Raw genomic sequence first — 117,618 nt, forward strand, 5'->3', positions numbered from 1 at the left:
TTCCTGCCCTGGCTGGCTTCAAACAATGATCCTCAGATCTTGGACTTCTGAGTAGCTAGGATTACAGATGTGAGTCATCTATTTCCCCTTATTTTGATGGACTTGTGACTTGCTTTGAATAGAATTTAAAAGTAGCAGAGCCTTAAGAGGCACTGCAGCTGAGCACTGGTGACATATGCCTGTAATTCTAGCTACTCAGGATACCTGTTCAAAGCTGGCCTAGAGGACAAATCTAAGAGACTTTTTTTGGTGCAGGACCACCTAGGTGCTGCCCCAGGTTGCTCAAGACGAGCAACTTCACCACTTGAGCCACAGCTCTACTTCTGATTTTTCTGGTGATTAATTGGAGATAACAGTCTCACAGACTTTCCTGCCTATACTTCTTCTTTTTTGTGTGTGTGTCAGTTGTGGGGCCTGAACTCTGGGCCTTGGAACTGTCCCTGAGCTCTTCAGCTCAAGGCTAATGCTCTATCACTTGAGCCACAGCACCACTTCTGGCTTTTTCTGCTTATGTGGTGCTGAGGAATTGAACCCAGGGCCTCTTGCATGCAAGGCAAGCGCTCTACCACTGAGCCACCTTCCCAGCCCCTCCTGCCTATACTTCTAAGAGACTATTATCTTCAATTAACCAACACGAAGCCAGAAGTGGAGGCATGGCTCAAGTGGTAGAGAGTCAGCCTTGAGCAAAAGAGCCAAGCAAGAACATAAGATCCTGAATTCAAACCCTGGTAATGGCCTTCTTAGAATTCTGAAGTCACAGTGCTGTGAATAAACCCAGGACAAAACATCACGTGGAGGGAGTGTCTAGTCTACCCCAACCAACTTAGCCACCAAAGCTCCCAGACACGAGAGTATGAGTGAGCCAGCCGTGAGCCCCAGAGATGTCTGCTGACTCTAGCTATTTGTGTAATGCAAAGCACAGAAACCACCCAAACTCCTTCAGAATTTGGAAGACAATAGTTGTTTTAGTCTAGTTTCCCAAGGTCCGCCAAGTTCCTCAGAGTGGTTTCTGATGTAGCAGTAGTTATCTCTTACATTTCCAGAAGTGAGATTGCTGGTCACGGGTGTGTAGGCATTTATCATTTTGATAAATATTGTCTGGGTTACATCACTTAGATTTCCCAATAATGAGTGAAAAAAAAGTTCCAGTTTCCCCAGAGTCTTGATGAAAGTGTTTTGCCAAACTTAGTACTTAAAACTAATGGAGTAACTAAAAAGAAGTGCTTTAGCCAGTGTGGGTGGCGCACATCTGTAATCCTCGCTACTCAGAAGGCTGAGATGTGAGGATAGGGGTTTGAATTAACCCCTGGCAGAAAAGTCCCTGTTAAGAGTCTTTTCTCCAACTAACCATCCAAAAGCCAGAAATGGGCTGTGGCTCAAGAGGTAGTGTGCTAGCCCTGAGCACAAAGAGACACATGGACAGAGCTTTAGTTCAAGCCCCACAACTGACAGAAGAAAAAAAAAGTAGTGCTTTAATGTTTTAGTTTTCAGCTTTATGAGTGCGTGTGTGTGTGTGTGTGTGTGTGTGTGTGTGTGTGCGCGCGTGTGCGTGTGCATGTGTGTGTATCCCAGATTTGGGGCTTCTACTTGACCTCCGGCTCTCACTTAGCTTTTTCACTCAGGCTGGCACTCTAACACTTGTTGAAGATAAGAGTCTCATAGATTTTTCTGCCCAGGCTGTTTTAGTGCCTTGAGCTCTTCAGCACAAGGAAAGCACTCTACCACTTGAGCCACCGTACCACCTCCAGTTTTCTGGTGTGTAATTGGAGATAAGAGTCTCACAGACTTTCCTGCCCAGGCTAGCTTTGAATCTCCATCTTCAGATCTCAGCCTCCTGAGTAGCTAGAATTACAGGCATGAGCCACCAGCGTCCAGCCTTTGAGCCTCTTCCCCCACCCCCAATGCTAGTGCTCTACCTCTTGAGCCACAGCAACCCTTCTACCTTTTTGTGGTTAATTGGAGATCATCAGATCAGAGACTTTCCTGCTTGGGCTAGCTTTGAACCATGATCCTCAGATCTCAGCCTCCTAATGCCTCTGGAATATCCAGGAAAGGACATCTAAAGAACTGGGACATCTGGAGACCCAGGACTCTAAGGATTGTAGCATTGAAGAGTATTTGGGTTTTGGACATACAGATTTGGGGGCCACAGGCAGCTATCAGGTAAAGCATGTGAGGATGAAGCATTTGAAGAAGGAAAGGTCTCAGCTGGAACTTTAGGTCAAGTTCAGACCCCAAACATACTCAAGAGGTCAGAACTACAGAGGTGTAATCTCCATGGCTGATGCACTTGCCACATAAACATCCTTAGAGATGTTGGTAGGGAGGACAGAGGCTCTTAAAGGAGATAGGGGTGGATATTTTTTGGCTCCCTGGGAACCAAGTAAACAGGGAGAGGGAGGACCATTCTCTCCCACAGTCAACACTAACCCAGCGGTGAGGGAAAGAGACACTGTGACAGGGACAGAAGATGGCTCTGTCAGGCCCGCAGTCCATCCCCTGGAAGATCCAAAGCAGAGTAGAAATAAGGGCAGCAAGTCCCCACAGCAGGTGGAATACCGGAGCCACTGTTAACTGGTATTATTGTTTTCTTTTTGTCAGTCATGGAGCTTGAACACCAGGCCTCTGAACTGTCCCTGAGCTCTTTTGTTCAAGGTTAGTGCTCTACTACTTTGAGCCAGAGCTCCACTTCTGCTTTTCTGGTGGTAAATTGGAGATAAGTGTCTCAAGATCTTTCCTGCCTGGCTGGCTTTCAACCATAATCCTCAGATCTCAGCATCCTGAGTTGCTAGGATTACAGCCAGCCAGCTGGTATTTTCTCTTCTGTTCTTTTTAGCAGAGCTGGGAATGGACCCTTCAGCATCTCCTTCACCTCATCTAATTTCGCTCCCTTATCCCTACCTCTCAATCATTTTGATAAATATTTTCAGTGCAACAAGAATGTAGATCTGCGGGGCTGGGAAGGTGGCTCAGTGGTAGAGTGCTTGACTTTCATGCATGAGGCCCTAGATTTGATTCCTCAGCACAACATAAACAGAAAAGGCCGGAAGTAGTGCTGTGGCTCAAGTGGTAGAGCACTAGCCTTGTACTGAAGAGCTGAGGGACAGCGTCCAGACCCAGAGTTCAGGCCCCATGCCTATAATTCTAGCTACCCAGGAGGCTGAGATCTGAGGATTACAGTTCAAAGCCAGCCTGGGAAGGAAAGTCTGTGAGCCTCTAATCTCCAATTAACTACCATAAAACCAGAAGTGGTGAGGTGGCTCAAGTGGTAGAGTGCTCATCTTGAACTGAAGAGCTCACTCAGGGATAGTGCCCAGGCCCAGAGTTCAAGTCCATGATATTAAAAAAAAAAATCTAGATCCTACAAGTTACTGCCCTGGCTTTAAATTCTGGCCCTGTCATTGACGAGCTATGTAACTTTGGGCACATTACTTCTCTGTGCCTTTGTTTACTCTTGTGTAAAATGAAGACCAAACCTATCTCAAAGAATTGTTATGAGGATCCAATATATATATATATAGTTGTGTTTTTTTTTGGGGGGGGGTCCAGTTGTGGGGCCTGAACTCTGGGCCTGGGTGCTGTCCCTCAGCTCTTCAGCTCAAGGCTAGCGCTCTACCACTTGAGCCACAGCACCACTTCTGGCTTTTTTCTTTTTGCTTATGTGGTGCTGAGGAATCGAACCCAGGGCCTCAGGCATGCAAGGCAAGCGTTCTACCACTGAGCCCCCTTCCCAGCCCTATATATAGTTGTTGTTGCCAGTCCTGGAGCTTGAACTCAGAGCCTGAGCACTGTCCCTGAGCTTCTTTTTGCTCAAGGCTAGAACTCTACCACTTGAGCCACTGTGCCACTTCTGGCTTTTTCTGTTTATGTGGTGCTGAGAAATCGAAACCAGGGCTTCATGCATGCTAGGCAAGCACTCTACTGCTAAGCCACATTGGTGTTTAGCACATTGAAGTACTATAAACTATTAAATAAAAAGAATTTAATGCATGTATGAATAGTTCGTTCTTGATCAGCTAGTATGTGCCAGGCACTGTTTGAAGGCCCTAGAGATCCAGCAGTGAATATCCAGTCAGACGATTATCTCTGTCCTCATGGAGTTTATATTCTAATGGGGTTGCTGGTGGTGAAGACACAAAATATATAAGGTAAATACATACAAAATATGGTCTGTCAGGTCCAAGGGGAGACAGGCAAGCTATGCAGAGGTTTCTGTTCTAGCTCCAAACTGGGATCCTCAGATCTTAGCCTGCTGAGTAGCTAGGCTTACAGGCATGAGCCACCCATACCCGGCAAGAGCAATTATTTTTGTCTGACAGTATGTGTCCAGTAAATATCAGTCAAGCCAGGACTGAGAAATGGCACGGTGACAGCCTGAAGCTTAAAGATTAGGGAACCATGACTTATTTTCCAGTACACAAAGGGCTGGGTGCTGGGGCCACAGTAATGCTAGCTACTCAGGAAGCTGAGATGCAAGGATCAAAGCTCAAAGCCAGCCTGGGTAGGAAAGTTCATGAGACTCTTATCTCCAATTAACCACCACAAAAGCCAGAAGTGGAGCTGTGGCTCAAGTGGTACAGTACCAGCCTTGAGCAAAAAGGCTCAGCAACAGTACCTAGGCCCTGAGTGAAAGTCCCAGTACCACACAAGCGTGTGCGTAACATGGCTTAAACTCGGGGTCTGGAGTTCTTGCTTGGCTTTCTTGCTCATAGACTGGTGCTCTACCACTTGAGCCACACCTTCCAGATCATCATTTTGCTGGTTATCTGGCGATAGCTGTCTCATCCTGGCTGACTCTGAGCTGCCTCAGCTTCCCGAGTAGCTAGGATAATGGGTTCGAATCACTGGCACCAAGTTGGAAAGCTAAAGATTCTGAACACATCTTTTCTTAGGGCTCATGATGTGCATGGTAGTGAGCTTGGTGCTGGGATTCGGTGGAGAGCAAGGAAGTCACGCCTAGACCTCAGGTGCAGGGTGGAGGGGTGTAGGTGATCGGGAAGCATCCGGATCCACCCAACACAGACGCTTCTGTCAGCTGCCCTGAAATGGTCTCTGCTCGGAGGTGGCAGGCACGGCGGGCCCGCAGTGTCCTCGCCGGAGCCGGCCGCCCACCTGTCGGGCTGTGCCAGGAGGATGCGGGAGAAGAGATTGCAGCCTCGGGTGAGGTCACTTCCCACCCCCAGATCCTCTGCCTGCCAAAAACCCTGCAGTCCTCTGACGGCGAAGATGCAGATCTCATTATGTTCTGGCCTTCAAGGTCCCCGCGATGCTCGCTGCTCTCCTCCCCAAGGTCCCCTCCGCGGCCCGCGGCGTGGGGAGGGGAAGTCGTCCCGCCGCCCGACCCCCCCCAAGCAAGGAAAAGAGCATTTGGCACGCCATCGCCCTCTGACTCCACGGGGCTCCGGGGCGGGCAGCGACCCTTCCCCGGCTCCGACGCCGGGGGTCGGGCGGGGACGTCGTGAGATCCGCCGTCCCCGAGGCCGCGTTGACAGAGCCGGGACACGTGACGGCCGGAGTCACGTTCTGCGGCGCTCGAGGCCGGGGGGCGGGGGCAGGCCGGTCACGTGACGCGGCGGCGGGGGCGGGCGGGGGCCGGGGGAGAGAGCCATGGGGTGATCTGAGATGCGGGTCTCTCGGATGACGTTCGGGTGACGCGTTGCCGCCTCTTTTGGCGACCAGATTTCCATTTGAAGATCCGACGTTTCGACCGAGGGGGGGGGGGCGGGATCTCACGTCCTGGCAGGGACACTTCCGTTCGGGGCGCCTTGGCTTCCGGTCTCTCTTTCCTTCCCTCCCCCCCTCCCCACTCCCGTCTCCTCCCCGCCCCTGGGGGTGAGGAAGGGACGCGAGCTTCTGCGCATGCTCGAATCATCCCGGAGGGGAGGGGCCGTGGGTGCAGCGCGGGAGGGGGGAAGAAGTGGGAATTCCAACCTGTGGGATTTTAGGGGGGGTCCCGAGGACAGCTCCTTCCAATTTTCTGTGAACGGTGCAAGGGGCGGGGTGTTCCGCGGCTCGGAGGGGGGTGGTGGCGGGGTTCTCGGGACGAGGGGGTTACTGTCAGTGCGAGTGGGGTACGAAACTTCCAAACTTAGAATCTTGAGGCCCTCGGGGCTCGGGCCGCCATGCGCGACCGGACCCACGAGCTGAGACAGGTGAGCAATCCGGGCGGCGGGGCCGGGCACGGGCGGGCGGACTGGGGTGCGCGAGCCCTGACCCCCGGAGCCGGGAGGGATGGCTGGTGGCCAGGAAGGAAAATCCCGGAAGCCTGTGGGTCCTGCGGGGTGAGAGCCGCAGCGAGGAAGTGATGCCAGAGACTTGGGCCCTGGCAGGGGGAGAACAGCTCGGACGATGAGGACAGGGAGCGCGTCGCGCTGGTGCAGCCGGGCACGGCCAGGCTGGGCAGCCCGGACGAGGAGTTCTTCCAGAAGGTAAGAGGCGCGCGTCTTGGCCTGGATTCTCCGAGGGGACAGGAGGACCGAGGAGCATGGTGGCCTGCAGTGCTACCCATCCCTCTCGGTTCTCCTCCCTAGGTCCAGACAATTCGACAGACTATGGCCAAGCTGGAGAATAAAGTCCGGGAGTTGGAGAAGCAGCAGGTCACCATCCTCGCCACGCCCCTTCCCGAGGAGAGTAAGCACCCCCCGCCCCGCAGACGCGTGCGCAGCCCGATGGATTGTGGGGGTTGTAGTTCCATGCAGGTGTTGGCTGGGGAGGTTTACTTGAGGTGTGTTAGGTGGGGGAGAAGGGGGTGGGGGAATCTGTGGTTTGGAAGTTGTGGCCTTCTCCTTTAGGTATGAAGCAAGACCTGCAGAACCTGCGCGAGGAGATCAAACAGCTGGGGAGGGAGATCCGCACACAGCTGAAGGGTGAGTTAGAGCTTCAGACAGGTCTTTCCCTCCAGTCCCGCCCCATTCCTGACACATCTAATGAGTATGTGGCTCAGAGAGGCCAGTGATATATCAGGGTGACACAGTAAGCGTGGCTCTAGAATCTCTGCCCGCTTTCAGCTTCCTTTATTTACAATGAAACTATTCACTCCTGTAGTTCTTGCTTTCCCATGTGCAGCCTGTAAGGAGATACTTGGGAGTTTCATTAAGAAGCCTCTTCAGGGCTGGGAAGGTGGCTCAGTGGTAGAGCACTTGCCTTGCATGCATGAGGCCCTGGGTTCGATTCCTTAGCACCACATAAGCAGAAAAAAAAAAAGCCAGAAGTGGTGCTGTGGCTCAAATGGTAGAGTGCTAGCCTTGAGCTGAAGAGCTGAGGGACAGCGCCCAGGCCCAGAGTTCAGGCCCCACAACCGGATCCAAAAAAAAAAAAAAAGAAGAAGAAGCCTCTTCAAACTTGTGGAACATGCAAAGAAAAGTAAACTTTCTCCTGTTAGAGGCTCAAAATCACCATATTTTGGGGGGGGGGGTTGGAAATCAAATGTGTGTGCTAAGCACACATTACCAGAGCTCCATTTCCAACCCCTACTCATTTTATAATAAAAATCCTACAAAGACAAGAGCCTTCCTGTTATGCAGCCAAGATTTGGCCCTGGCCCTGTGTCCTAGTCTTCAAATGGTTTTTAGAAGACTTAGGTCAAGCTGAGTAGTAAGTGTCTCATGCCTGTAATTCTAACCACTCAAGAGGCTGAGATCTAGATGATTATGGTTGGAGGTCAGCCCCAGGCAGAAAAGTGTGCTAGATTCCATCTCCAAAATAACCAGCAAAGTGATGTGTGTGTGTGGGTGCCTCATGCCTGTAACCCTAGTTTTTTTTTTTTAATGCTTCCTCCTTTGTTTTTCCCTTACCATCCCTTCCCTCCCATCTCCACAACTACATTCATCCCCTCCTCCCCCCTGCCTAAACTGTCAAGTTTAGCATCTTATACATGTCATTGTTGCAATGGGTCAACCTGTATCCCTATTTAAACAATTTGTTTTTTCCCTTCCACTCCCCAAATTATACCAACAACAAATACAGTGAAAACAGGGTTTATACCGTGGGGGAGGGACATACAAAACAAAAAAAAAAAATCACGTGGTTAACCCTAGTTTTAAGTCTCGGATCAAACCTTCCTTTCCCCCAACCCTTGTTGTTGTTTTTTTCCCCATAGCCATAGAGCCCCAGAAGGAGGAAGCTGATGAGAATTACAACTCAGTCAACACGAGAATGAGAAAAACCCAGGTAGGTTTGGTTTTCCTAGAATTAAGGCATTTCAGTAAGTGTTTCATAAATCATTAAGTGGCAGATTGTGGAGGAAGAGCTCTTAGAGATTTTCAAATCCATCATCTCTGGCTAGATGATTTTTCCAAATGGGGAAGTTGAGGCTCAGAGAGAGAACTCCCTCCAGGTGGGAGAATTCAGGTGTCTGATGCTCAATCTGTTGTAACACCAGCTTTCTTTTCCATTCTGCTGTGTCCCAGACTTGGCATAGGAAGATGGGCCTTTCAAAACCTCTAGATTGTGTAGGGACTAAAGACATTGCACATACAGGACTTAGTTGTCGACAACTTTGCACAGGGAGGAAAAGGGAGAAGTCAGAAATGACTGACAGGTTTTCCACCTACACAACAGGGTCATCCTTGACCCATAGACAGATTAAATAAAAACCAGGAAGAGGAACATGGATGGGGTAATACTAAAGAGGAACTTCTTTGGGAGCAGTATCTTAGTAAGCAGATTGATCTGACTAGGTTCTTTTTTTGGAAGGTCATGGGGCTTGAACTCTGGGTCTGGGCGCTGTCCTTCAGCTCTTCAGCTCAAGGCTAGTGCTCTACCACTTGAGCTACAGCACCACTTTCAGTTTTCTGAATTTATTGAAGATAAGAGTTTTCATGGACCTTCCTGCCCAGGCTGGATTTGAACCGTGATCTTCAGATCTCAGTCTCCCGAATAGCTAGGATGATAGGCGTGAGCCACCAGCACCTCGCCTAACTAGGTTCTTGATTTAGTGTTTTGGGAGGCTTGGATTAGAGTAGATGAACTCCAAGCTCAGTAAAGCTCCCAGACTGGAGATGGAGAGATTTAAGTGTCTTAGAAGGAGGCAAAACAGAGTCGAGAATAGCAAATCCCTGTCTAAAGAAAGAGAGCTCATTTAAGTCATCAAGACAGGAACAAAGTAAGGCATTTCTGGGAGACCCTGTGGTGGTCCTTAGTGTGAGATGCTAAGTGTCCAGGGGGGCCTGGTACACCTAGGCACACAAACATCCCTTTAGTGTAAGCAGTGAGCTGACCTTCAGCAGGTACTTAACAGGTACACAGGGACTGTCTACTGTGTGCCATATCCTTTGTGAACAAAAAGTAGCCAGGCGCTGGTGGCTCATGCCTATAAGCCTAGCTACTCTGAGAATTCAAAGCCAGCCCAGGCAGGAAAATCTATGAGACTCTTATCTCCAATAAACCATCAGAAAACTGGAAGTGGCGCTGTGGCTCAAGTGATAGAGCACTAGCCTTGAGCTGAAGAGCTAAGGGACAGCTCCCAGACTCAGAGTTTGAGCCCCAGTACTGATTAACCACCAAAAAGCTGAAACTAGAAGTCTGATTCAAGTGGTAGAATACTAATCTTTTGCAAAAGAAGCTCAAGGACAATACCCAGGCCCTGAATTCAAGCCCCAGTGCGCATGTGCACTACCCCCATATAAATACTTATATTTTAGTCAAGTGAAGCAATTGCCATAATAAAATAAATTCTTTTAGAACACAGTATTTTAAAAAATGGGGAAGAAGCTGGGCACTGGTGGCTCATGCCAGTAATCCTAGCTACTAAGGAGGCTGAGATCTGAGGATCACAGTTCAAAGCCAGTCCTGGCAGGAAAGTCTGTGACACTCTTATCTCCAGTAAACCTCCAGAAATGGCACTGTGGCTCAAGTGGTAGGGTGCTAGCCTTGAGGTGAAGAGCTGAGGGACAGCACCCAGGCCCAGATTTCAAGCCCCAAGACTGACCCTCCCCCCCAAAAAAAAATGGGGAATGAAAAGGGTTGCAATTTAGATAACATTTGGAAGGGTTGGAAGGACTCGGGTTATTATGTATGCTTAGCATGCTCATAGCCCTGGGTTCCCTCCCCCAGTATTACAAAAAAATAAATGTGTGTGTGTGTGTTACAGAAAGTTCTCAAATGTCAGAACAAAGACATAGGGGTGTTTGTAGGGAAGGAGCAGTTCAGTCCAAAGGTCTGGAGTGGAGGACCCCGGTGGTTTGATGGATGGATGATGGAGTAAGGCTGATGGAGGAGGCTGAGAGGGGTCGTGGGTGCTGCAGCAGCTTGTGTAGGGCCATGAAGGCTTTAGCTTTCCCGGACCAAGAGAGGCGATGGAGCCTGGCCAGGTTATGATGGGGTGGTAAAGGCAATGGGTGTCTCAGGAAACTCATGCTGTTGTTCCATGGGACTTCTAAGGCAGGCAGCCATCTACTCAGGGTCCCTATCCTGCACACTCTGTCCTTAGCACGGAGTCCTGTCCCAGCAATTTGTGGAACTCATCAACAAGTGCAACTCAACACAGTCCGAATACCGCGAGAAGAACGTGGAGCGCATCCGGAGACAGCTGAAGATCAGTGAGTTGGGGCGGTCAGCCAGCCGCATCGCATCCGGGAATGCTGACCCAGCTCTGAGCCGGCCCTTTCTTTCACAGCCAATGCTGGAATGGTGTCAGACGAGGAGCTGGAACAGATGCTGGACAGTGGGCAGAGCGAGGTGTTTGTGTCTAATGTGAGTGGCCACAGCCATCCGCCTCTCAGCGCTCTGATGTATGGGGAAGGGGGTGGCGTTTGAACTCAGATCCTCCCAGTTGCTAGGCAGGTACACTGGAGCCACGCCCCCTGCCTGCCCTTAGGTGTCTATTGATTAAGAGCAGCCATCTCTTTCAGAAGAGAATTCATTTGCATGCTTAGAGTTACTCAGCAAGCCCTGGCCAGAGCTGCTTCAGGAATTTCCAGGTTTCTGGCTGATCTCTCTCTCTCTGACCTGTTCCCTTACTCATGTCCACCCCCCCCCCCACTCCCCCCAGATATTGAAAGACACCCAAGTGACCCGACAGGCCTTAAACGAGATCTCAGCCCGGCACAGTGAGATCCAGCATCTGGAACGCAGCATCCGGGAGCTTCATGAGATCTTCACTTTCCTGGCTACTGAGGTGGAGATGCAGGTGCGCGTCCTGGGTCGCCTCCAGACTCAAGATCATATAGTCAGAACCCAGAGCTGTGACCTGGGGCCACCGCTACCCTTAGACTCTCTCCTGGGCTTTTGTGCTCTTCCTGGCTGGGCTGGGCCCCCAAAGGTAGCATTTACCCAAATCCCCAAGCTACCCAAATGGCAATATATATCTCATATATAGTGCTACAGCCAATGCCTACTTGGAATCATAGGAAAGGGCTCTCATTCAGTAGGACCTGAAGGCTGGTAGTACCAGGAGGAGGCAGGGACAGGGAAGGGCTTTCTAGCAGCTGGGAGATGGGCTTAGAAGAATGGATGAATTCAGACACATTTGTGTCTGAATAATAGTTCACCATCTTCCCAGTGCTGGTGGCTCACGCCTGGAATCCTAGCTACTTAGGAGGCTGAGATCTGAGGATCTTGGTTCAAAACCAGCCCAGGCAGAAAAATCTGTGAGACTCCAATTAACCACTAGAAATCTGGAAGTGGCACTGTGGCTCGAGTGGTAGAGTGCTCGCCTTGAGCCGAAGAGATCAGGGACAGCACCCAGGCCCAGAGTTCAAGCCCTACAAATGACCCCCCCCAAAAAGTTCACTGTGAAAAAGGTATGAGTCATTTAAGGCCCTGGGGTCAAATGGACATATAGAATATGAGAAGAGGGTAGAAAGGTCCACATGGCCAAAGAGGACCTGGAAACCACTATTCTTAGGAGTCTGAATTTCTGGTCAGATTTGGTCCACTGGATCTTAGTTGGTATAGCTTTTTGCTGTCAAGAATGTCTTTCATTAGGGGCTGGGAAGGTGGCTCAATGGTAGAGTGCTTGCCTTGCATGCATGAGGACCTGGGTTTGAGTCCTCAGCACCACATAAGCAGAAAAAGCTGGAAGTGGGGCTGTGGCTCAAGTGGTAGAGTGCTAGCTTGAGCTGAAGAGCTGAGGGACAGCGCCCAGACCCAGAGTTCAAGCCCTACGACTACATCAAAGGACATTCTAGGATGGGCAGAGGAGCTGCTGCACCCCCACGCCTCCCTTACCTGCCCCGTTCTCTGAGCAGGGGGAGAGAGCATCCATACCTCCCTGAACTGCCCTATCCTCTGAACAGGGGGAGATGATCAACCGGATTGAGAAGAACATCCTGAGCTCAGCAGACTATGTAGAACGTGGACAGGAACACGTCAAAGTAGCCCTGGAGAACCAGAAGAAAGCGAGAAAGGTGAGACTGCAGCCCTGCCCCCTGGCCCTCAGAGCTCCTGAGTGGTCTTCCCTGACCCTTCCTCTCCTTCTTTAGAAAAAAGTGATGATTATCATCTGTGTGTCCATCACTGTCCTCATTCTGGCGATCATCATTGCCATCACCACAGTAGTGGGATAATGACACACGTTCTTGGTGAGATGTGGTGGGCCTTCCCTGACCCCCAACACCAGTCTCCTCTCTTCCCCCCAGACCTTTATCATCCTTCTCTTGTAGGCACTGGGGATCCCAGGGACCCAGGGCCTCAGCGACCCAGGGCCTGGCCTTCTCTCCCAGCAATGATGGGGGCAGGGCAGAGCAGAGCCTCCAGCTGGACTGACCTCCCACTGGCCCCTGTACAGAGGGGCTGATGGTTCTTTGGGGGTTGGTAGCTGCTCATTCATGGGGGAGGGGTCCCCTCTCCAACCTGTGTGGAGTTTGGGGAGGACAGTGCCTTCGGTGTCCTGTTTGGCTGGAACACATGATTTTTATAAGAAAAAAAAAAAAAGTAAAGAAAAAAGCTTGGAGACTTTTGTGCCTGTGTATTCGTAGAAGGGCCGGGCCAAGGCCTTTTGTATCCCGGACATCTCCTGGCCATCCCCAGCCAGGCCCCATTCTGGGCAGACTCGGGTCAGACTGCCTGAGGGGTTGCAATTACAGCAGTCTGGCTCTGATGGGTGGAGTGGATTGGGGAAGTAACACCCACAGCTGCTTCAGCTCAATACTGTCCTGTCACTGACTGAAAAAAATCCTTGAAGCCATGAGTTGACCAGGCCAGGCTGGGACATAGATGTATGTAAGAGACAAGAGATCTGAAGCTTTCCTGAGACCACAATTAAAAGGCATCATGAAAAAGTAATTGAGGCTGTTAACTTTGAATCCACTTGATGGAGGGCTGGTCTCACAGGGGGCCACATTTATTTGGAATAGTCAATGAGGAGACAGGCTGTGAGGACGGTCAGGCCAAGCCCTGAACCGCCTTTTATGACCTGGACTTTGCACACCATCACCACAGAGCAGCGGCCTTCCTGACTTACAGGTTATTGGGGGTGGGGAGGAGCAGGTAGAGGAGGGAGAAAGCCTGGACCCTGGTTTCTCCAGGCATTTCAACTTCAAGCCCTGATTCCACATTTCTAGCGGTTCTCAGCTCAGGAGCCCAATTTCTAGACAGGGATCTATACGGCTGCTGTCCAGGACACCTGGTTCAAAGGACGAGCTAGCTGGCTGCCGGCCGGATGCCTGGCCAGCACGGAGCCGGGCTTGGCTTGGATCCCCAAGGTCTGTGCTTGCCGTCGCTTTCCCCGCCCCTGTCCCTCGGCAGTGTGAATTGGAAGGCGCATCCCTGGATCTGGATTGGCGGAGGAGCCGGGGGCCCGAGGGCCGGGCCGAGCCTAGTGGCTTTGCCGGTTCGCCTCCCATTCGCTGCTGCCGGCCAGCCGCAGCGCCCCCGTGTGGTCCCAAGTGGCGAGGCTGGCCAAGCATGAACCCAGCGGAGCTCCCGCCCACCAGGGGTGTGGCCTAGCCTCAACGCGGTGACGATTGGTCACCGCTCTGGGTGTAGCTGTAGGATGCTCTTGTTGGAGGCCCCCTAGATCTCAGATTAACCAGCGAGGTGCCCTGAGGAAAGATCTGGGTGAGGTCTCTGAGTGACTCCCTAGGCCACCCAAAACGGGTTGGATTACTGTAGAGCTCCAGATCAACACACTTCCCAAGGAGGCAGGAGGGATGAGGGCTTAGGGAAGGGGGTAAGGAGGGGACTTCACAGAGAAGTGCTCCCGAGCCCAGGAGTGTCCAAATACCTGATGGGAAGCTGCATACCTGATTTACAGGTTAACAGGTGGGCTGGACAAAGGTAGAGGAGACAGAGGAGCCTGGACCCTGGTTTCTCCAAGGTGGTCCATTCCCCAGCCCACGACGTGATGACTCAAATTGTACAGATCAATTCTGCTCTAATCCAGTCAGGTAGCAAATAAGTCAACAGGCCACCGTCAGCTCAAAGAGTTACTAGGAAGGGGCTGGGAATGTGGCTTAGTGGTAGAGAGTTTGCCTAACACGCATGAATCCCTGGGTTCGATTCCCCAGTACCACATAAACAGAAAGCTGAAAGTAGGTAGAGTGCTAGCCTAGAGCAAAAGAAACTCAGGGACAGTGCCCAGGCCCAGAGTTCAAGCCCCATAAAAAATAAAATAATAAAAAATAAAAATAAAAAGTCCGTGAAACTATTATCTTTATTTAAGCAGCAAAAAGCCAAAAGTGGAGCTGTGTTCTTGTTTGGTTTTTCCACTCAAGACTGCTGGACCCTCTAATTAGAGATAGAAGCTCTTGCATTTGTCTGCACAGGCTGGCTTTGATCCTCCATCCTCAAATCTCAGCTTCCTGATTAGCTGGGATAACAGGTGTGAGTGAGCCATCATTATCCATTTAGTGACATCTTAACTGAGACTCTAAAGGAAATGTGTATCACAGGCAAATTTAGGGCCTCCTCAGGGGAGCAGCAAGTGTGATGGTATCAAGGCTTGGAAAAAAACAAATCAGAAAGTTGTTGGAGCTGGAGCCTGCTGAGTGGGAGATGAAGTCAGAGCTGGTTGCAGAAGGAAGTCTGGGTAGGGGAAGGGGGGGACTTCTGCTGGTGGCCTGTAGATTAGTAGTGGTCAGGAACTGGTCCCCAGAACCCAACTCCTGGCTGAAAGTGAATACTACACATACAGAACCTGCCCTTTACTGTCCTCTGTCTCTTCCTGATCTCTGTCTCAGCCTTGACTGGAGTGCTCTCCTGTTGGGGCTCCTTTCCTTTCTTTTCATCTGTTTCCTCTTTCCCTCCCTCCCAATTACTGGGGATGGGGAGGGGACCACAGCTGCAGTGTGCAGTGCAGAGTCTGTGATTTTCTATTCTGCAGATACATTTTGTCACCTGAGAAAGATCAGGTAGGACAGTGGGGATGTAAGGGAAGTTGGGGCAGAAGCAAAACAAAAGACAGGACATGACTCAGATAACAAAATGAGACAAAGAAATCCGAGGGAAATGACAGATCATTGTTCTTATACATACAGACACAAAAATCCTCCACAAAATAATAGCAAAGCAAATCCAACAATATATGAAAAGGATTATACAGATGACCAAGAGGAAGCTATCCCACGAATACAAGGTTGGTTTAACAGCCCCAAATCAATTACTTTAACACAGATTATTAATAAAGAACAAAACCATATAATCATTTTAACAGACACAGAAAGCACATTTGACAACAAGCAATACTCTTTCCTAATAAAGTAAAAAAAAAAAAAAGCTGAACATTTTTAAGAGTAAAAGGGAACTTTCTCAACTTGCTAATTATAGAAATCCATCTGTGAAAAAGTTACAAGGATTCTCATAATTCATAATGAAAGACCAGATGCTTTCCCCCTGAGATCAGGGACACACAAGAATACTGGTTGTCACCATTTTTTTCTTGCTTGCTTCCTTGTTGTCTGTCACAGGGCTTGAACTCAGCACCTGGGTGCTGTCCCTGAGCTCTTTTGCCCAAGGCTAGCACTCTACCACTTTGAGCCACACAGGCACATCCGGTTTCCTGGTGGTTAACTGGAAGTATGAATTTTGTGGACTTTCCTGCTTTTTACTGTGATCCTCAGATCTCAGCCTCCTGAGTAGCTAGGATGACAGGTGTGAGCCACCAGCAACTGGTGGTTGCCACCCACCATGTCTACCTAACATAGGCTAAAATTCTACCCTGGAAAATTAAGACAGGAAAAAAAAAGACATCTAGGTTGGAAAGGAGAAAGTAAGCTATCTTTATTTACAAATAGCATGATCTTAAATACAGACAGCTATCAGGGAGGCCTCTGGGTGTGGGCTCTGTGGTACAGCACTTGCCTAACCTAGTACCGAAAAGAAAAAAACAAAAGCAAGCCTCAGGGCTGGGTGCCGGTGGCTCACAGAAGGTGGAGATTTGAGGATTACAGTTCAAGGCCAGATCGGACAGGAAAGTCCGCCCAGGAAAGTCTGTGAGACTCTTATCTCCAATAAACCACTAGAAAACCAGAAGTCCTGCTGTGGCTCAAGCAGTAGAGTGCTTGCCTTGAGCTGAAGAGCTGAAGGACAGCGCCCAGGCCCAGAGTTCAAGCCCCATGACCTGACCTACCAAAAAAAACTAAAACAAAAATAAGCCTCAGGGACACACACACACACACACAGGGACACACACACACACACACACACACACACACACACACACACACACACACACACACACACACACACACACACACACACACACACACACACACACACACACACACACACACACACCAGCTAATAAATTCAAGGTGGTGGAATACAAGAATATACAATACAAAACTATATTGTTTCTCATTGCTGGCAAAGGAATGGTCCAAAAGAATGAAATAGAAAGCAATGCATTTATATCACATTAAATGCAAAAACATCAGAATGTTTAACATTGCGAACATGGCAAACTCCTCAAATTTATTTTTGCAATTCCTGGCCAAAAAAAAATCTGTTTTTTCCTTCTTTTGCCTTTTCACAAAAACCAATTAGCTGTTCCTAAAATTGAAATAGACCCAGGCATGGTGATAAAATCCTGTAATCCCAGCACTCAGGAAGCTGAGGTAAGAGGATTGTAAATTCAAGGCCAGCCTGGACTACATAGTAAGATCTTGTTTAAATGAATGAATGAATAAATGAACAAACAACAGTCAAATATAAATGCAAAGGACTCAAAACAAAAAATAAAATAATCATGAAGCTAGAGGACTAGCTTAGAGGATTCAGAGATTCTGATCTCAAAACATACTACAAAGTTATAATAATGTAAAAAGCAGTGTGGTGCCAGTTTAAAGGCAGATAATGTACATCAAGGAATGAATAAAAAAAAAAAAAAACCTTTCAGCCGGGTGTCGGTGGCTCACACCTGTAATCCTAGCTACTCAGGAGGCTGAGATCTGAGGATCTTGGTTCAAAGCCAGCCAGGGTAGGAAAGTCAGGGAAACTCTAATCTCCAATGGACCACTAGAAAACCGGAAGTGGCGCTGTGGCTCAAGTGGTAGAGCGCTCACCTTGAGCTGAAGAGCGCAGGGACAGTGCCCAGGCCCAGAGTTTAAGCCCCACGACCAACAAAAACAAACAAACAAACAACCCTTTCATTACTTAATTGAAGACAATTCAATGAAAAAAAAAATGCTCCAAATATACTGAAAATTCATGTGGGAGGAGGAGGAGGAGGAGGATGAGGAGGAGGAGGAGGAGGAGGAGGAGGAGGAGGAGGAGGAGGAGGAGGAGGAGGAGGAGGAGGAGGAGGAGAAAAGGAAGAAGAATAACAACAACTTGAGCTGGGCGCTGGTGGCTCATTCCTGAAATCCTAGCTACTCAGAAAGCTGAGATCTGAGGATTGCAGTTCAAAGCCAACCCAGGCAGGAAAATCCATGAGACTTTTATCTCCAATTAACTACCAGAAAACTGGAAATGGTGCTGTGGCTCCAAGTGGTAGGGCACTAGTCTTGAACAAAAAAGCTCAGGGACAGTGCCCATGACTGACAAAAACCAACCCCAATTTGGCTGGGCACTGGTGGCTTATGTCTGTAATCCTATCTATTCAGGAGGCTAAGATCTGAGGATCCAAGACAGACCAGTCAGAAAAGTCATTGTGACTCTTACCTTCAATTAACCAGCAGAAAACCAGAAAAAGAGCTATGGCTTAAGCAGTAGAGCACCAGCCTTAAGTGAAAAAGCATGATGTCCTGAGTTCACACACACACACACACACACACACACACACACACACACACTCCAGAGACAACACACACACACACACACACACACACACACACACACTCCAGAGACAACCTAAAAAATTTAGACAATCCAAGAGAACTTCAACCAGTGAATGGATAAACAAAATATAGTATATTTGCACAAGGAATACTGTCCAAAGGAATAAGCTATTGATAAAAACTCCATAGTGAATGAGCCTTGAAACCACAATGCTAAGTGAAAGAAGCTGATAGTAAAAAAAAAACCTCAGCTAGTATGATTCCGCTTGATGAGATATGCAGATACACAGACCTACAGCCAGAAAATGGATGGGTGATTGAGGTGATTTTTATTTTTGCTAGTCCTGGGGTTTGAACTCAGGGCCTGGGCACTATCCCTGAGCTTCTTTTGTTCAAGGCTAGCACTCTGCCACTTGAGCCACAGCGCCACTGCAGGCTCTGCAGGGCTTCATGCATGCTAGGCAAGCACTCTACCACTAAGCCACATTCCCAGCCCAAGGTGAATGGTTTTATGGAGGAAAATGGGAATAACAACTAATAGGCATAGAGCTTATCATAGGGGGACAAGAGTGTTCTAGAATTGTGATGGCTATGTGATCCTGTGAATAAGTTGAAACCAGACTAGTATACTTGAAGTTAATTATATGGTAAGCTGTTAAAAAATAGACATATATATATATTTTTTTTTTCCTGTGTCTTTAGGGAGTGTAGATTGGCCTATGGAGCACATGGAGTGTCAGAAAAAAGGTGCCAAGGGATTGGTTTTCTGCCTCTGTATCTGTTGATCTGTTGACTGGCACGTGTGTGTCTGTGTGTGTGCGCATATGTACTGAGACTCAAACCCTGACCTAGATGCTGCACCTTAGCTTTTTCACTCAAGGCTGGCACTCTACCACTTAAGCCACAGTTCAACTTCCCACTTCCAGCTTTTTGGTGGCTAACTGGAAATAAGAATCTCCTGGACTTTTCTGCCTAGACTAGCTTTGAAACATGATCCTCAAGTCTCAGACTAGTAGCTGGGATTACAGATGTGAACCACTGGTACCCAGCCTAAAGACTCTTACCTTGAATCTAGAGGCTTAGGCATGACACATGGCTCCTGGTGCCACCTATGTCCCAGGCCCAGCTGTGACCACCTGCTATACTGTTCTTCGTGACTGGCATGTGAGTCTGGAAATGGGCTGCACCCTGGTCACTTCCTGACACTGCCAACATGGTGGCCTCAAGTCCTGAAGCAAGAGCAAACAAAGAGCCATGCACTGGTGACTCCAACTTGTAATCCTAGCTATTCAAGAGTCTGAGATCTGAGGATCAAAGTTCAAAGCCAGTCTGGGCAGGAAAGCCTGGGAGACTCAAGCAAGTGGGAGGCCCTGAGTTCAGGCCCAGGTACCTGCACCAAAAAAGAAAGAAAGAAAAAAAGCACATAAAGGAAGCTCTGGTTTATCCTGACCTTTGGTTTATAAATGGGAAGGCCCTCGTGGATAGAAATTACAATCAATTCTTGAGTAATCTGGAAATATTCTGCAAGAATTTGAGCACTTGTGTGTAATTTGGACCAAAGGGGAACATACCAACCACATATAGTAACCACGCAATCAAATGGTTCCACATTTTACTTTGCCATCCTTCATCAAATCTTATCCTCCTATTGTGTTTTTCACTTAACACTTTTTTTTTGGTCGGTCGTGGGGCTTGACTCTGGGCTTGGGCACTGTCCCTACACTCTTCAGCTCAAGGTGAGCACTCTACCACAGTGCGCCACTTCTGGTTTTCAAGTGGTTTATTGGAGATAAGAGTCTCACGGACTTTCTTGCCTGGGCTGGCTTTGAACCGAGATCCTCAGATCTCAGCCTCCTGAGTAGCTAGGATGACAGGTGTGAGCCACCAGCGCCTGGCTTGACACTTTTTTCCCCTTCACTTTTGTGCTAGAGATTAAATCTAGGCTTCACAATCGATATATTTCAAAGAAAGCTATGTAGCAGTCTTCTCCAGATTCATTCCAAAAGTCACACTTAAGTCACAGAAATCTTCAGGGTTATTTCAGAAAATCCTGTCTCACTCCATTCATGGATTTATACACCTTTTTTTTTTTTTCTTTAATGTGTTGTGTGGAGTAGCTCAGTGGTGTGGTGTGCACTTTGCATATAAAAGACCCTGGGTTCAATCACCCTGTCAAAAAGATACTCTCTGGGTTCTTTTTGCCATCTTTCAATGCCACGTAATGGCACACACAAGATATCCTGGGAGATGCTCTGCAGAGTATTCCAAAATAGACAAATGCCAGGGTCTTACTGCACCATGCTCCAAAGTCATCATCCAATTTCTCATGTGTATGTATGCATACATACATGCTGGTACTGAGGCTTAGACTCAGGATCTGGGGCGTCCCTTGCTTTGTTGCCAAGGCTGGTGCTCTACCACTTGAACCATAGCTCCACTTTCAGCTTTTGGTGGTCAATTGGAGATGAGAATCTCACAGACTTTCCTGCCTAGGATAGCTTTGAATTGTAAACCTTGGATTTCAGCCTCCTGAGTAGTTAGGATTACAGGCATGAGCTATCAACGCCCCAAATTCATCATCAGTGTCTAGCTACTGACAAAACAGCTACACTGGTGAATTTAAAATCACTGATGTGATCACAGAGCTAGAAAAATCACTGTGAACCTCATAGGCAGGTTAAATAGGTACGGAATGATCAGTCTTAGATTTGACCTGCAGCTCAAAGACTTAAAAAAAATGGCAAAATAGCTTCCAAACCTGTCATTTTGGTTTCTATGTACTGACCTTAACTAGCATCAAAAGCCATTAAAAAAAAAAAAAAAAAAGACAATCATGTGAAAGCAAAAATCCTGGGATTCTTTTGCTAAGGATGTAAAACATGCATACAAATAAGGAAGAAAAGAAATCTTCTAGAATGGCCGTGAATTTAAGGATCAAACTTTTTTTATTCTCCCAGTGCTGGGGATAGAAGTCACATGCTGAGCAAGTCCTGCCACTGAGCTAAATCCCAGTCCTTTTAGTAACAACTTTTTCCATTCATGTCCTCATTACTTCATCATTTTCTTCATATAGGGTTTGCACATTTCTTGTGAGCTTTTTTTCCTTTGTAATTCATGGGTTTCATTGTTGTGCATGGGAGTGTTTTCTTCCTTCAAGTATATTTTCTAGTTTGTCACCATTATTTACAGGAGGTAAATGCTGAGCCTCCATTAATTATCCATAAAAGGACAGAAGAAGTAGCATTACTCAGTAAAAGGTTTCCATGGTCCAAAGTGTGGACAAACACATCTAAACAGATCTGTTGGTACAGGATTTAATGCCTTCAATGTATACAACGTGGAACCACCAGGAATTCCCAAGGGCCGAGGGCCTTCTGTGCCGACTTGGCCACGGAATCCTTTGTCCCAAGATATCCTTTAAGATTCCTTGGGAAACCATGCATCTAAAAACCCTTCTAGTTTGCGGTCAGTTCAGGGGTCTCCACTGAACCTTACCTGATGCTCAAACTCCCAACCACTCACCCCAACTAGAACACATTAGAGGACCCGGTGTCGGAGTGGATGCTTTAATGAGGGGTCTTCAGTCCTCACAAGTGCGCCCAGCCTCCAGCATGCCAGCTCTCGGGTGCAGCCAGGTGAGCTAGTTGCCCAAGAATAGGTTACCCAGAGTCTAGATCGAGCTGGGGAGATGGGGGTGGGGTGGGGCACAAGGCAGTTCGGGAGACACGCGCTGGGCGCGGATGGGGGGACGGCGGGCTCAGGCTGGCCCCTCTTCAGGCATTCCCAGCAGAGCCACAAGGGGCTCCAGGGGAGCGGGGGTCTCGATGGGCGCGGGGTGCGTGCGTTCGTGCTTGCGCAGGTCACTGGCGCTCAGGAAGGCCTTGGGGCAGTGCGGGCAGGCGTAGGGGCGCACGGAGCTGTGGGTTCGGCTGTGCTTGCGCAGCCCGGCCCTGTCTGAGAAGCTCTTGCCGCACTGGGTGCAGGCGAAGGGCCGGAGCTCCGGGTGCGAGCGCTCGTGGCGCCGCAGCAACGTCAGCGTGGAGAAGGTCTCCTTACACTCGCGACACGCGAACTGCGGGGGCTTCTCGTCCGTCTCCTCGCCGCCCCCCTCCTCGCCCGTCTCGCCCATGGGGCCGGGCGCCTCCGCGCCGCCCGTGTTCAGGCACTCCACGTGCTCCACCGTCATGCCCACCACTTGCCACTGCGTGGCCATCACACCGGCCGACTCCGGGGGCAGCCCCAGCAGCCCGGCCGGGGGGTCCCCCAGCGCCGCCCCTGGGGCGGCCGGGCCCTCCACGCCCACCGGCAGGGCCAGCCCCACCACCAGCTCCTGCTGGGGGGCGGCCCCCGCAGCCTCGCTGCTGCTGCTCCGATGGGTCCGCTCGTGCTTCCGCAGGCTGGAGGACACCACGAAGGACTTGCCGCAGGCGTTGCAGTGGAACGGGCGCTCGCCCGAGTGCACGCGGCTGTGCTTGGTGAGGCTGGCGCGCTCGGCGAAGGCGCGCCCGCACTCCTCGCAGCGGAACGGCCGCTGGCCCGAGTGCACCAGCGCGTGCCGCTTGAGGTCCCAGGACGCCACGAAGGTCTTGTCGCACTGCAGGCACTTGAAGGGCCGGTCGCCGGTGTGCACGCGCCGGTGCATGGCCAGGTCGGCCGGCTGCCGGAAGTCCTTGCCGCACTTCTCGCAGCGGTACGGCTTCACGCCCTCGTGCGCGCGCTGGTGGCGCCGGAAGCTGGACGGGTCGGAGAACATGCGGCCGCAGCGCGGGCACAGGAAGGGCTTCTCGCCCGAGTGCGTGCGCTCGTGGCTCTGGTAGGAGCTGAGCTGCGTGAAGCCCTTGCCGCAGGCCGGGCAGCGGTAGGGCTTCTGCGCCGCGTGGATGCGCTGGTGGCACGTGAGCGACGACGAGCGAGAAAAGCTCTTTCCGCACTCAGAGCACAGGAAGGGGCGCTCGCCAGTGTGGGACCTGCGGGGGGCGCGGGGAGCCGGGCGTGAGGGCCACAGACCCTCCCAGGGTCCAGGGCCCTGCTGCCTGTCCGAGCTGTCATTTAGAGACCACCCTTAAAGGTCCCCTAAGAGCCACGGGGAGAAACCCCAGGGCACTCCCGAGGTGGGGGCAGAGGATTGGGGGGGCCGGCCTGGGATACACAGCGAGATCCCGACTTAAAAAAAAAAAAAAAAAAAAAAAAGGAAAAAAAAACCCTGCTGGGCACCGGTGCCTCACTCCTGTAATCCTAACCACTCAGGAGGCTGAGAGCTGAGGATAACAGTTCGAAGCCACACTGGACAGGAAAGTCCATGCGACTCATCTCCAATTAGCAAAACGCTGGAAGTAAAGCTGTGGCTCAAGTGGTAGAGCGCTAGCCTTAAGCAAAAAAGCTAAGGGACAGTGCCTGGGCCGAGTTCAGGCTTCGGCCCTCCCACCTGCACCCCCATACACAGTAAAAACCAAAACAAAAAAGCAGACCCCTCTGCACATTGGAAACTCGGGTGAGCCAAGCCCAACTCACACCCAGACTTCGCCAAAGACCAAGCAGGGATGCCCAACTTTAAATCATGCTCCTTCCCCAGCTTTCCTTAGAACCTGCCCGTCAGACCCCAACTTCTCCCAGGCTCCATCTTTAGTCATCGGCTCCGCCCATTAGATCAACCCCAGTTCTACCAAGGAAGCCAGCCCCACCCCCCAAGGACCACGCCCACCTCCCCATTGGCTCATTCTGTTGCGCGAGCCTCCACCCCAGTCCTCATTGGCTACCGCCTCCAAGCAGACTCCAGCCCCCCAGACAGGGCCCTCACCGTTCGTGGTTGCGTAAGTCCTTGAGCTCGGCGTAGGCCTTGCCGCAGCGCTCGCAGCCATAGGGCCGCAGGCCGGCGTGAGTGCGTCGGTGCTTGCGGAACACCGAGGGATCGGCGAAGCTCTTGCCGCAATCTGCGCAGGCGTAGGGCCGCTCGCCCGTGTGACCACGCTGGTGGATCTTGAGCTTGGAGAGGGCGCCATAGGCCTTGGGGCAGTGTGCACATCGGAAGGGCAGCTCGCCAGCGTGCGAGGCCAGGTGCACGCGCAGGCACACTGGCTGCATGAAGCGACGCCCACACTCCGGGCACGGAAAGGGTTTCTCGCCTGTGTGGCTGCGCCCATGGCTGCGCAACTCGGGTGCCGTCTTGTAGGCTTTTGGGCACAGCGGACAGGCGTAAGGCCGAGGCTTGGCTGCTGACCCTGACACCTTGTCCCCACCGGCTTCCTCAGCCTTGGGTTCTGTATCCGCCTTTGGCTTCACCTCGGCCACCTCCTCACTGCAGTCTGCAGGTGCATGGGTGGCAGCGTGGCGCGCTGCCCTGGGCGCATTTGGAAATGTCTTGGTACAGGACAAGCACTTATAGCGGCGGCCAGACCGCTTGTAGCCAGGAGCTGGGGCCCGGGCCTCTGCCGCCTCCACCTCCATGGTGGGTGGGGCTTCTCTGCAAGAGAAGCAAAGTCAGGCCACAGCCATGGTCCTTCAAGGCCCGCTTTCTCACCAAAACATCCTATAATCTCATCTGCTCATCCACCTGGGACGGCACAAACCACACGACCCCCACATCCTTCCTGCCAACCATCCCTGACTCAAACTCAGCGTTCCCGTTTCCTCTGTGATCTGCTCACCAAGGCTAGGAATGAACCAGGTGAAGGACTGGGGTAGGGGGTAGTGGGTGCTAAGGTCCCAAAAGATCTACCTGCACTTTGCTCCACAATCTCTGTGAACTTTCAGAGTGTGGAGAAATCCTGTGGCGGTCTCGAATGCCTAGGTTCCTTTAGTCTTGCCATCTTCCTTCTTCAGCTCAGTGTCCAAGGACTATGCCAGGACTCAGTATAAATAGCTGTGGTTCTTAACCTGAAGGTTTCCAATCTCCCAGGGAAGACAGACCTGGGTCTGGGAGAAGGAGAAGCCAGTTGGCTAAATGTAATTGGCACCATGTGGTACCCCAATATATTCAAGCTGTCTCCCTGTCTGGTTGGTTAACCCTTCAGAGAAGCAACTGTTCACAAAGAATTCTGGCCTTGAACAGCTGTACGGGACTCCACCCAGGCAGGAATCCTGGTCCACCCTCTGCTCTGGCTTCCCAGTTGTTCTCCTAATCCCAGAACTCTGGTAATGGAGAGATTTATTTGCTCTCAAGGCTGTCAGTAGCCTCTTTCTCAGTCATAATCGATGAATCTGATCTACCAAGGCCTCTTGGGACACCAGCTCTAAGCAGAGGTTTCTACTTACTGGGCCAGAGCCCAGATACCAGTCACCCAGCTGCTCCAGGGATCACATTTGGGAGGAAATAGGATTAATGGCTGCATTAGTCTTAACACCAGCTCATCCTCCCCAAGGGGATGAAGGGAAAAGGATTACAGCAGATCCACTTAAGGGAGCTCAGATGCAGCAGCTGGGGAGGGGGAGGGGAGCGCCAGGGGTGAGAAGAGCCAGATGTGCCCAGAGGCTAGACAGCCTCCATTCTACTTCAAGCCCTGGGATAACTTACTAGATCTCAGGAAAATCACTGCTTGTTTATAAGCCAGTTTCCTCATCTGTGTGCCTCAGGGGTTGGCTTCTAACTTACGACACAGATTGAGGAGGAGGGCGAAGCTGAGGAAAGAGAGAGAGGCTCAGAGCCCCTTGTTGCTTGCTTTGTTTTATGTGTAACACTTTTATTAGATGTAAGTATGCTCATCCAATTTGTTCTGCCTAGATATAACACTTTTGTTAAGGCTGTTAAGGCTAGCAGGTCTTTTTGCTAGGAGTCAACCTGCAGCTGTCCGTTCTCCAATAGACTCCCAATTTGATATCTCAAAATGTGGCTTCTCTGTGGTCCCTCTCCCCTACACAAGAACTTTCCATGGCTCCCTGGTTGTTCCCAAATCATGTCCTTCATTTAAGCCCTACTTTCCTCTTTGGATTTTGACTCCAATCACAAACACCTCTGTTCTCATTATATTCAATTGACCACTGTACCCTGGGGGTATGATGATGAATAAAAAGGCTTGAGCTCTGAGCTGGGCATTGGTGGTTCCGAGTTTGAGATTACACCCGTATCCTAGCTACTCAGGAGCCTCAGATATGAAGGCCATAGTTTGAAGCCACCCTGGAGAGAAGAAATCATAAGACTTTTATCTCTAACTAACCAGCAAAACTGGGAAGTGGAGCTGTGGCTCAAGTGGTAGAGCATCAGTCTTGAGCAAAAGGAAGAAGGAAGAAAAGTGATAGCTCACATCTATTAAGAATATGCCAAATTCCAGACAGTATCCTACACTCTTCATGTGTTAAGTCACTTACCCTTCACGTCAACACCATGAGCAATGTCCTTTTCATTGATAAAGGAACTGAGGTCCAGAAAAACAGGACAGTACCGTGGTTAAGTGCAGAGCCTCTGAAGCCAGAATGCCCAGCTTCAGATCTTGACTCCATTGCTCTCCAGCTGATGTAACCTTGTGAAATTTACTGCATGACTTAGAACCTGTTTCCTCATCTGAAAAATGGAGAGGTAAAAACAGTACTTAACCTTACAGGATCAGAGGATTGAATGAGATAGAAACAAATACCACCCTCAATTATTTCATTTTCAGAAGCAGACCCTTTGCTGATGTGCTACCTTGCCTAATTCATCACTTCTTAAAGTAGGGACTACTGTGCCCATTTTACAGATGAATAAACTGAGGTTTTGAAAGTGATGTTAACTTGTAGTTATTAACTCATGTAGCTGAGACTTGAATCTAGCTGTTTAAATTGTTTTAAGTTGTGAATCAGCCTCACAATGAACAGAACTATAAGTTTAGACTTCATCTGTCTTCTCTTATCCTATGGAAATGCTTTCCAATCACAGTCAGTACCCTTCATATCTCAGAGGATTGGGCTTACTGGTTCTTAGATCTGGCCCTCTTTTGGCCCTTGCTGGATCTGGGCTTTGATATTCCTATCTATGAAGTAGTTACTGGGGGTGGGGAAGAAGTCCAAAACATTCCCCAAGGAAAACTGTACCTTTGGCACCCATTTCCATACAGGATCAAATAGGTTAGGCCTGTCTACAATCCATTAGAGCCTCACTTCAGTTTACTGATGACTCTTCCAACCCTGGTGAGTTTTGCAAAATCCCTACATCAAAATGATCATCTAGGCAGGACACAGGAAACTGTATTTTATTTTGTTTCTTTATTTATTTTGGGTGCCAATACCAGGGCTTCAAGTATTTTCCCTGAAGCTCCATTTTCCATTTTTTGCTGGTTGATTAAAGGCAAGAATCCCATGGACAGTTTCCTGCTCAGGCTGGTTTTAAAGCACGATCATCAAATCTCAGTCAAAGAAGGTAGAATTACAGGTGTGAGCCACCAGCACCTGGTTAAGAATCTGTATTTTAAGCACACTTGCTGCAACCCTTCAACCAACACAAGAACAAAATACATGGAATGTCATTCATGGTAGAACTTGCCTAACCCTGCTCTTGCTTCCCCTAGCCTCAGAAGCAAAACAAACACATACCTTTAGGTTTGCACACATTCTAGAGAAAGATATAGTTCTATTACAACTTTTTTCTTTTTAAGATATGGAGATCAAGATGCCACAAAGTTAAAAAACAAAAAACAAAAAAACACAACTGTGCAGAAGGACACAGAGCTAATCAAGGAGCCCAGATTCAAATTCAAGTCATCAAACCTGGAGCTGGACTCTTTCTCTGCCTGTTTTTGTTCATATGAGGATTTTTAAACCAAATCATGACACTGTTCCCAAGAAAAAGACCGGTACTTTTTCCAAGGTCAACAAGGCTCCAATCCATCTAATTCCTGCTACCTCACCTTCTAATCCCTCTCCCCTACATCACTAGACTCCACCCACCAGGCCAGCTTTCCATGATTCCCCCAAGAGCTTTGTATAGCTGTCTCCTGGTTGCCTTTGGGTATCAGGTCCTTGACAACTTCTCAAAGAAGTGGTCAAGAGACCAATTTTCTTTCTCCCTCCCTCCCTCCCTTCCTATCTTTCATCAGGGTCTCCACTGTGTGGCTGTTCTGGAACTCTACAGGCTGGTCTCCAACTCTTGATCCTCCTCCTTCTACCTCAAATGCTGGAATTACAGGCATGCATCATCATGCTTGGGTCTGACTCATTCACTTCTTCCTTCCTTTTCTGCAGTGACAGGATAAAAATCAGAGCCTCAAGCACGCTAGGCAAGTACTCATCCCTATGACAGTGACTAACTTTCTTTCTTTTTTTTTTTTTTTTAACCAGGGCTGAGAACCGAACCCAGGGCTTGTGCATGCCAGGCGGGCGCCCTTCCGCTGGGCTAAACCCCCAGCCCCAGTGACTAACTTTCTTAATGCTATCTGTAACCCTGCTATTTACTCTCTAGCCCTTCTTTCCTTTTCCTTTATTTTTTGTACTGGTACTGGGCATAACTCAAGTTTAGCTTTTTTGGTGGTTAATAGGAGATCAGAAGCTGGGCATCGGTGGCTCATGTCTGTAATCCTAGCTACTCAGGAGGCTGAGATCTGAGGATCGTGGTTCCAAGCCAGCCTGGGCAGGAAAGTCTATGAGACTCAAGTAGTAGAGTGCTTGCCTTGAGCTGAAGAGCTGAGGGACCGCGCCCAGGCCCAGAGTTCAGGCCCCACGACCTTAAAAAAAAAAAAAAAAAAAAATCAGAGTTTCACAGATTTTCCTGCCTAGGCTGGCTTTGAACTGAGATTTTCATATCTCAGGCTCCCGAGTAGGATTACAGGCATGAACCACCAGCACCCAGCTGGTGTCATCTGGATCCCACACTGCTTACTGTGGCCAACTGTCATTCTAAGCATTTTATGTATACTGCTCAAATTTCTCAAGCTAAGCTCACAACTGCTCAGGAGTTTGTTAAAGACAGTATGTTTTTCCCAAATCCATATATTAAAACCCTAACCCTCACTGTGACATTTTGACACAGAGATTTAGAAAAATTACATGAAGTCATAAGGGTAGAGCCCTAATGCAACAAGAGCAGCATTTTTTAATTTTTATTTTTTGGCTGGTTCTGGGGCTTGAACTCTGGGCCTGGGCACTGTCCCTGAACTCTTTTTGCTCAAGGCTAGCACTCTACCACTTGAGCAACCATTTCTGGCTTTTTCTGTGATTAATTGGGGGTAAGAGTGTCACTGGGACTTATTTTCCTGCTAGGGCTGGCATTAACCCCCATCCTCTGATCTAAACGGCCTGAATAACCAGGATTACAGGTGTGAGCCACACACGGGTTCTCAAAAGAGTAACATTCTTATAAGAAGTAATACCATACAGAAACAAAGTAATTATAGTATTCAGAGCTCCTGGATCAGACTCTCTATCCCTTATTCCCTATTGCTTTGATGGCAGGTTAGATTTCAACTGGTGTGTGTGTATGCACTCGTGCCCATATTGGGACTTGAACTCAGGCTGGGTGCTGTTCCATAGCTTTTTTGCTTAAGGCTGACACTCAATTCCTGAGCCACAGCTGTACTTCCAGGTTTTTACTGATTAGCTGAAGATAAGAATCTGCCAAATTTCCCTGCCCTGCCGGGCTTTGAACCACAATCCTCAGATTTCAGTCTCCTGTTAGGAGTGAGCCACCAGTGCCCTCAGCAGCTGTTTATTAACTGAATTTCTCATCCCTCAAGCTCACAAAGTCCAAATATGGCCCCGAGATATTCCATTCATTGTTGTAGTGAAGGAGCGTGTTCATCAGGTAAAGAGACTGAATTCCCCAAAAGCCTAGGTTAGGGTCTGTGAGAGAATGGAACTAAAAGGAGACATTTAAGTGTCTCCAATCCTAAACAAATAAGACATCACATAAGCCTTGGTACCAGAAGAGATCTGATGAGAGTTAGTGGAACTCTAAAGGTGGCCGCTAGTCATATTCTAGGTCTGATACCTGGTCAGCTCTCTCACAACCTGATCCCAACTCCTTTTTCAGCCTCAGCTTCTGTGGCTGTGTGCCCTCTCTCTGGAAAGCAACCTAAGCTCCAGCTACATTCTGAAATTAGCCCACTTCTAAAGGTACTATTGCCCTTGCTTCCTTTCGCCCACGGGAACACATTTTACATCCTTCCATTACTCCCTTCCCCAAGGATCCACAACGCTCTGAGCCTCAGTTTCCTCATCGGCAAAAAAAAATTCGAGGCCCCCGAAATATAAGGGAGTTTGCACGGCCTTTGGGCCTACCAGACAATCCACGGAGGAGCCAAGAGCTATGGAAGCCCAGTGCTCCTCGCTCTCTATGTCGCCAGACAGGCAGTCCCTGTAGGGCAGGGCCTTGGGCTGACTCATTTTTTTTTTGGAATAAACCGTAGGAAAACGTAGCTTTCACAACGTGGCAAGAGTCGATGGAGATCGCGGGGAGGAACAAATGAATGGACCAAGGACCGCAGGCAGGACAAAGGCCTGCAAGATGGCGTTCTTTAGGACCGCGGGAGGGGCGGTCAGGGCCTCCGCCGGGGAGGGGGCCCACGGTTGCCGGGGACCTGGCTTGTCAGGCCGCGCAAGCAGAAACAAAAGCCCGCAACAAGACGGGCTCTAGGACCCCTGGGCCCGTACCGGGTAAGGCCGGCAGCATCGTCGGCCGACCTCAGGCGTCCGCAGCAGCCGGCCCGCGGGGGACAGCCGGCGGGTTCTAGGACCATGCTGGGCCCCGTAGCCTTCCCGGGCCGCTCCTCGCCCGCCCCGCCCGCGCAGCTCGCGCCCGGGCCAGCCCAGTCCTCCTACGGCGCCCACAGGGAAACTGAAGCCAGTTTGGATCGCGTCCGCGCCGAGGCTGCCCGAGGCCTTTGGCGACGGGTCGCAGGCGTCTCCTACCTGATCCGACTCGGGCTGGCTCCGTGGCGCTGGCGTCGGCTTGGCGCACCCACCGAGCCCGGGACGCGGCGGGAAGGGTAGAGGACGGCGCTAGGACCCAGCGGGACGCAGGGAGGGCGGGGCGGGCAGGCCAGAGAACGGAAGTGGCGGGAGCTTCCCCCGGCCGAGGAAGGAGCGAAAGTTTACGCCTCCGAGCTGCGACGGCAGGGAAACCTCTTGCCTGGAGTCTCGGGGTGTCCAAAGGAGGGGAGGCCGGGCTGCACTGACAGCATGTACACCCGCCCGGCCACCGGAAGTGTCTCCGAGAGCCGGGAGGTGGGAGGTCGGGCCAGACTTAGGTTCTCAAGCTCGGTGGGACCTAAATCCGCTTCTATCTCACAACACTTCCTTTGGCGAAGCCTCACCCATATGTCTTGAGAAGTGTCTTTCAAGGCTCCTCATGAAAAGTGTCACCAAAAGGCCGTGGCCGGGCCGGCAGGACATTACGATCGTTTTTATTATGTTTTTCTCCCCTCTTCGGCGTTTATTCAATAAGCACCGGAAGGACTTGAGCGGCGGCGAGCGGAAGTGTGGCTAAGATAGTACGCAGGAAAACCGCCGCGCGCTGACCTGCCTGGGCGGAGCCTGAGCCCGACGCCGGAAGTGTGTCTGCGGACAGCTGTTTGGAGGCGGGACAGGAAGTGTTCGGAGAACGGAAGTTTCTCGGGGAAGCTTTTGCATCCCGGACACTTCCTGTTTCCTAGTAACAATAGGAAGTGTCCGCGAAGCTGCGGGTTGACTCCTGGCTCCCACCAGCTGTACCTTCTTCCCTCCACCTTTCTCCTCCTCCCTTGTCTCTCCCCCCCGCTTCTCTTTCTCTCCGCTTTCACCTCCCAGGAGCCCTGGCTGAGTGTGCATATGTGGGAGCCATGAGACCCTTCCCACAGCTACCCGTTAGGGCGCGCGGCTGCAGTTAGGGTAAGGGTCCCAGTGCGCAGGCGCACTCCCGTTCGCGGTTCCCCCCCCCCCTCCCCTCCCCAACGGACGCGCCCGCGGCGGGAACGAAAAGGGGCTTGGCCGGTGCGAGGTAGGGGGTCCTGAGGAAAAAAAAATTGTCAGAGAGGATGAGTGATGCCAGAGGACTTCGCTGGTGGTTGATTTAGGGAAAGAGACTCTTGGGCGTCAGGAGTTGTCGGAGGTGAGAACAGCGGGGACAGGCTCCGTGAGGAGGTGTAGCAATCCGAGGTCGGATTCGTGTTGGAGTCCCATGGGACCGAAGAGTCAGGGTCGGAAAAGGCCAAGATGGTGTAGAAGGCACGAGGGGCTGCTACTGGGAAAGGCAGAGCTTTGGTAGGAAGACTGCCTTTGCCAATTGGGTGAGCTCATGTGGAAACTAGGTGGACCGAGACATTGCAAAGCGGTGAGGGTTTAGGGTCAGACACAGTGACCATCCTTGCCACAGCGCCTGGCGCATGGGAATGCCCAGCATGAGTGGCTGTCATCAATAGTAAGAGAGGACGTAGAAGAAGAAGAAAAAACAAAACAAACACGACAACTGGTGGTGATGGGAAGGTAAGGCAGTGTGAATCAGAGAAGGGTAGAGGATTGGAATGAAATTTTGACCTGAAATGGGATGAACTTTCAAGATGGGAGATAGTTTAGGCTCCGGAGAAGTAGGTAAGGGAAGTGACCCAAGGAGTCTTGGGAAGGACACCTTGTGATACTTGAAAGAACTACAGGTATGAGGGTACAAGCTGGACTTACCTCTTCTTTTTTTTAGCTGGAGAATCAGCACTTCCAGGCTACTGCATATAGCTGAAGGTTAATGAAGGAAGGATTGTATGATCTTACTGGTCATGCCTTTTTTAAGATATCACTTTTTCTTTCTTTTTCTTTTTCTTTTTTTAGCTACTGGGAGTAGAGGATCAGGGACACTAAGACCTTTGGGTCTAGTCTGAAAACAAAATAGGTCTGTGATCAGAAAGTAGATCTAGCAAGACATCAGTGGCGCTCTCACCTAGCAATGCAAGAGGCTGTGATCTGAAAGATTTTGATTGAGTCTAGCTCAGGCAGAAGAATTCACTAGACTCCATCTCCAAAATATCCAGCAAAACTTAAAGCTGGAATTGTAGCTCAAAATAGTAGCCTAGGAAGTGGTGAGGCCCTGAGTTCAAACCCCAGTGCTGGCCCAGAAAAAAATTTTAAAAAGGGTCAATTAGATCTCTGTAGACTATTTTTCTTTTCTTTTTTTTTTTTTTCTTTTGTGGGGGGATGACTTAAGCCAAGAGGAGCTTCCACATTTGAGGAGTTTGTACTTAGGGAAGTCTTAATGATGCTACTTCTAGATTAGTTGATAGTTGGGAGACCTCCCGGTGGCTTTTGGTGAACTTGTTGCTTATATAGTCAAGAGGCAAGGTTAAAGACAGGTACTGGTGGCTTATGTCTGTAATCCTAGCTACTCAGGAGGCTGAGATCTGAGGATCTCGGTTCAGAGCCAGCCCAGCATGAAAGTCTGTGAGACTCTTATCTCCAATAAACCACACAGAAACCGGAAGTGGTGCTGTGACTCAAGTGGTAGAGTGCTTGCCTTGAGCTGAAGAGCTGAGGGACAGTGCCCAGGCCCAGAATTCAAGCCCTACAACCGACCAAAAAAAAAGTGGCAAGGTTCATTGAGGCCATCCTTTTGACCACTGCCCCTTCTTCCTCCTCTTCCTAGGCCTTGTCCCCTCCACCAGAGGAAAATGCTGCTGCTACTTGTCTGCTCCTCTTGAACCTCCAGGTTTCTGGTTTCTGTCACATTGCCCCATGGAGGACCCGCCCCGCTCATTCAGCTGCTCTGATTGTCAGCGTCATTTTCCTAGCCTCCCAGAACTCTTGCGACACCGAGAACTGCTCCATCCATCTCCCAATCAGGACAGTGAAGAGGCTGACAGTATTCCTCGGCCCTACCGCTGTCAGCAGTGTGGGCGGGGCTACCGTCACCCAGGGAGTCTGGTCAACCATCGCCGTACCCATGAGACTGGCCTTTTCCCCTGTATCACCTGTGGCAAAGACTTTACCAATCCCATGGCCCTCAAGAGCCACATGAGGACTCATGCGCCTGAGGGCCGCCGCAGACGAAGGCCCCCTCGCCCCAAGGAAGCTACTCCACATCTCCAGAGTGAGACAGTGTCTGGTGACTCTTGGGGCCAGAGACTTGGGCCTGGGGAAGACTGGGAAAACCAGACAAAACATGCTAAAGAAACCCCTGACTGTGAATCTGGGCCTGACCCCAGGGCAGCGCCAGGCACTTGGGAAGATCCACCCACCAGGCAAAGAGAAGGCTGGGAAAGCCAGCCAGATCCTGAGGGGGAAATGGAGGCCTGGGACCCCACCACCAATTCGACTGCCAGAGCCCCACCTCTACCCACCCCAGCCAGCAGCCTCCTTAGCAATTTAGAGCAGTATTTAGCAGAATCAGTAGTGAACTTTACAGGGAGCCAGGAGTCTACTCAGTCCCCTCCTGCTGAGGAGGAGAGGAGATACAAGTGCAATCAGTGTGGTAAAACCTATAAGCATGCCGGGAGCCTCACCAACCACCGCCAGAGCCACACCCTGGGCATCTATCCTTGTGCCATCTGCTTTAAGGAGTTCTCTAACCTCATGGCTCTGAAGAACCATTCCCGACTCCATGCCCAGTATCGGCCTTACCACTGTCCCCACTGTCCCCGTGCCTTCCGGCTTCCCCGGGAGCTGCTGGAACACCAGCAGTCCCATGATGCGGAAAGGCAAGAGGAGCCATGGGGAGAAAAGGGGATGCCCATCACCAATGGACATACAAATGACAGCAGCCGGGACCAGTTGGAGATGCTGAATGGCTCTGGAGAGCTGGAAGATGGAGGTTTGGAGGAATATCGGCCTTTCCGTTGTGGGGACTGTGGCCGAACTTACCGACATGCTGGGAGCCTCATCAACCATCGAAAGAGTCATCAAACAGGTGTGTACCCCTGCTCGGTCTGTTCCAAGCAGTTGTTCAATGCAGCGGCTCTCAAAAACCATGTTCGGGCTCATCACAGACCCCGGCAAGGAGCTGGGGAAGATGGGCAGACATCTGTGCCAGTAGCTGGTGTTAGAGACCTGGGGTCAGACACCAACTGCAAGGAGGAAGAAGTCCCCACCAGTATCCTGGACCATCGCCCCTACAAGTGTGCTGAGTGTGGCCGGGCTTACCGCCACCGGGGAAGCCTAGTGAACCACCGCCACAGCCACCGAACAGGAGAGTACCAGTGCTCCCTCTGTCCCCGCAAGTACCCCAACCTCATGGCCCTGCGCAACCATGTGCGAGTACATTGCAAGGCTGCTCGCCAACGTGCAGGCCCAGGGACTGAGGCTGAAGAGCCTCCCGGCTGCACCAACAGGAAGATCCTCCCTGAGCCAGTGGGAACAGAGGCAGCTCCTCACAGGGAGCAGGGACGTGTCTGCAAAGATGAAGAGGGGACCCCCAGTGTCTGTGACATGGAGAGCCTCGAATATCACTGTGTGACTCACGGGGCAGAGGAAGGGGAGAATAGCAGGACAGAGACCACCGCATCTTCACCTCGGACATTCGCTTGCCAAGATTGTGGAAAGAGCTACCGCCACTCAGGCAGCCTTATCAACCACAGACAGACCCACCAGATAGGGGACTTCAGTTGTGGGGCCTGTGCCAAGCACTTCCACACCATGGCTGCCATGAAGAGCCACCTGCGACGCCATAGCCGGCGACAGAGCCGGCGGCATCAGAAGCAGGCTAGCAGTGCTGGCGGAGGAGAGGCCAAACTCCCACCAGCAGAACTACCAGCAGGAACCTGGGCCCAGGAATTGGAGGACAGTGAGGGCCTGGACCCTTCCCAAGAGCCTTTGGAGGATAGTCCTTGTGTGACTGAAGACAACACAGAAAGTGACAGGGACTGTTTCCAGGCTGAATTGGAAAACAATAAATGTGAGCTTGAGCGGGATGAGGCCTGTTTCCAGGGTGATGAAGAAAGCAGAGGCCCTGAGGAAGGGCTGGAAAGGAAGAAAGCCTGTTTCCTTGACAACTTGGGCATTCCAGTTGATGGGGAAGGCAGTGGAACTGACTTTTGTGATGGCCTCACTGGGTTGGCCGAAGACCATAAACCCTCCACTAACCAGACCAACTCGTCTTCCCAACCCATAGAGACCGACCTCGACTGGCAGGTTGAGGTTGCTCATACGTGTTCTGACTGTGGGCATTCCTTCCCCCATGCCACTGGGCTGCTCAACCACCGGCCCTGCCACCCACCAGGCATCTATCAGTGTTCCCTCTGCCCAAAGGAATTTGATTCTCTGCCTGCCCTTCGCAATCACTTCCAGAACCATGGCCCTGGGGAGGCAGCCTCGGCCCAGCCATTCCTTTGCTCCCTGTGTGGTATGATCTTTCCTGGGCGGGCGGGCTACAGGCTTCACCAGCGCCAGGTTCACAATGCTTCTGGCATGACTGAGGGCTCAGAGGAAGAGGGGGAAGAAGGAGCAGCAGAGACAGCTTCTACCCACAGCCCTCTGCTACAGCTCTCAGAAGCAGAGCTGCTGAACCAGCTGCAGCGGGAGGTGGAGGCGCTGGGCGGCACAGGTTATGGACACATTTGTGGCTGCTGTGGTCAGACCTACGATGACCTGAGGAGCCTAGAGCGTCACCATCAAAGTCAGAGTTCTGAGACTCCCTCAGACAAGGATCCCAGCCACATGGGAGCGATTGACGATGCCACAGAGATGGTTGCAGGCGTTATCTCTGAGGGCACCTCTGTCTCCGGAGAAGATGGAGACACCAAGTCTGACGAGGGAATAGATGACACCGTTGCAGACAGCCTTTGCATGCAGGTGGATGAAAGTTTTCTGCAAGCCCAGCCCCGCCCCTTCCGCTGCAATCAGTGTGGCAAGACCTATCGCCATGGGGGTAGCCTGGTCAACCACCGCAAGATCCACCAGACTGGAGACTTTGTCTGTCCCGTCTGCTCCCGCTGCTACCCCAACCTGGCTGCCTACCGCAATCACCTGCGGAACCACCCGCGCTGTAAAGGCTCTGAACCCCAGGTGGGGCCCATCCCAGAGGCGGAAGGTGGCAGTGAACCCCAGAACATGGCAGAAGAGGGGCTAGAGCAAGCAGAAGAGGGACAGCCCCTGGAAGAACTGAAAGTGGAGTCCCCGGAGGAGGTGGCCATGGTGAAGGAAGAGGCGTGGGAGGAGACCACGGTGAAAGGGGAGGAGATGGAGTTGAGGCTGGAGACGGCAGAGAAGGGCTGTCAGACGGAGACCAGCTCTGAGCGGCCCTTCAGCTGTGAAGTGTGTGGTCGCTCCTACAAGCATGCTGGCAGCCTCATCAATCACCGGCAGAGCCACCAGACCGGCCACTTTGGCTGCCAGGCCTGCTCTAAAGGTTTTTCAAACCTCATGTCTCTTAAGAACCACCGGCGCATCCACGCAGACCCTCGGCGTTTCCGCTGCAGCGAATGTGGGAAAGCCTTTCGCCTGCGGAAGCAGCTGGCCAGCCACCAGCGGGTCCACACTGAGCGGCACGGGGCTGGCACCACGCGGAAGATGACCCGGGAAGATCGGCCCTTCCGGTGTGGGCAGTGTGGGCGGACCTATCGCCATGCCGGCAGCCTCCTCAATCACCGGCGAAGCCACGAGACAGGCCAGTACAGCTGCCCTTCCTGCCCCAAGACCTATTCCAACCGCATGGCCCTGAAGGACCACCAGAGGCTGCACTCAGAGAGTCGGCGGCGGCGTGCTGCACGGTCGCGACGGACAGCCATGCGCTGTGCCCTTTGTGGCTGCAGCTTTTCTGGCCGGGGATCTCTTGAGCGGCACCTGCGGGAGCATGAGGAGACCAGAAAGCTGGCTAGTGATCAGGGCGGTGCCAGTGGCACAGAGGACAGTGAAGGGAACTTGACTGGTGTACAGGGACTAGAGGGCAGATCAGGTGGACCTGAGTCAGTCTCACAACTGGAGGAGGGAGCCAGGAATCCAGGAGGGCACAGTCTGAGCCCCACTAGGGAAGCTATCTCAGAAGCCCCAGAGCCACTGTTGTGGGGTGTGGAAAAGGCAGATGAGTGGCAAGGAGAGAGGGGGCTAGAGAAGCCCAGTGAAGGTTGTGTTCCTCAGGGTCGTGTATTAACCACGCCAGAAGGCAAGTCAGGGAAGAGCATCCCCAGTCATCTTTGCCACTTTGCTGACACCCAGTCCAATGGACCTAGTGTGAGTTATGTGGAAAGCTGGGACAATGGAGACAGCGGCTCTCAGCTCCAGCTGGAGAGCCAGTCTTATTCCTGCAGCCAGTGTGGCAAGACCTATTTCCGGCCAGAAGGCCTCTCGAACCACAACACCCACAAAACAGACCACCACTATTGCCTACTCTGTTCCAAGGAGATCTTAAATCCCATGGCCACTAAGAGCCATAGCCACAACCATATAGCTGCCCAGACTTTTGCCTGCCCAGACTGTGGTAAGACCTTTCAGGCCCACCGTGAACTGGCCACACACCTGCAGGTTCATTCCAGGAACCACAGTCAGGTGCCAAGTCAGACAGAGGAGGCCAGAAGCCCCCAAGCTGGAACTGTTGAAGACAGGGTGGTTCTCCCTGGTCCGGAAAAAGCTCAAGAGGCCCCAGCAGACTCTCCCAAAGCCCCGGGAGAGAATGGTGAGCCAGCTAGTGAAGGACAAGGAGTAAGTTCTATGGCAGCTGAAGACAAGGAGCGGCCCTTCCGCTGTGCCCAGTGTGGGCGTTCCTACCGCCATGCTGGCAGCCTGCTGAACCACCAGAAGGCCCACACTACTGGACTCTATCCCTGCTCCCTGTGCCCCAAACTTCTCCCCAATCTGCTCTCTCTCAAGAATCATGGCAGGACTCACACGGACCCCAAGCGCCACCGCTGCAGTACCTGTGGCAAAGCCTTCCGGACAGCTGCCCGGCTGGAGGGCCATGGACGGGTCCATGCACCCCGGGAGGGGCCTTTCACTTGCCCTCACTGTCCCCGCCACTTCCGCCGCCGAATCAGCTTTCTGCAGCACCAGCAGCAGCACCAGGAGGAGTGGCCAGTGGCCAGCTCTGGTATGGGGTCCTGAGTGGGCTGGGCAGAGGATTGAAGGGTCCCAGAAGGAAGTGGGCACACAATGGAGGGTAAGATCAGCTCCAAGGTGGAGAGGAGAGAGTCATACAGATTCGGAGAGGGGGACTAAAAAAAACTAGGCAGTGCTGCCTTTGGAGCAGCTGAGCTCTGAACCCCCAGATCAGGTAATTAGCCTTATGCACTGGGCAAGGACAGAGATAGATGTGCATCCAGAGAGGAATGGGCCCTATGCCTTAGTGTGGGGGGAAGGGTAGCTGGGTACCACTCTGCTACCACATGTGGAAACCCTCCTGATTGAGCTAATAAAGTAGTGATTTCCAGAGGAAAGAGGGGAAGCCACTGATTTTTGTCTAGGTTCTGTTCCCTAGGATAGGCAGGGAGTCAGAGTGAGGCCTGGAGGGCAGTAACCGAAAGTCTCACCGTTCCGGGGCTGTGTCATACAGCTTAGTGGTGGGGAGGATGCCTGAAAAGTTCGGGGAGAGCTGAGGCCTGTCCCTTCAGTGACCTTGGCTGATTGGACTGCCACATGGCTTCACTGTCGGCCATGGAAACTGGGTCACTGGGCAGTAGGCAGCTCTCTGGCCCCCTTTCCCATCAGCTTATCTCTCGTCCTCTTCTTTTCTTGGAAATGAGATTTCTGGTCCTTTTCTGTGAACATTGATTGCCTCACATCACTTTTTCTCTCCTTTAGTCAAGCCTTTTCCTGTCTCTCTGTGGCAGATCTCTCTTTAGGATCCAACCAAACCACCATTTCCACCAGCAAAACCTCCCTGCCATCCTTTAACTGGAGGACTGAGTCATAGATAATTGTTTCTTTGAAGCCAGGCCAAGCTGTGGCAACAGCAGTCATTAGCACTTATCTCTCATCCTGTATCAGAGGGGATCTCCATGTAGCCTAGCCTCCACCCAGCCTACTGAAGGATGAGGCTGGAGAGGCGTGGGAGCCTGGAGAGGACCCATTCAGTCTGGTGGCTTCCATGGTCCCTCAGATGGTAGACCCTTGGCCAGACATGCTGGGGGCTAGTGGGTGGATGTTCTGTAGGAGCTGAGGACATGGTTCCGGATAAAAATGTCTTATGACTTGAAGGGAATGAGTGAGGAGCCAGTTAACCAGGACTGGGGAGATAATTGGAAGTTCCAGGATTCCTGCCTTGTGGGTCTCTGGGGTCATGTGGGGAATGACCTCTGGGAGGGGGCGGGGGCTGGGGAGGCATGGGCTCCACCTAGTCAGCAACTTCCTCTTTCTCCCCAGGAGCCCCAGTGACACCAGCAGCAGGTAGAGGAGGCTTGTCACTGCCCCCTCCAGCCACCCCTTCAGCCCCACTCCTGGACCCTTCACCCCAGTGGCCTGCAGACCTCAGCTTCTCCCTCTGAACTTGAAGTCTCCAAAGAACAAACCGTTGGAGAGGGGCGTGTGGGCAGGGAGGGGCTTGATCTCATGTTTCACTCAGGACTCTCTTGGCCATCCCCATCTCTCCTCTCCCAGGGAAGAGGGTCAGGTCTGCTTCTTGCCCCAGAAGAGGGTGGGATGTGTTTTCATGTCACTTTTCTTGAAGGACCTCCTTCCCCAGCCTTGGTCACCATGCTCTTGCCCAGGGCTAGGCTCTGGCCAAGATGTCAGGCCCACCCTCACCAGCCAAATTCCAACAGCAGGGAGAGGCAGATTCAGAGAATGCCATGGGTGAGAAAGCTGCCTGTGGAAGGGGAGCCTTTTGCTACAGTTTGTAACTTATTTTCTAAAGTCTATTTTGTAACAATTTATTTAAGTTTAAAAAAAAAAAAAAGGAAAATTGCTCCCCCCCCCCCATCAAAAAAAAAAGAAACTTTTGAAAAAGCTGGCTGGTGTGATTTTTATGCAAGTGGAACAGGCTAGGGGGGATGGGAAAGCTGCAGGGCTGAGGCGGGGGGGGGGGGGGAAGGGGGCTTCACAGGTGGCACCCTGTCCTGCAGGATCTAGAGTAGGGACGTCTGGGCCTGCCCCAGAGCCCAGATGCCCAGGGAAGCGGGAGGGTGCAGCAGTGACACTCGTCTCATTTTTCTCCAGTCACCTGTCAACAGCTGGCTGGCTGGCCTGTTAAAGAGAGGAAGGAGGGGTGGGGGGACTGGCCTGGTCCTTGAAGCTTTGTTCGCTCCCTTGAAGGAATAGGATCTGTCTTGGCCCCATGGACCATGAGAATACTGAGGCTGAAAAAGGGGGTAACATCATGTCCTTGGAATCCACATGGGTCTGTCCACCACTCACCCACCCAGGGCAGCTAGAAGTGGTTTAGCACTGTGTATTCCCTGGATGGACTAGGAGGTTCCTGAGGGAATCCCCAGAACACATACTTGAGTTAGCCATGCAGCTTCCAGCCTCAACCACAGGCTCTGGCGGCTCAGCGAAGTAGACATGCCAGTCCAAACTGCTGACCCAGTCCTCGTAGGCAGGCAGTGCAGCAAACACCGCAGGCCTTGCAGGGCCTTGGCAGGAGTCTCCAAAACTGTGTAGCCCAGCCAGGAACCAGGTGCCCCTCACCTCGTGTACTAGCGGTGCCCCAGACAGGCCCTGGCAGTTCAGATGACACTCAGTGACTCTCTCCCCTTGGCAGCAGGAGGGCCGAGGGGGCAGGAGGTGAATGCTTTGGCAGTTTGGGGGCTACTTGGCAGCAAAGATTGACTTCGGGTGAGGGCTAGAGGCCAAACCTGGCAAATCTGTTCATGAACTGCAGGGTGAGAGGTCAGGAGCCTGTTGGGTAAGGTGTGAGGTCCTGGGACTCACCTCACAGTGGGGCCGCTCCCCCACAACACTGGTACACACCATCCCTGGCAGGATGGGGATGCCATCGCTCCCAGAGGCCGCATGTAGCCGACCACAGGCCCTTGGCCCCAAGACGGTCACAGGCACTGTCTGAGGGTAACTGATGCCTATAGGACAGGGAAAACAACCAAATCCAGCTGCTCCAGCAGCCTTTAAGCTCAATGAACAATTGCTGGTGGCCTTGATCCTACATACCTGCTCCTTGGCGAGCCAGCCCCAGGACCCAGCCACGTTCCCCATCAGGCAGGTGATAGTCAGCGTAGGGCAAGCAAAGGGGCCGCAGGGTGGGACCCAGTGTCACGGGCTGAGCCAGCAGCAGTAGGGCTACATCATAGCCCCCCTCTGGGTGAGTATAGGCCCCATGCAGGATGAGTTGCTTCAGACTCCACTCCTCTGATCCAGTCCCCAGCCCTACACTCCATTCCTCTAGGGTCTGGCGCCTGTGCAGAGGCAGCATTGACAGCACTGGGTAACAGGGCTGGGGCTAGGGGCACAAAGGGGAAAGACACAGGGCTCACCCAATGAAGCAGTGGGCAGCTGTCAGCACCACCGCCTCTGACACCAAGGCTCCGCCACAGGCCAACTGCCCCTGGTGCTTCAGCCTGGCATCCCAAGGCCACATGGAGGGAGCTCCTGCCTGGGGACCTTCTGTCTTTAAGGATCCACAGGCTGAAACAGATGAATTCATCATCTGACAAAGGGCTTTAAGCAGGTCTAGCACACAGTGTTTACTTCCTACGGACCAATCAAATTCTCTCAGTATCCTTTTATTAAGGTTGCCTTTTGCTGGGAGCTGGTGGCTCACGCCTGTCATCCTAGCTACTCAGGAGGCTGAGATCTGAGGATCACAGTTCAAAGCCAACCCAGGCAGGCAAGTCCATGAGACTCATCTCCAATGAACCACCAGAAAACCAGAAGTAGCACTGTGGCTCAAAGTGGTCGAGCCTAGTCTCAAGCAAAAGAGCTCAGGGCCCTGAGTTCAAGTCCCATGAACACCAAAAAAACAAGTCGCCTTTTGTTATCTTCATTAACAAAGCTAACCAGAAGTTCCAGGGGGGTTAAATGGTTTTCTAGCTCTGTAACCAAAAGAAAATAGCTAATCTGGGATTCAAAAGCCAGGACCCAAGCTTTTAGCCCTGGTGGTCTGACTGTACATCTTCCTTGGCCCTGTTCCACTTCCCCGCCCCACCTGTCTGTACTCCTCTAGGCCTGGACTGGCTGTAGAAGTCCTTACTAATAATTGCTTTTCTGAAAGTCAAGACACAACTTCCTTCTGAGGAATTACTTTGCATGTAGTTTGCATGTCAATCATGTAAAGCAGGATCTGAGAGGGAGCCCTGTCTCATCTCTAGATTCCTGCCCGGAAACATGCAGCTTTCCCCCAAAATCCTCAGCTAGATTTCAGAGACAGAGAGCTCATTCCTTTCCTAAACCCCAAACCCATAAAACTCTAAAGCACCTATATCTCCCAGCCCTTGTGGGGTTGTCACTATCCTAGGGACCAAACAGAGCCTTAAAAGGCCCCTAGTGTTTTGGTTTTGTTGTTGTTTTAGGTTTTTTTTTTTTTTTTTTTTTTTTTTTTTGTCAGTCGTGGGGCCTGAACTCTGGGCCTGGGCGCTGTCCCTCAGCAATTCAGCTCAAAGCGAGCACTCTACCACTTGAGCCACAGCACCACTTCCAGCTTTTTCTGCTTATGTGGTGCTGAGGAATCAAACCCAGGCCCTCATGCATGCAAGGCAAGCACTCTACCACTGAGCCACTTTCCCAGCCCCCTAGTTAGCTTATTATTAATTATTATTATTATTATTATTTTAATGGGCTTACCATCTGAGCCATTTCACTGCGGCTCCTACCCACTGCCTAGAAGTCATGTAGATCTGAGTGTGTCCCCATCATCCCGCTTTCAAGTACCCTAGTGCTCCTACCTACACAGCTGTCCTCATCGCTGGTCATCCGGGTCTCCGGGGCCTGGGTCAGGAAAGCTGCCCCCTGGGCTCGGGCCTGCAGCCAGGAGCTGTGAGCAGCTATGTCCGTCAGCAGCACAGGAGTGTCCTCCTGGGCACATCTTGATGCAAAGCTTATGATCCCAACCTGAACCCAGCGTCCATTGGGCTCCTGGCACAGGACAGGGCCCCCGGAATCTCCCTGGAGCCAGGCAAGGGAGTCTAAGACAGATGCCCTCTGACTATAGCTCCCTGATTCTTCTCAGTGGCTGAGCCCCCATCCCAAGGCAAAGCACTCCCCTCTCCCTTTCCTCCCAATCAGACCTGACAGGGTCCCAGCACCCCAGGTTGGGCACCCCCACATAGCATCCCTGGCCGAGCAGGGCTAGCCAGCAGCCGCTGGTGTAGCCGGTTGTAGAGACAGTTACATGTGGGGCGGCTGATGAGCCGCAGACGCAGATTCCGTAGTTTCCTGGGAGCTGACAAAAGAGATGGGGGCTGAGGCTTAGAGTCTAGACTTATAGCAAAGGAAGGCAGGGCTAGGACAGTTGGAGCTCAAACTATGGCCTTAGGCAAGCGCAGTGCTTCTCTGGATTGCACTTACCATTGCTGGTGTCTTGATCCCACCCAGTAGCCCAGCAAGATGCTCCAAAAGGGAAGTGGTGGGCAGGCTGGGGCAAGCAGAGGGGTATGCGGGCTACAGGATGGGCGAGCAGGAGCAGAGCCAGGTCCGAGCCTTGGCTGTAGTGGTTATAAGCCTGGGGTAACTGTAAGGCAGCCACCCCTATCTCCTCAGCCCCTGGGCTCAGCCCCTCACGCTGCAGAGAGCCCAGGACCACAGACCAGGAGCTCAGTTCTGTCGCTGCCTCCCTGGAATAGAAGGGCTGAGTGTCTGGGAAGCACAGGTAGGTAGAAGATGTGCAGATGTCAGTTCGTGGCTTTAAGCCCAGCTTTCCCCTATTTCTTCAAACTTCAGCTTACTCATTCAGGACCATGAGAGGTTATTGTTACAATTAAACGAGACAAATTCTCAGTAAAGTGTGTGTGTGTGTGTGTGTGTGTGTGTGTGTGTGCGCACGTTGAAATTCTCAGTAAAGTGTGTGTGTGTGTGTGTGTGTGTGTGTGTGTGTGTGTGTGCGCGCACGTTGGCCCTGTGGGGCCTGGCTGTTGATCTTGAGCTTTTTTACTCAAGGCTTGATCTACTTCTGGCTTTTTGCTGGTTAGTTGGAGGTAAGAGTCTCATGGACTTTCCTGCTTGAGCTGGCTTTGAATTACAATCCTCAGATCTCTCCCTCCTGACCAGCTAGGGTGACAGGGGTGAGCAACAGTGCCCAGAAAATGTTGTTTGTTTGTTTGTTTTGTTGGTTGTGGAGTTTAAACTCAAGGCCTGGGCACTGTCCTTGAGCCTCTGTGCTCAAGACTAGCGCTCTACCACTTGAGCCACAGAGCCACTTCTGGTTTTTGAGTGGTTAATTGAAGAGAAGAGTCTCGGGGAGTTTTCTGCCTGGGCTGGTTTCAAACCTCCATCCTCAGATCTCAGTCTCCTGAGTAGCTAGGATTACAAGTGTGAGCCATTGGTGCCTGGCAAATGGTAACCTTTTTAATCTAGGGACTGGAAGCAGTCTCCTGGGACTTAGGGACAAATCCACCCATACATGCTGAGACCCTGACCAATTGCAGCCATGACTCACTTTTCAAAGCAGTGGGCAGCAGTGAGGACCCAGGTTTCTGCCACCAAGGAGCCGCTACAGATGTGGATTCCCTGCTTTCTCACACTGGCCTGCCAGGGCCATTCGCCAGGCGCTGTGTTGCCTTCCTGAGGCTCAGGGGGCCCAGGACCACGCTGCCCACAGACTACGGAGAGAGGTGTCATGTTGACATCAGACCCCCCGCATCTCCCCACACCCTGACTCAACCTGGACCCAAGTAAGGCAGGCCCAGCATCCCCAGATCTTACCACGCTGGGCTGCTTGAAGACCTGAGAAGAGAGAGAAAGACTTAGGTGAGGTTCAGGAGCCCCTGAGCTGCTGGGCACAGGCTTGGTAGAGGGGATGGGTTGATCCTTGCCTGTAACTGGCTACCTCACCAGTCCCTCCCAGAATGAAAATATTTATATGAGTTCGAGCAAGAGCTTTTATTGGAACTCATTCAGAGTGCACGCTCAGTAATTAGTTCTCCTCCCTGAACTGTGCTCAGCACTCTTTGGTCCAGGATACAGCTTGGGCCCTGGCCAGCCTTCCTCCAGGCTTCTGAACCCCTAACTGCTGCCCCCACTGCTGACTCAGGGAGGCCGCTTGTGTATGTGGAGAGCATTATTTTAATTGTCCTTTCAACCGTGGAGGACTAAAGGATTAGAGGACTGCGTCATGTCCAAGGAGGGGAGGTCCCAAGAGGTGAGACTCACCCCACCCCTGTGGAAACAGTTCAGACTCCCCAGCTTCCCGAAGGCTGCCAGTGAGCTGACCAAAGGGTCTGGGCTTTCCCTCTTCCCTGAGTACAGATCCACCGACCATTAGAGTGAGGGAGCGAAGAGTTGGGATGGAGGAAAGAGAGACCCAGGCCAATGAGGTCCAGAACTTCCCTGAGGTCACTGGGGGTAACACACACACACACACAGAGTCCCCACACAGAGCCAACACCCAACATGACATCCACAGACAGACAGACCTACATACCAAGTTACAGGAGGGCCAGGAGCAGCCGTGAACTCTAGCGCTCCACTCTGCCTCCCTCCCACATACAGATCCCTTACCTTCTATGAGGACCACAGCTCCCAGGATCAGCAGCCCTGGTCCCCAGCTCTGCTTCATGTTGCTCCTGGCCACTCTGCCACTTGTGTTCTTATTCTCAAGAGGCCACCCACCCGGGTCTCCTTGGCTCCACCCCAGCTCCACCCCCAGCCTAGGAGTCACAGGTGTCACTCCTTCCCGTAGGCTAGAAGGGAGCCAAGCAGCTCTTAGCATCTGGGCTGTGGTTACATGACCCTGGACTGGCCACCACCCCTCTCTCGGCCTCCACAAGGGTCAGCATGCCATAGTTTGAATCTTACTATGTAAGTGACCTTGGACAGTTAACCTGTCTGTGCCTGGTCTTAGAAACTCAGAATGACTGGATGTAAAAATGCTTAGATGAGGGCTGGGAAGGTGGCTCAGTGGTAGAGCACTTGCCTTGCATGCATGAGGCCCTGGGTTCGATTCCTCAGCACCATATAAGCAGGAAAAAAAAAAAGCCGGAAGTGGCGCTGTGGCTCAAGTGGTAGAGCGCTAGCTTTGAGCTGAAGAGCTGAGGGACAGCACCCAGGCCCAGAGTTCAGGCCCATGACCAGACCCCCCCCCCAAAAAAAAAAGCCAGAAATGGCACTGTGGCTCAAGTGGTAGAGCCCTAGCCTTGAGCTGAAGAGCTGAGGGACAATGCCCAGGCCCAGAGTTCAGGCCTACCACTGGACCTCCCCCCCAAAAAAAATACTTAGATGAAGTCCAGCATGGTAGTACATACCTGTAATCCCAACGCCCAAAAGGCTTGTGTGGGAAGATGGTGAGTTCTGGACCAGCTTAGTTTACATAGCAAGACTGTGTCTCAAAACAAAAATAAAAGCACCCCCAAATATCTTTAGTTAGAGAAGAGTCTGGCTTCTCATAGCCTTGCTCCCATAGCCTTGCTCCCAGCATGGAAACACCATCCTCATGGATTCCTCTTCAATTTCCCTGCCTGCCCCAGACAGGTTTCATATACCTTTCCTCCATGACTGTCTCATAGGCAAACGTGCAGGGCTGGGTATGTTTTTTTGTTTTTGTCGGTCCTGGGGCCTGAGCCCTGGGCCTGGGTGCTGTCCCTCAGCTCTTCAGCTTGAGGCTAGCACTCTACCACTTGAGCTACAGCACCACTTCCAGGTTTTTCTGCTTATGTGGTGCTGAGGAATGGAGCCCAGGGCCTCATGCATGCAAGGCAAGCACTCTACCACTGAGCTACCTTCCCAGCCCAGGGCTGGTTATTAATGGCTGAATCTCTCTGCTGCTTGATGACCCTAAGCCTTTAGCAAATCCCAACATTTCTCCAGGCCTGCTTCCTTCCCAGAAAACACACAGTGGTGCCCGTCCTCAAAAATGGTGGAAGAAGCTGGTGATTTACACCTGTAATCCTAACTACTCAGGAGGCTGAGATATGAGGATCACAGTTCAAAACCAGCCCAGGGGGCTGGGAAGGTGGCTCAGTGGTAGAGCGCTTGCCTTGCATGCTCGAGGCTCTGGGTTCGATTCCTCAGCACCACATAAGCAAAAAGAAAAAAGCCGGAAGTGGCGCTGTGGCTCAAGTGGTAGAGCACTATCCTTGAGCTGAAGAGCTGAGGGACAGCGCCCAGGCCAGAGTTCAGGCCCCACGACCGGACCCAAAAAAAAAAAAAAAAAAAAAACCAGCCCAGGCAGAAACGTCTGTGAGAGTCATCACCAGTAAACTACCAAAAGGCTAAAAGTAGAGCTGAAGTTCAAGTGGTGTAGTGTTAACCTTGAGCAAAAGAGCTCAGGGACAGCACTTAACACACAGACAGCTATGAATCGAGGGTAGGGTATACACTAGACAGATGGCCTGGGGAGATTCAGATCTTGAGATCTGTGACTGGCTGGGGGTGTATCATGGTAGCTTGACTCACAGGTGTGAAATCCTGCACCAGGAAAAAAAAACACCTAAGATCTCCCTACCTTTCCCAGCACTGGATGGGAGATCTTAGGCAAATTAATTAGCCTGTCTACCTAAGTTTCCTCACCAAGATAGGGGTAATAATAGCACCTACCTCATTCGATTGTACCAGGATTATATGAATTAATAACATGTTAACACAAGTTCTTAATGCTTAGCATATGGGTAAATCCTTAGTGAAGAAAAATGAAAACAACCTGATCCTTGCCTTCAGGGCTGCAGAGACTGGCTTGGGATGGTAGATAAGGCCACCGAATGGGTTAAGTTTGGTCTATAGGAAGAAAAGCTCAAAGTCTACATAGCCAGAAGGGTACTGTGTGCTGGACCATCCCAGAAGAGGACACCTGGCTCCTGTGGGCAGCAGGGACAAGCAGTCTACCTGCATCCTGCAGATAGAGGTTAATGGAGCCCCACGCCTTGCTGACTCCACATGCTGTAGATGACACTATCCAAAGCCACCCTTCTCAGGAAGGTCCTCCACTCTCCCTGACTCATCTTTGCCAACAAAGCAACACTGGGGGAAGCCCAGCACCAGCATCCCTGGTAGAAAGATGGTACAGACTTGGCCAGCTTAAGAAATTTTATTGTGTAGAACGTTCCTTCCCTGGGAAATAATGAAAACTAGCCCTTGAGGAGAGAGCTAAAGGCACACTGGGTCCTTTTATTCTGTGTATGGTTCATGGAGGGAGTAGCGAGCGTGATGCGGTGCTTTCTTGGGAACCAGATAGAGCTCCCTTGGACAAGACTCATGTGCCAACGTAAAGCAGATAATGCCAGCCTGGCAAGGGTAAGACCTCAGTGCCTCTTGGCCTTGCTCTGGGGTTCCTGGATCTGCTGGAAGCTAAGCAATGTCAGGCCCACATTGATGGCATAGGTGGTGACACAAACAATGCAGAAATCATAGAGAACGAAGAACAGGATCCAGGCCAAGTAGACAGTCCCAACAAGGGACATTAGGGAGCTCAGCAGCAGAAGGATAGCGGCCCAGCGGCCCTGCATGCAACCTGGGAAGTAAAAAAAGGATCAAGGAATGTCCACGTCCAGAATTCAGACCTGACTTCTGGTGCTACTGATAGGGAACTAGGCTCTAATATAGCCCTCTAGACATTCATTCTCTCTCTGTTCAATAACTTGCGGGACCCAAATAGTGACTTTTTTTTTTTCCTGCTGAGATTTACATGAATGGAAGATGTATTAGGGTTGCCTTCAATTAATCTGAGAAGCTAGGCACTGGTGGCTTACACCTGTAATCCTGGCTACTCAGTAAACTGAGTGAGATCAGAGGATCAAGTTTTTTTTTTCTTTTTTTTTTGGGTCCGGTTGTGGGACCTGAACTCTGGGCCTGGGCGCTGTCCCTCAGCTCTTCAGCTCAAGGCTAGCGCTCTACCACTTGAGCCACAGCGCCACTCCGGCTTTTTTCTTTTTGCTTATGTGGTGCTGAGGAATTGAACCCAGGGCCTCAGGCATGCAAGGCAAGCGCTCTACCACTGAGCCATCTTCCCAGTCTCCAGAGAATCAAGTTTTAAAGCCTGCCTGGGCAGGAAAGCCCAGGAGAGACTTTATCGCCTACTAGCCACCAAAAAGCCAGAAGTGGAGCTGTAATTCAAATGGTAGCCTGCCAGCCTTGAGCAAAAAGCTAAGAGACAGCACCCAGGCCCTGAGTTCAAGTCCTAGTACTAACACCAAAATATTGTTGTTGTTGGTCATGGGTTTGAACTCTAGGCCTGGGTGCTGTCCCTGAGCTCTTCAGCTCAAGGCTAGAGCTCTACCACTTGAGCACAGAGTCACTTCTGGTTTTCTGGTGGTTTATTGGAGATAAGAGTCTCATGGACTTTCCTGTCTGGGCTGGCTTTGAATCTCAATCCTCAGATCTCAGCCTCCTGGGTAGCTAGGATTACAGGTGTGAGCTACCGGTGTCCAGTAAAATATTGTTTTTAATCATAATTTTAATCTTTAAAAAACAAACTGGGATCCTAGGAAGTCTTTTTTAGTTTTGTTTTATTTTTCCCCAGTCCTGGTGCTTGAACTCAGGGTTTTGGGGCACTGTCCCCCTTTTACTCAAGGCTAGCACTCTACCACTTGAGCCACAGAACCACTTCTGGCTTTTTCTGTTTATGTGGTACTGAGGAATAGAACCCAGGGCTTCATGCATGCCAGGGAAGCACTCTATCTCTAAGCCACATTCCCAGCCCCACTATAAAGTCTTTATGGGATCTTTCACCTCTGTCAGAGACACCTTTAGTTCCCTTCCTGCTGGTCTTCTTGCCCAAAGATGCCCAGTGATTAGCAAGCGACTGTCAACTGTCAGGGTCACCAAGACCCAGACACGCGTAGTTTGGGTGGGGCTGCACTGGCCTAGGGGAAGAAGCAGGTTTGAGTGGGCGGAGCCTGCAGGGAAGGGGTGGAGCCACTCACCTAACAACAACTGTAGCGTGTAGAAAATGCAACCATATACGCTGTTGGATTGATTGAGGATGCTATCTGCTCCCAACACCTGTTCCACCAGTCCGAAGCCACGGCCCCACCTGGTGGTGGTGATAGAGACATTCAGGTAAGCAGGTGTCAATCTAGTAGAAGGGACGGGGCCGGAAAGGGGGGGGGAGGCAGACTCCTGTTCCCATTTCCCTCCCACTAAGCATCCAAGAGCCGATGACCTCCTGACCTTCCAGACCTTTGGCCAGGTCAGGAATCTATGGGTCATTGCCCAATTCTCCTTTATCCCCAAGCCAGGCTTAGCCATGGACCTAACATAGGCTCCGCTTCTCCAAAGATACCTTCGGTAATTCTTTAAATGGCCACTTAGTTAACAAAATTAGGAAATCTTAGGCTACCTTCTTTTTTGCCTTGGACACACAGATGTCCAGCTCCGTGGCCACCCACCCCCTTCCTCCCTGTTCTGTCGCCCCACTAAACTACTAATCCTGGTTTCTCCGAGTCAGAACAAGCCCCAGGTCCCAGGACTCAAAAAACCTCAGTGTGCTCACCCTCGCCCGCGAGCGCCTCAAAAGGCCATCAGTGCCCTCTCCCAGTCACCGTTATTCCCGGGCACTCGCATGCACGAGCGATCCCCCCATTAACCCAGCCCCGACCCCTCCCTCAGCCCCCCCCCACCCCCAAGCCCTGCACCCTCACTTCAAAAACTAGTATCTCGGGGTGCCTCAGCCCAGGTGTGCACCCGTTACGCCAGGTAACACCCCTCAGCCTCCAAGTGTCGGTTCCCCAGATACCCTGATCCCACATTCCGAAATCAGTCAGCACGTCGGGGAGGCCGGATTTTTCCATTTCCGCGCGCACCTGGAGGAGAAGACGCGGGAACAGCTGATGGCGGTGCCCACGTCGCAGAGCGCGCGGTAGTCCCGATCGCGGGCGCGCGCCGCCTTCACGTGCAGAGAGTACACGGAAAGCAGGAAACCGGCCAGGCACAGCGCCAGACGCACCCGCCCGGGGCTCCTCCAGGTGGGGCCCATGTCCGCGGTTCCCGCCCGACGCGCGGCGGGGAGGAGAGAGAGATCGCCACGGTGTAGGGGCGGAGCGGAGAAGAGCCACGCCAAAGCCACGCCCGCTCCCGCCTCTCAGGCCCGTTGATTGGTCTTCCTGTCTTGACCCTCCCGATCCGATTGGTTATTCTTAGCGCTCTGCGGACGAGACGGGGCGGTACAGGAAACCAGCGGGGAACGTTGGGCTGGTAAACTGGATTCGTGGTAGTAGTAGACGGGGCGCGGGGGGGGGGGGGGGGGGGGAGGGTGTCAGGGTGGGAATGCTAAGATTTATGGGAATTGTAGTCAAAGAGCTCCAAGGCATCAAAAAAAAAGTCTCTAGAGTTTGCTTTTTTGTGTTTTGGCAGTACTGGGGTTTTCAGTCTCTTGCTAGGCAAGCATCTTCATTATTTACAGAAAATTAGTTTGTGTAATCAAAACCCACGGAGATAAGACCTTACATATTTAGTACAATAAGTTACCCTTGTACAAAAGAAAAAAATATATGCTGAATGTTTCCTTTTTTTCTTTTCTGTCGCTTATGGGGCTTGAACTCAGGACCTGGGCACTGTCCCTGAGCTTTTCAGCTCAAGGCTAGTGCTCTACCACTTGAGCCACAGCACTACTTCTAGCTTTTTTTGAGTAGTTTGTTGGAGATAGGAGTCTCACAGACATCCCTGCCTGGGCTGGCTTTGAACCATGATCCTCATATCTCAGGCTCCCTGGTAGCTCTAAGCATTGGCATATACCAGGACTCAGAAACCAGTGGTGTAGGGAATCTTGCCAAGTCTGTGGTCCAAGAGTCAAGCATCTCTTGAAATCATTTCACTGTCAGGTTGTAGTTTTCTATCCTCCTCAGCCCTTTCCTCCTGCCTTGCCCTCTCTAGCTGGTCCATCCTTTTGCAATAAACTCTGCTATTGGGGCTTCTTCTGACATCTTGTAACCCTGAAGAACCTGGCTTGGATGAACCACAGCCTTTCCAGACTTCCCCATCTACTGGTGAGTCTCTTCTAAATCTTCAACTGAGCTTCCTTCTCATCTGCATGAAACTCGATTCTGTTTCCTGACTCAGAAACAACCAAATCTCCCTTGGTCAGGAGTTTCTTCATCAGAGCCTTCTTCCTCTCCCCTGGTATCATCATCTCATCACAGTCAAAGTTTTGAAACTATTTTGCATTCCTGGACTCTACTTCTTCTTTGCTACCCACACATTATAAGCTAGCTTCTGCTTCAAATAACCCTGACAACTAGTGGCGGGACACACAGTTCTATGGTTTTTTTTTTTTCAAGACTTATTTAACATCTAAATATTTCATCAAAATGGATGTTTTGTGTGTGTGTGCTGGTCCTGTACTTGAACTCAGGGCCTTAACCCTGAGCTTGTTTTATTCAAGCCTGGTGCTCTACCACTTGAGCCATAGCTCCACTTTTGCCTTTTTGCTGGTTAATTGGAGATAGGGACATTTTTGTTGGTGGTGGTGGTCGTAGGGCTTGAACCCCGAGCCTGGGTGCTGTCCTTGAGTGCTTCAGCTCAAGAGGGCTCTACCACTTGAGCCACAGTGCCACTTCTGGTTTTCTGGCAGTTTATTGGAGGTAAGAGTCTCACAGACTTTCTTGCCCAGGCTGGCTTTGAACTGCGATCCTCAGATCTCAGCCTCCTGAGTAGTTAGGATTACAGGTGTGAGCCACCAGTGCCCAGTGAGGTTTTTTTTGTTTTTTTGTTTTTTTGTTTTGCCAGTCCTGGGGCTTGAACTAAGGGCCTGGGCACTGTCCCTGAGCTTCAGTTACTCAAGGCTAGCACTCTACCACTTGAGTCACAGAGCCACTTCCAGCTTTTTCTGTTTATGTGTATGCTAGGCAAGCTAGGCATGCATGCTAGGCAAGCACTCTACCACTAGGCCACATTCCCAGCCCCTAAGAACACTTTGTTGTTGTTGTTGTTGTTGTTGTTGTGGGGCTTGAACTCTGGGCCTGGGTACCGTCCCTCAGCTCTTCAGCTCAAGGCAAATGCTCTACCACTTGAGCCACAGCGCCACTTCCAAGATAAAGATTTTTTTTTGGGTCCACTCATGGGGCCTGAACTCTGGGCCTGGGCACTGGCCCTCAGCTCTTCAGCTCAAGGCTAACGCTCTACCACTTGAGCCACAGCGCCACTTCTGGCTTTTTTTCTTTTTGCTTATGTGGTGCTGAGGAATCGAACCCAGGACCTCGTGCATACAAGGCAAGCACTCTACCACTGAGCCACCTTCCCAGCCCCCAAGATAAAGATTTTTATGGACAACTTCCATGCTTGGACTGGCTTCAAACCACAATCCTCACATCTCAACCTCCTCAGAAGCTAGAATTACAGACATGAGTCATCTATGCCCTACGTGAAATGGTATTTATTTGTTTCCCTGCTAGTCCTCTTTGCTCTCTGGCTGTTCCTTCCAAGTTCTACTTTTCTTATTCTAGAGAGAAAGGTAGGCAGTATAACGATACCCCAAGATATCCATGGCCAAATCTCTGGAACCTGTGGCTGTATTAGTTTATATGGGAAAAAGGAAGGAATTAAGGTTACAGATAGAATTGAAGTTGCCACTATGCTGGTTGTAAAACAGGGATGTTCCCTTAACTATTGGGTGGGTCCAATGTAATTCTAAGTGTCTTTAAAGCTAAGAGGAGATATAAAAAAACAAGGAACCAAAGTACCCAGGCCCTGGAGTCTCATGCCTAGCTACTCAGGAGGGTGAGATCTAAGGATCATAGCTCAAAGCCAGCCTTGGCAGGAAAGTCCCTGGAACTCTTATCTCCAATTAACTACCAGAAAACCAGTGGTGCTGTAGCTCAAGTGGTAGAGCACTAGCCTTGAGTGTAAGAGCTCAGGGTCAGCTCCCAGGCCCAAGTTAAAGCCCCATGACCCACCAACAAAAAATCAAAACAAAGAGCCAAAAGTAAATGTAAAGCCAGGTGCCAGTGGCTCATGCCTATAATACTATTTATTCAGGAGGAGGCTGAGATATGAGGATGTTGTTGGAAGCCAGTCAGGGCAGGAAAACCTGTGTGACTCGTATCTCCAATTAATCACCAAAAAGCTGGAAGTAGAACTGTAGCTTAAATGGTAGAACACTACTAGCCTTGAGTGCAAAAGCTAAGGGACATCGCCCAGGCTCCTGAGTTCAAGTCCCAATACCAGCACAGTGATTGTAGAAGAAACACAGAGCTGAGATGCAGCTCAGTGGTGAGGCTTCTACAAGGCCTCCGGTTTGCCCAGCACCACAAAAAAAAAAAGCAAACAACAGGGGCTGGGAAGGTGGCTCAGTGGTAGAGCGCTTGCCTTGCATGCCTGAGGCCCTGGGTTTGATTCCTCAGCACCACATAAGAAAAAAGCCAGAAGTGGCGCTGTGGCTCAAGTGGTAGAGCGCTAGCCTTGAGCTGAAGAGCTGAGGGACAGTGCCCAGGCCCAAAGTTCAGGCCCCATGACCGGACCAAAAAAAAAAAAGCGAACAACAAAAAAAAATACTGTCATGCATTTATGAATATCTGTGGCTTCTAAGGGCAGGAAAGGACAAATAGATTGTCCTACTCCTTACAGTCTCTAAGAATTATTTACATCTTGATCTTAGCCTAGTGAGACTTGTATCAGAACTGGAATGTACAGATACATTTGTAAACAAACATAAGGGCACCTGGTGTGGCCTGAGCCAGAATAAACATAGAGTTGGGGCCTGAGGAAAAGAAGGAATGAGTCTTGATCTTTCTGGATCTCAGTTCTTGCATCTGTAAAATAGAGATAAGAGTATCGATGATAGAGGAGAAGTATAAAGATGTCTACATACCTGTATGACATCTTATAAAATGAAGTTCGCGGGGTGCATATCTCACCTCCGCCGCCGGGGGCAGCAGCGAGATCAGACCGAGCTCGGCTCCAGAGCGCAGGGTCAAACGGGGTGAAGCTGAGCTAACCAGACGATCCCTCCCACGGCTGCTGTCCACGCCGTGACCACGTGAGCGCTGCGTTCAGACGCCCAATACGCAGTCTGGACCTTTGGCTTTTGGTGCAGGCTGTCCTCCCCTTGGAGATCACCCCTCCCTTGCCTTTTCTTCCATGTGCTAGAGCTGTGCCTGCCTCCAGAGGTGGGAGGCCTCCTTGGCTTCACTCCGGGGGACATTGGCCAGGGAGCTGGAAAAAGAAGTTGAGGGTAGGGAGGGAGAAGGAAGTCCAGTGCTCCAGGCAGTTCCCAGCTCCAAGCTTAAGGACAACCCCCAGGGATATCTCTTGCTTCATTTAACACTTGGAACTTTAAGAAATTTGGATAGCTAGGAAATATGTACACACAGTGAAGGAAATCCAATCAGTACAAACACACAGAAAAGCCTCCCATCACTGGCTGCCTAGGGGTGTCTTCTCCATACACTGTTTCCTGTCTCACCAAGCCCCACCCTAGCAAGAACTACCAGAAGAGAGTCTGAGAAGCAGAACTTAACAATGAATACTCTTCAGTGGTTCTAAAGTCCCCTAGGGTAAATACAGACTTCTTTACCATTCCTGAGCTGCTCATTACCCTATTCACCCCGCTTCTTCCCAGATCTCCTCACCAGGCCCAAGCCCTAACCCTCATGCTGCTCCTGTATCCAAATCCTTACCTGGTGTTCCCACAGCCGCCCTCATCCCAGGTGATTACACAAAAAGCACCTTCCTCTTTAGGGCTGGGGGTGGGGGTGGAGGTGGGGGGAATGCCTGTTTATTCTGTGCTTGTAGTAGGGCTTGAACTCTGGGTCTTAAACTCTTCTCTCAAGGTTGGTACTCTGCCACTTGAGCCACACCTCCACATCTAGCTTCTTGCTCACTGGAGATAAGAGTGTTCAGGATTTGTCTGCCCCAGCTGGCTTCAAAGCTCAGATTCTCAGATTTATCTCCTGAGTAGTTAGGATTATAGGTGTGAGTCACCAGTGCCTGGCTAAGATTGTTTGACCCAGTCTTCCTCCTTGACACTGAAAGCACCAATCAGGGATGTACATCCACTGCGGGCAAAAACATCACCTAGCACGTGCATAGTGAGTACAGATTTTACATACGCACCCTGTACGCTTCTACATATGATCCATAGGGACATTCATCTAATCTACAAACCCCAAGGTTAACAGATCCTCGTTTTACAAATGCCAAATTAATTACCGAGTAGTTAATTGCCTCCGGTGTGTGGTGGGGCCTAGGTGGGGTCCGAAGCAGGCAGAGTCATTTGAATTATGTGCAGAATGTTTAAAGATCTTGTAACCTAGCACTGTTTCTCTCCCGCCCCCCCCCCTTCCCATTTTATAGAGTGGAAAGCAGAGTTCCAGACAGGTCCCAGGTAACTTATGGAGCAGGTGGCGGGAGCTGTACTATTTATCTGGAAGGCTGGGAGCAGGGACACAACCAGGACCCGCTAGAGCCCTGGCGGCGAGTTCTCCGCGCCAAACTACAACTCCCAGGAGGCACCGGGCGTCCACAGTCGGCGTGACGTCACTGCAGGAGAGGGCGCAGGCGGCTTGCTAGCCCGGCCAGCCGACTGGGCGGCTCCGCTCGGACCCGGGCCCTGGCGCGTCCGCGCGGTAAGTGGAGAACCCCTCATCCAAGGGACTGGCTGGAGGAGGCCCCACCGCGCACGTCGTCTCAGCCTCACCCATTGCGCAGGAGTGCGCATGGGCGGGGGGTTGGCATCTACCATATGGGGGGAGTCCGGGCCGGACCAAGTGACTCCGTGGATGGGGGGGCTGGAGGGAGAGGTCGGTCAGACGGGGATCCCCGGGCCGTAGCCTCGGTGGACCCCGTGCTTCGGGGCACAGCGCAGCGTCGCGCGTAACGCCAACTGGGCTCCCTGGGCTCGGGTCTGGGGGGCACTGAGAAGGGGGGTGGTCAGCCTCGCCCCCTGGTTGCCCAGGACCTGAGGAAGCCAAAGTGAGGCGTTCAGGCTGTCTGGATCTGAGGATTCCCCCCATCCCTTCCCCACCAAGACCACCGGGTAGAGACTAGGACGGCATAAAATAACATCGCCCAGGCTCGGCCTGGGTGTTTGAGGAGGTTAGAGACGCCACAGGCTGCCCTGGGAGGGAGGGTTTGATGCCCACGTGGAGAGGTGCCCTTAAACAATCCCGCTTTCCGCCGCCCCGACAGATGGGAGCTGCTTTCCAGGGACTGAGCTTGTCAGCACCCTCGATGGAACCTCGCTCCTGAAAGCAGGGAAGAGCCCTTGCCCAGACGCTCTTTTTGCCCCATCTTGGGGTCGCCTCCGTCTGTTGGGTCCTCAGTCTAGTTCGCTCAAGGAGCAGAACGGATCATGCTGGCGTCCGTGCTGGGGAGCTGCCCGCGAGGCGGGCTTCCACTCCGGCCCCTCTTGGGGTCCACACTCTCACTCCGAGCCCGGTCCACATCAGCCACCGATACACACCACGTAGAGATGGCACGGGAACGCTCCAAGACTGTCACCTCCTTTTACAACCAATCAGCCATCGATGTGGCAGCAGAAAAGGTGAGTGGCTGGGAGTGGAGGGAGGAGGTGGTGGTGGTCAGGACCTGGAGTGAGTGTCCAGGGAAAGGGACAGAGCCAGTTTAGGGGCAGTGCTCAAAGTCCCAACTTGCTCTGCAGCCTTCAGTCCGCCTCACTCCCACCATGATGCTCTATTCTGGCCGATCTCAGGATGGCAGCCACCTTCTGGTAAGCTTCTTGTCCCCTATTCTCTCTTGGCTCCCGGAGCTCCAATCAGCCACTTAGGCCTTGCCCCTGCTTGTCCCTTTTTCTTGCAGAAAAGTGGCCGCTACCTGCAGCAAGAGCTGCCAGTGAGGATTGCTCACCGGATCAAGGGTTTCCGTAGCCTCCCTTTCATCATTGGCTGCAACCCCACTGTACTGCACGTGGTAAGGTGGAGAGGACCTTAGGCCAGAGTGCATTCTGCCCAACCGCAAATGGGAAGACCAGGCTCAGACTGGCAGAGACTTGCCTGTTGCAAGGGAAATGTTGGGCGAGGCCTCAACGCCTCAGAAGCCAAGGCTACACTTTTCATGGAGGCTGGAATGATCACGTTGGGTGTTTGATTAATGTGCAATGGGTTGTATGGTGATCTCTACAGATAGGCATAGATGGCAGTCCAGTGAGTTCCTCTACTTTTTTTTTTGGGGGGGGGGGCATGTGTTTTTTGAGATTTATTAGTTTTCTATCAGGTAATTCTATAGCTTCAATCCTCTACTTCTTCCTTGCAGCATGAGCTGTACATCCGGGCCTTCCAGAAGCTGACGGACTTCCCTCCGGTGAGGCTAGGCAAAGCAGAGTGAGGGGTTGAGGGGTCAGGGCTGAACTACATGTCCTCATAACTCTGTGACCTGCAGATCAAAGACCAGGCGGACGAAGCCCAGTATTGTCAGTTGGTGCGACAGCTGCTAGATGACCACAAGGATGTGGTGACCCTCTTAGCTGAGGGCCTGCGTGAGAGCCGGAAGCACATAGAGGTCAGGGACAGAGGAGCAAGGAAGGACCCAGCAAGCGCAGGGGAGGGTTGGAATGGGGCACAGAATTCCTGAGGCCCCATTCTTACCAGGACGAAAAGCTGGTCAGATATTTCTTGGACAAGACGCTGACTTCAAGGCTTGGGATTCGTATGCTGGCCACTCACCACTTGGCACTGCATGAGGACAAGGTAGGGTTTTGACTAAGACTTGAGATCTCTTTGTGAAAGCTAAGGGGGAAGGAGGAAGGGAGAGGAAACTGAGTCAAGAGTCCCTCTTGGGCTGGGATCTGGGCTAAGGGCCTTCTAGAAGTTGCACTTAGCAGCGGGGGTGGGAGTGGAGGTGTCTGTAGTCCTGATCTTCTTTCTCTTGCCAGCCTGACTTTGTTGGCATCATCTGTACTCGTCTCTCACCAAAGAAGATTATTGAAAAGTGGGTGGACTTTGCCAGGTGAGGCTAGAAGGTTCTGAAGAAGGTGGTCACCTTAGGGCAGGGAAGGCTTCAGTCTGCTGTCCTTGTTTGGGACAAGGTCTAGACTAGGCTCTCTCAACTCAGCACTAAGACATCTTAAGCCAGGTAATTCTTTGCAGTGGGCTGTCCTGTGCAGGTTGGGCTGCTTAGCAGTTCTCTTGGCTTCTATTCTCCTGTTGCCATTAGCACCTCAGTTGTGATGAGCAGAAATTTCTGTGCATATTGGCAAATGTCCCTGAGGGGAAATCACCTTCAGCTGAGAAGGCTTCTGAACCCTCCTTCTACCCACAGACGCTTGTGTGAGCACAAATATGGCAATGCTCCCCGTGTGCGCATCAATGGACACGTCGCTGCCCGCTTCCCCTTCATCCCTATGCCGCTGGACTATATCTTGCCTGAGCTACTCAAGAATGCCATGAGGTAGGTAGGCCGGATACAATGGGTGGGGGCAGACAGAACTGTGGTACTACTACCTACTGGTCTTTCCTCACTTCATAGAGCCACGATGGAGAGTCACCTGGACACCCCATACAATGTCCCAGATGTGGTCATCACCATCGCCAACAATGATATTGATCTGGTCATCAGGTCTGCCCTGAGTGGAGTGGGGCTGGGGTCAATGCGGCTCAGGCAGTTTCTGATTTGCTAAGAACCTGCCTTACTCTGGGACTTGGACTTTGTCCAATCTTGTCTTGAGATTCCCATGAGCTACATATTGATGGATCTGGGGCCCTGCCTCAGTTGTAGAACTGAGGGGTCTGGAGTTAGGCAGTTGTCTTGGATGCTGGGCTGAGAATAAATGTCAAATCCAGTGAAGTGGCCCAGATGGAGGTGAGAATGGGGAAAGGTAGGACCAAGGCTATGGGTAAACCACATTCTACCTCTGGGTGGACGGAATAGGAAATGAGATTGAGCATTGCATGCTTGGGGCAGTGGGACCCCATCAGACCTTAGCCAAGCCCATGATATTGGCATCCTGCCAGGATTTCAGACCGAGGTGGCGGAATTGCTCACAAAGACCTGGATCGGGTCATGGACTACCACTTCACCACAGCTGAGGCCAGCACTCAGGATCCCCGGATCAGCCCCCTCTTCGGCCACCTGGACATGCACAGTGGCGGCCAGTCAGGACCCATGCACGGGTGAGGCCCCACATAGCCAGGATGGTGGGTGTGGCCAGGAGACTCAGGCCTCTAAAGGGCTCTGTCCTTTCCCTCTGCCCCTAGCTTTGGCTTCGGGTTGCCCACATCGAGGGCCTACGCAGAGTACCTTGGCGGGTCCCTGCAGCTTCAGTCCCTGCAGGGCATCGGCACAGATGTCTACCTGCGGCTTCGCCACATCGATGGCCGGGAGGAGAGCTTCCGAATCTAACCCCATGGCCTGTGGTCTGCCTGCCTGGGCTGGATCCTTACTCCCTGCCAGGACCTTCGTGGTCAAGCAGGGGTCACTCTGCCCCACATAGTGTTGCATCAGTCAAACAGATTGACTTACATGGAGAAGGTATCACTCCTCCTCAGTGGGGCCTGCCGCTTCCTTTCCCTGGAGGTAGGGGAGGAAGAAGCGGAGACCCTGGAGGCCTCTAATGCCAGCTCTGTCATTCTCGCTCCTGGGGAAGCCCTACTCTGACCTGCTGTTTGTTATTAAAGTTCTCATTTTGAATGCCCTTTTGGGCCCTGGTGTGGGGAAGGCAGGTGAACTTTTGTTTCTGCCTCTGTAGGTTTGCTGGGTCCTGTCTTAAGTCTCTAACTGCCCTTAGAGCCCAGCATTGGCCCAGTGTTGATTCCCTGTTTGGTTTGGCAGTAGGATTGACTTTGGCATTTTCGCTCATCATTCTCACAAACGTTTCTGGGTCCCAGACATTCCTGAAGAAGCGAGGAAAGCTAGCTTCTGGTCATAGTTCTGGTTCTTCCTGGAAGTGACAGATTTTAGAGGTGAAGGTCACTAGACTGGCAACCTCCTGGGCCACCTGATTCCTGAGGCTGCGTAAGATTAAAAATAACACCTGCTAGCTGTTTCTGCTGCTGCCAACAGAAGAAACACAAGGTTGTATACTGGCCTACCCCAGCAGACTCAAGTGTCCCACTACAGGGAAAAGGACGGGGTGGGGGTGGGGGCATGCTGGGGGAGTTGAGCAAAAGGAAGTACCTAGATGGTAGATGGACTTAGGGTTAGAGGTTGAGCTTCTTGTGAGAAGTATAACTCGCTGGGTACTGGTGGCTCATGCCTATAATCCTAGCTACTCAGGAGGCTGAGATCTGAGGATTGAGGCTTGAGGCTAGCCTGGGCAGAAAAATCATGAGACTCTTACTCTCCAATAAACTACTCTGAAAAAGCTAGAAGTGGCACTGTGGCTTAAGTGGTAGTTTAAGCCTTGAGCACCAAAGCTCAGGGACAGCAGCCCAGGCCCTGAGTTCAAGCCCCAGGATTGGCAAAAAAAAAAAAAAAAGAAGAAAAGAAAAAGAAAAAGAAATAGAACTCCAGATAAAATCCTAACTGGGACCACTCTGCTGACTTTGTCAGGGAAGGAGGCCAGAAGTCCATCTGTCACCTTTGCTGGCTGCTGGACAAAGAGTAAAGCCAGAGAGGTTGGTGGCAGCCAGCAGGTACAGGGCTTGGAGCATGGGCCTCATTTTGGAGGTAGTAGGGATCCATGGATGATTTTTAAGCTGGGAAGGAATGTTTCAGGTTGGGTTCCCAAAAAGCTAGCCATGAGAGGATTTGTGTCTTGAGTGTTCTGTCCTAGTGCTCTCAGGCCTATTTAAGGATGTAGCTAAGGATGTAGCTCAGTAATATAGTACATGCCTAGTGTTGAAAAAGGCCCTGGGTTCAAACCCAGTAAAAGAAACAAGAAAGGATGGGGCTGGGAAGGTGGCTCAGTGGTAGAGTGCTTGCCTTGCATGCAAGAGGCCCTGGGTTCGATTCCTCAGCACCACATAAGCAGAAAGAAAAAAAGCCGGAAGTGGCGCTGTGGCTCAAGTGGTAGAGTGATAGCCTTGAGCTGAAGAGCTGAGGGACAGCGCCCAGACCCAGAGTTCAGGCCCCACAACTGGACCAAAAAAAAAGAAGAAGCAAGAAAGGAGAGGGAAGCAGCCAACCTAGAATGTGATCTTTGTTGAAAGCCCAGAGCCAGTGGGTGGGCCACACCTGTAATTCTAGCAGCATAGCTGTTCAAGGCCAACTTAGACAAAAAGCAAGACTCCAGCTCAACCAATGGCTAGGCATTGATTGTGCTTGTACCTGTCATCCCAGATAGATAAAAGTATAAATAGGACGATTGTTATCTCCAAGATGGCCTGGGCAAAAACATAAGATCCTCTCCCCAATAACTAAATAAAAAATGGCTAAGGGCATGAATCTAGACATAAGACCACCTATTTAGCAACTGTGAATCCTTTGGTTTAAACCCAGTACTCCTGGTGACTCACATCTGTAATCCTGGCTACTCAGGAGGTTAATGTATCCAGAGCCAGTAATTTGTTTCAGATAGGGACATAAAGGCTCTAAAAAATCACAGTGGCTCAGTGGTAGAGTGCTTGCCTAGCATGCATGAGGCCCTGGGTTGGATTCCTCAGCACCACATAAACAGAAAAAGTCGGAAGTGGTGCTGTGGCTCAAGTGGTAGAGCGCTCGCCTTGAGCTGAAGAGCTGAGAGACAGCACCCAGGCCCAGACTTAAAGCCCCATGACTGACAAAAAAAAAAAAAAAAAAAAAAAAAACCCAAAAAGTAATTGATTCTTCCAGGTGTCAATGGAATGCACTGGGAAGTGGGAATGGAGGGAAGGGAACTGCTGGTAAAGTATCTAAATCCCTAGGCTGAATTCAGTTTTTTTTTTTAGGTAGATCCTGGAGCACTCAGGAAGTGGAGACAGGATTCAGAGTTCAAAGCAAACCTGGGTTACATAGGAAGACCCCCTATCTCAACAAACAAATACAAGAAGCCCTCACTTTTCTTTAAAGAAAAGTCTCAGGTGGTATCCTTCAAAAGGATATCAAAACCAGGAACCAGTGATGCAAACCTATAGTCCTACTCAGAAGGCCAAGAACTTGATGAGAGTGGGTTCGAAGCCAGCTGAGGCAGGAAAGTCACTGGGACCCTAATCTCCAATTAACCAGCAAAAAGCTGGAAGTAGCTGGACACTGGTGGCTCATGCCTATAATCCTAGCTACTCAGATAGCTGAGACTCATGAGGGTTGTGGTTTGAAGCCAGCCTGGGCAGGAAAAGCCCATGAGACTCTTATCTCTAATAAACTGCCAAAAAAGCTGGAAGTGGAGCTATGGCTCAACTGAGCCTTCAGTGAAAGAAGCTCTGGGACAGCACCTAGGCTCAGAGTTCAAGCCCTAGGATTGGCAAAAAAAAAGTTCAGGGCAGAGCTGTGGCTCAAGTAGTAGAGTATCAACCTTGAGGGACAGTACCCAGGCCCTGAGTTCAAGCACCAGCAACAGTACACACACACACACACACACACACACACACACACACACACACACACACACACACACACACACGTGCACGCGCACGCACATGATATTAAAAATATTAAAAATAATCTAGGGCTGGGTACTAGTGGTCATGCCTATAATTCTAGCTACTTAGGAGACTGGGATCTGACGATCATGGTTCAAAGCTAAAGCTAGCCCAGGCAGGAAAGTCCATGAGACTATTATCTCCAATTAACCACCAGAAAACCAGAAGTGGCACAAGGACTCAAAATGGTACAGCCTTGAGCAAAAAAGCTCAGGGACAGCACAAGCCCCATGACCAACTAAAAATATAAATAAATAAAAATAATAATCTAGGCACACAGAAGCAACAAAGATACAAATTTAAAAGGATCAGCATTCAGTCCCTATGGTGCTAGAAGACTAACGGGACTTGCTGGGCGCCAGTGGCTCAAGCCTGTAATCCTAGCTACTCAGGAGGCTGAGATCTGAGGATCTTGGTTCAAAGCCAGTTGAGGCAGGAAAAGTCCATGAAACTTTTATCTCCAATAGGGAAACTCTTATCTAATAAACTACCAGAAAACCAGAAGTGGCAGTGTGGCTCAAGTGGTAGAGTACTAACCTTGAGCTGAAGAGTTGAGGGACAGTGCTCAGGCTGAGTTCAAGTCCCCCGACCGAAGGTTGGGGTGGAGAGGGAAGACTAGTTGGATTTGTATGTAAGAACCACTGGTGGCCTTTGTAATCAAGAGGGCAAAAGGGGAGACTGATGCAGTGATCTTCATCACAGGGTTTACTAGGCCTAGGCTTATCATTAAGAATATCTAACCTGACTTTCACATTTTAGGTGAAGTGTAAAGTTCTCAGAGAAGTCAAGAATCTTGAGTGAAGCAACACCTTTGAAGGTGGGAGTGTGAGAAGGCATTACAATTTTGTTTATCTGATTTTTTATTTCTTCTGTTTCTTATGCTGCAAGATACCTGTATTCGCTGCTCCCCCCACCCCACCTCCCCCAAAAAGGAAAAAAAAAACCTCATTTTCCAAAGTCCACATTTCCATCTCTTCCCACTGCCATCTCCTACAGATTCCTTATTCTCAGGCATTCTTTGAGCTGTAATCTCTAGGCCCTGAGGATTCCATCCATCTCTTAGAATAGCTTTTTTTTGGCCAGTCATGGGGCCTGAACTCTGGGCCTGGGCACTGTCCCTCAGCTCTTCAGCTCAAGGCTAGTGCTCTACCACTTGAGCCATAGCGCCGCTTCTGGCTTTTTCTGCTTATGTGGTGCTGAAGAATTGAACCCAGAGCCTCATGCATTCAAGGCAAGCACTCTACCACTGAACCACCTTGCCAGCCCTCTTAGAATAGTGTTTTTTTTTTTTTTAATTTTTTTTGGGTCCGGTGGTGGGGCCTGAACTCGGCCTGGGCGCTGTCCCCCAGCTCTTCAGCTCAAGGCTAGCGCTCTACCACTTGAGCCACAGTGCCACTTCTGGCTTTTTTCTTTTTGCTTATGTGGTGCTGAGGAATCGAACCCAGGGCCTCAGGCATGCAAGGCAAGCGCTCTACCACTGAGCCACCTTCCCAGCCCATCTTAGAATAGTTTTAAGCTCAATAACCAAAGCTCTTTTGGAGAATAGCTAAAGTAGATGTTTCCTGAGTATTTGCTCTGCCTAACATTTGTTGTATAGATTACAGTGCACAGTCTGGATCTGCTCTACATAGGAGGGAATCCAATTAGCCAGAGGCAAGGAGTGAAGACAAAGGTTTATTCCCATCAACTGCCTGATGGGAAGATGAGGAGGATCAGGTGCAGGTGGCTCATGCCTGTAATCCTGGCTACTGAGGAGGCTGAGATCTGATGATCTCGGTTTGAAGTCAGCTCAGGCAAGAAAGTATGGGGGACTTATCTCTAATAATCTACTCTGAAAAAGCTGGAAGTGGTGCTGTGGCTCAAGTGTAGAGTGCTAGCCTTGAGCAAAAGCAGCTTAGGGGTCTGGTAGTGGTAGATAGAGTGCTTGTCTAGCATGCATGAAGCCCTGGGTTTGATTCCTCAGTACCACATGAACAGAAAAAGCCAGAAGTGGTGCTGTGGCTCAAATAGTAGGGTACTAGCCTTGAGCAAAAGAAGCTCAGGGACAGTGCCCAGGCCCTGAGTTCAAGCTCAGGTTCCCCCCCCCCCCCAAAAAAATGAGGATTTTCATCCCTAATTCTAAAATTCCATCTTGCCAGAAAGCTGATTTAATGGCAGTTTATGTAAGAGATGTAAGATTACTGACTGGCAGATACCGTCTTTACAGGTACAGGTTTGTGGCCAAATGACTGCGTATCTAATCCTAATCTCAAGGACAAAGATTGTGTCCTCAGGACATTCCTGTTAGTAGTAGGTGTTTGGTGCGGTTTCTGAGTGGCTGACACAGCCTGCCTCGGGTTCTGAAGCTCATAGTCAGAAAGAAAACAAAGCAACTATGACTGAACCAGGGTCAGGTGGAGTTAAATAGGGACCTGGACGTGAGATCTGACCTCAGTGCTGGTCCTCACAGACAGATTACAGTTTAACTTTGATGAAGTTGGTTCTGAATGGAAGATCATTTTATATACATATGTGAATGTGGTATGTGTGTGTGTGTGTGTGTATATATATACATATATATGGTATGTATGTACATATGTATGGCTTAATCTTTAACGATTCTCATGAATCCACCCCTGAATACCTTGTAAGAACTTCAATCCTCAATCACTGCCAAGACACTCCTTGGAGAGTCCTTTCCTTAAGCAGCTGTGAGCGATCTGAGCTAGGCCGGCGCAGTGGACAGCGGGGGACAACTCCTAAACTATCCCGATGCCCTGCATCTAGGAGACCGCTCTCGCTCCACTGTAGGAAAACCTGCCTCCTTTCGCGGCTCCACGCTTACACGGGCTCTCACCTCAGTCCTAAGCTAGCAGCAACGCCATCAGTGGGCCCCGTGAACCAATAAACTTCTGCCACGTCACAGATCCGCCCACCCCAGGGCTCAGAGATTCCTTCCCGGAGCTAAAGACTGCGCGGCGCCTGGCTCTGACGTCACTTCCGCTACCGCGATGGCGGCCCCGGGAGCGGCCGCGGCGGTTGCTGCAGCGACCTCGGGGGTTTTAGGGGAGGGCGAACCTGGACCCGGGGAGAATGCAGCGGCCGAGGGCACTGCTCCGTCTCCAGGCCGAGTCTCTCCTCCGACTCCGGCGCGCGGCGAACCAGAAGTCACGGTGGAGATTGGAGAGACGTACCTGTGCCGGCGACCGGACAGCACCTGGCGTGAGGGCGGGGCCCGGGGCCTAGGGGCGGGAGTTCGGTGGGTGGGGCCTGGGATCGCGTCCTCCGGGATGGTTGAATGGTCTGGGCGGGTGGGGGGGCGGATCTTAGGGAAAGAGCGCCGCGCTGCGGGTGGGCGGGGCTGAGAAACCAAATTCTTAGTTTCCTCGGTGCACCCATTCTACCTCTTCCCCCTGTGGGAGGCGTCGTTCCGTGTCTTGCTCACTCTGCTCTCACTGCTATTTGCCTTCTGTCGCCCAGTACAGCACTAGCAAAGCGGACCTTCCAAAACAGGCAAAAATTTCTCCTTCTCTTACGTCCCATTGCCTTCCCTGACCTTCAGAAGAAATCCCATTCATTTCTATGGCAAAAGCCGTTGCTGGAAAGGACATCCTGGGCCTTCTGCAAATCATACATGCTCTTCCTTTGGAATCCCTTATGTTTCCTTTTCCTGGTCACCTGGTGAACTCCTCTTTAGGTGTTTTTGTTTGTTTGTTTGGTTTTGGTCGGTCACAGGGCCTGAACTCTGGGCCTTGGTACTTACTGGCCCTTCTCAGCTCTTCAGCTCAAGGCTAGCACGCTGCCACTTGGGCCACAGCGCCACTTTTCTGCTTATGTGGTGCTGAGGAATGGAACCCAGGGCCTGATGTATGCAAGGCAAGCACTCTACCACTGAGCCACCTTCCCAGCCCCCTATTTAGCTTTTAATCTCATCTTCCTCGTGATTCTGTTTTTTTGTTGTTGTTGTCGTTTTGGTTTGGTTTTGTTTTTTGCTTTTGTTTTTGCTGCCAATACTAAGACTTTAACTCAAGGTCTGGGCGCCATTCCTGAGCTTTTTTGCTCAAAGCTGGTGCTATACCACTTGCGCCCTTATCTTTACTTACTGCTTTTTGGTGGTTAATTGGAGATAAGAGTCTCACAGACTTTTCTGCCCAAGGTGGCTTTGAACCTCGATTCTCAGATGTCAGCCTCCTGACTACCTAGGATTACAAGCATGAGCCATTGGCATCTGCTTGTTCTCAATATATATATATATATTTTTTGGGGGGGGGTCCATTGCTGGGCCTGAACTCGGCCTGGGTGCTATCTCTCAGCTCTTCAGCTCAAGGCTAGCGTTCTACCACTTGAGCTGGTTTTTTCTGCTTATGTGGTGCTGAGGAATCGAACCCAGGGCCTGATGCATGCAAGGCAAGCACTCTACCACTGAGCCACTTTCCCAGCCCCTGTTTTCAATACTTTTGACCTCCCTCCAGGCAAAGTCAGTTGTTCCAGTCTGTAGGTTCCTACATTTTTTCATACTTCAGCCATGGCATATATAAAATGTTGTAATCCTCTGTTTATGGGAGCTTCTGGAGGGCAAGATCTCTTGTGATTCATTGCTGTGTCCTCTGTATCCAGCAACAATACACTGGTAGTTAAATAAGCAGTGGTTGCCTTACTCATTTATTGAATAGTCTGCTTGCTATTGGGCACTGTGTAGGCATTATCTCATCCTCTGAGATGGACACTATCATTCCTATTTTGCATATGAGGAAACAGAGGCTCAGCAAAAATAATTTGCTCAATTACATATAGTGAAAATAGGGAGGATTAGAATTATATATAAACTAAGTCTGTCAATCCAAATGAATGACTAAGTAAAATTTGGAGTCAGAATTAAACTCAGTTCTAAGTATCAGTGCGTATTTTCAAATCTGTGACCCATGCCTCATTTTTTTCTCATCTGCAAAATAGGGATAACAGCTCCAGCCTGGCTCACCACACAAGGCTGTGTCAGTGATTGAGCAGACAGGGTTGTGAACAGATGAATCTGGAAAATGCCTCCGTTGTTCTAGCCCTTCCTTTCCGATGATCCTAATGTTTTTCCTTCACAGATTCTGCAGAAGTGATCCAGTCCCGAGTGAATGACCAGGAGGGACGAGAGGAGTTCTATGTACACTATGTAGGCTGTGAGTTCTTTGGGGCTCCTGGGCCTGAGTGGGAGAGGAAGTGGCAAGGCAGCACCCTCATGGCCCATCCTAACAGTTAACAGGCGACTGGACGAGTGGGTAGACAAGAACCGGCTGGCGTTGACCAAAACAGTGAAGGATGCCGTGCAGAAGAACTCAGAGAAGTACCTGAGTGAGCTGGCTGAGCAGCCTGAGCGCAAGATCACTCGTAACCAAAAGCGCAAGCACGATGAGATCAACCATGTGCAGAAGGTCCGGGTCCTACCCCTTCCTCAGGGCCCAGAGGCCCAGCTGCCCCTGCTAGGTCTCTTAGGCCTCTTGGGCCTCCTAAGCCATAGTAGCTCCCACTCCTTGTGCTCGTACTTCATGTAACAGGATACCTACTGTAGTTCATTCTTCATAGGTGAGAAAACTGAGGCTCAGGGAGGAGAGAACTTGGCCACAGACTTATAGCAAGAAATTCCATAGCTAGAACTAGAACTCAGGCCTCCTGCTCTAATAGCCTCTTTTTGTCTTCTAATGGCTGTGCTATATTAAGCCAAACCACTAGCAGTCCAAAGGGAGGGAAGAGAATGAATGATATTGGGGACCTGGCTTTGCCTAACATCATGTTGAATACTATACATATATAATGTCATCAAGCCCTCCCTAAGAATCTAGCACCACAGGGATAATTATTTCTTTATATAAATGAGGAAATAGTTTCAGAGAAGTTAAGTAATGTGCACAAGGTCACACAGCTAATAAAAAGGTGGGCTGGAATTAGAATAATTATGCCAAACATTACTGGTCTGTGAGCCAAAGTATTAGGCTAAATATTTCAGTACATGCTATCACTGATGTTTCAGGGCAACCGTGTGAGGTAAGCATTATTATTATTCCCCGTTTGCAGAGGAGGCACAGATAAGTTAAGAAACCCAGCCAGGAATTAGACCTGACACCTACATTGTCCTAATTCAGAGTGGGCCCTGAATCATGATTTTGATATATCCTAACCTTCAAGCATTTGTCTCCAAAACAGTTTTTTTTTTTTTGGGTCCGATCGTGGGGCCTGAACTCTGGGCCTGGGCGCTGTTCCTCAGCTGTTCAGCTCAAGGCTAGCGCTCTACCACTTGAGCCATAGCACCACTTCCGGCTTTTTTCTTATTGCTTATGTGGTGCTGGGGAATCGAACCCAGGGCCTCATGCATGCAAGGCAAGCGCTCTACCACTGAGCCACCTTCCCAGCCCCTCCAAAACAGTTTTTTTTTTTTTCTTTTTTTTTTTCTTTTTTGTTTTTTTAGTCCTGATCATGGGGCTTAAACTCGGGACCTGGACACTGTCCCTGAGCTCTTCAGCTAAAGGCGAGTGCTCTACCACTTGAGCCACAGCTCCACTTTTGATTTTCTGGTGGTTTATTGGAGATGAGAGTCTCATGGATCTTCTTGCCTGGGATGACTTTGAACTTCCATCCTCAGATCAGCCTCCTGAGTAGCTAGGATTACAGGTGTGAGCCACTGGCTCCCAGCTCAAAACAGTTGTTTGTTTGGTTGTTTTTGTTTTTAGGATGGGGGTCTCACTGTGTTGCCCAAGCTGACTTTAAACTCAAAATTGCTTTAGCCTCTAGTGCTGGCATTGTAGGTGTGGTAGACTATAGCTGGCTACCTGGATTCCTTTCACCAAGTTGGACTGTCCTTAGGAGGTATTTCTCCCATTCTGAGCTTCTGTTCCTTGCTTTCTTTTTTTTTGGTTGTGTGCTAGGCCTGGAGCTCAAGCTCAGGGCCTGTTTTCTGTCCCTGACCTTTTTGCTCAAGGCTAGTGCTCTGCCATTTGAACCACAGCTCTACTTCTGGCTTTTTTTTTTTTTTTGGTAGTTTAGTGGTGGTAAAAGTCCCATACTTTTCCTGTCCAGATGGGGAGGAAAGATCCTCAGATCTCAAATCCTCAGATCTCAGCCTCCTGAGTAGCTAGGATTTATAGGTGTGAGCCACTGGTACCTGGTCTGCTCTTGATTTCTAAAATGAGGAGCACAAAGCGGAACAGGATTTGACAGACTGAAAAGGCATTAGTTTTTTTTAATGCAAGTTGGGTCTTTTTTTTTTTTGGGGGGGTTCAGTCATGGGCCTGAACTCTGAGCCTGGGCGCTGCCCCTCAGCTCTTCAGCTCAAGGCTAGCGCTCTACCACTTGAGCCATAGCGCCACTTCTGGCTTTTTTTTTTTTTTTTTTTTTTTTTTTGCTTATGGGTGCTGAGGAATCGAACCCAGGGCCTCAAGCATGCAAGGCAAGCGCTTTACCACTGAGCCACCTTCCCAGCCCCCCCGCCCCTTTTTTTTAATCAGTCTTGGAGCTTGAACTCAGGATCTGGGCACTATCCCTGAGCTTCTTTTACTCTACCACTTGAACCACAGTGCCACTTCTAGCTTTTTCTGTGTATGTGGTACTGAAGAATTGAACCCAGGGCTTCATGCATGCTAGACAAGCACTCTACCACTAAGCCACATTCCTATTCCTCACATTTAAATTTTTCAAAAGGAAGACATTTAAGATGAAAAAGAATAAGCGTATTATACTTTCTTAAGGGTAAGTATTGCTTTGAGTGGATTATATTGTCCACACATATACGTACATGGATGTGTACAGACATCAGCTGGTTTAAAGTGCCAACTATGTTGCTTCTGTGACTATGGTAAGAAACAAAAACATTTGAAAAACCGTAATCTAGAAAGAGCCCTTCCAGCCTAAAGCAGTGCTGTCCTATTTAATGCTTTAATGGAAGTATTCTAGAGCTCTGGTCTCCATGACAGGACTACTCTCGCCATATGTGGCTGTGGAGCACTTGAAATATGTCTAGTGTGACCAAGAATGATATTGAAAGTCTTCCGTGAACTTGAATTTAAGGACCTGAATGTAACTAGTAGTGGCTCCTCTTCTGGACAGACGCAAGGTCCTGTTCCCCCAAGTTTGTACAAAGATGCGCCTCCAGTCTGCAGTGTAGATGGTAATGGACCAAGCAGAGGTGATAGAACCCCTAATAAAGCAACCAGCAAGTGTCTTCATGCCGGAGCCTGCCGGCAACGAAAGGGAATCCTGATTTTTAGGGGGCGAAGATGAGGAAAAAGAAAGACATAAGACAAAGGATGGGGTCGGGAGGTCTGCAGCGCAAGACTACAGCCTTATTTATTTATTTACTTATTTATTTATTTTTGGGTCCAGTCGTGGGGCCTGAACTCTGGGTCTGGGTGCTGTCCTTCAGCTCTTCAGCTCAAGGCTAGCGCTCTACCACTTGAGCCACAGCGCCACTTCCAGCTTTTTTTCTTTTTGCTTACGTGGTACTGAGGAATTGAACCCAGGGCTTCAGGCATGCAAGGCTGGCACTCTACCACTGAGCCACCTTCCTAGCCCTAGCCCCGTTTATTTTTAACGTTCCCTAATATATACTATTAGAAGTCAATAGGTAACATAAGATTGCAATAGTCCAGAAAAACAAGGAAAATTTCAGTAAAAACAGAGTGCAGTAAAAACAAGACAAGGTAAACAGGTAGAAAGTAAAACTCTGCAGACATAGCAAAGCAATCCCGGGCACCTGGTGTTTTTTAAGTAAGCTAGTTCCTTGTACGTGCCTTCAAGTGAGCACCGGGGTCAAGATGACCTTTAAACTTTACTGTCGGCTCCCAGCATCTTCAGAGCTTAATTAATGTTGAATTCTAAATAAATTGCAGCCTTTAAGAAAAAAATAGTGTTTTGTAATTCTTTAATGCATCAATAGAAGGGCACTATGCTTTGTGAGCATTGAGAAGTGCCATTTAAATAGATGTGAGGACGAGAACATCTTTTCTCCACATCCCTCCCCTTTGGTGCAGTGATTATGCTTAAAATTAGGGACTTGTGCCCAACTCTGCTGAGTACCAGTTCTGTGACCTTGGGCAAGTGACTTTGCCTCTTTGTGCCTCAGTTTCCTCCTCTTTTGTTATACTGACAGTAATAAACACTCTTGTTTCAAAGATTCATTGTGAGGACTAAATGAAGTCATGTCTGTGGAGTGCTTGGCATTTGGAATAAATGGCAGCTGGTTAGTCCCCAGGGGCAAGTGACCTCACCTCTCTGTTACTACTCCTTAAAATTGAAATAAGAATGCTGTAGCAGAGGCCAGTCTAGAGGGCAGACTGCTTTGTGGAGGGGGTGTTCTGGAGAAAGCATGGCTCCATTCTTGACTTCAAGGTGAGTACTCTGGTATATGCTGTAATGTTTTTGTGGCTCTCCATCAGTAGTGTCTGGCTGTGCTGTGAGTGTGACACATGACCCTTAGTTTGCTCTCAGAAAACGTGAAAAGTGAAAGAACCTTAGGTAAAGGATCTTGTGTTGACCACTCCTGATGTGGGAAGGAAGGAGGATTTTTCTAGATGGAGGAATCTGGCCAGACTTCTTGGAGAGGTGGGAAGGACTTTGGATCTTGAAGGACAGGAAAGAGCGCAATAAAAGCAATTACACATGCTGCCTCACAAAGCCCTTCTGTGTCATGGATGCACCTGACCCAGACTTGATGCCAGGTCAGGAAAGCGCTTTGCAGCAGTGTGAGAAGGTAGAGGGAATGGCATGTGCAAAGACAAAGCCCAGCAAGAGAGGTGCTGGTAGCTTAGGTTGAGGGGCTGACACAAGGCCAGGAATCTCAGGAGATCTTGTCAGCCATCCAGACCTGAAGTCCCAGCAACAGCTCTTTGGAGTGGGTCATGGAGACTTCCAGAGAGGAACTGGTCTCAGAGATGTGAAGGAGGTGAAAGCCAACATCCATCCATAGGGCTTGGCCCCCAACAGGATGCCAGGCCAAGCGGAAGTCTTAAGAACTCAGTTATCAGTCTTAGGCATTGGGTTGGGCTGAGAGGCATTATCTCCAGTGTGAGGAAACAGGAGGACCAGGGGAACATGGAAGATTTTTCTGGGCACTGAGCATCTGATGCCCTGTGGGAAGGACCTCTGGGAGCAATCCCACAACAGGTTTCTGGGACTTAGGGTGGAGATCCATGCACATTGGGGTGTCCACAAGGTGTCCACTCTGGACATGGAATTGAGATCCTTTCATCCATCTGAGTCTTACCACAACTTGGTCAGAGCCACACTGCCACTTGTACAGCTGAAGTTGTTAACTCAAGGACTGGAACAAGGCCTGATGCTGTGTACATTCGTGCTTCAGGGCTGTCTGGATGTGTGGGTAGGCAGGCAGACTGGAGAGGAGCTTTCATCAGCCAACTTAAAACTAAGTAAAATAGCCAGGCTCCAGTGGCTCACATTTGTAATCCTAGCTACTCAGGAGACTGAGAATTGTGGTTTAAAGCTAGCCAGGGTGATAAGTGTATGAGACTCTTGCTCCTATTAACTACCAAAAAAATCTCCAGAAGTAGAACTGTGGCTCAAGTGGTAGAATGCTAGCCTAGCAAGAGAGCTCAGGGAGAGTGCCAAGGTTCAAGCCCCTGGACTAGCATTTTCGCCCCCCCCCCCAAAAAAAAAAAGGAGAGCAAACAAGTAAGACAGATTGGATAATCATACATACACAGACACACACCAAACCCAACCAAGTAAAACAAATTGGCTATTTGGATGGTTAGTACTATCATTTAGGAAATGAGGTCTGAAAAATGGTAGGGAAGCAGTGTAGTTCGGGATCAAGAGAGGGACAGCCTGGCCACCATGCTTACTCATGTCTACCTGCTTCTCTTTCCTTCCTAGACTTACGCAGAGATGGACCCCACAACAGCGGCTTTGGAGAAGGAGCACGAGGCGGTAAGCAAGGCCAGGGCTCCCAACTGGGCCTTCCCTTCCCCCTCCCTTGCTTTCTCCAAGCCCTGCACTGCCCCCCGCCTTCCCCCTCTCTGCAGATCACCAAGGTGAAGTATGTGGACAAGATCCATATTGGAAACTATGAGATCGATGCCTGGTATTTCTCGCCATTCCCTGAGGACTATGGGAAACAGCCTAAGCTGTGGCTCTGCGAGTACTGCCTGAAGTACATGAAGTACGAGAAAAGCTACCGCTTCCACCTGGTAAGGCCGGGCCCAGCTGGACAGAGACAGGCACAGAGGCTGAGGGTGGGCCAGCTGTTAGTACCAGGGAAGACATTCATACCCAGAGTTGCCCAAAGCTCAAGAAGATCTACATTTCAGGGTGACCTTGGCTTACTCTCTGCCTGTTTCCAGACCTGTTTCCTTTGTATGGAATAGGACAGATAGCAATCTCTCAGGTTCCTTGCCCTTTGTGCAGTTCTAGCAAAAGAAAGTCTCTGAGCAGTGGGAAGACCTGGTGGGAAGAACTCTATGTGGCTGCCAGGAATGGGGTGCTTATTGCTTATTATTAGCACATGAGGTGTTTCTTAAAATGTGGACCTGGAGGCAAATGTATGTGGTTTAAGAAAACCAGGGTACCAAAGTGCTGGTGGCTCACACCTGTAATCATAGCTACTCAGGAGGCTGAGATCTGAGAATCATGGTTCAAAGCCGGCCCTGGCAGGAAAGTCCATGAGACTCTTGTTTTCTTTTTTTTTTTTGGTCAGTCTTGGGGCTTGAACTCTGGGCCTGGGCCCTGTCCCACAGCTCTTCAGCTCAAGGTGAATGCTCTACCACTTGAGCCACAGCGCCACTTCTGGTTTTATGGTGGTTTATTGGAGATAGTGGGTCTCACATACTTTGCTGCCTAGGCTGGCTTTGAACCGCGATCTTCAGATCTCAGCCTCCCACGTAGTTAGGATTACAGGTGTGAGCCACTCATGCCCAGCTCCATAAGACTTTTATCTCCAATTAATTGTCAAAAAAAAAAAAAAGCCAGGGGCCTGGGAAGGTGGTTCAGTGGTAGAGTGCTTGCCTTGCATGCATGAGGCCCTGGGTTCAATTCTTCAGCACAACATAAGCAGAAAAAGCTGGAAGTGGCTCTGTGGCTCAAGTGGTAGACTGCTAGCCTTGAGCTGAATTGCTGAGGGACAGCACCCAGGCCCACAAAAAAAGCCAGAAGTAGAGCTATGGCTCAAGTATTAGAGTGTTTACCTTGAGCAAAAGAGCTCACGGATAGTGCCCCAAGCCCTGAGTTCAAACTCCAGGCCCAAGCTTTTTAGAGCTGGGTCAACACAGAATTGAGTTCAGGTAGCTGTGATGCACAAGCAAATTATCAGCTTGTCTGTGCCGAGCTTGGAAAGAGATCCTGTTTTCCAGATGAAGAGAGCAAGGAAGACTACTCAAAATAGGTAGTGTTTGAACCCAGCATCTGCAGATGGGGAAGGAGAGGCAGGGACTTGCTCCAAGTCTCTTGCACTAGCAGAGAACTTAAGGGTCCTGAGTCTATGCTTTCTCCCCCTCCCCCAGGGCCAGTGTCAATGGCGGCAGCCCCCAGGGAAGGAGATCTACCGAAAGAGCAACATCTCCGTGTATGAGGTAGATGGCAAAGACCATAAGGTGAGCTGGTGGCTTGGTGCTGAAGGTCTGTGGGAAACTCTGCCTGGCTGACTGTCGCGGCCACCCCCGGGCACTGTCCAGCCCCAGGTGCGCTTCCATGAGAAAACAGGCTTGTGATTCGCACAGAGTGAACACTTGGGCCCGTGCTGCCAGCCTCAGGCCCTGTCTCCTTTGTCCCTGAGGACTTCTCTTCTGACGGGGTAGTTCAGATTTGAGTTGTTTCAGAACTCAGAATGGAAGCTGTCTTGCCCGAGGCTGCTCTGGGACAGCTTTCTCTTCCTGAAGGAAGGAGTTTGGCGTGCCTGGGAGGGAGCTGCTTTGTGTCTGTGGCTCCAGCTAGCTGAGTTCCTTGTTGTGGCTGAGTGACTTCCGTGAGGTGGGGAAGAGGCCTGGTCGGTCTGTGCAGACCCCACCCTGTGTCTGGTTTCCCTTAGAAGGGCCTCGTAGTACAAGTTGATAAGGGCAGGCCTGGGGGCAGCCCCTGGTTCTCTTTGCCCTGTCGCTTGGGGGTTGACCTTAGAAAAACTTTGATCTGTTCCTGTTTGCTCATCCCTAACACAGGAGTCATAATGATTTACCTAGTCTGCTTGTTGGTAGAAGAAATGAGACTGCAGGTATCTAGAACGTCACACTTGGGTAGCACCTTGCAGGTGCTTAGAAAGCATGGACTTTGGTGGTGGTGACCTAGGTCACCAGGCTTCCTTATGCTAGGAAGTCCCCACTTCCACCCTGGTCCTTGCCTGGCACTCTGCCTTCCTGAGCATGTACTGGTGCTGAAAGAAAGGCCTCCTGCCAGGTGCTGGTGCCTCACGCCTGTCATCCTAGCTACTCAGGAGGCGGAGATCTGAGGATTGGGGTTCAAAGCCAGCCTGGGCAGGAAAGTCCAGGAGACTCTTATCTCCAATAAATGACTAGAAAACCGGAAGTGGCACTGTGGCTCAAGTGGTAGAGCACTGGCCTTGAGCTGAAGAGCTGAGGGACAGTGCCCAGGCCCAGAGTTTAAGCCCCATTGACCGCTCAAAAGAAAGAAAGAAAGAGACTCCCACTGGCAAGGTGGGTGCCCTACAGCCTCCAGGCAACACCGCCTTGAGCCGCCAGCTCCGCCCATGGTCAGCGAGACAGCAGCTGTAGAGACCGTCAGCAGCCATAGCTTCCTGCTTAGCCTCATGCCAGGTGCGGGAGCCCAGCTATGAACAAACAAGGCAGAGGTCACATGCCAGTTGAAATTCTTTCCCTGGCACTCATCAGTCACAGAACCTCTGGGTAGCTGCTTACTTCTGAGCCTGTTTCCTGTTTTGAATCAGTAAAGGTTGAACTAGAAGCCAGGTGCCAGTGGCTCACACCTGTAATCCTAGCAACTCAGAGGAGACTGAGATCTGAGATGGCAGTTTGAAGCTAGCCAAGGCAGGGAATTCTATGAAACTCTTGCGTCCAGTCAAGCACCAAAAAGTCAGAAAGGGAGCTATGCTTCAATTGGTACAGTTTCAGCCTTGAGCAAAAAAGCTAAGGAATAGTGCCCGCACCCTGCCCTGAGTTCAAGCCTCAGTACTGGCATGCATAAACACACACACACACATTGTACATGGAAAATGCTAGCCTGTACTTTGCCCTCAAAGGACACACACACACACACACACACACACACACACACACACACACACACACACACACACACACACACACACACACACACACACACACACACACACACACACACACACACACGGATTGAATTGGATTGTACATGGATTGAATTGGATTGTACATGGAAAATGCCTAGCCTGTACTTTGCCCTCAAAGGACACACACACACACACACACACACACACACACACACACACACACACACACACACACACACACACACACACACACACACACACACACACACACACACACACACACACACGGATTGAATTGGATTGTACATGGATTGAATTGGATTGTACATGGAAAATGCCTAGCCCGTACTTTGCCCTCAAAGGGCCAGCCATTTAGCCAGGGACCAGTGCCTCACGCCTATAAGCCTAGCCACTCAGACTGAGATCTGAGTATCACCATTCCAAGCCAGCCTGGGCAGGGAAGTCCTTGAGACTCTTATCTCAGTTAACCACCAGAAAACTTGACATGGTGCTGTGGCTCAAAGTGGTAGAGCACTAGCCTTGAGCAAAAAAAGCTCAGGGACAGCTCCCAGGACTGGAGTTCAAGCCCCCAGGACTGACAAACAATTTTAAAAAGGGGGGTCACCGGGGGGGGGGAGCAGTCACAGTTAGCCTGGCTTGTCCATAACCTTCAGAGTGCTAATAGGTCTGATTTTCAGCTTTCTCACCCATCAGCTGCTCCTACTCAGTTGGATGAGGGCAGCGTTCCGCCTGCTGACCCCTTCCTACCTTCCCCACCCTCAGATTTATTGTCAGAACCTGTGTCTGCTGGCCAAGCTTTTCCTCGACCACAAGACATTGTACTTCGATGTGGAGCCCTTCGTCTTTTACATCTTGACTGAGGTGGACAGGCAAGGGGCTCACATCGTGGGTTACTTCTCCAAGGTACTGGATGTGGAAGGCCAGGCTGAGGGGGAGGGAGGAAGGGGGAATAAATTTGAGCCCCGCCCCCCCCCCACCAAAGGTCCTGAGCATCCACCCCCTGCAGGAGAAGGAGTCCCCGGATGGAAACAATGTGGCTTGCATCCTGACCCTGCCCCCTTACCAGCGCCGCGGCTACGGGAAGTTTCTCATTGCGTTCAGTGAGTGTTTCTTGGCCTACCTAAGGGAGGGCAGCTGTGAGGCTGGGTTTGGGGGTGGCAGTCCCTCAGGCCTCTCCGCCCCATTCCTGCCAGGCTATGAGCTCTCCAAGCTGGAGAGCACAGTAGGCTCCCCAGAGAAGCCGCTCTCTGACCTGGGCAAGCTCAGCTACCGCAGCTACTGGTCCTGGGTCCTGCTGGAGATCCTGCGAGACTTCCGTGGCACATTGTCCATTAAAGACCTCAGGTGAGGGCCCTGGTTCTAATCATGCCCGAGGACCTTGCGAGAGCCACGCAGGAGCCCTCTGGCACAGGGCCAAGATGGGCCGTGGATCCTGCCTCCTTGGCATGTTGCCTCTCACCACTATCTGCTCCAATCCTCCCTACAGCCAAATGACCAGTATCACCCAGAATGACATCATCAGTACCCTGCAGTCCCTCAATATGGTCAAGTACTGGAAGGGCCAGCACGTGATCTGTGTCACGCCCAAACTGGTGGAGGAGCACCTGAAAAGCGCCCAGTATAAGAAACCACCCATTACAGGTGGGTAGGGGGGCTACAGCTGTGGGGGGGGGGACACACACATGTGTGCGTCCTGGGAGAGGGTGGTAAGTGCAATGGCTAGCAGCCAAACCTCTTGGTTTTTTGGTCGCGTGATCACAAACCAGTCTGACCAGCTCACAGCACTGAAGCCTAGGGCAGGCTACTCATTCCTGGATTTCCCTGCCCCCACCCCCTGCCCCTGCCCTTGTGTTCTCACCTGGAGGAGGTGAAACCTGGCCTGAGCACAGCAGGTGTGCGTAGGCCTGGGCCGCCCTGCCTGCTGCTGCTCCATGGCTCTTCTCCCCACAGTGGACTCTGTCTGCCTCAAATGGGCTCCGCCCAAGCACAAGCAAGTCAAACTCTCCAAGAAGTGAGCGCGCATGCCCCCGCTGCTGCATCCGGGACCCCTGCCTCCCTGCCCTGTAAATAATGTACAGACCTGTTTCTTCATTTTTTAATAAAGTGAATTCTGCTGGTGGCTCGGGACTTCCCAAGTGGGACGGAGACGCGGAGAGATGTCACCGTTCACTTCACACACAACGCGCCATGCTCAGAACACTTTACTCCTGTTCCCACCCTGACCCAAGCCCCAGCCAGCTCCGGTGGGGGCTCAGTCCTCCGGAGTCCGGGAGTCAGGGCTTAAGAGGAACTCGGAGGCAATGGGGCAAGATTGGGGCCTTTCCCATGGCAGGCGCAGGCAAACTCAGAGTACAGGAAGAGCAGGCTGAATGATGGGCTCATCAGGCAGGGAGGGTGGGCCAGCCTTCAGCAGCAGCGGGCAGCTGCCCAATCTTCTAGAAATGGGCTAGAAGCTAGGGCTCACAACTGAGGCTTCTTGAGAGTTCCTGGGAGCCCAGGTTCTAGCCAGTACCACAGGCCTTGACACTCTTGATCCAAGGTTATACTCCCAGAGAAGAAATCCAGAAGAATAGGCTCAAAGATCAGGACGGTGCCTGGCCTCCGGCAGAGCCCTGGTGGCCAGACCCGGGCCCAGGTCCTTCCTTGTGAACAGGAACGTGTCCTTAGTCCTGGAAGGGGAGGTCAGCTTCCAGGGTAAAGAAGCGCTCACGTCAAGGGTAGAAGAGGCTGAGCATCAGGCCCAGCGGCAGGAGGAGGACAGGCCCGCCTAGTAAGCCCTGGGCTGGAGCAGAGCTGAAGGCCGAGCGGTGGTTGCAGAGGTGGCCGTCAGGCTGGGACTCCTGGGTTTGGGGCACCACCCGAGGCTGCAGTTCTGCCACATGGTGGTGGATCCAGGAGGCATGGCTGGAAGTCATAGTGTATACTCCAGGCCTGTTGGGGGCTCCACAGGAATCACCCCAGCTCACAATGCCAGCCAGGTACCAGAGGCCCTCCACAGAGCAAGAGAGCGGGCCCCCAGAGTCGCCCTGGAGAGAAAAGGCATGGCAGCTGTTAGGCCCAGGCACTGCACGTGCGCCAGCCCCATCCAGGCCTCCCCTCCTGCCAGGTACCCACCTGGCAGGCATCTTTGCGGCCCTCCACGTAGCCGGCGCACAGCATGTCCTGCAGCAGGACGTGGGGCTCCTCAGGCTTGGCCCCAATGTTGTAAAGGCAGCTGCAAGTCTCCCGGCTGATCAGTGGCACCTCCAGCTGCTGCAGAGGCCTGGGGGACTGGAGGCTCACTGCGGGGAACAGAAGGGGCTCACCCAGGGCCTCCTTCCCTGATCAGGCAAGCCCCTCAGCACCCAGTATGCATCTCACCTGATTGGGACACATGGCCCCATCCAGTGACCGTACAGCGGAGGCCGTTGGGGAAGGAGGCGTTGGCAGCCGGCAGGCAGACGGGCCGGATATGACGAGAGAAAGACACGGGGCTGCTGAGGCGCACCAGCGCGATGTCGCCCTCCGAGCCCTCCTCACGGTAGCTGGGGTGGGAGATGATCTGAGCCACCATGCGTACCTCCGCATCCTGGCTGTAAACATCCAGCTGGTGAGCTCCCAGCTTGATCTCGTAGTCCTCTCTGGAGTGTTCTCTGCAGGCAGAGGGACAAAAGCTGGGACCACCGCCCCCCCCTTCTCTCCCTCACCCTGCTGTCTCATGGAATCCTGCCCCAGATGGTTGTCTAGGGAAGCTGACCTCTAGACTCCCCTTCACCTGACCCAAGCACTTCAGCATCTGACCTGAATTGACCCATGAACTTGAGCCATAGTGCCCCTTCTGGCTTTGTCTGCTTATGTGGTACTGAGGAATTGAACCCAGGGCCTCATGCATGCGAGGCAAGCACTCTACCACTGAGCCACCTTCCCAGCCCCGACCCATGAACTTTGACATCCAGCCTACTTTGGACATGTCCCTCCTCCCTCCCCCTTGCCCCAGCTGATACCTGGGGAAGCAGTGAGCGGCAGACAGTATCCACTGGTCAGACACGAGGGACCCGCCACACACATGGTCTCCATTGTAGTTGATGCTGACCTGCCAGGGCCATTGCCCAGGGGACGCACTGCTGCCCCCCGTGATCCGAGCCTGGGAGATGACACCACACACGGCTGCCAGGGAGGAAGGGAATGTGGAGTCAAACTTTTCTGTCTCCCCCCTCCCCACACACACCAACCAAGTCTTCAGCCCTGTCACACTTGACAGATTCCAGATTTGGTTTAGAACCTGGGTTCACAGACACCCTGCAATCGCCATGCATAGATCACCACACATGAGCATTTCTGTCTCTTGCTATCTATCCACTGTCCACTTTCTACTTGAGGACTCACAGCCAATCAGCTGCACAGATCTGGCCTCCTGAACCTTCAGATCCCTGCCAGATCTCCCGCAGCGTTCCTGTCCTGTCAAGTAAATCGGCCAGTCCTGGAGCTCACCCTGGAAAGCCTTTCCCTCCCTCCAGCCCTTGCTCTGCTCAGCTGGTGGGGTAGGGGGGCTGTCCAAAGATCAGCCTGGCTTGCTTGATCCTGCCAAGTCAAGCTGGAGTTGCCCCAAGTGGGAGGAGGGAAGTTCCCACACTGCCCAGAATTAGAATTGTTGTGTCTTAATTGTTGCAAACCACCTTGGCCTGAGCCTTCCTTAGGAATAACCCCCATGCCCTCAACACCCACCTTGGGCTTTGGTGGATGAGGCTGAGGATGAAAACACACACAACTTGGTTCCCAAGATGTGAACAGTTATTTCCCAAGCCAGCCCCAAGTTTGCTCCCACTGAGGCCATAGTTTGGAGTAGAGTCCACTACTCCACACAAAATGACCTTCCTTGGAGCAGAGAGAGCGCCAGCCAGCCTCCTCCTCCCCCTCCTCTCCCTCCTCCACTTCCTCATAATCAAGACAATAGCTACTATTTAGAGCGTAGAGGCTTGAGTGGGGCTTTCACTTGCTCGGTCTTTGGGAATCCTTACTACAGCCCTAGGAGATAAGACATTTTAAGTGGAAGAAACACTGGGCTTGGAGAGAAGATGTGGCCACTTCATAGTACAATCTGCACTGAAAACTGGTCTGACCCAGAGCTGAAAAACTTTCCTGGGAACCCTGCCCCCCCCCCCTCCGAGGGGTCCACTGTGGGAGTCAGAAACAGGCTTAAATTCACTTGCACCACTCCTGTGCCTCAGTTTCTTTCCATAAAATCAAGGCTAACCAGGCTAGCTACTTAGGAGGCTGGGATCTGAGGATCATGGTTTGAAAACAGCCAGGGAAGGAAAGTCTGTGAGACTGTTCTCTCCAATGAACCAGCAAAAAGCTGGAAATGGGGCTGTGGCTCAAGTGGTAGAATGCTAGCATTGAGAAAAAAAAAAAAGCTCAGAGACAGTGCTCAGACACACACACACACACACAGAGACACACAGACACAGACACAGACACACACACACACACACACACACACACACACATCAAGGCTATCATTCCCTCCACTCACAAGGCTACCAGGAGACTTAAGGGAGGGCAAGACAGCCCATCAGGGTGTCAGGTGCTCCTCCAACCCACCAGGGAATTTGAATCCAGGTCTACCTCCCATTTTCCCCAGCAAGCCTTACCTTCAGCCTGGGCAGCTCCTGGAAAGAGAAAAAGGGAGGGGTGAGTAGGGAGAGCCAGAGAGTTTCCAGGCTCTTCAGCACCTACCCCCTCCCCAGGGACCGAGGGACAAAGGGACGCCACCTGGGAATTCCTGGGCCCAGCAGGAATGGACCCAGAAAGGATTATGTCAGCTCCCCACCCTACTCATCTATACTCACCTGTCCCAGACTGGAATAACCCAACAAAAAGCAGAAAGGCCAAAACTTGCAGCTGCTGCCCAAGCCCCAGGCCTGCCCGTCGGGCCATGGCCCAGGACTGAGGCCCTCAAGGGAGACACGGAACTGTCTGGAACTAGCTGGAACCTAGTGCTGCTTTTCAAAAGGCAGGATCCAGTGGTTGGCTTCAAAAAGAAGGAATCCCAGATCCCAGACTGGAAAGGCAGAGCAGGTGTCCAAGGGCTGGCTTCTCAGGTCAAGGGAGGGGGGCGGGGGGGGGGGAGGCTACCTTGAATGGTAGCCACCAGGGTGGAAGCTGTCTCTGGTACAGCCTAGCCACGCAGATACCTTCTGTGAGTGGCGGCTTCCCGGGTAAAGGCAGCACCTGCCAGCTCCTCCCTCAGCCCCGCCCTCCTGGATTTAGCTACCTGGGACTTCGCGCTGCTTACTTTTCTTGCCTTCAAAGTCCTAGTCCTTTCAGACAGCCCCCCCTCAACCCCCTCCCCCCTCCCCTGCAGCTGCTCTGTAGGGGGAGGGGAAGACAGGAGGCTGGCCATCCAAGCAGGCCTGGCTAGAAACTGCAAGAGTTATCTGACTGTCCCCAGGTGTCTTTCCCATACCGAACACCCCAAGGCCTGGCTAAGCCTTTGTCAGTGAAGCCACAGCCCCTTCTCCCTTCCTCCCTCCTTTTCCTTAGGTCTGGCAGCCAGCAGAGCCTACCTAGGACACTGGAGGCTGCCTCTCCCCATGACCATCCCAGGCCTTTTCTATAAAGCCTACAAGCCTTCCCAAGGATGGTGAGCATAGTGCTAATCATCCCGCAAGTATTTACTATGGGTGCTGAGTGTACTCCAGGCCCAGGGGATGAAGTAGATGCCCTCCATAGCCTCCTGGACTTACAGTGAGGACAAACTTAAATCAATAGTCACATCTGTGGTCCTAGCTACTCAAGATCTGAGGATCCTGGCTTGAAGCCAATCTGAGCAGGAAAATCCCTGACTCTTTATCTTTAATTAACCAGCAGAAAAGCTGGAAGTGGCATGATGATTCAAGTGGTAGAGCACTCACCTTAGAGAAAAACAATGCTTAGGGATAGCACCCAGGCCCTGAGTTCGAGTCTCAAGACCTGTACTCATATACAAAAAGTAGGTCCCTGTACCATCCACATTGGCTGCCGTTCATCCGTGTTTGAACTTCAGTTCCTTTTAGCATCCTTTCTCCATCTTCCATTCCTTACCACGTTGGCAGTAATTGGAGAATGGTCACAGAGGTGTGTGTGTGTGTGTGTATGTGTGTGTGTATGTGTGTGTGTGTGACACGCATACACACATATGCATGACGGCTGATACTTCGGGTTGAATTAATGTAGGAAGCCCCACCGGGAGGTGGTAGGATTTATAAGTGGATGACATGCGTTTGTTGATGATCCTTAAGTGTACACATTTTGGGGTATCCATCAAAGCATGTATTTGGGAAACTGGCTTTCTTACCCTAAGTCTCTCTGCTCTATGGGAGGGGTGAGCCAGGGCTGAGGTACACTATAGGTGCAATTGGGGACACTTAATTCCACTGGGGAGGTGACACATGACCAGCTGTCCACCTAACCTTCCCGGCCCAGGGGCAAGTATGAGGGGATTGCTGCCACGTTATCAGACACATATTTCCTGGGATCCCAAGGCCTGACTCAAGAGGGAGGAGCCCCATCTCTGGTCTTCACTCAGTTGCTCTCAGCCCCCTCGCTAGCCGCCAATGATGCCACAAGGCCACGTGTCGGGGTTCACGCCTTTATTGTCTGCTGCTCCATCACCCTCCCAAGATTCCTGGGCCCAAAATAGCCAGCGCAGGTATCTGGAGGCTGCTGCAGTCTAAGTGCACAAGGTCCTCTCCAGGCCTGGGAGAGAGCCGGTTGGGTCACATTCCAGCACTGCTGAATGGTAGGGAAGAAATGATTCTGGGCACCAAGCCCTCCCTCTCAGCCCTGGATTAGGGGAGGCAGTAAGAGTAGGAACAAAGCAGCAGCTGGAGCAGAGCCTGAGGCTCCAGCCATGTCTGGGGGGCAGAGGTTGCTACCACCGGGTGACCAGTAGGGGGCGCCACTGTGCGGTAGGATATGGGCCTCGCCCACAGTTTGGGAGATCCACGCCTCTTCAGGGCCAATGGCTGCAAACAGCTCGCTGCTCCCTCGGACAGCCATGCCCATGAGGACCCAGGATCCTCCCTCAGTCTGGCACAGGAGTGGAGGTGCTGAGGCCACCTGCAGAGTTGGAGCCAACAGACCAAATGGGTGGTGCCCTTCCTCAGGGGGCCCCGTACCTGTCAATCACAAGGCACTGCTTGCTTGCCTTTTTTTTTTTTTTTTTTTAATGCCAGTACTGGGGCTAGAACTCAGGCCTCCTGCTCTTGCTTGGCTTGTGTATGTGTATGTTAGTCCTGGGTCTTGAACTCTGGACCTGGGCACTGTCCTTGAGAGTTTTTTTTGGTTCAAGGCTAGTCCTCTACCTCTACTTAGGGTTTTTTTGCTGGTGAGTTGGAGGTAAACCTCTCAGATTTGTCTGCTCAATCTGGCTTCAAATATTGATCCTCAAATCTCAGCCTCCTGAGTATCTAGGATAACAGGCATGAGCCACCAAGTGCTGGGCTTGTCTCTGTTTTTGGCATCCTGATCCTAGGTCTCTCTTAAGATCCTGCCAGCAAATATTATTTCTTCCCCTTTGGCACCCAATACCTAAGAATCCCAATCCTGGTCTTTCAAGGGTTTAGATGCCCAGTGTTCTCTCTCCCCTTCCTCCTCCATAATGCCCAGGCCTCTGTACCTCACACCTGTCTTCTTCTCCTCGTGCATAGAGGACACAGAGAGTCCCAGGGGGCAGAATGCCCTGATACAGGCAATGACACAGTTGTGGTGTCAAAATGGAGACCGTAGCAGCCACCGGGACTAAAGAGGAAAGAGAGTTGTCCCAGGGTCCTGGCCTCCAGTTACTCTTCATTCCCATGGCTCAGGGCTCTCACCTCGGTCCTGGAGGTCCTTCCAGCCCAGCACCCAGCAGCTGGATCCTGGGGGGACACCTCTGGGGTGAAGGCAAATGGGGAGGGCTGATGGGGAGGGTTCTACCCGAGAGCTCAGCTCCAGGAGAGCCAGAGGAGGCCTAAGTCCTAAGTGCCTGGGTAAACGGATGCTGATGACAGATCGGGAAACTGGGTGGCTGTGTGGGAGGGGGCTGGCCCCTGCCCGGCCCAGATACACTTCAATGTACGGCACAGTTGTGGAGCCCAGCCTGTTGGAACAGAGACCAGTGTCATCTCCTAGTCTTCCCATTGCCGCTGGAAAAACCCTCAGTCCAGAGAGAAGAATAGAAACTTTAAGAGCACTCCATAAATCCCCCATGATCTCTCCTTCCAAATTTCTATTCTGTCTTAAAACATCTTACACAGTGCCAGGCACCAGTGGCTCACACCTGTACTCCTAGCTACTATGGAGGCTGAGATCTGAGGATTGAAGTTCAATGCCAGGAAAGTGGTAGAGCACTAGCCTTGGGCAAAAAAAGCAAAGGTAGTGCCCTAGCCCTGAGTTCAAGCCCCAGTACTGGTACATATATGTACACATACACACCTGCACATACACACACATACACACAAAACCTCACACAAAAGGGCCAATCCAAACCAAAACATTAACAAAAGCGGTAGGCTGGTGTTCTCCTGCTTGAACCACACCTCCACTTCATTTTTTGCTGGTTAGTTGCAGATAAGAGTCTCAGAGACTTTTCTGCTTGGGCTGGCTTTGAACTGTGATCCTCAGAGTGGCAGTTAGGATTACAAGTGTAAGCCACCAGTGTGCCAGGAAAGGGAGAACATCTTATTGTAAGAGTTCTTTGATCCACTTGCTATGTGTTCCCTACTGCCTCTTCCTTGCTCAGGACACCAGGGAGACCCACCTGAGGACACAATGAGTGGCTGCCAGCACCCAGCCTGGGGCCACGAGGATGCCAGTGCAGACTCGATCGCCAGCCACATGCACTTCTGCCAACCAGGGCCACAATACCCTGCTGGGAGGAGCCTCTGGCCGCAGGCCACAGGCTAGGGAGAGGAAATGGCTGTCTTAGTACAGGCCCCCCCCCTCCGTGGAGCAGAACACCTCCGGAATTCCTAAGCCTCGGGAGCACATGGCTCACCACCATGCACTGTGCGAGGGGGACAAGTCTGGGTTACAGTCTCCTCCCCTTCAGGACCCCAGTCCCAGGCTAGCTGGTCCTCCAGGTAGGCTCCCCGCGTGACATGGCTGATCCACGGGCCGTGGGTTTGCAGTGGGGAGAAGGCACGCGGGCGGAGACAGCCGCTGAAGGAATCTCTGAGACCAGCCAGAAACCAGGTTCCCTCCTCCCGACACAGGAGGCTCCAACTGGAGTCATTCTGCAAAAGGGTGTCATTTAAGCAATCGCACATCTAGACAAATGTCTGCGCTCCGGGCGGTTCCTAGATTCCTGATGGCCCGAAGCAAAGTCCCACTTCCACCAAACCAGGCTCCGGTAACAATCCCGGTAAGAATTCTGCCCTCCCCAGAGAAGGAGGAGTCCCTAAATTTAAGGGGCGGAGGGAAACCTAAACACCTATTCCAGGAGCTGGCCTCAGACCCCGCCCCCAGCGCGTTCTGGCCACGCCCCATCGCCCCGCCCAGCTCTCCGGGTGCCGCAGACCCCGCCCACCCAGCATCGGCCCGCCTCCTCTTCCTCCTGGTAGGCAGGGCATAGCGCGTGGGGCGGGTCTCCCGGTAGCGGCACTGACGCCCCCTGGCGGCTGTACAGGCAATGACACCACCAGCCGCTCAGCAGCTCGGCTTCCAGCTGCGTATCGGGTCCCAGCGCAGGACCTTAGGGGGGGGGGAAAAGGCCGGGAACCAGCGGCGTCGCGAGGGGTGGGGAGCGGCCGATCTGACTCCCGCCACTCCCATCTCCGCCACCACCCCGCGCGTACCCCCGCGGCCCCAGCGAGCCAGGCGGCAGCGACTCCCCGGCAGGAAGTAGTGTTCCGGGTGGGGCAGGCACACGGCCCGCGGGACCGCGCTCAGGTTGACGGGTGCGCGCAGCTGCAGCAGCGCCAGGTCGGCGGCGTCGTCCCACGAGGCGTTCTCGTGCGGCACCAGGCGCGCCACCCGCTCCGCGCGCGCCCGCGCGGGCAGCAGCACGCGCCAGGCCTCCAGGTCGCGGGCTGGGCTGCGGGATGGGGAGGCGGAGGACCTGGGCCACACACATCTCCACACGGGCACAGCTGCAAACTTCGCCTCCCAGGCGTGTGCATGCATCTGCAGGCTGGGATCCTTCCACCAGCCTTGGATCGCCCCCGCCCCAGCCCTGCGTGTGCAACCCATGTTCCAGCTCCACCTGTCCACCCCAGACCCCTCCTGGTGCTGGATCCTGAACCCCCGAATGGGGTTCTGCGTTCCAGACTTAAGAACCCTCCAACCCCAGAGCAGAGAGCCAAGTAGATTGGGGGGGGGGGACAAGATCTGCCAGATAGGTGGCTTCTTACTCACTCCAGGAAGCAGCTGGCAGGTGCCAAGACCCAGCTTTCAGACACCAGCGCCCCATGGCAAGGTCTGGATCCTGGCACCATCACCTGGGCCTCCCAGGGCCAGGCTCCTGGTTGTGGAGCTTTTCCACACGCTGAGGGGGTTAGAGTTCTAGATCAGGGTGGGACCCTGGTTTCACAACCTGCTCCACCCTACTCCATCCCAACTCCAGCCTCTTCCTGTCCAAGAGTTCTGTGCTCACTTGGGAGGGCGATGGTGCAGTTCTCTTCCCTGGGCTCCCCGGGGCCAGGCTGGGGCTCCTGGGGCTGTTTGGGAAAGGTAGGCCCGGGCTGGGAGCTGCTCACGTGGTCTCGTATCCATGCTTCATAGGGTGCCACAGCAGTGAAGACCCCAGGGCGGTTCCTTCGGCCACAGCCAAAGCCAAAGCTAGTGATCCCTGCCTGGAACCAGCGGCCGCCTTCTTCACAGACCAGGGGTCCCCCAGAGTCACCCTAAAGATAGACAGTTTTTGTTAGCATATCAATCCAAGGACCCATAAGTTTATATTAACCTTATAACAAAGCTCTCTCTCTCGCTCTCTCTCTCTGCGCCAGTCATGGGGCTTGAACTCTGGGCCTGGGATCTGTCTGTGAGCTCTCTTGGTACTCAAGGCTAGCATTCTACCCTTTGAGCTACAGCACCACTTCCAGCTTTTTCTGTTTATGTGATACTGAGGAATTGAACCCAGGGCTTCATGAATGCTAGGCAAGCACTCTACCACTAAGCCACATCCCCAGTCCCAGTCCTACATCTATTTCTGGCCCTGTGTGCAACCATATTCTTTCTATGCCCTGAATCAAAGAAAGCTTTGTAGGAGAGCCCTCCTGCCCCATCTAAGGAATTAAAGGCAGCATAGGAGAATCCTACGTGTGTGTGTGTGTGTGTGTGTGTGGTCATGCCAGCACTGGGGCCTGAATTTGGCATTGTGCCCTGCTTTGCACTCTCCCTTGGCTTTTTCACTCAATGCTGGCATTCTACCACTTGAGCCATACCTGCACTACTGGCTTTTTGCTGATTAGAGATAAAAATCTCAAGAGGTTTTTCTGCCCTGGCTAGCTTTGAACATCCCATCCTCAGATCTCAGCCCCCTGAGTAGCTAGAATTACAGGTGTGAGTCACCATGCCTGATTTTCAAATGATTATGTGTAAAATTGTTCTGGTATATCTAAGATTTCTAAATAGCTCCAACTTTTTCTGTGTATCATACACATACATATGTATTACTGGTGTTTGAACTGAGGACATTACACTTGCATGGCTTGCTTGCTCATCTGCCTTGCTCAGCTGGCACTCTATCACTTGAACCACACCTCTATGTCCAGCTTTTGGCTGATTAGTTGAAAATGAGTCTCATGGACTTTTTTTTTGGGGGGGGGTCCGGTTGTGGGGCCTGAACTCTGGGCCTGGGCACTGTCCCTCAGCTCTTCAGCTCAAGGCTAGCGCTCTACTACTTGAGCCACAGTGCCACTTGTGGCTTTTTTTCTTTTTGCTTATGTGGTGCTGAGGAATCGAACCCAGGGCCTCATGCATGCAAAGCAAGCGCTCTACCACTGAGCCACCTTCCCAGCCCCAAGTCTCATGGACTTTTTTGGCTGGCTTCCAACCCTGATCCTCCAGATCTCAGTCTCCTCAGTAACCAGGATTAAAGGCATGAGCCATTGGCATTTGGCTTATTTGTTTTAGTTTTAAGCTGAGGCTGAACCCAGGGCCTCCCAAATGCTAAGCATTTTCTCTCTGCCACTGAGCTCCACCCCTAGGCCCACTCAGTTCTTTAAAAAGTACATGGGAGACACCCAAGGAGGAAAAACTGTCAAAAGCAGGCAATCGGAAAAGCAGCGAAGGCAGGCATGGTTGTGTGCACCTGCTACTTGGGTAGATGGATTAAAAGCAGGAAGAGGGGATGGTTGGAAAGCAAGCAAGGAAGAAGATCTACAGCAAGCAGAAACAATGTGCTGGGAACAGTGTTTCAGTGAGAGCTGAAACCATAGTGTTGGAGTCAGGTCAGACATTGACCCTAAGTCATCACTATAACCCAGCTCAGGAACTAGGGAAACATGAGAGGGTCATAAAGAAAGCTCAAAGCTACCTGTTCTAGCTGGAAATGTGGCCTAGTGGTAGAATGCTTGCCTAGGCATGCATGAAGCCCTGGGTTCGATTCCTCAGTACCATGTAAACAGAAAAATAAAAGCTATGTAAGCACTCTACTGCTAAATCCACATTCCCAGCCTCTGCCCATTAACTTTTTGGCTCAAGTCTGGAAATCTACCATTTTTTGCCACTTCTGGCTTTTGGGTGGTTAATTGGAGATAACAGTCTCATGGACTTTGCTGCCCAGGCTGGCTTTGAACTCTGATCCTCAGATCTCAGCCTCCTGAGTAGCTAGGATGACAGGCATGAGTCAGTAGCCTTCCAGGCTGGAATTCACCCTAGGGTCTCATGTATGTTAGCCATGCAATCTCCCACTAAGCCATGCTCCCAACCCTGATTCCATTGGTAATCTTGCCTTTTTTTTTTTTTTCCTTTTGTCGGTTGTGGGGCTTGAACTCTGGGCCTGGGCACTGTCCCTCAGCTCTTCAGCTCAAGGCAAGCACTCCACCACTTGAGCCACAGCGCCACTTCGTTTTCTGGTAGTCCATTGGAGATAAGACTCTCATGGACTTTCCTGCCTGGGCTGGCTTTGAACCACGATCCTCAGATCTCAGCCTCCTGAATAGCTGGGATTACAGGCATGAGCCACTGGCACCCGGCAATCTTGCCTTTTTTGCAGATGTCTATTCCTTAGCTGGTTCCTATAGGTTAGGGATTTAGGGAGCTGGTCCTTCCAAGTAGGTAGGTGCAGGGCCTTGCCTTACCTGGCAGGTGTCCCTCCGGCCCTCTGGGTAGCCAGCACAAAGCATCCCTGGCAGTAGTTGTAATGTGAGGTTGAAGGGGCCTCTCCTGCTGAAGAGGCACTGACAGGCGGCTTCTCCCAGCAGTCTTAGCTCCACTTCCTGCAGCACCCAGGGGAGGGGCAGAGGGTCTGGGGACAGAACCAGAGAGCAGATACTCAAGCAGTAACATTCCATTTCCCTTTGGAAATTCTCAGCTTCATCCCTTCCAGCTGCCACATGCATATCTCCTTCTAGATGCCCCATGGCACTTAGGCCCACCCCACCCATCACATTTCCTCTTTGTCCTATTTGTTTTTTTCTTTTTTTTTGTCGGTCGTGGGGCTTGAACTCTAGGCCTGGGCGCTGTCCCTCAGCTCTTCAGCTCAAGGCGAGCACTCTACCACTTGAGCTACAGCGCCACTTCCGGTTTTCTGGTGGTTTATTGGAGATAGGAGTCTCACAGTCTCTCCTGCCCGGGCTGGCTTTGAACCGAGATCCTCAGATCTCAGCCTCCTGAATAGCTAGGATTACAGGCGTGAGCCACCAGCGCCCGGCCTATTTGTTTTTTTCTAAGGTCTTCATTTCTGCCACAGCCTCAGCTGTGGTATAGGTGGTACACTGGGCAAAAGATCCCCAACCAATCACCAAAAGATATGTAGGAACTAAGATCATTAAACTCAGAGTCCTGTCCTAGTGTATTGTACCATATAAGTTGGATACTAGTGGCTCACACCTATAATATTAGTCAAGAAGCTAAGATCTGAAGATCAGGGTTTGAAGCCAGCCCAATCAGGAAAGTATGTGAGATTGTAATCTCCAGTTAGCTGGAAAAGCTGGATGTGCAGGTGTGGTTCAAGTAGTAGAGCACCAGCATGGAGGGAAAAAGCTAAGGGACAGTGCTCAGGCTCTGAATTCAAGTCCCACTACTGATGCGCACACAAAAAAAGTAGGCTCTCTCTCTTTCTCTCTCTCTCTCTCTCTCTCTCTCTCTCTCTCTCTCTCTACTTCACCTTCGAATATAGTGCTGCTTATTTATTGGATTTGTTGTTTCTTTTTTTTTTTTGTCAGTCATGGGGCTTGAATTCAGGGCCTGGGCACTGTCCCTGAGCTTCTTCAGCTCAAAAGCTAGCTCTCCAACACTTTGAACCACAGCTCCACTTCTGGGGTTCTGGTAGCTAACTGGAGATAACAGTCTCACAGACTTTCCTGCCTGGGCTTTGATCCTCAGATTTCAGCCTGCTGATTAGCTAAGATTACGACTGTAATCCCAGTGCCCAGCCTGAATTTGCTTTCTACCCATCTAGTAAAGTGTAAACTCTAGGAAAGCAGATTTGTTTTGAACACTCACTGACTGGTGTAGCAGAGCCCTAACACTTCCTAGAAAGAAAGAAACAGAAACAATGAGTGTCGGTAAGCCAAGCCGGGAGGAGCAGGAGGGGAGACAGAATGGCAGGAAGAGGGAGGGAGGGAGGGAGGGAGGAAGGGAGGAGGGCAGGAACATTTGCTTTTAGCATGGATTACTGAAGGTAAGAACATCTAAACCATATTAATTATGGCTCCGCTGGGCGCTGTTGTCATCAGCTCCACACGGTCTTTCTCATCTAACAACCCAACAACCTCACGATGTGTACAGTATTGTTTTCCTGTACTAACGGAGGAGAAATTGATGTGGGAGAAAACACTTTGCCTGAAACAAGATGGGTATCCGAGCCAGACCTAAATCCCCAAAGAGAACAACTGGGAGAAATGGCGAGGCGGGCCGGAGGGCGTGGGGCTGCGGCTGCAGTGTCTATTTCAGCACTCTGGAGGCGGGGAGGAGGAGGAGGAAGTGGAGGAGGAAGAAGGAGGTAGCTGCGGAAATTTCCCGCGGTCCAGCCGCAACCCGCCGTGGCTCCGCCCACCACGAACAGGCCACCGCCCACAACCAGGTAGACACGCCCACAACGAGCAGCCGGGTCCAGACCACCACAGCCAGACCTCGCTCCGCCCCCCAGGCCCCACCCACACGATAGACCCCGCCCACACAGCGCTGTCCAGCCTATAGGACACGCTGCAAGGAGGCTCTGGCGGCTGTGGCTCTCGCGGGGACCCGCCCCACTCACCCGCCTCCTGGACGTCCCCCCAGCCGGTAGCCCAGCACGCGGTGCCGTGGGCGAAGCGGTGTGAGGCGCGGGGCAGGCAGACGGGCCGCACGACGGGGCCTAGCCTGGCAGGCGAGGCCAGGCGCAGCAGGGCCAGGTCGTCGCCCAGTTCCACTTTGCTGTAGTTGGGCGGCACGAGGATGGCGGCCACGGCGCGGACGTGCGCGCCTTCCAGGGGCCCGTCCTGGGAGTGCACGCCCAGCACGGCCGTCCACTCGGCCGCGGGCTCCAGGCTCCCGTTCCTGCGCCGGGACGGGCGGGGAGGGGTCAGAGCCCCGGTGGGTAGGTGGGAACCCCCGGAGGAGCCGGATGCAGAATTGGGGTTGCAAGGGTGGATCCGGATCCGAGGATGGCGGTTCAAAACCAGCCGGGGCAAAAAAAAAAAAAAAAAGTCGGTGTGGATTAGCTCCAATTCACCAGCAAAAAGCCGGCAGGGGAGCTGTGGCTCAGGTGGTAGAGTGCCAGCCTTGAATGAAAAACGCTCAGGGACAGTGCCCTGGCCTGACTTCAGTGCAGGCAATTAAACCAAGGCTGGGGGGTGGGGGTGGAGGATGGGGGGAAGCAAAGGTGGAAGCAGAGACAGACTCTGGAAGGTGAGGGACCGGTCCCAGATGGAGGAGGGGGTGATGGGGACATTGGAAAGACAATCCAGACTCGGGATTTTTGGTGGAGGGGTAAGAGGAGGCTGCTGGTGGCCTCAATTTACCCAGAACAATGAGACACCCCAGTGTGTGTGTGCAATTTAACCTTAGGAAGGGGAGCAAAGGGAGGGGGTCAGGCTGTGGGGTGGGGCGAGTCGGGCAATGCTACTCACGTCATGAAACAGTGAGCTGCAGAAAGGATCCAAGACGGGGCGATGAGGGAGCCCCCACAGACGTGGCCCCCGCCGTGATGCAAGCTCACCTGCCAGGGCCAGGCCCCGGGCTGCGAGTCGGAGCCCCCCACGATGCGGGCCGAGGGCGTTGGGCGGCCGCAGTCTGCAACAGCGAACCCTGGAGGTCAAAACCTGGGAAGCCTGGGAAGGTAGCGCAGTGCTCAGCACCACATCAGCAGAAAAAGCCCCAAGTGGTGCTGTGGTTCAAGTGGTAGAGCGGGAGCCTTGAACAAAAGTAGCTCAGGGACAGTGCCCAGGCCCTGAGTTCAAGCCCAGGACTAATAAACAAACAAGCAAACAAAAACCCCAAACCTACCTAAGCGCTCAAGTAACCAATAAGTCACACGACTTCAGTTTGTCCTTGTAGACAAAGAACAAGAGAATCTAGGCACAGTTGAGCTTCAACCTCAAGATCCCAGAATGACAGCAGTTGGACACCAGGGACTCATGCCTGTAATCCTAGCTATTCAGGAGGCTGAGATTTGAGGTTCCACTGTTCGAAGCCAGCCCAGGCAGGAATGTCTCTGAGACCCTTATCTCCAATTAACCACGAAGAAGCCAGTAGTGGAGGTGTGGCTCAAATGGTAGAGTTCCAGTCTTGAGCAGAAAAAGCCAAGTGAAAGCATCTTGCCCTCCCTTGAGTTCAGCCTCAGTACCAGCACAAAGGAGGAAAAAAAACAAACAAACAAATTCCAGGGCTGGAAACTTGGCTTAGTGGTAGAGTGCATCCCTGGCATGCATGAAGCCCTGGGTTCGATTCCTCAGCACCACATAAACAGAAAAAGCCACAGGTGATGCTGTGGCTCAAGTAGTAGAGTGCTCGCCTTGAGCAAAAGAAGCTCAGGAAAAGTACCCAGGCCCTGAGTTCAAGCCCCAGGACTGGCAAAAAAAAAAAAAAATGCCCAAACCTTTTCCTTACCCAGATCTTCAGGTTCTTCTTGGGTAGGTGTAAAAGCTAGAAGCCAGAGAGTGGAGAGAGGAAGACAACAGGTAACTGCCAGCCCTTAACTGCCAGACTCCCATCTTCCTGTTCTTCCTTCCGCCCCTGCCCTTACCCAGCCTACCCACCCTGATGCCCATCTAGTTTTCCTTCCTCTGCGCTGACCTCCGCCCAGTCCAGCTGTCTTACCTGAGTCCTCCAAGGCTCCTGGTGTGGGGTGGATGGCTGGGAAGACAGAGGGAGACAGGAAGTAGCTGGACCCCTGTACTTGGGTATCCTCCTGGATTCTCCCCAAGCTTTTCAGCCCCTCATTTCTGGTAGCACCCAGGTCTCCTTTCCCCACCTTGGGTATACCATCCCTCTCCCTTCCACCCTCTCTAATTGATTCTGCATCTGTCCAAGAAGAACAAACCCAGGAGTCAACTCCCCGGATGCCAGTGCCCAGGTCCCTTGCATGTCAACATTGCCCCCCGAGGTTACCCAGGATGGCCAGTGGGAGCCACAGGTGCAGGGACATGGCAGCTGGAGGCGGCGCTGGGTGAAAGTCTGCTTCCTGTCACAGCTCTGTCACTGCTGGAGCAGCTGGGACTCCCTATGGTCCCAGGGGCAGCTCCACCCTCCCTGGCTAGGGCTCATCTCTGGGAATCTGATAGGATCTGGGGCTGGAAGGGAAAAGTAGGGAGCCTGAAGGCCCCACCCAGAGCTCCAAGAGCATCTCATACCTCTAGAGACCCACATGGGAGTACAGAGGGGGAGGGGTGTCCTTGCTCTGCTGAGGACCCTATGATCAAAGATCCAAGAAGAGGTGGGTGGCCCATGGCTGAGTCCTTAGTAATACAAAGCCCGGCTGAATGGCAGCCCCCCAGGGACTAGGAAGGTGGCCCCATCATTGGCATGACTCACCCGAGACCTCACCTCTGCCTGGGCTGCGGCTGCCCCGACGGATGGACTGGCCCTTTCTTCTCACACATCTCTAGTTACTGGACCTGCTGGCCAGGGCTGGGACAGAAGCTCTAGGGAATTCAATCCCATCCCAACAAAGGGATCACAGATTGCAGCTGGTTGGGCAGAGCCTTGGGGTTCCAGAGGGGGGCTGGGCGGTCAGGCAAGGCCATTTTTTTCTGGGTTAGAGTGCAGACGCTCAGGACTCTGACTTGCTCTTGTGTGACCTTGGGACAGTCACTTAATCTTCTGGTATGGTATGCTGAGTCTCTTAAGAGTCCATTTAAGCCAGGTGATGGTGGCTCATGCCTATAATCCTAGCTGCTCTGGAGGCTGAGAACTGAGGACTGAAATTCAAAGCCAGTCCAAGTGGGAAAGTATATGAGACATTTTTTTTTTTTGTCAGAGGCCCATGAGACTCTTATCTTCAATTAACAACCAAAAGACAAGTGGAGCTGTGGCTCAAGTGGTAGAGCACTACTTTGAGTGATGAAGCTAAGGAACAACTGGGCACTGGTTGCTCATGCCTGTAATCTAGCCACTTAGGAGGCTGAGATCTAAGGATCGTGGTTAAAAGCCAGCTGGAGCAGGAAAGTCTATGAGACTCATCTCCAATTAACTACTGCAAAATGGAAGTGGCTATGTGGCTCAAGTGGTAGAGCGCTTGCCTTGAGCAAAGAGCTCAGGGACAGCACCAGTCCCCAGATTAAAGCCTCATAACTGACAAAAATTAAAAGAAAAAAGCTAAAGGATAGCATTCAGGCTCTGGGTTCAAGGTCCTGGACAGTGCACACATACACAACCATACACACAGACAGACAGACAGACAGACAGACAGACAGACACACACACACACACACATTTAAAGGGCTGGAAGTTTGGCTCAAATGATTAGCAAATGCAAGCCCTGAGTTCATACTCCAGTTCTGGCCCTCTAAAAAAACCCAAAACAAACAAACAAACAAAAAACCAAAGTCACCAGGCCCCAGTGGCTCATGCCTGTAATCCTAGCTACTTAGGAGTCTGAGATCTGAGAATTGTGGTTGGAAGTCAGCTTTGTGGACAACAAATCCAGGATATTCTTATTTCCAATCAACTTGCAAAAAGCTAGAAGTGGGGCTCTGGCTCAAGTGGTAGATCAGCAAGCTTGAGCAAGAAAAAGCCAACTGAGAGCACAAGGCTGAGTTCAAGTTTCACTTCTAGTATAAAATAAATAAAGAAGGATTAATGAAGAAGCAATTGACTAGCCCTGCCTATCATCTTAGCTACTTAGAAGGCTGAGATCTTAGGATCGTGGTTCAAAGGGCAGGAAAGTCAGTGAGACTCTTCTTTCCAATTAAACACCAAAAAGCCAGAAGTGGAGCTATGGCTCAAATGATAGAGCACATGTCTTGAACACAAAAGCTCAGAGACAGTGCCCAGGCCCTGAGTTCAAGCCCCAGGACTAACACATACAAAAACCAGAGGTGTTGTCATGGTTTAAGTGGTAGAGTCCCAGCTGTGAGTGAAAAAGGATAGCCTTGAATTCAAGATCTAATATTGGCACGAAGAAAACAGTAGTTCAAACCCAGATATTGGAGAAGCAATAAGACAAAGTTACAGCTTCATTTTCAGGAGGGACAAAATACTGTGTTTCAATTACCTATTGCTGTGTAATAAACCACAGCCTGACAGAATCCATTTTATTATCTACAAGTGGACTGACACCTCTTGGCTCTGCTCAGTCTGTCTATTGGTCAGTCAGTCTGTCAAGTGTTTTGTAGTTCAACCTCACCCGAGAAAAATGCAAGTTTAAGCCATGAGCTTTAGGTGATTCCGAGCTAGAGCTCTGGGAGAGCATTCCTATGACCTTGGGTTCATTCCCAGTACTGCCAAACAAAAACAAATAAATCACACCAAAACAATAACACACCCACTAGAATGGTGACAAATTTCCACATGTGTACTGTAATAATTAGGGTGGACTCTTTTTTTCCTTTTCTTTTGTGCCAGTAAAGGATGGGGGCGGGCGGGCAAGGGGCTGTGGAGCTCAAGGCCTAGGCACTGTTCCTTAGCTTTTATGTGCTCAAGGCTGACACTGTACTAATTGAGGTCCAGCCCCATGTCTGGCTTTTTTGGTGGCTAATTGAGAGATAAGAGTCTCATGGATTTTCCTGCCCCTTTGAACCATGATCCCCAGATCTCAGCCTCCTGAGTAGCTAGGATTACAGGCATGAGTCACCGGCACCTGGCAGCCAAGCTATTTGAGAAGCATTAGGAAGGTTGAGGTCTAGGCCTAATATGAGATTGTATTTGGGAAATAACAATAAGGGCTGAGAGTGTGGCACTCTTGAGAGAGAGAGAGAGAGAGAGAGAGAGAGAGAGAGAGAGAGAGAGAGAGAGAGAGAGAGAGAGAGAGAGAGAGAGAGAGAGAGAGAGGCCCTCTATGAAGGTACTGACTTGGAAGAGGAAAGGAGCAAGGAGCACACTGTTAGAGAATAGGCAAGTTCCAGATCTTGACTCTAGAAGTTACACAGCTATATGTGAATGCATTCAACATTTAACATTTAAAACACCATGTCCTCAGCTGGATGCCAGTGGCTCAGGCCTGTAAGCCTAGCTACTCAGGAGGCTGGGATATGACGATGGTGATTCAAAGCCAGGCCCAGGCAGGAAACTCCTTGAGACTCATCTCTAATTAATCAGAGAAAAAGTTGGAAGTGGCACCATGGCTTAAGTGGTAGGGTGTTAGCCTTGAGCAAAAAAGAAGCTCAGGGACAGGGGCTGGGAAGGTGGCTCAGGGTAGAGTGCTTGCCTTGCATGCATGAGTGCCTGGGTTTGACTCCTCAGCACCACATAAGCAGAAAAAGCGGGAAGGGGCGCTGTGGCTCAAGTGGTAGAGCACTAGCCTTGAGCCAAAGAGCTCAGGGATAGTGTCCAGGCCCAGAGTTCAAGCCCCAGGACCAGCAAAAAACAACACAAAGTCCTCCTCCTCCTCCTTGCCTCAAGTCTGGCTTTTTGGTGGTTAATGGGAAATGGAGTCTGGGGCTGGCTTTGAACGGTGATCTTCCAGGTTACAGCCTCCTGAGTCCCCAGAATTCCAAGTGTGAACACTGGCATCTGTCTAAGACTAACAAGTGCTTGGTAAACTGTGAAGTAGAGCTGTTGTACCTAAATGCAAAGAGACCAAGCATATTTCGCAATTAAATGGATTCCAGGGTCAGCGAAGGCAAAAGGGAAGAATTCAGCTTCCCAAATGTCTCTTTTGGCCATAAATGTTGGTGACATGGGCAGCATTACATCTGATACTCAGATATATCCTTCGGGGCATGCGTGTTCTGTGGTTGCTGAAAGTTCAGCCAAAATAAGAAACACTTGAGCATTTGGGAAAACAGGCTTAAGCAAAAGTTGTGGCTATTACATTTCCTGATAAAAGAGATAGTTTCTTTGAAAAACATTTGGTAACAGGTTACTTTTTTTCTGAATTGCCCTTCTCACTAAACAGGTTGATTATCACTGACCCAGAAAAAAATTGGCATTCTTCAGATAGTACAGAATTTTTTTTGTTGTTGTTGCTGTTTCTGGGCTTGGGGTATAACTGTGGTAAAAGGGGGTGCTTACGCCTGGGAGACCCTGGGCTTGATTCCCCAATACCACCCACAAATACATTGTCTTACGGTTAGGCTGAGAAAGTAGCTCGGTGGTACAACGCTGCCTAGCAAATAGGAGACCATAGTTTCCACACTCCAGCATTGCAAACAAATGAACAAACAAAATCCACTAAAGGCACTGAGAAGAGGGAGTGGAAGACTATTTTTACCAATTAAGAACAAAGCCATATATGCTTAGCATTAGCTAAGCCAGATGGCCCTGTATCTGCTGAGAAATTGGTGTGCCCTTAGCTGAGCATGGTGGTGCATGCCTGTAATCCCAGCATTCAGGAAGCTGAGGTAGGGGGAATTGAGAGTTCGAGGTCAGCCTGGGTTATGTTGTGAGACCTTGTCTAAAAAAACAAATAAACAAAACACCCAGAACAATAGAATGAATTGGGGGGGGGCAGTCAGCAGGAGGAGGGAGGGTGAATGGATAGGGTGAATATAGTTGAAATACCTTTATTGTTTTGCTCAGCTGTAGGGCTTGAACTCAGGGACTGAGCTCTACCACTTCGAGCCACAGTACCACTTCCAGTTTTCTGGTAGTTAATTGGAGATAAGAGTCTCTCCTACTTTCCTGCCACAGGCTTGCTTTGAACTGTGATCTTCCTATCTCAGCCTCCTGAGTAGCAAGGATTATAGGCAAATGCAGAGTTTTCTTGATCTTCCCATTTTATTCTGTCTGGCCCTTAGTCTATGTCATAGTGCCCCCTATTACCAGGCTGGGTTTCTTTCTTTCCTTCCTTCCTTCCTTTTTGTTTGTTGGTCATGGGCTTGAACCCTGGGCACTGTCCCTCAGCAATTCAACTCAAGGTGACCATTTACCACCTGAGCCATAGCACCACTTCTGGTTTTCTGGTGGTTAATTGGAGATAAGAGTCTCATAGACTTTTCTGCCTGGGCTGGCTTTTAACCATGATTCACAGATCTCAGCCTCCTGAGTAGCTAGGATTACAGGCGAGAGCCACTGGTGCTCGGTAGTCACATTTTTTTTTTTTTTTTGCCAATCCTGGGACTTGAACTCAGGGCCTGGGTACTTTTCCTGAGCTGCTTTTGTTCAAGGCTAGCACTCTACCACTTCAGCCACTTCTGGCTTTTTCTCTTTATGTGGTACTGAGGAATCGAACCCAGGGCTTCATATGTGTTGGGCAAGTACTCTACCACTAAGCCACATTCCAAGCCCCTCAGTCACTTTTATAACAAGTGCTTAAATGCTGCTTTTGTTACAAGCACTGACTCTTCATTTGGGCTTGCAAATGTCCAAAAGATAATGAAAAGCAGGAGAAACACTTGGTACCCTATGTGCATTTTGGACCTGTTTCCTTGGCTCTGAGCCCCTATATCCTGTAGTCACCTCAGATTCCCGGAAGGACAGGACTGATGGGTAAACATCTGGTGACCTCAGCTGAAAAGATTCTCACGTAACAATGACACAGCTGTGCCTGACCAGTCCCCAAATAATGAGCAACCACACCAGTCAAACAAACAAACAAACAAACAAATAAATCAATAAGAGCTGGCCACTGGTGCCTTAGGCAGTAGTCCTAGTTACTCAGAGGTTAAGAGGTTAAGAACTGAGGATCATGGTTTGAAACCAGCCTAGGCAGATAAATGTGATGTAGACTCTGACAGACAATTAACCAGCAAAAAGCCACAGGTAGAGGTATGGCTTAAGTGGAAAAGCCAAGTGAAATCTCAAGTACCAGAGAGGGGGAGGGAGAAGGAGAGGGAGAAGGAGAAGGGAAAGGGGAGGGAGAGGGAGAGGGGGGAGGGAGAGGGAGAGGGGGAGGGGGAGGTTCATTGGGAAGTTCTCAACAGAGTTTTAAATATTTGGAAAAGATTTTTTTTGTTTTGCCAGTCATGGGGCCAGAACTCTGGGCCTGGGCGCTGTCCCTCAGCTCTTCAGCTCAAGGCTAGCGCTCTACCACTGGAGCCACAGCGCCACTTCCGGCTTTTTTCTTTTTGCTTATGTGGTGCTGAGGAATTGAACCCAGGGCCTCATGCGTGCAAGGCAAGCGCTCTACCACTGAGCCACCTTCCCAGCCTCTGGAAAAGATTTTTATGGTAATATGCTAATTAGGAATTAAACATATAGAATGGCACAAAAGTGAATTAAAGTATTGAAAAGAACAAAAAAACGAACAGTTTTCAGGGCTGGAAATGTGGCTTAATGGTAGAGTGTTTGCCTAGCATGCATGAAGCCCTGGGTTCGATTTTCAGTACCACATAAACAGAAAATGCTGGAAGTGGCACTGTAGCTCAAGTGGTGGAGTACTAGCCTTGAGCAAAAGCAGCTCAGGGACAGTGCCCAGGTCCTGAGTTCAAGCCCCAGGACTGGCAAAAAGAAATAAAGAACAGTTTTGATTGACAGGAATAAGTCCATAGATACAACTCAAGTTATGAAAACAAATCCCATTATTTATTTATTTTTTTTGGGGGGGGGTCCGGTCATGGGGCCTGAACTCTGGGCCTGGGCACAGGCCCTCAGCTCTTCAGCTCAAGGCTAGAGCTCTACCACTGGAGCCACAGTGCCACTTCCAGCTTTTTCTGCTTATGTGGTGCTGAGGAATCGAACCCAGTGCCTCAGGCATGCAAGGCAACCACTCTACCACTGAGCCACCTTCCCAGCCCTCCCATTATTTATTTGCTTGATTCTTTTTTTTGTCAGTTGTGGGCCTGAACTCTGGGCCTGGGCACTGTCCTCCCTCAGTTCTTCAGCTCAAGGCTAGCCCTCTACCACTTGAGCCACAGTGCCACTTCTGGCTTTTTCTGCTTATGTGGTACTGAGGAATCAAACCTAGGGCTTCACACATGCAAGGTAAGCACTCTATCACTGAGCCACCTTCCCAGCCCCTATTTGTTTGATTCTTTAAGAAAGGGTGTTGATATGTTGCTCAGACTGAACCCAAATTCACAGACCTCCAGCTTGGGTTTTCCTGAGAGCTGGGATTACAGGTATGTACTAAAACACATTGCTTATTGGTTAGCAATCAGGCTGATATTGTGTGCCATATACTTGCTTTCAGTGACAAGCTTAAGGATAAATCTGTCTTCAGTTCTTTTTTTTCTTCTTCTTTTTCTCTGATGTTGGTACTGGGGCTTGAACTATGGGCCTGAATGCTGTCCCTTAGCTATTTCACTCAAGATTGAGCCACACCTCCACTTCCAGCTTGGTTTTGGTGGCTTAATTGTAGATATGAGTCTCATGAACATTATTTCCTGGGCTGGTTTCATAACACACTCTTCAGATTTCAGCCTTCTAAGTAGTATTACAAGCATGAGTCGTGGCTCCCAGATGTCTTAGTATTATTGCGCCCTTACACAAACCCTAAAACTCCATATTTCTCACTTGGGACTAGGAGCTGTTTTAGTTGTATAAGCCTGAAACATACACTGTGCATTGCTTCTGAGTTCTGTCCCATGTAGCTAAATATACTATAATTAATGCAAAGAGCTGTATTCATTCGGGTTGATTTGATAGAATATTGGAATTTACATTATATTATAGCTGAGTATTGCATGTTGTAGAATTTGATAGTTTTAATTTCCACTAATTGTAAAAATCACCACTATGCATAATAAAAGTGTATGTATAAGCCAGGTGCTGGTGGCTCACACTTGTAACCCTTAGCTATACAGGAGGCTGAGATCTGAGGATTTCAATTTGAAGCCAGCCTAGGTAGGAAATGCAGAGACCCTTATCTCCAATTAACCACCAGAAAACTGGAAGTGGAACTGTGGCTCAGTGGTAAGCACTAGCCTTGTGCAAAACAGCTCAGGGACAATGCCCAGGTCCTGAGTTCAAATCCTACAATTAACAACAACAACAAACAAGTATGTATAGCCGGGCACTGGTGGCTCACACTTGGAATCCTAGCTATTTGGGAGGCTAAGAGCTGAGGATCATACTTTGAAGCCTAGCCTAGGCAGGAAAGTCTGTGAGACTCATCTCCAATCAAGCACCAAAAAGACATTTATGGAGCAGTGGCTCAAGTGCTAGGGTGTTAGGATTGAACAAAAACAAATCTCAGGGACAGGGCCCAAGCCCTGAGTTTAAGCTCCAGGATCAGCATAAATAAATAAGTAAATGGAGGGGCTGGGAAGGTGGCTCAGTAGTAGAGTGCTTGCCTTGCATGCGTGAGGTCCTAGGTTCTATTCCTCAGCACCACATAAACAGAAAAAGCTGGAAGTGGCGCTATGGCTCAAGTGGTAAAGCGCTAGCCTTGAGCTGAAGAGCTGAGGGACAGCACCCAGGTCCAGAGTTTAGGCCCCATGACCAGCAATAAACAAATAAATAAATAAACAAGAGGAAGTATACACACACACACACACACACACACACACACACACACACACACACTTTTAGTATTCCTACCTCCAATTTTCCCTCCTTTTGTGCTCTGGCAGGGTGAAAATATTCATGCCACCTGGACATTACTGCCCTCTTGTGGTTGTCCAGAGCCATGCAACTAGTTGTGGCTAACGCAGTCACTGATGATGATGATAGTGATGATGATGATGATGATGATGATGATGATGATGATGATGATGATGATACTGGGGCTTGAATGCAGGGCCTGGGTACCATGTCTTAGCTTTTTTGTTCAAGTCTAGAGCTTTACCATTTGAATCATAGCTCCATTTCTGTCTTTTTGGTGGTTAATTCGAGATAAGAGTCTCATGGGCTTTCTTGCCCAGGATGGCTTTGATTGATGATCCTCAGGTCTCAGCCTTGTTATCTGTTTTACAACAAGTATTATCACACAAAAAATTACATGTAGAGCTCGGCACTGGTGGCTCATGCCTGTCATCTAACTACTTAGTGGGCTGAGATCTGAGCCATGGCAGTTTGAAGTCAGCCTGGGCAAGAAAGTCCATGAGACTCTTAGCAATAATTAACTAATTAAAAAAAAGCCAGAAGTAAGCCCCAGGACTGCACACATACAATAAAAGACTACATGTAAATTGCAGGGCATGGTATATGCTCATGGTCTTTATATATATATATATATATATATATATATATATATGTATATATGTATATATACATATACATATATATATATATATGTATATATATACTTCTGTGGGATCCAAAAAACAAACAAAAAACCCCAGCTCTGTGCAGGTTCTGGTGCATTCCCAGCCAGCATAAACTGGTTATAAACTAAATCCCTGTGGTTGGTGCCAATTTCTATATTATCCAAATTAGAAAGTCATAAAACTACTGCTATTGGAAGCCCACTTTGAAGGGGTGGCTTTTTTACTTTTCTTCCTCCCCCCCCCTTTTTTTTTTCAGCCTGGGTGATGTCCCTGAGGTCATGATGTCCCCTCATGGCTAGTTCTCTACCATTTTGAGCTGCAGCTCCACTTCAAGTCGTGGGGCTTGAACTCTGGGCTTGGGCGCTATCCCTCAGCTCTTCAGCTCAAGGCGAGCGCATTCTACCGCTTGAGTCACAGAGCCACTTCCGGTTTTTGAGTGGTTTATTGGAGATAAGAGTCTCATGGACTTTCCTGCCTGGGCTGGCTTTGAATCGTGATCATCAGATCTCAGCCTCCTGAGTAGCTAGGATTACAGGCGTGAGCCACTGGCGCCAGGCCATTTCTGTTTTTTTGAGTGGTTTTAATTGGAGGCTAAAGTCTCACAGGGACTTTCCTCCCCCAGCTCTTTGAACCATGATCTTTAGATCTCAGCCTCCTGAGGAGCTGGGATTACAGGCATGAGCCACTGGTACCCAGCCTTTTCTGCCTCTTATTCTGTCCAGAATAGTGCAACCCAAATTAAGGTCCAGTTTTAATAAATCCTCTCTGGCAAAGAATCACAGATACACAAGGGGTGGGCTATACTAATCTCCTAGGTGTCAATCTCATCAAGTTGACACTCAAGATGAACTATCTCAGCTATGCACCTGTAATCTTAACTACTAAGGAGGCTGAGATCTGTCTGATGGTCAAGGTTCAAAGCCAGCCTGGGTAGAAAAGTCCATGAGATCTCATTTTCAATTAACCAGCAAAAAGCTAGAACTTGGGGCTGGGTAGAGCTGGGTAGAGCTCAGTGGTAGAGTGTTTGCCTTGCATGCCTGAGGCCCTGGGTTCGATTCCTCAGCACCACATAAAAAAAGAAAAAAGCCAGAAGTGGCGCTGTGGCTCAAGTGGTAGAATGCTAGCCTTGAGCTGAAGAGCTGAGGGACAGCACCCAGGCCCAGAGTTCAGGCCCCATGACCGGGCCCCTCCACCCCCAATAAAAAAGCCAGAACGGGAGCTATGGATCAAATGGTAGAGTACCACCTGTGAATGGAAAAAGGCCCAAGAGAGCTAAAGGCTCTGAGTTCAAGCCTCAATACTGGTGTGCACACTCATACACATACACACACACACACACACACACACACATACAGAGTAGCTCCTAGGGCTGGGGGTGTTATAATAGCTTAGAGGTACATTGGTACAGTTTGTTAGTACTAGAAACAAAAAAGTGTAACTCCTAGAAAACCCAAAATTTTATAAGTTGATGACACTACTCAAGATAGTTGCCTTGAGACAGCCAGTTAAAGAAGAAAAGCCAAGTGCCAATGGCTCATGCCTGTAACCCTAGCTACTCAGAAAGCTGAAATCTGAGGATCACGGTTCAAAGCCAACCCAGGCAAGAAAGTCCATGAGACTCTTATCTCCAATTAACTATCAAAAAGCCAGAAATGGAGCCGTGGCTCAAGTAGTAGAGTGTCAGCCTTGAGCAAAAAAACTAAGAGAAAGAGCCCAGGCCTGAGTTCAAGCCCTAGGACAGGCAAAACAAACAAACAATGGTTTGGAGATTAGCTTCTTGGTAGAGTACTTGAACTTTTTTTTGGGGGGGGGGGGTCCAGTCGTGGGGCCTTGAACTTTGGGCCTGGGCGCCGTCCCTCAGCTCTTCAGCTCAAGGCTAGCGCTCTACCACTTGAGCCATAGTGCCACTTCCGGCCTTTTCCTTTTTGCATATATGGTGCTGAGGAATTGAACCCAGGGCCTCAGGCATGCAAGGCAAGCACTCTACCATTGAGCCACCTTCCCAGCCCCTAGAACTTTTGTTAGTAGTTTTGTTTTGTTTTTTCCTTGTAGGGCTTGAACTCTGTGCCTGGGTGCTGTCCCTCAGCTCTTCAGCTCAAGGCTAGTGAGTGCTCTACCACTTGAACCACAGCACCATTTCCATTCTTCTGGTGGTTTATTGGAGACCAGAGTCTCCATGGACTTTCCTGCATGGGCTGGCTTTGAACTGCGATCCTCAGGTCTCAGCCTCCTGAGTAGCTAGGATTACAGGTGTGAGCCACCAGTGCCTGGCTTGTTAGTAGTCTTATATGCCCTTTCTGGTCAAAACTGCAAGTGAATGTGAGAATAAAATGTATGTTATACGTTTCTCATGTTAGAGTCAAATCTGCAGTATTAAGCATAAACAAGTTTCTTCACCTCATGCACTGTCGCTTTTCTCTTCCCTTCTCTATTTTCTTTAGAGATAGAGACTCTGGAACCCTTAAAGAATATGACAGGGGCTGGGAAGGTGGCTCAGTGGTAGAGTGCTTGCCTTGCAGGTATGAGGCTCTGGGTTCGATTCCTCAGCACCACATAAGCAAAAAGAAAAAAGCCGCAAGTGGCGCTGTGGCTCAGGTGGTAGAGTGCTAGCCTTGAGCTGAAGAGCTGAGGGACAGCGCCCAGGCCCAGAGTTCAGGCCTCATGACTGGACCCCCCCCCAAAAAAAAACCCCAACAAAACAAGAATATGACAGCTGTGGCAGAGGCTCACATAATCCCGGCTACTTAGAAGGAAGAGATTGAGAGGGTTCTCCATCCTTGCCAGCCCGGGCAAAAGGTTTAAGACCCTATCTAAAAATAACTAACATTAAAAAAAAAAAAAAAGAGGATTAAAGCCAGGTGTTGCTGTCTCTGGGCTGTAATTCTAGCTACTCAGGAGGCTGAGATCTGAGCAACATGGTTTGAAGCCAGCCTGAGCAAGAAAGTCCATGAGACTCTTTTTTTTTTTTTTTTGGTCAGTCATGGGTCTTGAACTCTGGGCCTGAGCACTGTCCATCAGTTCTTCAGCTCAAGGTGAGCGCTCTACCACTTGAGCTACAGTGCCACTTCCGGTTTTCTGAGTGTTTATTGGAGATCAGAGTCTCACAGACTTTCCTGCCGGGGCTGGCTTTGAACCATAATCCTCAGATCTCAGCCTCCTGAGTAGCTAGGATTACAGGCGTGGGCCACCGGCGCCTGGCATGAGACTCTAATCTCCAATAAACTACTCAGAAAAGGCCAGCAGTGGTGCTGTGGCTCAAGGGCTAGAGCACTACCCTGGAGCACAAAGAGGCTCAGGGACAGTGCCCAGGCCCTGAGTTCAAGCCCAGGACAGGCGGGGGGGGGGGGGGGGGGGAAGAAAAAAAGATTGGGGCTGGACACTGGTAGTTACTCAAAAGGCTGAAATCTGAGAATCATAGTTTGAAAAGCCAGTCCAGAAAAGTCTGTGAGATTCTAATGTCATTAACCACTAAAAAATGCCATAAGTGGGGCTGGGAAGGTGGCTCAGTGGTAGAGCACTTGCCTCAACTGCATGAGGCCCTGGGTTCGATTCCTCAGCACCACATAGGCAGAAAAAGCTGGAAGTGGTGTGTGGCTCCAATGGTAGAGTGCTATCCTTGAGCTGAAGAGCTGAGGGACAGCGCCCATAAGTGGAGCTGTGGCTCATGTGGAGAGCATCAGCCTTGAGTGAAAAGAAGCTCAGGTACTGATCCAGGGCTGGCACCAAAAGAAAAAAGAAAAAAAGAAGATTGAGAAGTGTCTCAAAAAACCATTTGTAATCTGTTAGGAGAGATTGATTACCTGTCATAATGCTGGGATCACTCACCATGGCTACCAACTCAATGTCCAGTGCTCCTGGCAGCCTTGCAGCCTTTTGGCCCTGTGCCTCCAGTGAGATATGTGTGGTTCTCAGCCAGACACAGAGATCTGGGTTGGCATTTTCTAGCTGATTCAAGCAGGCCAGTGATGGGCCTGGTATTTTCTTTCCTAGTGCTGTTTGTCATGGCAACCTTGCAGCAGACACTCAAGACCTGAGTGGGGGCTGGGAATGTGGCTTAGTGGTAGAGTGCTTGCCTCGCATGCCTGATGCCCTGGGTTCGATTCCTCAGTACCACATGAACAGAAAAAGCTGGAAGTGGCCTCTGTGGCTCAAGTGGTAGAGCACTAGCCTTGAGCAAAAGCAGCTCAGGGACAGTGCCCAGGCCCTGAGTTCAAGCCCCAGGACTGGCAACAAAACAAAAAAAAACAAAAACCAAGTAGACCCCACGTGGCAGCACCTTCTGTCCTGAGCACTGCCCCTAGGAAACGATAAAGCAAGTATTTTTTGCTCACAGCTGTATGTCTTGAAGAGTGAGAGAGCCCCAGATATTTATTTTTGTCTTCTGTGTTCTGGGCCTGGGGGAAGGGAGAGTTATAGATGGAAATTACTATTCCATACTTAACTGCACAGCCGGCTTATGAGATTTCTGTTATAACTCACCAGGAGAAAATCCATCGAGGCACAATTAAAGGCAACAAAAGACTTTTATTAGTCGGTATAGCCCTGGAGCAGCTGCGACCTCCAAGGGGAGAGTTGTTTTCTCTCCTTTCCCTCCTTCCCACAGGTCTCGCCTCTCTCCCGGCCTGGGTCTCCACTCAGATCGGCCCAGGCTTCCCGGGCCTCACTGCAGTCCCTGCGAGGAAGACACCAGTCCAAGAAGTGCATCCTGCTCCCTGCAGCCCGCCAGCCTGCCAGTCCGTCAGTCTGCCTCTCCCTCTTCTGGCCATGCCTCTTCCCGCGCTTTTTCAAGTCTCCTTCACCGGAAATCCCGCCCCTCCACATCCGGTGGCACGCCCACTCCCCCATCCCCTTTGACACCTGGCCAGCAGGGTGGAGGGAGGGGGTGAGACGTCCTGGGGAGATCAGCCTGCCTCCCTGGTTCTCCCATTTCTTCAATCCTTCCCCCTCCTCTTATTTGGTGCTAGTACTGGGGCTTGAACTCAGGGCTTGGCTGCTGTTCCTTAGATTTTTCATTTAAGGCCAGTGCTGTACCACTTGAGCCACAGCTCCACTTTTGGCTGTTTGGTAGTTAGTTGGAGATAAGAGTGTCTTGGATTTGTCTGCCTGGGCTGGCTTTGGATTGTGACCTTCAGATATGAACCTCCTGAATGTAAGGTCTTCTCCTGGATGGTGAGCAGACTCCACCCTCCTCACTGCAAAGTCTCCGCCCACTACCTGCATTACCTAGGCAACTGGCACACCTGGAAGAAGTCACATCTGCATCTGCTGAGGTTACATCTGAATTTGATGTGGCCACACCTTTCTCTGCCCATACCCTAGATAAGTCCTATCTCAGGCCCAGACACTCTCTTTCCCAGGTCTTTCCCAGACTTGTGGAATGCCAGCCGGAATGATGAATAAACCTACCCCTTACCTGAATACCACTTGTGTGGTGTGGTTCTTACTCAGCAACCTCTTCTTTAAAAAACCTAACACTGAATAGTATTACAGGTGTGAACTACACTGCTTAGCTACTTTGAGTTTCTTTTTTTTTTTTTTTGGTCTGGTCGTGGGGCCTGAACTCTGGGCCTGGGCGCTGTCCCTCAGCTCTTCAGCTCAAGGCTAGCGCTCTACCACTTGAGCCACAGTGCCACTTCCGGCTTTTTTCTTTTTGTTTATGTGGTGCTGAGGAATCGAACCAGGGCCTCAGGCATGCAAGGCAAGCGCTCTACCACTGAGCCACCTACCTAGCCCCTGCTACCTTGAGTTTCAAATTACTTCTCCAGGGAAGGCTGCTGAGTATGCTAATTGCAGGATAATTTGAACTTTTTTTTTTTTTTTTAAACTCTGGGCCTGGGCACTGTCCCTCAGCTCTTCAGCTCAAGGCTAGCACTCTACCACTTGAGCCACAGCACCACTTCTGTTTTTTTCTGGTGTTAATTGGAAGTAAGAGTCTCACAGACTTTCCTGCTTGGGACGGCTTGGAACCATGATCCTCAGATCTCAGCCTCCTGAGTAGCTGGGATGATAGGTGTGAGCCACCAGCACCCGGCTTAACTTGAACTTTTTATCCTTGCTCTACCAAGAGAACAGGCTTTTAAACACTCCAAAGACTTCATATAACAAAAAGATCCAGCAGGGCGCTGGTGGCTTAGGCCTGTCAACCTAGCTACTCAGGAGACTGAGATCTGAGGATCATGGTTTAAAGCCAGCCCCATCAGGAAAGTCAGTGAGACTCTTATCTCCAATAAACCACTTGAAAACTGGAAGTGGCGCTGTGGCTCAAGCAGTGGAGTGCTTCTCTTGAGCTGAAGAGCACAGGCACAGAGCCCAAACCTGGAGTTCAAGCCCCACAACTGACCAAAAAAACCCCAAAACCCCAAAAGGACCTATTTGCAGTCAATCACATACCTGGATTCGAATCACATACATACATCTAACAAAACATAATCTATAACGTGTTATATGTACATATATATCAATACACACACAGACACACACACATATATACACACATGATAATCATAGATTCTTGTTCTGTTTCTCTTGGTGAATGCCAGTATAGAGGCTTGAACTCAGGGCTTTGAGCTGTTTCACTCAACTTTTTATTTTTTTGCCCATCCTGGGGCTTGAACTCAGGGCCTTGGCCCTTTCCCTGAGACTCTTGTGCTCAAGGATAGATGAGCCACAGCGACACTTCCAGCTTTTTCTGGAGGTAACAGTCTCATGGCCTTTCCTGCCCGGACTGGCTTTGAACCATGATCCACAGATCTCAACCTCCTTCATAGATTACAGGAGTGAGCCACAGGTGCCTGGCTCTCAAATTTTTGTTCAGATCTAGGACTCTACCAGTTGAGCACACCTTCAGCTGGTGATTTTAGAGGTGGAAATCTTATAGACTTTTCTGCCCTGGCCGGCTTCCAAATGCTATCCTCCAGATCTCAGCTTTCTGAGTGGCTAGGATTTACAAGCGTGAGACATTGGCGCCAGGATTCACTTTTCTTATAACGTAAAGATATTTTGCTTTCTTCACAGGATTATGATGGGCAAGAAACTGTGTATTTTGAAACCACTGAAAGCCTTATACAAATGGATTATTTCTGGGATCTTCATGCTAGTTTCTTGCTAGTCCTTCGAACAGATCAAAAGTAGGTATCAGTGAAAGGCCAGGGGACCGGAAACCTAATTGTCAAGACTCTGATAATCAGGTCGCAGGGACAGTCTTGAGCTTTCAGCACTCTGGCTGGCCAGGGTCAAAGCCAAAGGGTTTAGTTGAGCTCTGTGTCAGACCAGATTGGGGCCCAAGCTATCCTTCCAGTCAAACGTCACAAACTACGGACCGAATGAAAGGAGTCTTGAAACAGTCGGTGTCTTCTGCCAGCCGAGGAAAGGTTAGAACCAGAGAGGGAAGCTAGAGGCTGGAGAGACCGTGAGAGAGCCTGATACTCCGGAACATCACCAGAAGGCGGCAACTCTCCGTCTAGAGTGAAAGGGGCCGGAGAAAGGGGCCAATGTAAAGGATTTCAGTTCCCACAGGCAGATTCCGGGCTTGGACTGCAGTTCCGCCCGCAAACGCTAGGGGCCCCATCGCCCCGCCCTTAGCGGGAAGCTAGGACGTACCATTGTGTCTTTATAGGGGTGGACTTGGCCCAGGGGCCACTCAGGTAGAGATGAAAAGAGCCATTTACCAGGAAAGATGGTATCTATTATATACATGATTCAAGTTCTTTCGTTAATTTTTCTTCTTTTCGTCTGCTCGGATCCTGGAGTTCTCCAGAAGCAATGGGGATCTGGGCCTGCTCCTACCCCCATCATTTCTCATACTTGGTACATCCCGCCGCGGTGCGTAGGCGGGGGAGGCCTACATAAGCCTCGTCGCAGGAGGCGGGGCTGCTCAGTCCTCCAGGCGTCGGCGCTCCTCAGGCTTGGAATCTCGCTGCTCGTCGGCCTGTACGCGCGTGCGCGGACATGGCCTCCAACGGTATGTGAGGGCGCGAGGCGGCAGTGGCGCGCCGATCCAGGGCCTCATTTCCTCCTCGTCAGACTTATAATTTCCAATGGGCCCGGGGTGGTGATCGCTTGTTGGACAGCTTTTCGCCTCGCTGTGGCGGGAAGTTGGGGTGGGTGGAAGTGGGGGGGGGTTGGGGAAGTCTCTGTCGCCATTTTGTTTCGCGCCTCAGGCTCCTCGAGCTGAGCCGGAAGCCTTCTTTCTACGGTCCATTTACTCGTGGCGACTTTGGAGAGGGACGTTTCTGGCTAGTTGGGAGCGTGAGGGGAGGTGGAAGGCCTCGTCTCTATAGCCATTCCCTTCCCCCTCTTGGGCCCCACGACGGTCTGCTTTGTCGCAGTGCTGCATCCGGGCACTGGGGCGCGCGCACGCGCCTGGCTGGCCCCTCCCCCTCCCCGCGGCGCGGATCCCCCTTCCCCGCCTTGCGTCGGCCCAGCGTTTTGTTGCGAGACCCTCCGCCGACGACTTGGCGGGGGCCGGAGCCGTTGAGGGCCGCGCCCTGGTATCCCTCGGGAGGGGGCGGGGCTGTCCTGTTCCCGCCTCGTTTGCCACGCGGCCGGGGGCGGGGGCAGTAATCTAGACGGGCTGCGGGCCTAAAGCGGTAGGGGGCGGTTACGAGGAGTGACCAACGGATGGACTCCGGGGCCGGCCGGGTTCCGAGGGATTCCCGCCTAAGTTTCGATTTTTCTGCAGTAGCAACCCAAAGGAATGCTATCCAGGCCACACCTTTGCCCGATCATTTTCTTTTTTTTTTTTTTTCGTGGTTTCCTGCACGGAGATGAGCCTATCATCCTGGCTACATTGTTAATACAGCGATTAAAAAAAATAACATCTTCTGGGGCTGGGAAGGTGGCTTATTGGTAGAGCGCTTGCCTTGCATGCCTGAGGCCCTGGGTTCGATTCCTCAGCACCACATAAGCAAAAAAGAAAAAAACCAGAAGTGGCGCTTGGCTCGGGTGGTAGGGTGCTAGCCTTAAGCTGAAGAGCTGAGGGACAGCGCCCAGGCCCAGAGTTCAGGCCCCACAACTGGACCCCCCCAAAAAATACATCTTCTGGCCTGTGGATTAGTGGTAGAGTGCTTGCCTAGCATGCATGAAGCCCTGGGTTCGATTCCTCAAGTGTAGAGTGCTAGCTTTGAGCAAAGGAGCTTCAGGACAGTGCCCAGGTCTTGAGTTGAAGCCTCAAGACTGACCAAAAAAAAAAATGTCCTCTATGTCTGGTTTGCTGTGTCTCCCAGCATCCCTAAGAGAGGCTGGGTAGAGGAGAGAATAACTGCCAGCATGGATCTGGGGATGATCTCTGTCCCGGGTGATAATTTGCTTCCTGAGGAACAGCACTTCTACTACCTTTGTCATTTGTTGTGTTAGTGTCTAGGCTTTGCACTTTGGTCTTCAAGGTTGAGCACAGTGTCTTTCCTCCCCCCTTTCCCCTTTTGAGTCTTTTCCCAGGCGCCCCCCTCCCCCCTTTAACAGAGACTGCCACATTTTGAACACTGCAGGCTTGAGATCAAACCTCTGCCACTTATTGTCTAGTTGTGGGTGAGTTAGTATTTCTTTTTTATTTTTTTTATTTTTTTTTGGTCCGATTGTGGGGCCTGAACTCTGGGCCTGGGCGCTGTCCCTCAGCTCTTCAGCTCAAGGCTAGCGTTCTACCACTTGAGCCACAGCGCCACTTCCGGCTTTTTTCTTCTTGCTTATGTGGTGCTGAGGAATCGAACCCAGGGCCTCAGGCATGCAAGGCAAGCGCTCTACCACTGAGCCACCTTCCCATCCCATGAGTTAGTATTTCTTGACTTTCAGAATTTTCAGAATTTAAACCCCTAGCTGTATGAGAATACTATGTATGAGCCTTCTGTGACACAAGTCTGGGGAGGCCTAGGCAGGAGGATCCTAATTGTACTGTACACCAAAAATTTATTTCTTTTTTGGTCAGTAAATACTTGGGCAGTTCAGTGGCCTCTTGATTAGCACTGCAAAATAAACACTCCAAAGATTTGGCCTCCAGGAGCCAGTGCTTTCCCTTTATTAATTGTATGAAAACCCGATTATTTCTAGCTTACGTTTCTCAGTTAGTGTCTTATGGAAGAATTACAAAGCTTTGGGTCCCTTCCTTAGTGGCCTCAGTGCTTAAGCTGTCCCCAGTGTAACAGCTGGTGGTAATGAAGTTGTATTTTTCTTTTGCAGATTATACCCAGCAAGCAACCCAAAGGTAAGTGTTTGCAGAGGGTAAGGTAAATTTAGTGTATGTTCTTTCTTTTTGGTTTGTAAAGTGATTATTTGATTGCCCTGTTTTCTTTTTCTCTAGCTATGGGGCATACCCTACTCAGCCTGGGCAGGGCTACTCCCAGCAGAGCAATCAGCCCTATGGACAGCAGAGTTACAGTGGTTATGGCCAGTCAGCAGATACTTCAGGCTATGGTCAGAGCAGCTATGGTTCTTCTTATGGACAGACTCAGAACAGTGAGTTCCTCTTATTGAAGCCACAGTTTATGATTATGATGCATCTTGATGGATGTTATCCCTTTTCAACATTTTTACCCATCCCGCCCAACCTACCCCTTCCCTTTTCCTAATTTTGAAGATATATACTTAGTTGATTGCTAACTTACTGTGTAGTTGTTTCATACAAATGTATTATGGTTTGTAACAGCTTTATTTTTTACTTTGTTATTCAGGTTGAACCTTTTCCTATTTCACTTCTTGGCATGAAACAGGGAATGCCTAAAGGGAGAACCAAATTTAGTCTGATTATGGCATAGAAATGTTTTGTTTGAAAGTACTTAAAATCATTTGCCATAAATCAATGATATACAAGGATGAAAATAGAAAATTGGCCTTAAGGTCTATAAGTATAATCAGTGTGGGCTGTTGCATATATGATGTATGTCTATCATATGTTCAAATGTAGTTTATAACTGGGGTTGTGATTAGTGCTCTTAGAGATTGGCTTTGGGAGAACATAAATGAGAGTTAAGTTATAGCAAAGTTAGGCATTAACCTGGTTTTGGGAGAGCATGAGAGTGTGAGTGAACTTGGAGCATTAATTGTAGTGTTTAAAAAGATGTGTGATTGCCTGGTGCTGGTGGCTCACACCTGTAATCCTATAGCTACTCAGGAGGCTGAAATCTGAGGATCAGGGTTCAAAGCCAGCCTGGGCAGGAAAGTCCATGAGACTCTTA

General features: G+C 50.9%; 10 protein-coding genes across 19 annotated transcripts in view; 5 read left to right on the forward strand and 5 right to left on the reverse strand.

The window, feature by feature from the left end:
- The first annotated feature begins 5,912 nt into the window (after positions 1-5,912).
- On the forward strand, positions 5,913-13,205 carry LOC138825558 (syntaxin-4). Its single transcript, XM_070020194.1, has 11 exons — positions 5,913-6,152; positions 6,330-6,428; positions 6,531-6,630; positions 6,792-6,866; positions 8,099-8,169; positions 10,430-10,538; positions 10,616-10,692; positions 10,991-11,128; positions 12,237-12,347; positions 12,423-12,521; positions 12,603-13,205. The coding sequence occupies exons 1-10, from the start codon at positions 6,123-6,125 to the stop codon at positions 12,504-12,506; spliced, it is 894 nt and encodes a 297-aa protein (XP_069876295.1). The 5' UTR covers positions 5,913-6,122; the 3' UTR covers positions 12,507-12,521; positions 12,603-13,205.
- Positions 13,206-21,081: 7,876 nt separating this feature from the next.
- On the reverse strand, positions 21,082-31,563 carry LOC138825560 (zinc finger protein 668-like). 4 transcript variants are annotated; one of them, XM_070020200.1, is made up of 6 exons: positions 30,966-31,560; positions 28,729-28,783; positions 26,457-26,649; positions 24,871-25,067; positions 23,953-24,615; positions 21,082-23,122 (listed from the first exon to the last, which is right to left on the reverse strand). In XM_070020200.1, exons 5-6 carry the CDS (start codon positions 24,597-24,599, stop codon positions 21,913-21,915), a joined length of 1,857 nt encoding a protein of 618 aa, XP_069876301.1. In that variant the 5' UTR covers positions 24,600-24,615; positions 24,871-25,067; positions 26,457-26,649; positions 28,729-28,783; positions 30,966-31,560; the 3' UTR covers positions 21,082-21,912. The 4 variants fall into 4 exon arrangements, with proteins under 4 accessions (XP_069876301.1, XP_069876300.1, XP_069876302.1 ...); XM_070020199.1 differs by lacking the exon at positions 28,729-28,783; XM_070020201.1 differs by lacking the exons at positions 24,871-25,067; positions 28,729-28,783 and having other exon boundaries at positions 30,966-31,563.
- A 36-nt stretch (positions 31,564-31,599) lies between these two features.
- Positions 31,600-40,856, forward strand: LOC138825559 (zinc finger protein 646-like). 4 transcript variants are annotated; one of them, XM_070020196.1, is made up of 3 exons: positions 31,600-31,922; positions 33,661-39,030; positions 40,302-40,856. In XM_070020196.1, exons 2-3 carry the CDS (start codon positions 33,750-33,752, stop codon positions 40,421-40,423), a joined length of 5,403 nt encoding a protein of 1,800 aa, XP_069876297.1. In that variant the 5' UTR covers positions 31,600-31,922; positions 33,661-33,749; the 3' UTR covers positions 40,424-40,856. The 4 variants fall into 4 exon arrangements, with proteins under 4 accessions (XP_069876297.1, XP_069876296.1, XP_069876298.1 ...); XM_070020195.1 differs by lacking the exon at positions 31,600-31,922 and adding an exon at positions 31,958-32,516; XM_070020197.1 differs by lacking the exon at positions 31,600-31,922 and adding an exon at positions 31,958-32,142.
- A 244-nt stretch (positions 40,857-41,100) lies between these two features.
- Positions 41,101-46,599, reverse strand: LOC138825538 (serine protease 53-like). Its single transcript, XM_070020165.1, has 11 exons — positions 46,542-46,599; positions 45,747-45,767; positions 45,481-45,643; positions 44,394-44,659; positions 44,114-44,268; positions 43,772-43,991; positions 42,365-42,515; positions 42,042-42,286; positions 41,808-41,953; positions 41,378-41,594; positions 41,101-41,120 (listed from the first exon to the last, which is right to left on the reverse strand). Exons 1-11 carry the CDS (start codon positions 46,597-46,599, stop codon positions 41,101-41,103), a joined length of 1,662 nt encoding a protein of 553 aa, XP_069876266.1.
- Positions 46,600-49,047: 2,448 nt separating this feature from the next.
- LOC138825562 (vitamin K epoxide reductase complex subunit 1) lies at positions 49,048-52,014 on the reverse strand. The gene is made up of 3 exons (XM_070020207.1): positions 51,776-52,014; positions 50,897-51,006; positions 49,048-49,485 (listed from the first exon to the last, which is right to left on the reverse strand). The coding sequence occupies exons 1-3, from the start codon at positions 51,946-51,948 to the stop codon at positions 49,277-49,279; spliced, it is 492 nt and encodes a 163-aa protein (XP_069876308.1). The 5' UTR covers positions 51,949-52,014; the 3' UTR covers positions 49,048-49,276.
- A 5,263-nt stretch (positions 52,015-57,277) lies between these two features.
- LOC138825561 (branched-chain alpha-ketoacid dehydrogenase kinase) lies at positions 57,278-61,568 on the forward strand. 3 transcript variants are annotated; one of them, XM_070020205.1, is made up of 13 exons: positions 57,281-57,532; positions 57,862-58,001; positions 58,095-58,449; positions 58,567-58,635; positions 58,725-58,835; positions 59,178-59,225; positions 59,304-59,423; positions 59,513-59,611; positions 59,797-59,870; positions 60,183-60,311; positions 60,390-60,479; positions 60,875-61,033; positions 61,118-61,568. In XM_070020205.1, exons 3-13 carry the CDS (start codon positions 58,258-58,260, stop codon positions 61,260-61,262), a joined length of 1,236 nt encoding a protein of 411 aa, XP_069876306.1. In that variant the 5' UTR covers positions 57,281-57,532; positions 57,862-58,001; positions 58,095-58,257; the 3' UTR covers positions 61,263-61,568. The 3 variants fall into 3 exon arrangements, with proteins under 3 accessions (XP_069876305.1, XP_069876306.1, XP_069876307.1); XM_070020204.1 differs by lacking the exon at positions 57,862-58,001 and having other exon boundaries at positions 57,278-57,532; XM_070020206.1 differs by lacking the exon at positions 57,281-57,532 and having other exon boundaries at positions 57,820-58,001.
- Positions 61,569-67,394: 5,826 nt separating this feature from the next.
- Positions 67,395-80,739, forward strand: LOC138825563 (histone acetyltransferase KAT8). Its single transcript, XM_070020208.1, has 11 exons — positions 67,395-67,618; positions 69,490-69,564; positions 69,641-69,816; positions 75,266-75,319; positions 75,415-75,579; positions 76,888-76,977; positions 79,383-79,523; positions 79,627-79,720; positions 79,814-79,964; positions 80,107-80,261; positions 80,571-80,739. The coding sequence occupies exons 1-11, from the start codon at positions 67,408-67,410 to the stop codon at positions 80,633-80,635; spliced, it is 1,377 nt and encodes a 458-aa protein (XP_069876309.1). The 5' UTR covers positions 67,395-67,407; the 3' UTR covers positions 80,636-80,739.
- Positions 80,740-80,803: 64 nt separating this feature from the next.
- On the reverse strand, positions 80,804-84,748 carry LOC138825564 (prostasin-like). Its single transcript, XM_070020209.1, has 6 exons — positions 84,449-84,748; positions 84,251-84,268; positions 82,604-82,766; positions 81,981-82,252; positions 81,735-81,901; positions 80,804-81,646 (listed from the first exon to the last, which is right to left on the reverse strand). Exons 1-6 carry the CDS (start codon positions 84,534-84,536, stop codon positions 81,332-81,334), a joined length of 1,023 nt encoding a protein of 340 aa, XP_069876310.1. The 5' UTR covers positions 84,537-84,748; the 3' UTR covers positions 80,804-81,331.
- Positions 84,749-86,358: 1,610 nt separating this feature from the next.
- LOC138825539 (polyserase-2-like) lies at positions 86,359-97,353 on the reverse strand. The gene is made up of 15 exons (XM_070020166.1): positions 97,317-97,353; positions 97,026-97,061; positions 96,816-96,851; positions 95,837-95,999; positions 94,984-95,264; positions 92,864-93,030; positions 90,214-90,463; positions 89,976-90,105; positions 89,417-89,679; positions 89,164-89,312; positions 88,618-88,855; positions 88,381-88,522; positions 87,455-87,720; positions 87,259-87,380; positions 86,359-86,699 (listed from the first exon to the last, which is right to left on the reverse strand). Exons 1-15 carry the CDS (start codon positions 97,351-97,353, stop codon positions 86,418-86,420), a joined length of 2,562 nt encoding a protein of 853 aa, XP_069876267.1. The 3' UTR covers positions 86,359-86,417.
- A 16,961-nt stretch (positions 97,354-114,314) lies between these two features.
- The window catches only part of LOC138825565 (RNA-binding protein FUS), an 11,983-nt gene continuing 8,679 nt past the window's right edge, over positions 114,315-117,618 (forward strand). For both annotated transcript variants that reach the window (XM_070020211.1, XM_070020212.1), the window contains exons 1-3: positions 114,315-114,413; positions 116,624-116,648; positions 116,745-116,899. In XM_070020211.1, the coding sequence (XP_069876312.1) occupies positions 114,401-114,413; positions 116,624-116,648; positions 116,745-116,899 (193 nt within the window). In that variant the 5' untranslated portion in view covers positions 114,315-114,400. The remainder of the gene's footprint in view (positions 114,414-116,623; positions 116,649-116,744; positions 116,900-117,618) is intronic.

The sequence above is a fragment of the Dipodomys merriami genome, unplaced genomic scaffold (genome assembly GCF_024711535.1).
Source record: "Dipodomys merriami isolate MVZ:Mamm:240054 unplaced genomic scaffold, mDipMer1.0.p SCAF_138, whole genome shotgun sequence".
Classification (NCBI taxonomy): Eukaryota; Metazoa; Chordata; class Mammalia; order Rodentia; family Heteromyidae; genus Dipodomys; species Dipodomys merriami.

Excerpts from the sequence above, each read along its gene's own strand:
- LOC138825558 (XM_070020194.1), top strand. The coding sequence starts at position 6,123 with ATGCGCGACCGGACCCACGAGCTGAGACAG. Across the intron at positions 6,153-6,329 it reads GGACCCACGAGCTGAGACAG|GGGGAGAACAGCTCGGACGA; the intron begins GTGAGCAATCCG and ends GGGCCCTGGCAG. Across the intron at positions 6,631-6,791 it reads CACGCCCCTTCCCGAGGAGA|GTATGAAGCAAGACCTGCAG; the intron begins GTAAGCACCCCC and ends CTTCTCCTTTAG.
- LOC138825560 (XM_070020201.1), bottom strand. The coding sequence starts at position 24,599 with ATGGAGGTGGAGGCGGCAGAGGCCCGGGCCCCAGCTCCTGGCTACAAG. Across the intron at positions 23,123-23,952 it reads GACTTACGCAACCACGAACG|GTCCCACACTGGCGAGCGCC; the intron begins GTGAGGGCCCTG and ends CGCCCCCCGCAG.
- LOC138825559 (XM_070020196.1), top strand. The coding sequence starts at position 33,750 with ATGGAGGACCCGCCCCGCTCATTCAGCTGCTCTGATTGTCAGCGTCAT. Across the intron at positions 39,031-40,301 it reads GTGGCCAGTGGCCAGCTCTG|GAGCCCCAGTGACACCAGCA; the intron begins GTATGGGGTCCT and ends CTTTCTCCCCAG.
- LOC138825538 (XM_070020165.1), bottom strand. The coding sequence starts at position 46,599 with ATGAAGCAGAGCTGGGGACCAGGGCTGCTGATCCTGGGAGCTGTGGTC. Across the intron at positions 45,644-45,746 it reads TCTTCAAGCAGCCCAGCGTG|TCTGTGGGCAGCGTGGTCCT; the intron begins GTAAGATCTGGG and ends CTCTCTCCGTAG. Across the intron at positions 41,595-41,807 it reads GGGAGCGGCCCCACTGTGAG|GGCCTGTCTGGGGCACCGCT; the intron begins GTGAGTCCCAGG and ends CTGAACTGCCAG.
- LOC138825562 (XM_070020207.1), bottom strand. The coding sequence starts at position 51,948 with ATGGGCCCCACCTGGAGGAGCCCCGGGCGGGTGCGTCTGGCGCTGTGC. Across the intron at positions 51,007-51,775 it reads TCCCGCGTCTTCTCCTCCAG|GTGGGGCCGTGGCTTCGGAC; the intron begins GTGCGCGCGGAA and ends CACCACCACCAG. Across the intron at positions 49,486-50,896 it reads CACGCTACAGTTGTTGTTAG|GTTGCATGCAGGGCCGCTGG; the intron begins GTGAGTGGCTCC and ends TTTACTTCCCAG.
- LOC138825561 (XM_070020204.1), top strand. The coding sequence starts at position 58,258 with ATGCTGGCGTCCGTGCTGGGGAGCTGCCCGCGAGGCGGGCTTCCACTC. Across the intron at positions 60,480-60,874 it reads GATATTGATCTGGTCATCAG|GATTTCAGACCGAGGTGGCG; the intron begins GTCTGCCCTGAG and ends GCATCCTGCCAG. Across the intron at positions 61,034-61,117 it reads CAGTCAGGACCCATGCACGG|CTTTGGCTTCGGGTTGCCCA; the intron begins GTGAGGCCCCAC and ends CTCTGCCCCTAG.
- LOC138825563 (XM_070020208.1), top strand. The coding sequence starts at position 67,408 with ATGGCGGCCCCGGGAGCGGCCGCGGCGGTTGCTGCAGCGACCTCGGGG. Across the intron at positions 69,565-69,640 it reads CTATGTACACTATGTAGGCT|TTAACAGGCGACTGGACGAG; the intron begins GTGAGTTCTTTG and ends CCATCCTAACAG. Across the intron at positions 75,580-76,887 it reads AAAGCTACCGCTTCCACCTG|GGCCAGTGTCAATGGCGGCA; the intron begins GTAAGGCCGGGC and ends CCCCTCCCCCAG.
- LOC138825564 (XM_070020209.1), bottom strand. The coding sequence starts at position 84,536 with ATGGCCCGACGGGCAGGCCTGGGGCTTGGGCAGCAGCTGCAAGTTTTG. Across the intron at positions 82,253-82,603 it reads GCCGCTCACTGCTTCCCCAG|AGAACACTCCAGAGAGGACT; the intron begins GTATCAGCTGGG and ends CTCTGCCTGCAG. Across the intron at positions 81,902-81,980 it reads GGGCCATGTGTCCCAATCAG|TGAGCCTCCAGTCCCCCAGG; the intron begins GTGAGATGCATA and ends TGTTCCCCGCAG.
- LOC138825539 (XM_070020166.1), bottom strand. The coding sequence starts at position 97,353 with ATGTCCCTGCACCTGTGGCTCCCACTGGCCATCCTGG. Across the intron at positions 90,464-92,863 it reads GCCGGAGGGACACCTGCCAG|GGTGACTCTGGGGGACCCCT; the intron begins GTAAGGCAAGGC and ends GTCTATCTTTAG. Across the intron at positions 87,721-88,380 it reads GCCACTCATTGTGTCCTCAG|GCTGGGCTCCACAACTGTGC; the intron begins GTGGGTCTCCCT and ends CTGTTCCAACAG.